General features: G+C 44.4%; 2 protein-coding genes and 1 long non-coding RNA gene across 4 annotated transcripts; 1 reads left to right on the top strand and 2 right to left on the bottom strand.

The window, feature by feature from the left end:
• Positions 1-205: 205 nt before the first annotated feature.
• On the bottom strand, positions 206-13,525 carry LOC129323946 (uncharacterized). 2 transcript variants are annotated; one of them, XR_008596501.1, is made up of 3 exons: positions 13,318-13,525; positions 2,257-2,364; positions 206-319 (listed from the first exon to the last, which is right to left on the bottom strand). It is a non-coding gene; the product is annotated as an uncharacterized LOC129323946 (long non-coding RNA). The 2 variants fall into 2 exon arrangements; XR_008596502.1 differs by having other exon boundaries at positions 2,277-2,364.
• On the top strand, positions 9,812-55,679 carry FAM171B (family with sequence similarity 171 member B). The gene is made up of 8 exons (XM_054970820.1): positions 9,812-9,985; positions 34,246-34,479; positions 36,572-36,664; positions 42,256-42,414; positions 48,799-48,969; positions 50,069-50,185; positions 51,200-51,308; positions 52,665-55,679. Exons 1-8 carry the CDS (start codon positions 9,871-9,873, stop codon positions 53,989-53,991), a joined length of 2,325 nt encoding a protein of 774 aa, XP_054826795.1. The 5' UTR covers positions 9,812-9,870; the 3' UTR covers positions 53,992-55,679.
• A 3,806-nt stretch (positions 55,680-59,485) lies between these two features.
• ZSWIM2 (zinc finger SWIM-type containing 2) lies at positions 59,486-87,164 on the bottom strand. The gene is made up of 9 exons (XM_054970821.1): positions 86,919-87,164; positions 81,574-81,650; positions 79,953-79,993; positions 78,751-78,964; positions 76,231-76,482; positions 74,756-74,840; positions 65,751-65,866; positions 64,703-64,856; positions 59,486-60,922 (listed from the first exon to the last, which is right to left on the bottom strand). Exons 1-9 carry the CDS (start codon positions 87,069-87,071, stop codon positions 60,521-60,523), a joined length of 1,494 nt encoding a protein of 497 aa, XP_054826796.1. The 5' UTR covers positions 87,072-87,164; the 3' UTR covers positions 59,486-60,520.
• Between the last annotated feature and the right edge of the window lie 34,732 nt (positions 87,165-121,896).

Here is a 121,896-nt window from a genome sequence, read left to right as displayed (position 1 = left end):
GCTGCTGTTGAACATGCACGAATGAATTCATCCTGCCAAGGAGTTTGTAAGAACATAAAAAGTTCCAGGAACCTAGAGAAGAGTTTGCTGTACTTTAATGTTTCGCAGGAGGTCCTTGAAGACTTCATGCTTATCCAAATACTTTTTGATTTAACATATAGCTTCCATATTCTCCTTCCCTTATAACTCCTCTGCACAATCAGTGCCAGAGTGACATATGAATCCAAAAACAAGCCCAGAAAAAGCGTGACATGTAGTACAGCCTGATGAAGTTGTCCTGAACGGAGTATGTCATATATTCTCTTCCCGAGATCTGTGCCTGTAAGAACAGACAGAAAAAATACTGAGTTGCTATGTAATTGCTGAAGAAAATGTTTTGGTTGCCCACATTGGGCAAGGCATGGTATACGTTACGAAGTTTGCGAGTAACTCTTTGATTTACGTTGCAGTCCTATCCATAGAATTGTGCTGTAAGCTGGAGACGTTTCTTACAAATGACTGTATGGTAATTGCTTTGATACTAAAATACAAATGTCCAATTTGTATTCTCCCCCATCATGTCTTTTCCTTGTAATGATTGTATTCCATATCATTTTGGTGCGAATTACAATGTAACTCATCCTTAAAAATAATAAAATTTTATTAAAGACTAGCAGCGTCCTTTTCTGATGCAGAGGGCAACAGTGCCCGGAATCCAAAGGTCCACTGAACTAAAGCTGTGTGCCCAAGCTGTCAGACTGTCGATGACAGGTTATGGCAGATAGATCCCTGGATCATTCCAGCAAGACACACGTCCTTGGCTAAATGACTTCTATTCAGGAAATCAATCTTGTTACATACACACAGGTCCATAGCAGTACATGAAGTAAAACGCAGATGAGCCTGGTAACTTCTCATTGAAAGGAATAAGGCTTAAGGGGCCATTACAAGGCAATATACTCAACCAACCCCCTCCCCCCTAAACCACAAGTACAGAGGCAGTCTGGGAAACATTTCCAGAGTTCACACACTAGACGGGCAAGATACTGAGCAATGCAACACTTCAGACACTCAAGGTCAGATTAAACAATATCAACGGAAAAGAATGTCCGCAGCTTTACCAGCTGCCGCGAGAAAACGAAAGCAGTTACTGAAAGCTAAGGAACGAACTTATCAGTTATAACATGAGATCAGTTCTAAGACTGAGGTGACTCAGGACCACAAGCTTAACACTGGCATGGATGAATGGGTACAGTCAGACATGACACAAGCGTGCTCTGAGGCTTCTGTTTTTCAAACAGGAACTTCTCATATGCTGCACGGCCAAAAAAATTGTGTAACTTCTTTGTTCTCTGTGTAATATCTAGAAAAACATAATGCATGACACAGTGTTGGCTCAGATCCACTACTTTCCTTCCACTTGCGCATCGTGTTCCACCATTGAGGACCGTTCCTCCATTGCTCAGCATGCACCTCCAGGGCTAGATGTTTTTGCTCCCGCAAGACACAGCATCTTTCATGAGCAGAAAGCACATGGTTCTGGAGGAACACGTTTGCTGAGGAGAAGGAAAGCTTACCACCTCAGTCATTCTGCTGTTTGTTGCCCTGCTCCCATGGCGGGTTATGTGAAGTGCTGAGGTGCGGTAGGTTAGGCTGAGAGTGTGCGACTAGCACAGGGTCACCCAGCAAGCTTCTGTGGCAGAGCAGGGATTCAAACCTGGGTGTCCCACATCCTCGTCTGACACTCTATTTCCTACACCACATCTGGCTAAGAGCGGAACTACAAGTGACAAAAGGCACAGGTTGGACCCTTGTCAGCTTCCCTCAAGTTATGATGGGAAATGTAGGCAGCTTGGCGGAATGTTGGACAAGTGACAGTTGAAAAGTCCATTGGACAGCAGTCGGAGAGCCAAGCTGCAAGACCAGGATGCCTACATTTCCCATCAAAACTTGAGGGAAGCTGACAAGTGTCCAACCTGTGCCTTTTGTCACTTGTAGTCTGTAAAGGAACAGCAGAACAAATTGTGGTACTTCATAAGGAATCTGCGATTCACAAATAAACATTAAAAAGTCCTACGGAGCAAAGACAAGCCTTTCAGCTACCCTCAAACAGAACTCTGGGTTCTAGGTTAAATTCGTGCTGCCGAGATGGGGAATGTTTCTTTTGTAACCTATTTTTATTTGCATTCATATGTTGTGCTTATTTGTCAAACACGTATGATACTTTCTTCACAAACAGATCATTAACAAAGTAGCCGTCATGTTTTCCAGACTGACCATTTGGATGTTTGGATTACCGTGTGTCCTGTTGTCTCCAGACTGTATAATCCTAGGCAATCTCTGCTCTGGATATATTCTTTCTGTACATCTCCCTTGATGCCATAACTTAAGAGACAGCAGATGTATTTGGTGAGAAGTTTGGATAAACACAACTTGTAAGCACTTTTGTAGCAGTTTAACTTTCATGGCTGCCTCTGAAGAATATTGAGAGTTGTAGTTTGTTGAGGGACTTCTCTAGCCCCTCCCCACCACCACGACATTCCCTGGGGGGAGGGAATAATGGTTAAACCTGCAGCGTACATTGATCCCCAAATACTTTCTACACCTTTGTTATGCCATTCATTTTAGCTTAAAATGTCAGTGCGCTTCTGTCACAGGAACGCTCTTTGAAACTGGGAATATGTCCTTAGAAAGAAATGACTCATTGAAACATTAGCTATGCCATTGGGTTTGAGGTTGCACCAACAAGAAGAGTATTTATGTAACACAATGGAATAAAAAGCCTTTTAGGGAAGACAATGATAACATAATTCAGCATTTACAATTTAAGCCTTTCTATAAAACTGTCTTTGGAGTGTTAATAGCCAATAACACAAACCTATATGGTAGCACAGAGCAAGTCAAGGTAGTATATGGGGGGGGGGAGCTTTATCCGTTGCCTCTACATTGATCATTCTTTAATCCCAGAAATATGACATTAATTTTTTTTTAAAAAAAATGATGGAAAATCAGTTTTATTTTTAAATTATTCATATAAATCAACGGAACAAGATTCTGCTGTAAATAGTAGAATACCTAATGTTTAAATGTTGGAATAAAATACCTCTCACATACCTCTTGTCTTGTTTAAATGTATTTAATTGGCAACGTTTTGAGATAAATGTGACTTCAAGCTTACAAGAGACTTCATATTTGTTCCCTGCTTAAAACTGGTGTTGGCACTGCCTATGTGAGGTGGCCTGGGACTAAATTCCTAATTAAGTAAATCATGTTTGACCTAGAGACTGTAGACTATGCAAAAAAATAACCTGTCCATGCTGGGCTATGACCGGAAGTGGGAATTGACCTGGCGGAGACACGGTTGGAAGAAAACAATGGCCAAATCCACACTACCTATTTGATTCCGCGGCTTTTTCGCAAGCAGCACGCTATTCACGCAGATACTCACACGCTTTCCCATTCCGCGTGTTCCCCACCTTCACCGCGCCACTATTGCGCTTTCCCTCCAAACCACGTGATATCCACGGAAATCCATTTTCTTCCCCTTTTTTTTAACAGTGCATAATGGTTGGTATACCGGTAAACCAACCCTAGTGACCAGCGGTTTGCGCGGGAAAAGAAACGGTCACCGGAGCATGCGCATGTTGCACGAGGACCGTTTCCCTATTGAGTTCCCCAATTTTCAAGAGTGCGAGGTGCTAAGCTGAGCAATCCTGTATTTCCAATAACGGTCGTCTCCAGTAAACGGCAGGTGCGGGAAACAAATTCAAGATATCGGTATACCGGATAATTGACCCTTTTTTTAAAAAAAGGGGGGAAGTGACGTGCGCCGTCAATTCTGACGGCAGAGGATGGAACCGCCCACGGTAACGCTGTACTCGGTGCCGTGTGGAGAACTGGTTGCGCCATGAAGACGCACCGGAAGGGTGGATGTGAGGATGCACAGCCTGGTAGTGGAACAAAGGCGATTGCCACGACAGCGCAAGATAAGCGGAAGATGAGTGAGTGTGGATTTGCCCAAAGTGATGCGTCTGGCCCAGCTAATTCTGCCTGCTTATACAGTCCTCCGCCCGGCGTGCACAGGTGGCCGGGGTGGAGGGATTGTCATTATCCTCCCTGAGCCCTTCAAGTCAGACTCTCAAGCTATAGCAGGCATTGACTGTCTGCTCCTTTTGCTGGGAATTATGGGTAAATTAGGCACTCTCCTTTAATCACCTTTTCTGAGTCGGCAGAGGTGGTGCTGGAGACCCCTAGACTGTTCTGGGGACTTCAGCATCCGTGCTGAATGCTCCTCACTAGGGCCAGCCCAGGTAGTCATGGGCCTCCCTTCAATAGTGACAGGACCAACCCATGAAAGAGGCAACACCTTAGGCTTAAATCTTTTTGCATTGGGCCTTTGAGGGGAACTCTTCTTTCGGGACTGGCGATTCAGCCTGAACCATGGTCCAGCACTTGTCTACTGAAGACAAGGGTGAATGTGGCTTCAACATCCTACAAAAAAAGGAGGCCCGTTAAAAATGGTCCCACCCTCAGAAGCTCATGAATCCTTTTGCAGATTCCAAAACACTTGGGGGGATTTTAGAATTCCAGATCCATACCCTGTTGAGACTGCAGTGGGATTCCTGGCATGTAAAGCTACTCAAAACTTGACAAGATTGCTCCTCATTGACCTCTCCGGCCTTGGGGGAGATAAGAAACCTAAAGAGGGCTTGAGGATGCCTAGATAGATGCTGGTGGAAATCTTGCACTGCATCTGGTAAAGCAGTGGTCCACCAACCTTTTTGGCACCAGGGACCGGTTTCGTGGAAGATGATTTTTCTACCGGGGGGGGGGATGGAAAGCCGCATCGCGCCTGGCCTGGCCGGCCCCGCACTTTTCATTAGAAATATCACCTCACCTGGCCGGCTGACTCCCATCATGCCTCTGGGTCTCTCCTCCCGCTCCCAGCCGGCACACGTGCAGTTACTGCCTCGTGCTGTGGTCGGTGTGGCTGTGGTTGTGATGTGGTCAGCCGGCCAGGTGAGATGATATTTCTAATGAAAAGTGCAGGGCTGGCCAGACGAGGCGCAGCCACCTCTCCCAAGACGGCAATGGCCTACCTTGCCTGCTCCCTGGAGCCGGCTCTGCACTCGCCCGCCACTCACCTCTTGTGCGGCCCAGTTGCTAACAGTCCACGGACCGGTACTGATCCACGGACTGGGTGTTGGGGACCACTGTGATAAAGCATGCTTTACAGCCTATTGGAAGACCTATGAAATGATAGTGGCAAAGAAATGTTACTTCTCTTCACCATTACTTCAGCTAGTTCATGACCATCCCCATTGTTTAAGGTATCCTGACATCTTCTGACTCCTAAATCTGAACTTTTCTAGCTCAGGAACACACAATTAGCTGTAAGGCCTTTGCAAAGTTTTTTGCTAATAGCAAGAATGTGCTCTTACTTGGATACCAGCTGTAATATAGGTGAAGAAAAAATGCTTAATACACCATATGGTTCACTTATGGACCGTTTTGTCCCCGTTACTATGGATCCAGGCATCTGTGAAGGCGTTGGATCCTTGCCCATTTTGGCTGTTCAATCATGTAAGGACAACCTAAACAAGCCCTTGATGTCTGTCATGAATCAGTCACCCAAGGCGCCTTCCCTCAGCCACTCAAACAGGTGGTCATCCACCAACGACTTAAAAAACCATCCCCAGACAAAAATGATGTCGCGAGTTATCACCCAGTCTCTTATCTGCCCTTTCCGGGCAAAGTGATTGAGCATGCAGTAGCTGACCAACTCCAGGCCTTCTTGGATAACACTTGTGCTCTGGACTGCAGCCTGTTGAGGTGCTTGGAGGCAGAAGAAGATATCAATGGATGTACTTTGGACTGGTTTAAATGATTCCTCATGGTACAGACTCAAACGTCTGCTGTTGAAGATCAGCTATCTTCTGTGTGGGAATTTTCTTGTGAGGTTCCACAGGGTGCCTCTTATCCCCATGTAAAGCATTTAAGAGAAATCATTTGTTTCTGTAGAACTGGAGATCAATATGTGGAGGACACCCAACTCTATATATTGTCTAAGGCTTTCACGGCCGGAGAGCGATGGTTGTTGTGGGTTTTCCAGGCTGTATTGCCGTGGTCTTGGCATTGTAGTTCCTGACGTTTCGCCAGCAGCTGGGACTGGCATCTTACAGGATGACTCAGCCCAACCCCACCTTCCTGAGTACATATAAATTACCTGCCAACTTCTTTTCCACACTGTGACACTGAAAGATCTCTGTCTTTTGGTGCTACACCTCTAAAGATCCCAGCCACAGCTGCTGGCGAAACGTCAGGAACTACAATGCCAAGACCACGGCAATACAGCCCGGAAAACCCACAACAACCATCACACCCAACTCTGTTATCACGCTATTCAAACCAGCTGGTGATGCTGTACAGGTATTGAGTTGAAAAGAGTCCAGTAGCACCTTTAAGACTAACCACCTTTACTGTAGCATAAGCTTTCGAGAAACACAGTTCCCTTCATCAGATGAGAACTGTGGTTCTCGAAAGCTCATGCTACAGTAAAGTTGGTTAGTCTTAAAGGTGCTACTGGACTCTCTTCGATTTTGCTACTACAAACTAACACGGCTAACTCCTCTGGAGGCATTGTTACTTGACAGCTGGGATCAAACGGCTGAAAGCGAACAACTTGAAATGGAACCCACTTTATCCACAGGCTGGTAATACCGAGATTTGACTACCGTAACGTATTCTACATAGGTTTCCCCTCAAAGTCAGCTCAGAGATTCCAATTGGTGCAGAACACCACAGCTCAGTTATTATGAGGAGCTAAACAGATCCTGCGTATTACTGTCATCCTGCAGTCACTCCATTGGCTATCAGTTACTGGCCTCAATTCAAGGAATTGGCTTCCCCATGTAAAGACTTCATGCAAGGACCTGGCCTGTCGCATCTATGGGACTGCTTCTATCCCTCTGGTCTGCCACAGCAGCTTCATTCACCATTCTGCAGTTGGGCAAAATTAACAACTGCCTGCACATGTGCTTTCTCTGTGGAGGCCCCCACCTTATGGAACGGCCTGCCTGAAGAGGTCAGCTCCCAAGCTCCTGGCTTTCTGCAAACTATGCAAAACTGAATTATTCAGGAGGGCTTTTACACTCAGAGAAGGGCTGTATTAGGAAATTGTTCATATTGGTAAAGGGCTGTATTCGTATTGGTAAAGGCTACAGTCACTGCAGCCTATACTACAGTGACTGTAGCCTATACTACTGGGTACTGCCTGTTTCTGGAAGTATGTTCCTACTGGGAAATGTCTGTCATTTAATGTCAGGCTTAATTGCTTATGTTCTGTTTCAGCATTTTTTCAGCTCTGTATCCTATTCTTGTTTTCAAATATATTTATTCATTATATAATAACATAATAACATTCGATTTATATACCGCCCTTCAGGACAACTTAATGCCCACTCAGAGCGGTTTACAAAGCATGTTATCATTATCCCCACAACAAAACACCCTGTGAGGTGGGTGGGGCTGAGAGAGATCCAGAGAGCCATGACTAGCCCAAGGTCACCCAGCTGGCTTCAAGTGGAGGAGTGGGGAATCAAACCCGGGTCTCCAGATTAGAGTCCCACGCTCTTAACCACTACACTACTTAGCCACTACAAACTGGCTCTTTCTACTCCAAACTGTCTTTCTACTCAGTGGAGACCCAAAGCAGCTTGTATCATTCTCCTCTCCTCAATTTATCTTCACCACAACCCTGTGATGTAGGTTTGAACAACTGGAGTCTTGTGACAACTTAAGGCTAACAAGATTTTATAGCGCTGTAAGCTTCCGTGGACTAGAGCACATTTTGTCAGATCGATGTAGAGGCTCCCACTAAGCACACAGATGTGAAGAAGGGTCCGAGGGCTATGAAACGCAGGAAGTATGCAGCGAGATGTAAATAATGTCAGATTCAAGTGTGTTCAAGAAAAGTAGAGGCCTTTCACAATAGCAGTAATGAGCAAACTCCCTGATTTTGCTAAGCTAGTTAACCCGTCAGTTCAGCTTTTTATTACTGTTTGAAGCTACAATGAACGCATCCATCTATTCTCCCTGCCCCATAAGGCAGATTTCTGTAGTCTAGTGCAGGGGTCCCCAACGCCCGGTCTGTGGACCGCTACCGGTCTGTGGCCTGTTAGCAACCAGGCCGCACAGGAGGTGAGTGGTGGGCAAGCATACAGCCGGCTCCAGGGAGCAGGCAAGGTAGGCGGTCGCCTATCACCCCCAGATGGGACCATCTAGTTGCAGGAAAACAAACTCAGGGCTCCCACTGATTCTGCATTGTGGTGAGTTGTATAATTATTTCATTATATATTATAATGTAATAATCGAAATAAATTGTATCATTCCAAAACCATCCCCTCACCCTCGGTCCGTGGAAAAATTGTCTTCCACACTGGTCCCAAAAAGGTTGGGGACCACTGGTCTAGTGGACTAAGAAGATAATCTTCCTGACCTACCTATAGGCACATGAGCTGTGTGGCACCTACTTTCCTATGGTGAGATTTCAAGTACTGGAAGTTTACATCGAAATAGCAAAGCCAGGTGGCCAGGACCAACTGGGCATGCAAAAAGGGAGTAACCTTAAATAGGTCTAACTGTAAGTAAGTTCCATGTTATTCAATGGAGCTTACTCCCAGGAAAGCACCCTTAGGACTGCAGCCATATCCATGAACAGCTATCCCCACTCCTTTTTTTTTTAGCTTAACATCCACATATGAGACCCAGCATTAGAGTGTCAGACTAGGATTTGGGAGATGCAAGTTCAAATCCCATTCTGTCATGGAAGCTCACTGGGTAACCGTGGGCCAGTCACACTCCCTTAGCCTAACCTACCTTGTTGGGTTGTTGTGTGGATAAAATGGAGAAGGGGGAACACTGTAAACTGCTTGGGGTCTCCATCAGGGAGAAAAGTGGGGTAGAAACGAAGGAAATCAACAACAGCATATGCACAAGCTGTCCACGTGTGTATTCTATCCATGCAGTTGGAAATACTGCTTTTCAAGGGTTCTGAATTGCAGAAAGCCAGCCAATGCACATGGAGTTAGGGACACGCACAAACACAGCCCTGCCACTGAGCTTAATGCTCCGAGGCGGTGGTGGAACCAGTTGCCCTTCTGCTCCTTGCTTGTGTGTGTTGCCTTCATATCGCTCTATCAGATGCGGTGGAGGGTATTTATTTATTATTTTATGTCATTTAAAGTTCACCTTTCTCACTGAGACTCAAGGCGGATTCCATAGTGTGAGATTAGTACAATCGGTGTCAAGGACATCCCCATAACCAATATCCTAGGATTTTACAAAGACGGAGCCTTAGGACGGTAGTGATTTGCTTCCCTGCGCGTCTCCCCCACCCCATCCCTTCCACACCGCACTGGCCCTTTCCCGGTCGCGGAAGGAACCTGGGGCCGCCACTGTTTTGCTCAGTGGCCGCGAAGTTGCTGCTTGCTGGAGGCTCTCCCGGGCATCGCAGAGCTTCGCCCCGACGGGCTCCCAGTCGCCGGCACGGAAAGGGCAACTGCTTCGTGGGCCCCCTTGCTGGGCTTCCCACGGCCGGAGAGGTCCAAGGGGGTTGCTGCGGCCTTTCGGGGTCCCCCCGCCCTTTGTGACCGGGGAGGCTGCACCGGTGGGAGAGGCTGCACCGGTGGGGCCTCCGCCTGCTCGGGGGGGGGGGGGTGGCGGCGGCGGCGGCGGGGCTCCCTCCCTCGGCCGTGACGTGGGCGCGCGGGCGGCGGGGCGGGGAGGCTGAGGCGCGGCGGCTCAGGTGCGGCTGCCGCGCTCGCTCCTTCCCTCCGGCTGGCTCTGGCTGGCCGGGCCGCAATATGCCTCCGCTGCCGCCGCCTGGCCGCCATGCCGGGGAGCCGCGGGCTGGCCGCCGCCGCCGCCCTCTGCCTGCTGCTGCTGCTGCTGCTGCCGCCCGCGCTGAAGGGCCGCCCGGGCTCCGCCGCCGCCCGCGCCGCGCCAGGTGGGTCTCTCCCTCGCACCGCCTGGCCCTCGCCGCCCCCGGGTGCTCTAGCGGGCCCGGGACCTGCCCGCCCTCGCGCTCGCCCGCCGCCGGGTCTGCCTGGAGGGAAGGCGAGCGGGCTGCGCTCTGCCCTCCGCCGCTTTTCAGGGGCCGGGGCAGGCGGGAGGGAGCCGCGCGGCCCGGGCTGTCCTCCCGCCCGGAGGGGCGCAGGAGGGCTGCCGGGGACGGAGGGGGCCGAGCCGCCGCAGCTGCCTGGAGGCCCTTGCTTGGACGCGGGGCTTGGGACGCCAGAGGGGGCTTCGGGGGCGTTTCGTTTTCGGGTTCTGATCCGAATCGCGGGGAGGCCTCGCGTCCCTCCTCCCCGCTGGGACCCCGCAGTGTTTGCTCGGGGGTGGGGGGGTGTCCCGACCCGGCTCTCAACCGCCTCTGGGGCAGCGGGAGGCTGAGCTTCGGTTCCCAGGCGAGAGTCCCCCAAAGCAGCCGCAGCAAGTCGGCGCTGCAGGAGCGTAATGCCCAGGTGAATGCAAGAGCCGAATTCGGATGCCTAGCGCCCTTCAGTGACTGCACCAAATCTGCGAGCTGCGTGGCTTTTCTCTGTACTTTGCTGAGAGAGGAAATGTGCCTCCCCCTCGACTGGCACAGAAATAAAAATTCAGCTGCAAAAAAGGCCGCCTTCCGACTCAGCCTAGCTCAGAAATTGGCCCCCTCCCTTGGCACAGCCGATCTGGCCACTTGGATCCCTGGCATGGTAGCCTTCAGGCTAGACTACGGCTGCATAGGTCTCCCCTCAATGTCAACTTTGACATTTCAGTTGGTGCACAACACAGCAGCTCAATTACTGACAGGCGTTGGATGGAGCATGCGCATCACTCTCATTGGCTGCCCATAAGTTACAGCCTTCCGTTCAAGGTTGTCATGTATGCAAGCATCCATGCCACTGTTGTGTTCTGCATCTTACGCTGCATCTTACTCATACTGATATAATGCCAAAGTTAAATACTGTATCTTATGCATTTTATATAAGTCACCTGAGGGTGTCTAGACTGCTAATTCTAATTTCCAGAGGAGCAAGTGGCCTCTTTGCTATCTCTAAAAAATATGCGCTTTCACTTCTGAGTGTCCTTGGACCGAAGCTACAGCTGTGTACTGAAATGTATCTTTTCACAGGAGAGAATGATTCCACTCTGTACTTTGTCTAGACTAAACTACTTTGTTCCCGTGTAACTTTTTGGGGTTTTGCGCCTGAATGCAAACAGGCCAGTGGGTGGGAGAACGTCCCCTATAATTAGTAGTCCTATTGTTTAAATAATCACTTCTGCCAACTTCTACCTATGTGTGCACACCTGAACTGAATAGATCTCTAAATAAAGTTTCTTCAACCAATGCACCTGCCTGCTTGCTGTAAGGAGCTTGGGGATCTAACTGCCAGGGACTGCCACCCTAGGACTGACAAAGGTTTTGGCTGTCACATACAAAGCCCTTCATGACCTTGGCTCCTCATATCTGCAGGACGGCTTCTCTCCTTATGCGCTGCCACAGCAGCTTTGCTCATCAGAACAGGGCCTCCTACAAATAAACAAATTCAAATGAGTCTCTTCTCTTTAAAAAATGTTACCTGTTCTTCATGAGCTTGGCAGTAAGTCTGTGGCTGGACACTGTTTCCACAGAGACCCTGTATATGTGAAACTAAAGCTTCCACATGGGACTGTATATGTTTACACTGTGGTCCTGGCCAGTGGCTACTCTGAGTGGCAGTTACATATAAATCCCTGATGAAACAGTACTTCTCCATGAGCCCAGACTGTTCATGTTGTTATTTATTCTCACCTTTCCGCCAAAAGATTTTCCTGATGTAGCTTACAAGAATAAAAATCCAGTGCAAATGACAATTAGAATTCAGTGTAAAATGTCTCTTGGGACGGGGATTCTTAGCTGAGCTGTATTACTGCCTGCCGTCTCCCCTCCCTCTGATGTCTTTATTGATGGCAACTGGAGGGAAGGAGATTCTTTATCAGCAGCACTAACTGAGGTGGGGAGGGGTTTGTAGAAGGCAGGGCTGCTCCTTAGACCTTCAACAGCCAATACGCCTTACAGACAGGAAGTTGTGGGAGCAAAATGTTCTTGGAATTTTAGTTAGTGGCTTTCCGGGTTCCTGCTGGGATCCTTGGGTGCACAATGGTGCAAACCTCCTGCTAATAAAGCCTCCAAACCCGCGCGCTCTTCCTCTCCCCATTGGCTTGGCTTGTGCTGGTAATCATTGGTATGGAGTACCAGCACCTTTCATGGAGTACCAGGTCCCGATTCCTGAGGGGGGAATTGGTGGGAATCGGTGCAACCTTTTTTATTTAAAAAAAAAAATCACATAAGCTTTGGAGGAAGGGGACAAATCCTGCAAGAAGGGGAGAAGAAAAGGACAAGCTTTGAGGAAGGCTCGGGACAGTTGACTGGCTAGGCAGGAAGTGTTTTTTTCTTGACCACGTCTTTTGACATTTCAAGAAATGCTTGGTGGGGAAAACTTCATATACATTTTTTTAACATTATCAATTCTAACTGGTAATTTTTATAGGAATCCTGTCATTCTTAGAGATAGCAAACAAGGAATTCAAGACCACCTAACGACAACCACTTCAATTGTAAACATTCATATAATCAATACAGTAATGACAAATTGCCAATATATGTGCAGTTCATACAATATTCAATATCCATTCATAATTCAATGTTGTATCAATACATTTATACGGTCTTCGTTACAAGACCCATAAAATACTCAGTGCTAGTAAAACAACTAGTTAATCATCCACAGCCATATAGCTTCCAATCATAAGTCCATAAGCAGGATGATTCAATCTGATACAATTCAATACATCAATATGAATGGACATTAATTCTAACTGGTAATTTTTATAGGAATCCTGTCATTCTTAGAGATAGAACAAATAACTTTAAAACTGTTCCGCAATACTTTTTTGAAAACGATAAACCATCCTGCGTTTGAAAAGGATTTTCTTGCCACTGTTTTTCTTGGACTTGAATTAAAACAATTAAATACTTTTTGTACCCTATCATCTTTATCCCTAACTAATTGTATAGGCAGTTGCTTCAAATATTAAGAAGTACACACTTTTAACTAGCAGCTAGGAAGGAAGTGAGATTCTCAGGTTAAAATCTTCATTATAGGTAATGAATGTTCAAATAAATTTACTTTCAATGTCCTTCCCAGGTTGTACTACCAAACCATGCTCATTAAATAATCTCATTCACCCAGCTACGAAATTAACTTGTACTGCACACAATTATTCTCTTTTCATTAACGTTAACAGAATACTTACATTGTTTGCGTCAGAAATGGCGAGTCATGTAAGGTAGCCAAAAGTATCTGTGCTGAAGAAACTGATACTGAAAGAGATGCGAACGTTCCTTGAACCAGTATTTCAATCTTGCCCTTTGATTCATGGTCTTTCTCTAAGGAAGTGAGAATCTTTCAGCTACTATAACTAGAATTATAGAAAAGAGTCCAGTCGCACCTTTAAGACTAACCAACTTTATTGTAGCATAAGCTTTCTAAAATCACAGTTCTCTTCGTCAGATGTATCTGACGAAGAGAACTGTGATTCTTGAAAGCTTATGCTACGGTACAGTTGGTTAGTCTTAAAGGTGCGACTGGACTTCTCTATTTTGCTACTACAGACTAACACAGCTAACTCCTCTGGATCTATAACTAGAATTGTTGATGATCATTTATTTGGTTATGTAGCTGTTGTCTTTTAAGAATTGCATCAAAAGTTGCTACAGCAACTGGGATAATTGTCATTGCTAAGATACCTAACATTTAACAAGATCTCTGCGCTCCGTGCCTTTATACATATGCATTGGTATATTTGTGTTCTTTATTGTTTGTATTGTGCCATTAGATTATATTTTACTGAATTTATAGACAAAAGATAGATGGGTATCAGAGAAAGCATTCCATTAGAGAGGCAATAAGGAGAAATGGGTAGAGACATTTTAAGGAAGCTGGAAGGTCAAAGGTCATGGCCAAGGATGTAATGGGAAACAAGGGTTGAAGGGTAAATTGGAGAAAATTTTGAATGTAAAGGCAACGAAATTTATGCTGCATGTAGTAGAGATGGATCGAAATGGGTAGCTGCATTTGTCTCTAGCAGTGGAAAAGAGCAAGAGACCAGTAGCACCAATAAGACTAACAAAATTTGTGGCAGGGTAGGAGCTTTCGTGAGCCACAGCTTCAGATGCTCTCATGGTAGAGTTGGGAAGGGAAGCCGAGTGAAGGAATATGAGTAGAGAGACATCATGGAGCATTAAATGACGGGAGAGAGAACAATTTTGGCAGTGGAGTTTGGTATAAAAGTAAGAACCCGGAGGCATGACAGGGCAGGCCGGAGAGAAGAATGTTGTGGTAATTAAGGTGGAAGATGGCCAGAGCAGGAGCCAAAGGTTTAGCCGATTGGTGGGATTTTGCAATATTTGAGAGAGAAGCAACATGAAAACAAGCTGAATATGGAGGGAAATGGTAGAGTCTGGTACAAGGTGCAAGCCTCTTTCCCCATGAAGGAGGACTTCGGGCAGTGGGAGAGTACGTTCCATCCAGTCCCTTATTTCCAAATCTAAATGCTCAGTGAGTTCAAGGGAGAGGGATGGGGCCTCTCATACACCCTGCTTGCCCCCTTTACTGTTGCTAGGAAGAGACTCCTGGTCACCAGTAGCAACCTGGCAACTGCATTTATGGAACCCTGCCGAATATGCCCTTGGGGTTTCTCTTTGTCTGTGCAGCTGCACAAAACACAGCATCAGATAATAAGCCCCAGCCCCTGGCAGTTTCATTCCACACTGTGGTTGCAATAGCAACAGTTGTGCTGTATGCAGGAAGAGTTGCTGTTGTTGTTGGTAATTTATATCCTGCCTAGTGTCCAGGTGCATGAGGTTAAGCTGTTGTGTTTTTTAACCACCTCGAGGGCAACCTTGTGGTCATGTTTCATGCTCAGGAGAGGCTGAACCCAGATCTCTCCTCTCAAATGCTATTCCTTACGCCACACTGAAGCTCGCATTTTCCAGGTACACCATACAGTGCTATGAATATTCAGCAAATGTTTCAGGTGGGTAGCCTGGTTGGTCTGTAGTAGAAGAGCAAGATCCGAGTCCAACAGCATCTGAAAGTCCAACTAATTGGCCTTTCATAGAATCCTAGAGCGGAACTACAAGTGACAAAAGGCACAGGTTGGACACTTGTCAGCTTCCCTCAAGTTTTGATGGGAAATGTAGGCATCCTGGTCTTGCAGCTTCGCTCTCCAACTGCTGTCCAATGGACTTTTCAACTGTCACTTGTCCAACATTCCGCCAAGCTGCCTACATTTCCCATCAAAACTTGAGGGAAGCTGACAAGTGTCCAATCTGTGCCTTTTGTCACTTGTAGTTCCGCTCCTAGACTCACAGGGTTGGAAGGGATCTCTAGGGTCATCTAGTCCAACCCCCTGCAAAATGCAGGAAATTCCCAAATACCTCCCCCCTTACCCCCAGTGACCCTTGCTCCATGCCCAGAAGATGGCAAAACATTGTCAGGATCCCTAGCCAAACTGGCCTGGGGAAAATTGCTACCTGACCCCAAGGTGGTGATTGGCCTTACCCTGGGCATGTAAGAAGGGGCTGCGAGAACTAAGCACTGGTGTAACCCTTCCTGCTCTCCCTTTCATGATCTGCTTTAAAACCTCTCAAGAAGGATAAGTGTTTTTGGATGGAGATCACTGCTGGCACCAGGGTTTCTGGTGCCTGAGGGGACTGCAGGATGACGTCATCACACAGTAAAGGCGGGGCCATTGGCTGGCGGGTGGCTGGGGCGGTGTGAGGAGGCTGCCCATGCTCCACACGCCGCCCTGGCCACCTGCCGTCCCTGGCCTGCGGCTGCTGCGCCCTCCCGGGGGGCGTGTGGCAACGGTGGCATCATGGGACTGACCGGCGGTGGTGGCGGCAGCACGAGGCAGGCATGCCAGCTCCATGGCGCGCACCTACGGCCCCCACGACCCCCGCCTCAATGGTGGCACCAGCCCTGACCGAGATACTGCTCTTCAGAAAATGTGGTTTCCTCACAGTTCAGGTGCTTGATAAAGGATGATGCAGGGACTTAGTGTAATAGATTAACTGCTCCTTTGCATGGGGAAAGAATCTGCAGGAAAACATTTGGTTTCATGGTTGTTTTAGCTAAACAAGTTTCTAGTAAAGGTTCTGAGAATGTTTAACCTTTCTCATCATTTAAAGCAGCTTCCACAGCAGCAAGAAATTAGAAGAAGCTTAATGTCTCTCTTTTTTCAGGAAGTCCGTTTCAAAGTTCTTTAAATAAAAAGCGAAGCCAATGAATTACTTTTTTCCCCTTTTCATTGGTCACCTGCATTTTTCTTCACTCGTTGCTATTGACTGTCATATGAAAAATTTAGTGAACAGTGTTGAAAGAAAATACTGTTTGCACAAATCAGTCTGCTTCCATGTAAATATCAACTTTGACCTCTAAATATTTCATTAGACATATATTATTTATCATAGTGGATGTAGCTTTTCAGTTTTGTGTGCAGTGCCTGAATTAATTTGACAGTGGGTATCTCATAAATAAACGTCTAAAACAGAAGAAGGGATTTCAGGGAACAGCAGACATTTTGAGATTTATGCTTGTGAACACTGCAGTGCTCTGGTCATGAAATACACTGTAGAAGGCAAAGTGTTACATGATATTGGAACTCAGTAAACATGAATTAATGTGAACTCTTCTGTATCAGGACATGAGCTATTTTCATTGCAAGAACAAGGCTGAAAAAATGTCAGGGCCCAGTTTGGGCAGCAAGATTCAGTCTGCCACAGTCTGCTCCTTCACTGAAGATAAAGTGAGGAGTAGAGATGGGCACAAACCAGGAAAAAAACGAACCTTGCGGTTCATGGTTCGTTGCGTTTCACGAACCATGAACTTTCACAAACCAGCTCCAGTTCGCAAACTTGGTTTGTTTGGTTCTTGAAAATACCACTTTTGGGTCAGCAATTAGTCACTTCCGGGTCAGCAGAAGGGCACTTCTGGTCAGCAGGAGGTCTGCAGAAATCCCATCTCCCGTTGCCTAGGAAACTGATTGATCGGCGCCAGGCTGTCTGCAGTGACGAACCAAAAAATGAACCAAACAAAGTGGCCTAAAGTTCGTGGTGGTTCGTCAGAAATGGGCTCTGATGAACTGCTGGTTCACAAACCTTGAACTGGCCCAGTTCGTGCTGAATTTCGGTTCATATTTCGGTTCGTGACCATCTCTAGTGAGGAGCAAGGGTAGTTGACACCTTATCCCATGTTTTGTCACTGATTGTCCTTGACTATTTTTTAATTGACTTTCAGAGAAAGTAATGGCTGCTTCACACAGCTCCGCATGGCCTCTCTTGCTAGTTCTTGGTAGGGTTCAGCCATATGTTGGGTTGCATATTTCTGCATGCTTCTCATATCAGTAAATGACCAGTTCTCCACTTTGGACATTTTCAAGAAGCAACTGTTTCACCGTGACATTTTAAAATCCTCAAATGAAAACTACTAATGATGGCTAGATTTCCTACATTGTGCAGGGGGTTCGACCAGATGACCCTTGAGGGTCCCTTCCAACCCTATGATTCTATTTTTCTATTAATGTTGGTTTAAGCATACTGCTATGACTGGAATGCTGGCCAGAATGCGGGAATCTAGATTTTTTTCTGCTATCTAAAAAACTGCAGTGAGCGCCCAAGAGCCTGGATGGAGACATTTCAGAGTTCAAACGAGCTTATAAATATTTGCAGCACTCTGGCCTTCAGCCTTCTGGAAGTTTTATTGACTGTCCCCCCAATCCCCCCATACACGCACACATTCATATCACAGCTTTGCTTGGAACTAATTACTATCTGTAACATATATTAAGCTATATTAGATCATATGATTGGTCTATCCAACCCAATGCTGGCTACTCTGACTGGTATATGGTTGCCAACCTCCAGGTGTGGCTTGGAGAGCTCCAGGAATTATAAATGATCTCCAGACTACAGAGATCAGTTCACCCTGACTGCTTTGGAAGGTAGATATTATACTCCTCTGAGATCCTTCCTCTCCCCAAACCCTGTCATCTTCAGGCTCCTCTGTTACCTGAATTGGTCTCCTTGCAAGTAAGAGAATTGTGGGGGGAATTAGCGGCAAGGAGGGGTAATGAGAGGGAAATCTCCACCAGTGTTACCCCTCTATATGAGAGGGGTAATGGCAGGAAATCTCCACCAGTGTTTACGGGGTCCTTTCCCCAAGATAACAGATGAGGCTGGTGCTTTAAGTTCAAAGAGCAATCTTTTATTTAAAGAGGAAGACACACAGAGAAGTAAATAATAAAATGGTCGCACACACACAGTCCTAGGACGCTAGGGAGATGGTGGAATAGAGTGAGGGAGGGAAAGTATATTTACCAGTTCTGAAGAGTGGTCCGCAGAGGAGGAGAACATCAAATGTCCAGTGTTCTCAGCCAGGAGAGAGAGAGAGGCTCAGGGAAGTATCCCCAAGGGTACAACGCTAAGATCTGGAGGTGCAGCGTGCACAGTTTGAATGGGGCAAGAGCCCTGGTTCTTATAGGGCAAAACGTGCTCTGAGGCTGTGGGAGTCCCCTAAGCCAGCAGAACAAAGACTGTAAAGTTCAGTCTCTGGGAATTACAAAGGTTTGATTACCTTGATTACTTGTTGCCGGGGTGTGTAAAGGGAAATGCAAAGTCTCTCCTGGAACTACACAGAAGGGGCAGTTTGCAAATAGGTTATACCGGAGCTGAGTTGATGAATTTAGATACGAGAAAATATAAGTTCCCAGAGATAGAAATTAACTTATGAATGCTGATTGATTGCTCCCAAGCTTGGGGTAGGAAACATCATCACGGGAAAAGGGCATTGGAATGGGCTAGTGGGGTGACACAGCACAGCCCGCTATTGTTGTGGTCTCATGGCCAGTTGCTGGGAAAATAGTAAATCAAATCGCCCTCGCCCTTTGCATTTACATGCACATTCCAGGCATACCTGAATCTCTTGGGCTGGGTCCAGTAACACTCTGCCTAGACAGCTTAGAATTTCCCCTGATGTGGACCAGGCTGCATTAATCCAGGGGCCCTGTGACTTTTTACATCACAGGCCTGTATTAAAAGTATATCAAATAAGGGGAAGGCCAGGGCAGACTGCTTACACCGCCCCCAAATCTCTAGGAATTTCCCAACCTGGAGTTGTGTGATTATCCCCACAACAAAACACCCTGTGAGGTGGGTGGGGCTGAGAAATCTCTGAGAGAGCTGTGACTGACCCAAGGTCACCCAGCTGGCTTCAAGCGGAGGAGTTTACTTTGTTGGAAATCTGTGCTTGTTTTTTAAAAAACTTGGTCTTATTAGATGCTGGTGTTTGGTGGATATACATAGTGCAGGGGTGAGCAGATGGTGATCTCATAGACCCCAGGACAGCTTGGTGGTGGATGGGATTCTTGGAAATGGATCCAGCCAGCTTTCCCACTCAATCTCACCTAATTCCTCCCCATCCCACATATTTTGTCTATGCAGATTCCATGATCCCCAGCACAGCCCTTTTGGTGGTCTAACAGGATTGGCCTCCCCTTTTTTTTTCTTCAGCAGAAAATCTGGTTGGGTCCAGACCCAGTTGTACATTCATCTCATCCAGCAAGACACATCTTATGTTGTAGACGAGAGTGCACAGTCAAGATCACTCATCACAGATTGCTCAGCTATTAAGAGATCTTGCATCTGTGCAATTGCTTTGTTACTCTAAAACATATTTCAGGGGACTCTTGATGGTTCTCCTTTTTAAAAGGCGGGCCATCTAGCCTGATATAGCCCATTTATTTATTTATTGTGCGGAGCCTGTTGCTTTTGATTTGTTAGACTTTTCTTTACTATAGTTCTGCTATAGGGTTTTTGTTCTGTGCTTGCCATAAAAGCTTGTGATATTGATGTCATAGAAAATAGAGAAACTCATCAGCTTTTTAGGCCATTAACGTGATGCTAAGAGATAAAAGCTCCTTTATGCGGCTGTGAGTATTGAATGTGTCCTGGGTATATGTAGATACGCAAGACCGTTTTTGGTTGATGATATTTTCCAGTGTAATTCTTAAGATTTGGAAGACTTCCAAACCATTTTATTCCTTTTAATAATTATTTTTGAGTACATATTATGCAAAGAAATTAGCTATTGAAAAAGATGAGATTAAAATACTTCTTAAAAGTGACTCTGGATCGCTTTAGTCCAGTCAAGGCAATACTTGCTTATTCCATTACGGCATATTGGTCGCTATACATAAACAGTTCCTTTACATGAGATATAGAAGGGGTTAGTAATGGAAGCACCACACTTTGAGGTTGGTGTGAAGGGAAAGTCTTATCTCATGATAAGATGTGCATTTTGCCCACACCATGTATTAATGTGCCTCTTGCTGTTTATGGAGCTTTTCTCTCCCTTCTCACCACCTAATGGATTACTCAAGCTCTGCTTTGTCTCCAGAGAAGAATGAAATCGGATGCCATACGGCAGATGGTTTTAAAGATTAGCAATGCCCCATGTGAAGTGGAAATTGGACTGATTAGGAACGGTGAAGTGATATCTTAGACCTATCTTTTGGAGGCATATTGCTAAATTAAATTTGTCATGTTTTCCCCATTTAGGCTACAGCTATTCCACGAGAGGTTATATTTCTTTAATTTATAGATGTAGGTCTGTCTGTGGAAATTTATATAGCAGGGGGAAACCATATGTTCAGCCCAATTTTATGCTTGGATACACAGAAGTAAGTCTTGTGGGGTTTACTCTCAGATACTCAGATAAGTAGGTGTGGGAGGCCTGCGAGGACTTGTGGGTGGCATCTTATTTTCTCTTTCCCTTCCTTGAAAGCCCCCATAACCTCTCCCCTTTCCTGCTTCTTTCTCCCTGTATCCCCCTCCCCACACTATTTCCTCTTTCCCTCCTCCTGGCAACTCCCGTACCCTCAGCTTTCCCTATTTCCTTCTTCCCCTCCACCAACTATCCTACCTTTTATCTGCCCTCATCCTTCAGCTATATTTCTTATTTATTGTCTTCACATCATTCTCCATAATGGGGACCCAAAGCAGCTCATGTCATTCTCCTTTCATTCCTTTTATCCTCACCACAATCCTGTGAGGTTGGTTAGGCTGAGAGGGTGTGACTGGCCCAGGGTCACCCAACAAGGCCTTGTGGCAGAGCTGAGATTTGAACTCAGGTCTCCCAGATCCTCGTCCGAGTCTCTAAGCACTGCACCACACTGGTGTTAGCTGCTGTTGAACAGCAGTGAGCAGCTAGAACTGGGTAAGTCATGGCGCTCGCATGGTTGCTGTGGGGCCTGCCCGCATGCATTCCCCACAGAAACCGGGACAGCCTTGGAAAGAGTCTTGCCTCCCCCCAACTGCTTTTTGCTAACAGTAACCAGAATTTCAATAGGCGATACTATTGTGGTTACTAGGCACTCACTGGGTTGCCAACCCCGGGTTGGGAAATCCCTGGAGATTTGGGAGTGGAGCCTGAGGGGGGTGGGGTTTAGGGATGGGCTTCAACAGGGTATAATGCCATGGAGTCCTCCTTCCAAAGCAGCCATTTTCTCAAGGGAAACTGATCTCTATGGCTTGGAGATCAGTTGTAATTCCAGGAAATCTCCATCCACCAGCTGGAGCCTGGCAACCCTAGGGCCGCAGCTCCCACAATGACCACTGCCGGGCGGGGGGAGTGGGAATCAGTTTCTTAAAGGTACAGGCACTGCTTCCATTTTGAGGGTTTTAAAGTCCCCCAATATGTGTGTGTGTTTAAGATTTCAATTTTTTCTGCAAACCTGGGGTTAGAAAGAACTGTCTTGTCTGCATTGCTCCGCTCTAAGTATCCATAGATTTAGCCACAATGAGAATTAGATTGCAACCTGGGTCACAGACACGAAAGTAGAATGTAAAACCAGATAAGGTCTGTTGTCGAAATATTGCGCTATTCAGAGCTGAAATCAGTAGCACCACCAAGAAAAAGACCGGTAAACATGGATTTCTTGCTAGTAGTTTTTAAACAAACAAAAGCTTTAAGCACACTTAAGATTTTGTTGTACCTAACTAAATGAAAACCACAGATTTTCTGTGTTTGTAGCTTAGTTGTGTTATGAAATTTGTCTGCTTGTATTTGTTGAGTTGCCAGATCTTCCCCAGAGCTAAATAATATTTTTTTTTCTTGCACAAGGTATGTAAAAAAGAAAAGACCACATGCTGCTCCCCAGCCAAGTTCCCACACCATAAAAGTTACATTATTCTCTTAGTTTTGAAGGAATGATCTGAAGCCTGAGCTTTTTATTAAGCTTTCCTTCATCTGGTGTGTGGCATATGTGTGTGGGCATGGAAGCGTTCAACTTGAAGTGATCTACTAAAAACTGTGAGTTGGATCCCTTCCGGAAAGCCTTATGCCACCAGAGCAAGAGGCTTCATTTAGCAGAAGATAGTTATCTCTATCATTATGATGCTTGGAAGATGTAATTTCATGCTCAGGATTACATTTTTAAAGCCTTCGTTGCTTATCGGTTCCTGTCTGGTGAACTCCTGTCCTTTCACGTTCTTCTCCATCTGCTTAGGTTCCCATTTAAGGCTTTCCCATTGGCTGCTTTTGAGAGCCAAGCTACAAGTGACGCCTTACACAGGTTGGACGCTTGTCAGCTTACCTCAAGTTTTGATGGGAAATGTAGGCGTTCTGGTTTTACAGCTTGGCTCTCCATTATAGCTGCAAGACCAGAACGCCTACATTTCCCATCAAAACTTGAGGGAAGCTGACAAGTGTCCAACCTGTGTCAGCTGCCTAAAATTTTAGATCTCTGTGATTTCTGTTGTCTTGCATCTTGTGAGTTGCTAAGATGTTTAGCCTAGTTGATCAGCCTGTGGAAGTTATTCTTTTTAAATTGTTGGACGGGGTATTTTGCAAGGAGGCATTTCTGCTCAGTCTCCTGCTATAAAATAAATAGTTCAAGGCTGTACAAATGGCAGTTGGCATTGGCAATATATCAGTCCAAAGACACGTTCAGATTTCAGACATACCGGATAAATACGTCGTTATGTCTGCTGGAATGAATACTGAAGTTTAGCGGTTTATTTTAGCCATGAATCATTGAACAGCTTTATTTTTGGAATTCCCTTATGGTTTGGGGAGGGAAGGGTTTAAAATTGAAGAGAAACTGTTTTCTGGGCATCTTACTTTAACAGTAAGATGAAATGGTTTTCATGAAATGATTTTATTTCCTTACACACAAAGCTGACTCCAGTTCATTCAGATGTTCGGTAGTTAGGACGGGTTCTGATGCTTGATATCGGTGAGCTGCCCAGGTGCCTCGATAAAGGTCATGCTGGTCCCCATAATTCCATATGAAAAGCAGAGTGGGAAGTAGTGTTGTCATCTCCAAGTTGGGAAATTCCTGGTGGTAATTTGGGTGGGGGATGGAGTGAGGAAAGCAGCCATTTCCCCCAGGGGAACTGGGTCGAATCCACATTACTCATTCTAAGTCGCATGTTCTCCGCATTCCTCACGCAATCCTGAGTGCCGGTCACATTACCTCATTAAACAGATGCATTTCATTCGCATTTCTCCTGAATATGTGGTCACAGGTTTTCAATGGGAGTTTCACGGTGGCCGTGAACGGGCCAATGTGCAATTTACACGGTTTTTTTAAAAACCACCCCCCTTCCTGTCTCTCCGGCCGTTCCGAGAGTTCCTATTGGCTGATTCAACTTGCAAGTGCTCCGTAGTCTGCGAAAGACTGTTTTTGACTTCATAGCATTGGATTTATTGATTATGCTGTTTCTGAATCAAATCTGGTAGTTTGAAAAATCATTTTGGGGTGAATCCATCCTCAGAACGGACTTGCGAAACTTCCTTTTTAACTGTTTTTTATTTTTTTATTTTATATTACTGAAATATCGAAATAATGACACTCCAAGGAAGTGAAACTTCAGTAAAATTCAGGCACTGAACTGTCCTGCATAGGAAATGCCCACGCAAGCTTCCTACATGCTTCCAAATTTCCAAAAAAGAAACGGGAGAGAGCCATCAGTGCTGTCAGTGGGGGAAAGAGAGGCATCATTATCTTCAATTATGTTTCTTTATAAGGAAAGATCGAAATAACGGAAAAGTGTGCTAAAAAAAAAGGTCCCGCCCAAAAAAGCGGTTTTCGAGCGGCCGTGTGACCGGAGGGACGCGCGAGAAAGACAGATTGGAAGCAGGAATGTGAACGAAGAGGAAAAAATCACGGATTGGAGGCAAACGGAAGATATCCGATAAACATGCGGGTAATGGGTGAATGTGGATTCGACCCTTATCTCTGTCATCTGGAGACTGCTGGAACTGCGGTCCTGTGCGTTCCCCCTCGAAATGAGCCCTGAGCATAACCATTAACGTTCTGCGCAGTTGCTAGCTTTTGTTGGATGTTCGGTAGAGAAACTGGGGAATTTCAGGGTTTTCTCTTTTTTAAATGCAAACTATTTCTAAGCTGCCTTGCCGTAGGCTCTACCTGATGCAGTTCATGCTGAGCGAACGCATGGGAAGGCCTCCTATCCTTGGAACGTCTGATTTCATCTTTATAGGCCACTGCACCACTCGTGTCTCTAATAAGGCAGAGCAGGAAATAGCACTTTTTACATAGACGAGAGCAAACGGTGGAGAGAGAGGGTTGCACATTCAGCTAAGACCAAACAAACCACCCTGCAAGAGGGCTCCCGGCTGCTAAGCATGTGAGATGGAAAGATGTGATGGAGAATAAATATTAAACATGTCTCTGGCATTTTGAAATTAAAGCAGGTTTTTAAAAACAGGTTTCTGCACTGACATAAATCAGTCTCAAACACAGGGATGGAGAAAGGATCCAGGCAAAGCTTTGCATGCAAATAAATGTGTTAAAACTGCAGTGGCGGCAATTCCATTTCAGAAGGAGGGGTGGAGCCAGGGTTCCCAACAGGCCTGGAGGAAAAGGTCCTGTTCTTTAACGGAGGTTTAATGTGTGGAAAGGAGCAGCTGAAGCTCCTCATGGCAAGAGGAAAGTAACATCACCTGGTAAGGAGCATCCATCTAATCATGCCTCTTTTCAAGGGGCAGGACATGCCTTTTATTCATGCAGTTGGCAACCTTGTCTAGAGCGGGGAAAGGATGCGTGTTTAATCCTTCTCTTTTTTTGCTGCTTTACCACTGCATGACCACTTCCAAAATCCACCCTGTCCCCCTGCCCCAGCTCCTAGCCTAAGAAACATATCTGAGGTTCAGACATGCTGTTAGCTTAAAAAACGTGTCCGAAAACTCAGCAAAAAGAAAAGCAGTATTAGGAAGTTGATTCATCCAAAATACTCAGGAGAATAACAGTTCTTATTTAGGTTTTGGGGTTATTATTGGTTATCTGATTTATTGGATCTTATTCAGGAGGGCTTTTTTCTCAGGTCATAGGCCTGTGTTATAAGAAATGGATCAGACAGGCGTCTTGGGAAGGGGACAGGACCTGGAGACTATACTACTGGGTACCATCTGCTGGTGTAGTTCTGTTCCTCTGCATCGTTTAATATGTTCACATCAAATTACTTATGTTTTGTTTCCGCAGTGTTTCATAACTGCATTCAGATATGTTCCAGCTATTGATCACATTGATTTACACTGTGTGATTCACCTTGAGTCTCGGTGAGAAAGACAGACTATAAATAAAAATAAAACTCTAAATGCTAGCAAGCTATATTTTAGGGGGGGCAGTTGTTACCCCCAATAATCCAAGAAAGAATTGAAAAGGAGGCCCATGGACTAAGGATCCCATTCCCCTGGTGGGGGCGGGGGCAGGGTCACCCTCTGCTCCCCGCCTCCACTTACCTGGCCAGCAGAGGAGGAAGGCAAGGGAACAGGCCTACCATTGGAGGCCCAAATAGGCCTTCTGTGACGTGAGCGTGCCTCCTGCGCCTGCGCAGTGATGTCGCCGGAAGTGATGTCACTACACAAAGAATGAAGAGGGGAAGAAAGGAGGTAAGAGCCAGGTCTCTCCCCCTCCTGCCAAGAGGGTAGGGTTGCCAGCTCCAAGTTGGGAAATTCTAGGAGATCTTGAGGGAGAAACCTGGAGAAAGTGGGGTTTGGGTAGGTAAAGAACCTTGGCATGGCATAATTCCATAGAGTCCACCCCCCAAAGTAGCCATTTTCTCCAGGTGAACTGATCTCTGTGGCCTGGAGACCAGTTGTAATTCCGGGAGATCTCCAGCCACTACCAGGAGGCTGGCAACCCTACAAGAGGGTAAGGGGACCTGGAAACCTTACTATGGACCCTAACTGTCTAAGATGTGCCCACATCTGAGGCCCTTGTGGTGATGCCTGAGATATTCACAACCTATATTGGGCCCTAAAGCCAAGAGTGAATTGAGGAGTTGGTCCGAACCAGAATAGTCCTTTTAAAGCCCCTTTGAACCCACCATGACACGATGAGAGTTAGAGGCCTTATTATGGCCCTGTTTAAAAGTGTTGCCAAAAAGAGGGCATAATCTTACAGGCACATCTGATCCTTTCCTTCGCTAGTAGCAGAGAGCTAGATTTCCTAAAACTCACAACACTGAAGTCCGTTATAAGCAAAGCACAGCCATGTTATTGATTTGGAATAAAAGTTTTAAGTCTTTTACAGCCTGACCCTTTGTATGTTTTATTTGGAACTTTCCAAAAAAAGTGTGCCATTGAGTTGCAACCGACTCGTGGTGCCCAGACGAAGGTCTGCCTCATGAGGTTTTCAAGTCAAGAGATGAGCAGGGTGGTTTGCCGTTGCCTTTCTGTGCAGTAGCTGCCCCAGGCTTCCTTGGGGGTCTCCCATCCAAGTACCAACCAACCTCTGATGAGATCAGGCTAGTCTGGGCTATTAACTCAGTTGGCTTTATTCTTTAAACTAATTAGGATAGGATGCTTAAATGCTACTACTTAATAGTTACTATAAGCAGGGCTTTTTTTCTGGGGAAAGAGGTGGTGGAACTCAGTGGTGGAACTCGGGACCGCACAATGATGTCACTTTGGGTCAGCTGGAACGGGGGGGGGGGGAGTTTTTCAAAGTTTAAATCACCCTCGGCAGAAATGGTCACATGGCTGGTGGCCCCGCCCCCTGATCTCCAGACAGAGGGGAGTTTAGATTGCCCTCCACACCGCTGCAACGCAGAGGGCAATCTAAACTCCCCTCTGTCTGGAGATCAGGGGGCGGGGCCACCAGCCATGTGACCATTTTCAAGAGGTGCCGGAACTCCGTTCTGCTGTGTTCCAGCTGAAAAAAAGCCCTGATTATAAGTAGAAAAGAGCAAGGGTCCAGTAGCACCTATAAGACTTAACAAAATTTGTGGTAGGGTATGAGCTTTCACAATCCACAGCTCACTTCTTCAGATAGCTGTGGCTCATGAAAACTTATACCTTACCACAAATTTTGTTAGTCTTATAGGCTTTACTGGACTCTTGCTCTTTTCTACTCCTACAGACAAACACGGTCACCCATTTTGATCTAGTTATAAGTGTTAACTATGTTAGCAAACTGGATTTCCTGCCTATTACTGGTGTTAACCAGCTTTTCAAAACAAACCAAATGGCCTCTGCATTTGTCCAGGTGAGATTTGAGCTTTGCATAATTACATTTCATTCTGTACCTCCTGCCTTTCACAGCTCTGACCTTGCTGCTTGGATTGGTGTTTTCCCCTCTACCTGCTACATCAAATGCTTGGATGGTGTGCATCCACTCATTGCATTAGAAGAAAAGGGCTGTAGTCCACCAAAGCTTTTGCTGGGAAAACATTTTGTTTGCCACATGGTGCTTATTTAATTTTGCTGCTGCAGACAAACGCAGCTACCATTCTAAAACAGTCACCACATATGCTGGAAGCAGAGTGGGGAAGCATGGTGTCGTCTGCAGATGAAAGGGAAATTTTTCTACAGAGTGGTTCCATTAGCAGAATTCCTTCCTTTGGAATTTGTTTGTGGGCCAGTCACCACGTGGAAGCTGAACAAGGGAAGAACTATGTAAAATGCCCTGAACTCCTCAGAGAAAGGGGTTGGATAAAAATGTCTTAGATAATAGATGCTGTGTGTGGATCAGTGAGTGGTGATGATGGATTGGATAGGCTACCTCCAGACACAGGGCCCATATGGTAAGATCAATGACTCTCTCTGCCCTGCGTTTTCAGAAACCCATTGTGTCTCCTAAGGGGCCCTGAAGTTTACATCTGTCCAATATATGTCTGCACCTACCCTCCATTTTCAAACCACAGTCTAGCTTTTCTGGCATGCTCTCTCACTGATGAAAGAGAGTGCCCAGGGTTCATGATAATAATAATAATAAATATCTCATTGCAGTTATAGCTCCTCTTCTTGCATCATCAGATTTAAGGTTCATTGCAGAAGACTCCCAAGTGGTCTCATGTCCAGACCCAAAATTGCTTAGCTTCAGCACGGTGCTGTGTTGCATCACTTCAGGCCACACCTTGTTTTCCTATATCAGACATTGCTGTGAAGCTTGGTGTAAGCCCTCTGGTGCAAGTTGTAAGGAAGATGGCTCTCAACTCAGGAGTTGCCCATGCATTTGGAAAAGTGTGATATTGACTTCTGAACAACCCAAGATATACCTGAGAGCCAGTTTGGTATAGTGGTTAAGAGCGGCAGGACTCTAATCTGGAGAGCCAGGTTTGATTCCCCACTCCTCCGCTTGAAGCCAGCTGGGTGACCTTGGGTCAGTCACAGCTCTCTCAGAGCTTTCTCAGCCCCACCAACCTTACAGGGTGATTGCCATGAGGTAATAATAACACACTTTGTAAACCACTCTGAGTGGGCATTAAGTTGTCCTGAAGGGCAGTATATAAATTGAATTCTATGTTACTATTTGCTGGTGCAGGCCCCTTTGGGGAGAAAAGCAGGATATAAATCTCTAAAAAAAATAAATGTCTTCTGTTTGCAGCATTTATACAAAGCAGTTTAAGCATTTATACAAAGCCGTCTCAGGAGTGTCAAATGGCCTGCTCAAAAATAACTGAAGAAGCCATGTGGGCAGATCCGGTAACAATTACCTCAGAATGCTGACCTAATTGTGATCTTAATTTAACAGTTCAGTCAAGATCTAGCATTTGAAAATGAACATTGAACATACAATGAATTTGAAAAAATGTGTCTGTAGTCAAGAATCTATTATTGGATGTTCTCCCCCCACACCCCCAGGCTCTGATCACGTATCAAAAGAATAAATCAATCTCTTCCGAATGTTGCTTCCTCCAGCTGCTTATTGGAGAAACCAAGATTAATTACCTACTCGCTGGAATATGCTGAGCTGCCGTTGCTTTTGGTAGCTGAGCTCCTATATCTTTCAATCATTATGAATAGGAGCAAACTTGAATCTGCTAAACTGGCTGTCTTTCTAACCATGTCACTTGTGTAAGATTTGGTTAGTATTGAAAGGAACATGTAATTCTTGTTCAAAAAATTTTTAGGGATGGTTCCGAAGTACTGCAAGCTGTGCACCGCTTATGGAATGAACTTTCCCTTCCTCCTTTCGGCTGTGGATAGGGTTGCCAGATAGGGTCCGGACTAATACTAGACCCTGGGGAGGGGGGGGGAGATTTGCTCTTTTTTTGCAAACAATGCGTGTGCACACAGCACACACATGCTCCTTGGCAGGATGACATCACTGCAGGAAGTGACATCATCAAACTAACCACCCACTTCCGGGTGCCACTCCTGGGTCGCACTGCATAGCTGCAGGAGGCTGCCCCGGGCTGCTGGCCACTCGTTGGTTCTGTGTCGTGTAGCTGCAGGAGGCCACCCAGGTACCCAGGGTGACTGGCCACTTTTCCAGGCCAGCAGTGGCTCCACAGAGCACAACTGAAGAGGAGGGGCCAGGTGTCCTGTTTGGGGGGAACATCTTCCCCAGACCAGTCTTTGTGAAAACCGGACTCCTGGCAACCTTAGCCGTGGAGCCTCCAGAAAAGCCGTCCCTGAGTGTAGAGGGCTTTTAGGGAATTGCTTTGTGCATTGCATAGAGGTCTGCAATGGAAGAGGAATGAGTGGGGATCATTCCCCCACCTTTTTTGAGCCAAGATTCCTTATTCTTGTTAATTCCATTCCACATAACTTTTCTGTAATGATTGACAAAATACTCATGTTTCTGTTTTCAGATTACCATGTTGAATATAATTCCCAGTTTACGTATGAGAAAGAAAACACTATCTTGAATGCATTTAAGAATTATATTTATTCACCCGTTGTTATGACGTTCATGGCCAAGTACATTACTTGTGGCAAATGTAATACATTACATATAAGCAACCTGCTTCAAGGAAATCCCCAGGCAGAAGACAGAATAATGGATATATTGACATAACTGCAGGCCTTCACGTATTCTTGCTTGCTGTTCTGTTGCCAACCAAGCTAGTTTACTATTGGAAATTGGAGCACTGTGCTAAAGTGCAAAAAGGGGTATTGTGGCTTCAGCAAAATGAAAGAAATAATTGTATCACTGTTTGCGAGAGATTTTTGAAAATTTAGAACTGATGTTTGCAAGAGTGAAAAAAAGTTTCAGCTGCTTGAAGGGCTTCGTGGAGCCATGTGGCAGAGTGAAGAAAAACCCTACTCATGAATAAATAAAACAACATTTCTGATTCTTGGCATCCGTCAGATTTTCAGACACCAACCAGTTAAAAGACAGGAAAATATTTAAAATTCCTAAATACATTTTAAGCAACTGAGCACTTGGGATTTTCCTAGCCAGTTGAGCACTATTTGTATGTCATGGTACATTTAATTAAACATCACTTATTTGTGAGAATATTTCCAACAAGTTGGTGTATGCATTCTCTTACAATTGGTCATAGATGCAGAGGAGTTAGAGCCAAACTAAAAGTGACGTCTTACACAGGTTGGACACTAGTCGGCTTCCCTCAAGTTTTGATGGGAAATGTAGGCATCCTGGTCTTGCAGCTGTAATGGAGAGCCAAGCTGTAAAACCAGGGCGCCTACATTTCCCATCAAAACTTGAGGGAAGCCGACTAGTGTCCAACCTGTGTAAGACGTCACTTGTAGTTTGGCTCTCAGCTGTGTTAGTCTGTAGTAGCAAAATCAAAAAGAGTCCAGTAGCACCTTTAAGACTAACCAACTTTATTGTAGCATAAGCTTTCAAGAATCACAGTTCTCTTCGTCAGATGCATGACGAAGAGAACTGTGATTCTCGAAAGCTTATGCTACAATAAAGTTGGTTAGTCTTAAAGGTGCTACTGGACTCTTTTTGATTTTCTTACAATTGGGTTGTCTTTGTAGCTTTGGAAATTCAGTTCTCTCTTCTGTACCCTTGGAACCTTTTACTGTAAGCTATGAAGAATAAACTGTGTGCTCCTCTCTTTTTATATAAGTAATTCTTCAAAACTAAAAGTTTGTCCCAAGCCATACTGGCTAAGAGAGGAAAGTTTTAAGGCTAAGTAGCAATTATTATTATTTTATTTGGGTCATTTATAGTCCGTCTTTCTCACTGAGACTCAGGGCGGATTACACAGCACGAGCTTAGTACTATAAGTATCAAGTACGTTTCCATACAGTATCAAGCATATTTCCATACAGTGTCGAGGACATTTCCATAAACAATGCCATGGGGTAAATAGTTACAAGTTTTAAAAGACATAGCATTAGCAAGTCCAATCCAAAGTAGAAGAAAATACTGGAACAGAACATAATCTAGGATTGACATGAGACAATACAAAGCACAGGTGGTACATAGGAGTACGTATTTAAAGCAACAGATAATATGTAAAGCAACATAGTGGTGAAGTCTGTGGTGCCTAACTCATTAATGAAGCATCGGAGTGGTCTGTATATAAGCATGCTGTGGGCAGCCTCCTTAAGATGTCACGATTGCTTAATTAAAATGCCAGTTTTTCAGGGACCTTTTGATCCAAGTATAAATTTTTGCATGTGAGTTGTTTGCTCATCTGTGACTGGCCACCAAGTAGATGGACTGACTCCACTAAAAAGTGTTGAGTGTCATTATTAGACAATGCAAATAGGAACCCACAAGGACTTGCGGGGATCTCATTTTCCTTGCCCCCACCCTATCCTCTCCCTTTCCTAACTCCCCAGTCTCTTCTCCCTTTCCTGCTTTATTCTCTCCTTCCTACCCACCTTTGTCTGCTCTTTTGTCTTTACCTTCCCTTCCTCGCCCCCCACCCCTGGCAGCCTCTCTATATGGCCCAGTTGCATGGTGCTTGCTCAGCTGGACCCAGTTGCACGGTGGAGAACTTGCAAGGACTTGCAGGGATACTTCACTTCCCCTTGTATCCCTTTCCCCACACTATTTCCTCTCTCCTGGCAGCTTCCATACCTTTACCTATGTCCTTCTCTTCTTCGAACCCATTAAGCAATTTACCTTTTCTCTGTCTCCCCCACTCCCCCAACCTTCACCTGTATTTCTTAATTTACTTCGTTTACTGCCTTTCTCCACAATGGGGATCCAAAGACGCTTACGTCATTCTTAACCTCCATATTCTCACAACAATCCTGAGAGGTAGGTTAGGCTGAGTCACCCAGGGAGCTTCCACAGCAGAATGATGATTCGAACCTGGGGTTCTTAGATCCTATTCTCAAACACTAACCACTGCACTACAGTGGCTGGGGGGCAGGCTGCAGTTAAACAGCAGCAAGCAGACAGGCCTAGGGGATTCACGCAAGTCAGATGGTAGCCATGTCACGTGCTGGTTGCTTCTGGGCCTGGCCCCAATGAGTCCTCCCTCAAAGGTCAAACAACCATGGAAGTGCCTTTTTAGTGGGGCTGGGACCCAGCCAGTAGGTATTACAAGGTTGGTCGGGGTGCTGAAATATTTCGGGACACATGAAAAACCTTTTTATTCTGAACTGTACAGTTGTAAATGTCATGAATGAGAAGCTGTTTGCCCTACAAATATGCATACACCCAGGGCTTTTTTTCAGGTGGAACGGAGTTCCGGAACCTCTTGAAAATGGTCACATGGCTGGTGGCCCCGCCCCTTGATCTCCAGACAGAGGGGAGTTTAGATTCCCTCCGTGCCACTGAAGCGGTGCAGAGGGCAATCTCAACTCCCCTCTGTCTGGAGATCAGGGGGTGGGGCCACCAGCCATGTGACCATTTTCTCCAAGGGTAACCCACTGAGTTTCACCACCTCTTTTCCCAGGAAAAAAAGCCCTGCATACACCTATATGAACCCTGCGATAAGAAATGTTGCTGAATTCAGGAGCAGATATAGGGTGATCAGTAGGTGAGAACCAGAGGATGGGTGATTGATTTCCAGTGGCCAATCAGAAGCCTTGCTGGGCAAAAGCATCACCTAGCCCCACCCACTTTTGAAACACACGTGGTGGGCACGAAGAAAGGTGTTGACAGGCATGTTGGGGTCCCTTGTCCTAGAGCACTGCTGATGCTGTGATGTCATTTCCACCTGTTCCACCGAAAGTGGTGTCCTGACATTTGTGACACAGCTTCTCCCCAAATTGTTCTGAGGGGTTACCAGCCTAAGGGCTGGTAATTTCCCTTCTATTTCCCTTCCCCTGTTCTATTTTCCCTATACATGTTTAGATAAACTTACATTTTTTTCTTGCTGATTTTAGATTACAATTCTTTTAAAAAATTTACCCTGTGAGATTATGGAAATGGTACCTGTCCTTCCTGTCCGCCATGTACCTTTCGCAATGTGTGACTTAAGGGCTTCACGTAAAGGACCACTTGGGCTGTGGCACAATTTCCACTTGTTTGAGGGAGAAGAATTGTGTACACCAAGCGTGTGGGTCTGGCTATAAGACCTCTCCAACATGGGAGGGGCTTAGCAGTAGGGTTGCCAGCCTCCAGGTGGTGACTGGAGATCTCCCAGAATTACAACTGATCTCCAGGTGACAGAGACCAGTTCCCCTGGAGAAAATGGCTGCTTTGGAGGGTGGACTCTATGGCATTATTCCATTCTGAGGCCCCTCCCCTCCCCAAACCCCGCCCTCTCCAGGGTCCACCCCCGAAATCTTCAGGAATTTCTCAACCTAGACCTGGCAACCCTACTTAGCAGCCATAGTACTCAAACCAGACCTTTCTTAGTTGAGTAATTCAGTTTAAAGCTAAAGCAAGTATTACATTTGAATTAGGGGAGCCAAATCTGAAACTCTCACTTTTGAGCATGTGCTAGAATTAAACTAATACTGCAGTGCTGTAACTGTCCTTTTTCCTATTTAGGATCTACGTTTACACTGAAAGTGCATGTCAATGACATCATCAGTCACCAGTACCTCCATCAAGCCATTGTAGAAGTCTTTGTCAATTACACCAAGACCAACTCCACACTAACTGGAAATAATGGAGAAGTATTGATCAAAGTCCCCTATCAACTAGGCCAAAGTTTAACTATTGCTGCTTATAAAGATGGCTATATGTTAACACCTTTGCCTTGGAAAACTGGGAGAGTGCCAAGTAAGTAAGACTCTTTTAAAATCCTTTTATTAAACTCAGGGCTTTTTTCCTGGGAAAAGAGGTGGTGGAACTCGATGGTGGAACTCAGGACCGCACAATGATGTCACTTTGGGTCAGCTGTAACCAGGGGGGAGTTTTTAAAAGTTTAAATCGCCCTCGGCAAAAATGGTCACATGTCCGGTGTGCTCGCCCCCTGATCTCCAGACAGAAGGGAGTTTAGATTGCCCTCTGTGCCGCAGCATGGAGGGCAATCTAAACTCCCCTCTGTCTGGAGATCAGAGGGCGGGGCCACCAGCCATGTGACCATTTTCAAGAGGTGCCGGAACTCCGTTCCACCGCGTTCCAGCTGAAAAAAAGCCCTGATTAAACTGAACATAATTGAACTTTCTTCCTTCCCTTGAGTAATCCGTCTGATTGTCCCCTAATAAATGTGATTCAATGAAACTACCGAAAGTGGGTCAAGCCTGATTGTAGCTGTAAAGGTAGGTATCCTACATCTCGAAGCTGATGCAACGTTGATCTGCAATGAAAACGAGGAATTACTGTAATTGTTGAAGAGATCTATACTGCGTATATATAGATTATATTGAAGAGGGGATGAAAATATACTTCAGCATGTTACAACCTCTGTTGAAACGCTGAAAGAAGGCTGAAGAATATATTATCTCAAATTATGGTCCTGAGTTCTCTAGATGAGTCAGGAGTGTTTTGTTTCTTCTGCTTCTTCTGCATTTGCAACCGAATTTATGATACTCTCTCTGTGACCTTTAAAGCCCTAAACAGGTCGGGGCCAAGATACTTGCAGGAGTGTCTCTGCTCAAATAAATCTACCCATACGTTAAGGTCCATAGTATCCTTTTCTTACAGGCCTTCAATGAAAAAAACTGACTTGATTGCACAATAGGGTTGTCCACCACCACCTCTGAAAAACTGCTACTGTTCACTGCTACTGTTGCTGCTTCTGTGTCCAAATAATCTGGCCAATCAGAGTCTGGCTTCCTGGATCCAATCCAGGATTCTCAAATGTAATCGGTCATCGCTGGATTATGCCAGATTGGCGTAAATCTGGCTGTTTAGCCAGGCCATGAATCCCAGATCGCACACCTCTAATGCACAGCAGAGCCTTTTCAGTACTGGTCCCCAAATTGTGGAATTCCCTGTACTGGAATGGTAGCTTTGTCCCATTGCTAGTGAGCTTTTGGAAGTTGCTTAAGTCTATAATTAAGGCAAAAAGAGAGAGAATCACAGAAAGCAATAGCAAACCAAGAAACATGCCGTGATAAACTTACTAAGTAAGCAAAATAAACTATATTATAATAACAATAAAGGAAGAATATAATCAATTTGGAAGTGTTGTTTGTAATTAATCATTTCCAAAGAACACACACAAACATTTACCCTGAGAGCAAGTGGTCATTCAGGCATCAATGAATGTGGTGGATCACTCTCCTGCTCATCAGTGGCCCGATCCTGACCAATTTGGCCCCCTTTTCAGCCCCTTTTTTGCCATTTTGGGCCCAATTTTGGCCCTGAATGGCCAGGATTGGGTCCAAAACAGCCAGGATGGGTGATGTCAGGGTGTGTGGCATATGCAGATCAGTCATACTAATGGCACACTTCCGGTGATGACAAGAGGCATGGCATATGCTAATGAGTTATGCTAATGAGTTCCTCCAGCTCTTTTTCTATGAAATGACCCCTGGCTGTGTGTTTAAGAAGTGTTTCACCAGCAGTCAGACCTCATAAAGTGAGTGCTGACAGTTATGTAAGGGCCAAGCCACAAGTGACGAATGACACTTGAACGGCAAGTGGATCAAGTGGAGGGCAAGTGAACAGGGAGGAATACACTTGCCGTTCAAGTGTCATTCATCACTTGTAGTTTGGCCCTAAGTAACAATTATTTTTGTGTAGGGGTTCTGCTCATTTGGAGAAATCGTGTTCAGCAAACACGATTTTTTACTTAGTCCAAGTCAATAAAATCACTTCTTTTCCTGGATGAAATACTTGTTCATCTCATTCATCTCCATCTTTCTTTGCGCTCTCTAACACATGCCAGTGTAGTGATATATTGTTCTTATTGTATTTTCCACAGTATATTCATCTGTGACACTTTCACTGTTCCCTCAAAGCCAAGCAAATGTATGGTTGTTTGATGATACAGTTTTAATAACTGGGAAGGTATCTGGTAAGTAATAGTAATACAAGGACAAGATTCAAAACCAATTTTATTTAAAATGACTTGTGATGTTTAACTGGCTGCCTTCAGTTTCATCGTGTGTAAACAGGAACAGTGTGCTCTGAGAGCGATAGCGTATTGCCAGATCCCCTTACCCTCCTGCCACGATGACTTCACTTCCAGGAGTGACATCATTTCCCTGCCTGCAGGAATGCTCCTGTGCATTTGGGGCCCAAATCGGCCCCAAGTGAAGCGAAGGAGCATTCTCCTGGCCAGTACAATGATATCGCTCCTGGAAGTGAAGCCGTCGTGCCCGGCCAGGGGTGCATCCGCTATGGGCTTTCCCAGGAAGTATTTTGCCTCCCATGCCCATTTCCCATGCCCTTCCCCGTGCCAGCCAGATGAGTGGTGTCGGAAGGCAGAGGCTGGGAGTGGGGGATCTCCTACTCCCACCGGGGTAGTGGCAGCGGTATCGTGTATTCATATTTTATAAAAGACTCCATGAGCTTAATTTGGATACAGTCAGCCAAGTTTTTCCCCTTAGTTCCCCAATGTGTTAAGATCCACATCATAATAGATGCCTGCTTAACTCCATGCAAGTATTTCGACACTCCAGGTAACCAAAACACACACACACACTGCCCCCTAAACACCCTAGCATGGACTCATGGAAAATAATCTGCAGTTTCCTGGGAAATAATTTTATTTTTAATTACTTTGATGTTAAATATGTAATATATATTATTTCATTGCAAGAGATTACAGCTGCACGATAAAATCCATTGCAGTGGATATTTCGGTGGCTCTCTTTAGGTTTCACGTTGGTGGTCCAATCTTGAATCCAGACTTCCTTTTTTTAGGGCTATTCCCTTTGTTCCTCTGGTCTGTTGGCTGCTAGACTGTCCATAGACAGAACACTAGAGGCATTAGCCTGTTAGACAGGTCTTGGCAGAGCTTGTCGACTATGCTCTAGGCTTTTTTTTTTTTTGGTATCACGTCTCCTCCTACCTTGTTTGCCTCAAGAGGCTGTCCCCAGATATCAGAAGGCTTTTCTTTGGTCTAGACTAAACACTTTCCCCTCTGCTGTTTTGGTGGGTAGATTCTAAGAAGTGCCCTGGCTATATTCTGTGCATGTGGGTCTGGGCCAATGGGAAACTCTCTCATATTTTCTTTGATTGTGTACTGGTCACCCCGCAAGAAATCTGTGGATACAGCTGGTGATAGCATCCAGGGTTCTCTGAGAGAAAAAATACCTTCTGATTCCCACCCACCCCTGCCTTGCTTTGTTGTGTCACTTAAAAAAGAAAAAGAAAAAAAACAGCTTACTAGTACAGGGAGACAGCTCTGTATTTTTAAATGTTGGTTTTATCAGTTAATTAAAATATGTACAAAAGGTCGAGAAGACCCTTTTTTGACCAAACTCCTGCATGTTGAGCTGAGATTGTAAATCACCCACAGCTGGGACCCTATCACATATTTGCACCACAGTACCAAAAAGGTCTTGAACTTCATTTGCTTTGCTCAAGTAAGTTATTATGTGCCTTTGCACAAACAGTACAGAGTTTCATGATGCCCCTTGCTTAACAAACCTTGACACTCAAGCAAAATCCTAAGTCACTGAGAGCCAAGCTACAAGTGACGCCTGACACAGGTTGGACACTTGTCAGCTTCCGTCAAGTTTTGATGGGAAATGTAGGCATCCTGGTCTTGCAGCTTAGCTCTCCAACTGCTGTCCAATGGACTTTTCAACTGTCACTTGTCCAACATTCCGCCAAGCTGCCAACATTCCGCCAAGCTGCCTACATTTCCCATCAAAACTTGAGGGAAGCTGACAAGTGTCACAACTAGTGTCAGGCGTCACTTGTAGTTTGGCTCTGAGTTGAACCTATGCAGAATCTTGGCTGCCAACCCTGTCTGGTTTCTCTTTCTCTGGCAGATGCATCGGCCAGCCCTGCCTGGTTTCTCTTTCTTTGTGTTCTTTAGGTCCATCCCATCTTGGAAGGTTTTGACTATCCTTATCTCGGGCCTTTTTTTAAAAATATGGGTGGTGGTTCCTTCTTTGGCTTCTTCCTCCTAGGCATCTGATCCTCTGTAACTTATTAACTGTTAGCTGATAAAGGCAACCTGCTCTTTATTCAAAAGAGGTCACTAATTGCCTGTTAATGTTTACCAATCATTTGGCACTAATTTCCTTTGTGCCATAGATCATACCTTTTAGAAAGACAGTAGGGGGCATCCTGAGACTGGGTAACCTTCCCTTGGCATGGAAGTCATGACAAGGAGCACCAGAAGACGTCCTATCTTGGTACATCCTCACTGGAATCCATGAGTTCCGGCTTCAGTGTTTGTACATCCTGACATGCAATACCAAAGTTCTGTTGGTTTTAGCTCTATCAGATGTTGATTTTTAGGCTCACTGTGTACATTTTCTTCTACTCAACCTAAATGCCCTGTCAGCTTGACATGCAGTCATGAATGGTCTTAACTTTCTCTTGTATATTTCCCAAAAAGTCCGATTCAAAGATAATTCTCCTCGCAGAATCCCCCAACAGCCACAGAGATAATTGCACTTCTTGCTTAGGTCAATCTCAGTAGCAGCCAACAGTCCCCTCCTTAACATCTGGTTACATTAAACCATGGCCGATTCCAGATGGCCCTCCCCATGCCGAAACGTCGCGCGTCATTGCGCGGAAAACGCGAAATATCGCGTTTTCTCGCGCGAGTTTTGCAAAACTCGCACGAGAAAACGCGGTATTTCACGTTTGACGCGCGACGACGCGCGACGTTTCGGCATGGGGAGGGCCGTCTGGAATCGGCCCATCATTTGTGATGTTGTACCTTTTTTTCTTATTTACTGGCCCATCCCTTGATTAAGGCTTTGTTTTCTCCCAAGTAATGGTTTTGCCGCATGGTTTTAAATAACTCAAGTGAATTTTGGTTTATGAAGCAAGGAATGTGGTGAATCTGTAACAATGGGATGCCTGTCTGCATATTTCACAAAACATCCAACCACACAATAGCATAACAGCAATGTCATAGTCACAGTCAACAGAAGCAGTAGTCCTGTGCACGTTACAGTGAACACATGAACATCTTCAATGTATATGTATTCAGCTGTTTGAAAGGAAGAGCCAAAATATGTTCAGTTTACATATAAGACTGGTGCCTGGATAAACGTGGGGTTTAAATGGCATGTTCAGCTGTACGTGCATTGAATTTAACATAAGCATCACTCAACACACATGAAAATGAAAAATCAAGTGTATTGGATTGTATGCGAATACAATCTATACCATGCATTCGTTGTAACTCGTGCACAGGTTCATGTTACCTATTTATTAATTTCAGTCCAGTTTGTTGTATCATGCCAAGCACATACAGATAGTTTTAGGTGGGGAGCCATCTTGGTCTGCAGTAGAACTTCTGGATTTGAGTCCAGTGGCACCTGAGGGACCGACAAGATGTCCAGGGTGTGAGCTTTCGAGAGTCAGAGCTCCTTTCAGATACCTGCTTCAGTATTTTAAATGTCATATTTTATAGGCATCCCATTGTTACACGTTTGCCACATTCCTTGCTTCATAAACCAAGTGTGATTATTTATTTTTACGATACCTTTTCTCTCTTGGTGCCTGCATGGATTCTGTTATATCTCATACGTTCCCCTCCCCCAAGCATTAGCGTATCTAACTAAATACACCCTTTGTACTTTACCATTGGTTATCCCAGAAGGAAGAAGAAAGTAAGCAAATTGTACTTTTTGAAAGCTGTAGTATCTTGAAAAATGTATCATGTAAAAGTAATATTTCAGTACCCAGTTCAGGGTCTCTGTCCAATGTTCTTATAACTCTGTTCCAAAGTATCTTTCTGTTGTTCCCCCAGTATCCTCTGGGACTCTGTTCCTAATTTTCCTGAGGATAATTCTGCAAAGCTATTTCTTATTGACTTAACAATGTCTAAAATGGTTCCCCCCAACAATTCGCTCAGTTCCTTTGTGAAGCTCCCTAGTGATCAATTTATCCATCCTTCGCGATACTCCCACCCAGGGCTTTTTTTCTGGGAAAAGAGGTAGTGGAACTCAGTGGGTTGCCCTCAGAGAAAATAGTCACATGGCTGGTGGCCCCGCCCCGCCAAGCAGCACGGAGGGCAATCCAAACTCCCCTCAGTCTGGAGATCAGGGGGCGGGGCCACCAGCCATGTGACCATTTTCAAGAGGTTCCGGAATGCCATTCCACTGCGTTCCCACTGAAAAAAAGCCCTGCTCCCACCTATGCCAATTCAGCTAATTTCAACGTCATTTTCTTTTAATGAGGACAGACTCCATGTATTCCTAAATCTCAGACCAGTATTAAATATTTCTCAGGCAACGTTCTTCACTTCTTTTCATCTCTCAATTCCCATGTATGTACAAATATTAAAAATATCAGATGGAGGTTGAGACTTGGAAGGGCAGCCATGAAGAAACTAGAAAAATTCCTTATGGATGTGTCAATGTGGATCAAGATAATTCATACTACGGCATTCCACATTATTCTGTATGGATGTGAGATTTGGACAATGAGGAAAGCTGACAGGAAGGAAGTTGATTCCTTCAAAATGTGGTATTGGAGGAGAGTTTGACAGATACCATGGATGGCCAAAAGGACAAATAAGTGGGTTCTAGATCAAATCAAGCCTGAATTCCCCCTAGAAACTAAAATGACAAAACTGAGGCTATCGTACTTTCGTTACATCGTGAGAAGACAAATCTCACTGGAAAAGACCGCAATGCTAGGAAAGGTGGAAGGCAGTAGGAAAAGAGACCCCCACGTGAGATGGCTTGTCTCAATAAAGGAAACCACAGCCTCCAGTTTTCATGATCTGAGCGAAGCTGTCCGTGTTAAGAAGTTTTGGAAGGCCTTTGTTCATAGGGTCACCATAAGACAGAAGTGACTTGACAGCACACACCACACACAGAGTAAATGTTTGTTGGCAAAATAACAACCACGTACTGTAGTTTCTTAACCCACTGTTTTCCTCTTTCATAGAGAACCAATGAGAGTAAATAGTTAGTCCCGGTGTGGGCTCCTCTAACTATATCAGTACTTCACAAACACGCCACCTGCGTCCATTCAAACATTTCCAGAGTTGCTAGTAAGTCTTTTTTGAGACAAGTATGTACAAGTTTGGGATCAGATCCACGGATGATACTGCAGCCATCTTGTGATGATGGTTGTTGTGGGTTTTCTGGTCTGTATTGCCGTGGTCTTGGCATTGTAGTTCCTGACGTTTCGCCAGCAGCTGTGGCTGGATGCCAGCCACAGCTGCTGGCGAAACGTCAGGAACTACAATGCCAAGACCACGACAGTACAGCCCGGAAAACCCACAACAACCATCGTTCTCCGGCCATGAAAGCCTTCGACAATACATCATCTTGTGATGGTTTATTTGGACGCAATGCAGTCAGTTTCTAACTGTTCCTAACTATAAGTATTTGGAAGGATGTATGAGGAGGTGTTTCCTCTTTAAACGTGGGTTCCTGGATGGGGCTGCAGATTAAAAGCCTTAGTTGTTGTTCGACAGAAGCATTGCTAAATTGCTGAACTGGAATTCTTTTTTTTCAGATGCCAAATCTCAACCAAGTGTTCAGTTTCAAAAAAAATTAATAAAACTTCCTGTGAACCACCACATCACAAACGTAACAGCCTACCTTACAGTGCCACAGCAGTTTTTGAAAGTGGACCATTTTCTCTATACAACAGGGATCCTTCTCACTATGTCAGGTATGTGATGTTTGCCCCCTGCTCCTGAGGATCTGTAAATCTCATTTCATGTGCTTCTCGAAGGCTTGGGCCTGCAATTCAGAAACGGGCCTCGTTATCCTAAGAGTAGGTCTCTTTAAGGCTGTACAAAAGTTCTACTGTTTTTAAGTAGGATTTTCAAGGCCTGAACATGTTGTATGGTGAGTGAGAAATGATAGATTCAAGGGCTCAGCGGGACCTGTGGTGCCATTCTGGATGGGACTGTACAACATCAAATATATCCATGTGACTTCTGGTGGGTTTTGTTTTTTTGATGTCTTATGGTCCGTCGGCACCTGTAAACTAACAGTGAAATCCTAAGCAGAGTTACTCCAGTCTAAGGCCATTGAAATCAATGGGCTTAGACTGGAGTAACCAGGGGTCATTTCGTAGAAAAAGAGCTAGAGGAACTCATTAGCATAATGCCACGCCCCTTGGCATTGCTGGAAGTGTGTCATTAGCATAACTGATTTGCATAAGCAACACCCCCTGACATCACCTATCCTGGATGTTTTGGACCCAATCCTGGCCATTCAGGGCCAAAATTGGGCCCAAAATGGCAAAAGGGGGCTGAAAATGGCCAAAAAGGGGCCAAAAATGATCAGGATCTGGTTGCTGCTGAGCAGGAGAGTGATCCACCACCCATCAGAGGCCCGATCTGGGACATTTTGGCCCCAATTCAAGCCGAAACAGGCCCCAAATGGCTGAGAGTCAGGTGGACGGGGCCACCTGTCATGTGACCTCTTTGGAGAACTGCCGGAACTGTGTTCCAGCGCATTCCCCCTCAAAATGAACCCTGGGAAAAACTCTGCTTAGGATTTCACTGAAAAAGGTTTTTCACTGACATGCTAACAGGCTTCTACAGGCGTGTAAGAAGCAGGCCCTATTCCACCATATTCAGAGTAAAACTTTGGTTCAGGCTTCTTGCCTGTGAGAAATCTTTCTGGGCCTGTTTGCCGAGAGAGGCACAGCCAATGTTAATTAGCTGCACCTGCATTCCTATCGTTTCCTGAGAAAGTGGCCCTGAGAAGCTCAGTGTTGCTCTCAACTCTAGCCATACTCCCTAAACTTTCACACTTAGGTAATGTCCAATTAAATAACGAGCTCTGATTGGTTCCTTGAGTGAGCGGATGGCCCCCACCACTTTGAAGAGGCCTCACTGTTTCTGGCTAGTCTATCTCTTTCTACCATTCTACCTTTGGGTACCATTCCGTTCAGTTATGACCAGCTATGCTGCCTTGTAACCGCTGCCAGCAACCAGCTATGGAAGAGGAGAGCTTCTAGCTCCATGCCAACTCCAGGACGCCTAGAGTGAGCTGGCATGGATGGACTTTGGTAAGAACAACCTGCCTTGGAACCAACTCAGAGAATGTTTAGTCAGATAGCCAGCAAAGTAGTAATTTTTAGCTAGATAGAACATAGGTAGAATTAGCAAGCTGTTATTTGTTTTTTGCCTTGCCTAAATGCGTTCATGAGCGGTTTCTGCCTAGCACACGCTCCTGTGTTCTTTCTATAATAAATCCTTATATATTTTAGCAGCCTGTGTCCAGTGTTGCTTGCTAAGGAGGTCCACACACTCAAAAAAGAATCCAGAAGCAACGGTGCTGCAAACTAACTACCAGAGCTCTTAGAGGCTCCTAGGGGTCCTGTGTGGTCTGGAGAACTGGCAGGGACAGAGGATGAGAGGCTCTGGGTCAAAACAAGGTGGTTCTAACACAGACAAGCGTTCACACAGCTGCTATAACATAGTCCTCAAAAACTTGTATCAGATGCCCTTCCTGTCTTTGGATTAGTAAAGAATCTCTCAACCTGAGACTTCATTAGTTTTTTGCCAACAGTTATCATTGTTTCAATAAAAGAAATCCTAGATGAAAGGGCTCATCTCTAATAAAGAAAAGGCAAGCCGTATTGCCGACAACTCACTTTTTATCCTGGCGCAGGCGCAGTGAGTCGTTGGCAACACAGCGACAGAGAAGCCCAGAGAAGCACTGGCTGCAGAGAGGGCGGGGAGGCCTGGCGCAGTGGTGCATCCTCTCAAGGCTCCGCAGTGGCCGTGGAGGCAGCAAGGAAGCCCAGCGCAGTGACGTAGCCCTTCCAAGGCCTCTGTGGAGCAGCCCTCCCAAAGCCTCTGCTGTGGGGCCTTGGGAGAGCCATGCTGCCACGCCAGGTCTCCCTGCCACCTCTGCAGCTGCTGCAGTGCCTTGGGAAGGCTGTGCCGCCACTCTGGGCCTCCCTACCACCTCTGTGGCCACGGAGGTGGTGGAGAGACCCAGTGCACTGGCGCGGCCCTCCGGTGGGGTGTGCCGGCCTTCTCCATTCGCTATGATGGCCTTGACAGAGAAGCCCGGCTGCGGCACCGCACCCCTCCCAAGCCCATTGTTCACACAATGGGCTTGGTTGCTAGTAATTCTATATTCCTCTTACGTTTCCCTCTGGGTTCCTTGGGGAGCAGCAATGACTATTCATCCAATTCATACTATGTTTGGAAACATATCCAATAGTTTGGTTTAACTCACCAGAGATGGCACTTCATCGAGTTGCTTCCATATAAAATCCACCAATATGTGTTTAGCTAGGCCACCGTCACTTTAGCATTGTAAGCAAGATGGTGCCTAAACTGTCACCTCATCTATTGGTCTGTAACAATCAGGAAGAAAAAAGGGGTGTGGGGGAAGGTCCCCACAAACACAACCCAAACAAGCAGGGGAACAGAATAGAGGGGTCAAGTTCTGCATCAACTTTGTATCTTGGTATGGAAATGCACCGTGAAAAATGCCAGTCTACCATAAAGATTTCAAACGACGTAATCCTTTAAATTATGCTGGCTGTCTCAATATCTATAGAAATTTGACTGAACGAACAAGCTGGATGTGTATGCTCACTGAATGAGCTTTAGAGTCAGCCTTTACAATGACACGTTTTGATTTGTTTGACTTATAACCCCTCATTCACCCTTGTCTCTCCCGTGGACCAAAAGATCATATTGATGTGGCAGGCCCTTGAGCACGCTGAGAGACAGAGGGAGATTAATAATTTATGCCTGCACCTTTTTACATTGGAAGAATTGGCAAACAAAGCAGCTTTCAGTTGCTTTTCTCCCTCTAGATTCTCTTGAAATCTCTATGAAGTGTTCTTAAATTATTCACATACTCCAGAGAAAACAGGTTCTATCCCAGGGCATGTGGAAGTTAATTGATACATGATACTAGACAGGTTTCTTGCGCCCAGCATCAATCTGACTGGAACATTTAAGAAGGAAGCTGCTAATTAATAATCTGATAATTAATAATTCTGTGTTAGCCTTTATTTGATTGCTTTTATCCGTGCAGGCTGTAGTGTATTGTTAAAAGCTAGTAGAAAAGGAGCGAGACCATAAATGGCCGTTTTCACACTACTAACCTGCTTCTGCAATGTTGCGCAAAAACCGCGGAAGATAGTGTCTTCTTGCGAGAGTTTTGCGAGATGTCACGCAAAACTCTCTCGCGAGAAGACGCTATCTTCCATGTTTTTTGCGCAACGTTGCACAACCTTACAGAAGCAGGTTAGTAGTGTGAAAACAGCCACTAGTGTGTAGTTTTTGCAGCATTTTGATAAGGCCATGGGAGTTGGGTTTTTTATAACTTTAAAAAACTACCAGGCTTGTCATTTTAATTTAACATTCTATTTGAAAATTTAAAATTTTAAAATCTAAACTGTGTCCTAATGAGGGAAATGCCAAACATGAAATTAATTGGCTCCTAGTGTATTTGTTTTTACTTAGCAGTATCCAGATTAATTTATTCACAAGATCATGTCTGAAAATTGAATATAGGAAAACTAATGTGCAGTTAAATCAGATCAAGGTGTGGGCAATTCTCAGCTTCTCATATGATTTATGTTTGTTGCTAACCCAGTTATGTCAGCTCATCTTTCCCACTTCAGTTTCACATTAAAGATACTTAGGTTGCCTATTTGCAGAGTTAGAAAAACCTTTTTTACCATCTACACAGTTTTGCAAGTCCTTTAGAATCATAGAATCATAGGGTTGGAAGGAACCCCTAGGATCATCTAGCCCAACCCGCTGCACAATTTAGGCAATTCACAAATACCTCCCCCCACACACACCCAGTGACCCTTAAACCATGCCCAGAAGATGGCAAAATAGTCAGGATCCCTAGTCAAACTAGCCTGGGGAAAATTGCTACCTTACCCCAAGGTGGCGATTGGCCTTACCCTGGGCATGGAAAAAGGGGCCATGAGAACTAAGCACTGATGTAACCCTTCCTGCCCTCCCTCTCATGATCTGCCTAGTGCCAGTTTGGCTGTGAGAGCCAGTTTGGTGTAGTGGTTAAGGGCACGGGACCCTAATCTGGAGAGTCGGGTTTGATTCCCCTCTCCTCCACTTGAAGCCAGCTGGGTGACCTTGGTTCAGTCACAGCTCTCTCAACCCCACCCACCTCATAGGGTGTTTTGTTGTGGGGTTAATAATGACATACTTTGTAAACCGCTCTGAGTGGGCATTAAGTTGTCCTGAAAGGCGGTATATAAATCGAATGTTGTTGTTGTTGTTACTAGTTTCACAGAATCAGCATTGCAATCAGATAGCCATTTAGCCTCTGCTTAAAAACCTCCAAAGAAGGAGAGCCCACCACCTCCTGAGGAAGCCTGTTCCACTGAGGGACCGCTCTGTCAGGAAGTTCTTCCTACTGTTTAGCCAAAAGTTAGTTAGTTAGTTAGTTAGTTAGTTAGTTAGTTAGTTAGATAGATAGATAGATAGATAGATAGATAGATAGATAGATAGATAGATAGATAGATAGATAGATAGATAGATAGATAGATAGATAGATAGATAGATAGATAGATAGATAGATAGATAGATAGATAGATAGATAGATAGATAGATAGATAGATAGATAGATAGATAGATAGATCTTAGTAATCTATAGCTGCTTCTGTATGATTATGGATTTGTCATATTTTTTTTGGTCAATGTTAGATGTGATCCCATTATACCTATGAAAATTGGGTGCTCATTTGGGGTCTTTTTATTTCCCCCTGGTGGTGCATTTTTGCATTACGCCCACAGCCGAAGGCTGAGGTGTGTCGTTTTCCAAGCTATTCTCCCCTCCCTCCACAGTTTCAGTGAGGGATTCGAAGTTCCAATTCATATCAGTTGCTAGATAAGCAAAAAAAGGTAATGAGGAAGAAGAGCAGGTTTGTTTCACACAGATACCTTGGCAAACACCTGTTTGCTCCTTCCATAAATGCTTTTAAAGGAGCGCCAGAGAGAAGGAACACAATCTATTCAATGAGCATTCATTTTTCAGAAATTGGCTTGAATTGATGGGATGTTGCTGTGGGGAGAGGCAAAAGAGCTCTCTGCTATTTTCTTGTGTTTAAAAGCCACATATGCACTGATGTGCTAACACATCTGTCCAATGCCTTTCACGTTAAAAAAGGGGGGGGGAATCAAAAGTAGTGGCTGTACAGAACCTGGTACCAGTTGGCTTGTGTCAAATATATTTTACCGCTAACAAAGGCATGGGCGGGCTGCTCAGAATCAAATTGCATCATTATCTGATGAATCTCGAACGATTACTGTTAATGTAGCCAAATTCTGTGCCACTTGTTACATAACCCGAAAAGATCGTGTAAATTCCCTCGTGTTTGCTAATGGATGAAACCTGGCTGCAAATCTCTTCTGGGTATTTTAACACATCTACATGTATGTAATGTAAAGGTAAAGGTAGTCCCCTGTGCAAGCACTGAGTCATTACTGACCCATGGGGGGGGCGTCGCATCACGACGTTTTCTTGGCAGACTTTCGTTACGGGGTGGTTTGCCATTGCCTTCCCCAGTCATCTACACTTTACCCCCAGGAAACTGGGTCCTCATTTTACCGACCTCGGAAGGATGGAAGGCTGAGTCCACCTTGAGCTGGGTACTTGAACCCGGCTTCCGCCAGGATCGAACTCAGGTCGTCAGCAGAGCTTGGGCTGCAGTACTGCACATGACCACTCTGCGCCACGGAGCTCCTACCCTTTTATCTGTATATATTTCACCGTATAATCTAGTATCTATTTTTATTAATCTATTTTATTGATATTATCGTCTGCCATCTTTTAGATGTATGTTATACTGCCACAATGCCGTAATAATAAACTTATGACTATGACCTGTGATATCTGCAGCCTTTGTGGAAGAGGAATGTACAACCAGCATGACCACAGCCTGGAGCAGAATAGGAGGGCGTACATATGAATTGTGGACAGCACAAGGGCTATCAAATGATCTCTCTGCTCTTGAAATGTTATGTCTGTACACAGTCTGTATTTAGGAAATGCTTCAGTGTGCACAACAGAAACCCTCCTTTCTATGTGCACTTAGGTTTTAAAAGTATTGAACTAACCCCTCTTGCTGCCATATGTGTCAACCTTTTTTCGGCTGGGAAAAAACTGAAAGTGGACGGCTCTATCCATGTAACGTTGCCTCTTCTACCCACGAGAACGGTAAAAGCAGGAAGTTGGATCCCAGCATGGACCTTTGACATGAACACTGGTAAGAGATTCGGTATTCGTCATTTGTGCAGGTGGGAAGCTTTGAGTTTGTCGCTTAGCAGGGGGACAAGCAGAGATGTAGTAACCCTTGGTCCCTGCTCTTGGACCCTGTACATGTTTACTCTGAAGAAAAGTCCCACGAGGTTCAGCACTTTTTTTCAGAAGAAAGCCCCGTAGACAATCCCCAGTGAATGTGAGCAGGATTGCCGCCTCTGATTGGTCAATTTGCAGTGAAGGCATTTTGTGCTATTTCTGGTTTTCAAAATAAAGAGAGAAAAGGCAGCCCCAGTGTTTATCCATAATGAATTCTGATCAGGCAATACATTTTACTCTCCTTCACTTCGACTGGAGTTGTATACCGTGAACACTGCAATCCAGTGCAGAGTTGTTCCAGTCTGTTCCTTGAAATAACAACTGGGTTTAGGTTGGGAGTAAAAAGAGCCTCTTTGTACATTTAATTGGAAGGAGAAAGCTTCATGGGTGTTGCCACAGTGTGTCCCCCAGCACTGAAGATGCTGTCATCAAGATGCGGTTGTTCTCAGTAGCTTTTAGAAGGGCTTTTAAAAAGATTGGAATTCATGACTTGTAGCTCTGACAGCTGCCCTGCCTTGGATAGCCCAGGTGAGCCTGATCATGTCAGATCTCAGAAGCTAAGCAGGGTCGGCCTTGGTTAGCAATTGGATGGGAGACCTCCAACGAAGACCAGGGTTGCAGAGGCAGGCAATGGCAAACCACCTCTGTTAAGTCTCATGCCAGGAAAACTCCACCAGGGGTTGCCATAAGTCAATTATGAGTTGAGGGCATTTTCCACCAACAACAACTATGATAGCTAAACTAAGCCTCTGTTTTCAGAGCACCAGATGCCAGAACACGGGAGACAACCATCCTCTTTCTCCCCTGATTGTGAGTTCCCCGAGACAGCTGTTGGGCTGCGACTGAAGGCAGATCAATAGAGTGGCTAGAACCTCGTCTAAGCCAACAGGCCAATTGTTTGGGCTCTAACACGTATGCTCATGGGAACTTCGTGGCTTGAACCACTTGTGTTTTGATTTAAAGAACTTTTAGCTTTCTAAAAAAAAGTATATCTTTTTATTTTCCAGGTGCTTGGGTAAATCATGGGTCGGGCATCGTAAAGGATGCAGGTGACCGCTTAGTATGGGCATACACTGCCCCAAGCCTAGGCTACTGGATTGCTGCCCCGCTGCCTGGAACAACAGGTATATCATGGAAACGTGAAATTATTGGAATGCCATTTAATTATTGTTGCTCTCAGGGCAATTGCTTGGGGTCAGAACTGGGAGGAGGATAATAGAAAGAATTACGCCCTCCTCACTTTAAAGTCACTTTATGAGCGGGAGGGTCCAGGGTAGAGAATGTTGCCTGCTATTTTACAGCATCATTCAAAGGGATTCCCCCCAGCACTTCTGACGGCACAAAATGAACTGCGTGATAGCTGCTGCAAGAATCTCACATCCTGTTTCCAGAGGCAGCTGCTATGCAAACTGCCTTCAGAAGAGGAAATGCCCACCTGCCGTCATTGAACAATACATTGAAGGAGCACTTCCTTCCCTTTCTTTAACAAAAAATTCAACCTTGTGAACGCTGCCCCTTATTCCATCATCCGTTTGTAAAGGTGAGCCTGGCAAAGTCCCCCAACACCATTAGATCGTTTCAGACATTTGCAAGATAAAGCAGATGGAAATGGGCATCATTGGACTTTCCCATGTGAACCATTTCTTTTTCTTTTGAATTGGACAGTGCTGCCACACGTTTCCCTCTCACTGGAATATCTAATGACCAATCGTGGCAAGAGAAACTTTAGTACAACTATATTATGGATAGAATTACAAATAATTCTTTTTTTGAGACTAAGATAAATTTCTCCCCTCAAGGGTATAAAAGATACATAGGCTCCTGTGGTACGCTATTTAAATGACAAAGAAGTTATATGTTCAAGTTGGGAATGACTTCTTATAATATAAGGGGGAATTTGGTTATTAGGATATTAGGTTGTTACTTAATTAGGATGTTATATAAGAACTTTTATTGCATGTGCCTATTTTTGTATCTGTTATATTGTGTGCGCTAAAAAAAAAATTAATAATTTTTTTAAAAATGAGCAATCATTAGAGAAAAAGCAGAGTTAAAGATGAAGAGCTGCAGTGCATTCCTGAAATACATCTTTATGCAAAAAATTCCATTCCCCTTATTTATTTTTATAATTGTCACAGCGCTTACAAAGGATATAGCGGAGTACCACACAATGTTTCTGACGGTCATATTGGGAGGCACAGTCATCATTATTGCCGGGTTCTTTGCAGTCCTCCTGTGCTATTGCAGGTAAGGAAAACAGTCAACTCCTTGTCTCACACGTTTGCCTGCCTCTCTATCCTCCCCCCACCCCCCCGGCCACAAGAGTTTGGCAGAGCGTATGTGCTTCCTCCTCCTCAGGGCTCATTTTGAGGGGGAATGCACAGGAACACAGTTCCGGCAGTTCCCCAAAGAGGTCACGTGTCAGGTGGCCCCGCCCACCTGACTCTCGGCCATTTGGGGCCCGTTTCAGTCCGGATTGGGGCTGAAACGGCATGGATCGGGCCTCTGACGGGTGATGGATCACTCTCCCACTCAGCAACGGCCTGATCCTGACCATTTTGGGCCCCTTTTTGCCATTTTGGGTCCAATTTCGGCCCTGAATGGCCAAGATTGGGTCCAAAACATCCAGGATAGGTGATGTCAGGGGGTGTGGCATACACAGATCAATTATGCTAATGATACACTTCTGGTGCTGTCAAGGGGCGTGGCATATGCGATGAGTTATGCTAATGAGTTATGCTAATGAGTTCCTCCAGCTCTTTTTCTACGAAATGACCCCTGCTCCTCCTCCATTTCATCCTCAGAACAGGCACAGAAAGGGTGCCAGGCCTACGGCCACCCAGTGAGGACTGAAACCTGAGCCTTTTGAGCCTTAATCCAGCACAGTTCCCCACTACTCCGCACTGGCTTTCTCTCCGTTTACATATCACACAAATTTGGAAACTGGGAATGCATGTCAGAAATTGGTCTGGAGACCCGAAGATGCAGCTCTGGTGGGAATGGAAGCTTAAAGGCTGCATGTCACCAGCCCCAAGCAATTCCATATTCTCAGTAATTGTCTGGAAGAGTTCACCCTGTTCATCTCTTAGGAGAGAAGGAAAAAAGGGTGTTTGCTTTGTCTTTCTCAAGGCAGTGGAAGTGGATAATTGTTAGCAACCCGGGACACGGCCATTCCTTATTAGTCTGTTTTGTTTTGAAAGGAAAGGGGTGTGTGTGTTTTAAAAACTGTTTACTGTGTTGACGTTTTGCTCTGTTGCATACTATAGCTTACGGTTTATGCAATAAGGTTGACCTCCCCTCTCTTGCCTGCTCATAATCCAATGTAAGAAGGCACTTAAAGCTTTGGGGCTGTTTACTTTTCTTTCTGTATATTTTATTCTCTAAACAATCCGATTTATAATAGGTAAAAGCTTTGTAGGCCCTTGTATGAATATCCCAGAAATACCCAACTGTCTGGGTTGCAGTTGTGAGCACAGGTTGTCTAAACCCCCTTGATTTCCGTTGACCAGTGGCTCAGGCTTGCACCCTTAATATTTTGGTATACAAAGATGCAGCTTTTCAAGATGGCTTCTTTTGTCCTCCCCCTCCCGCCATTTTCCTTAGAGATAAAGACGGCCAGTCAAAAAGGAGAGGAAAAAATATGACCAAACTGGGCGTCTTTAAAAGGGACCAGATGACATCAACCACCCACATAAATCACCTCGGAATTGCCAATGGATCCTTCCAGGCAACGGAGAAATCTCAAATGTATTCACCCGGATTGTCATCATACAGCCCACAAAAAGGTGCTTTGGCAGAAGAGAGAAAAGTTTGTGGCGGTATCAGAATCTTCACAGAAGGTGCTTGCTACCAGTCCTCTAGCGTGAATACTCAGTCACGGAATTCACCTCAGTCCTCAGAACCTGGCAGGAGTGTAAGGCTCTTGCAAGCAGCACAGCACACCCATGGGCACATTTCCCCTTCTAGGGGCTCACAAGAGCAGAACCAGTATCTCTCAACGTGTGAGGAAATGTATGGGCTCTCACCTTTGCCAGAACAGTTGCTGCATCTTTATAGCCAGCCTATTGCAATCCTTCAAACGCCGGACCTTTTCCACTCCCCAGATCAGCTACACACTGCCAAATCGGCTACCTTGCCAAGGAAAGGGCAGCTAGTTTACAGCCCAATGACAGAGCCCTCGAGTCGGGAGAGTTACACCCAGACATTACCCAAAATGCCAGTGCGCTCTGACCTTCAGCCACCAACTTCCAGAGGTGAAGCAGCCGCATTGGATACGCAGCAGGGCTTATCTCCCCAAGCCACAAACTGGGGGCGCTACACAAACAGCTTGCTGGAGTCGGTTTCTGTCCCGGGAACGCTCAACGAGGCTGTAGTAATGACACCGTTTTCATCTGAGCTTCAAGGCATTTCAGAGCAGACCTTATTGGAACTCTCGAAAGGGAAACAGTCTCCACACCCCAGGGCATGGTTTGTGTCCTTGGATGGCAAGCCAATCGCTCAAGTGAGACATTCCTTCATCGATCTCAAGAAGGGCAGGAAAACCGAGAGCAATGACACTAGCTTGGACTCGGGTGTGGACATGAATGAGCTCAACCCCAGTCGAAAATTAGAGAGGGAGAAGACCTTCATTAAATGTATGCAACATTCTAAGATCCTCTATCTGGAAGACTTGGATCTCAGCGGCAGCGAAAGCGGGACCACCGTTTGCACCCCTGAAGATCACACGGTCAAGCCCATGCCAGATGGAGGGAGTGATCCAGTCCTGCGACAACCCACTGAAGAGGGGCCTGTGAGAAAAAGCACAGCAAAAGAGCGTGACGCCAGCCCTCCTTCCACCAAGAAGCGGGGGAGGCCTGTTCTGACTAAAAGAGATAGCAAAACCAACATCTGGAAGAAGAGAGAAGAGAAACCTCTCATTCCCATGAGTTAAAATTACAGTTATGTCTCTCTTTGCGGGTGACTCGTGGATTTTTCTCAGCCCTTTTGCTTATTTGCAGTGTTCCGTTTATAATGGACAATCAGAGTTCAGTATGAAGTTGTCTACTTCTGCAGAGGATGATTCACCTTCATCAGCGTGATGGCTATTCAAGCAACTGGAAGAGGCTCTATCTGTTTTGCTGAAATCAAATTGCTTTCAACGACATGTTTGAGCGACATTTTTAAAAATGTATAAAAAATATTCTGGAATGTGTCCACGAAGGTGTAAGAAGCCACAATGCTGTCGCATTCCTCTTGTCTAGATCTGGGCATTCGATAAGGAAGGAGTACTGCACTGTTGATCCTGGACAGTATTGAATTGCCATGGGGAATAAAAACTGTTGTTGTTTGTTTTATTCAGCAATGGAGATTCTACTGTATATGTTTGATACAACTATCCAAACTAGGCAAGAAGCTGGCTTTTTTATCATCTGCATTTTCCATTTTTTTTTATCTACAGGTGGATCTTCCTGGTTCTCTTCTTTGCTTGCTTGTATATTGTTCTATCATGAAGTTCTGTGTGTATAATCTTGGGAAAAATCAGAGGCTTCTTATCAATTCCAGATGGTATTTCAGGTGTACAGAATCTTCCCTTTTCGTGTGCAACTCCAGTATATATTGAGCCAAATTATGCTCTTGTTTTTTAGGATAACTTGATTTGTACTAATGTAAATAGGACAGGATTTGGTCCTTGGGTGTCTAATATTGTAAATAGAAGGATGGCTTTTGGGAAGAGAGTTCCTCCAGGAACGAGGCCCTGGGCCATTGCACAGCCTTTAAGAAACCCGCAACTAGAACATAAAGCAATTTGACTCTGTGCCTCATTTATTTATTAGCTTTCAAGTACTTTGACCCCCCCCCCCAGTCTTAAGAGTCCGCTATTTCTTAGAGGAAATTACATGTGAAATGTGCTGGACTCAATTAGGATTATAAATAAGATGAGCCATAACCACAAGGATTCTTTCCTGTCGCCAAATTGGTCTTACGGGACTAGTCCTGGCCTAATTTTTGCCCCATATTTATCCCCTAATTTGATAGCAAACCTGTCAAAATACAAAGGATGTCTCTTAGAGCACAACATTAGCCTTGGTCAGAGCCCACATTAAAGGATGGTTTGTTGCTGACTAAATTACATAATGGTATAATCCTGAAGACTTTTAGCTAGAAGTGCGTCCCATTGATATCAGTGGATTTCTCTTCCAGGTCCCACTGGTAGGGAGAAAAGGGGGCTGGAAAGATTTTAAATAAGTGTGGGCACGATTAAGGCCTAAGGGTGCGTTCAGTTTTACCTGCAAGCAGGAGTCACAAGCTTTGTTCCCCTGCATTGCAGGCCTGCCCTCCGCCCCAGCCTTTTGCAACGCAGTTTTTTGGGGAAAAGAGCCACAATTAACACTTGGAAAGTTGAAAACTGCTCTGGGAAGTATGTAGGCTGTATGTTATCCTGGGGTATCCCCAGGGCTCATTTCAAGGGGGAACGCACAGGAAGGCAGTTCCGGCAGTTCCCCAAAGAGGTCACATGTCAGGTGCCCACCTGACTCTCGGCCATTTTGAGCCTGTTTCGGCCTGGATTGGGGCTGAAACAGCCCGGATTGGGCCTCTGACGGGTGGTGGATCACTCTCCCACTCAGCAGCAGCCCGATCCTGACCATTTTGGGCCCCTTTTCAGCCATTTTCAGCCCCCTTTTGCCATTTTGGGCCCAATTTTGGCCCTGAATGGCCAGGATTGGGTCCAAAACAGCCAGGATAGGTGACGTCAGGGGGTGTGGCATATGCAAATCAGTTATACTAATGACACACTTCTGGTGATGACAAGAGGTGTGGCATATGCTAATTTTTATGTATTCATGAGTTATGCTGAGTTCCTCCAGCTCTTTTTCTACGAAACGACCCCTGGATATCCCCAACACCCAAACCTCAGAGCACTGCTTGGGTGGCTTCCTCTTTAGAGAAGAAGAAACGAGCTCAGGATTTCCACCCTCCAAGTGGGGCCTGGACTTCTCCCAGAATTACAAGTGATCTCCCGTTTATAGAGATCCATTCCTCTGGAGGAGGAGGCTGCTTCAGAGGGTGGATTCCATGGAATAACACCTCTGCAGAGCTCCCCTCCCCTCCCACGCCTTTCTTCTGAACAGTGGCCATGCCGTGCGGCATGAGTCTGAGTTTTGTTTGGATTCTGGGCAAGCCACCTTTGAGGCATGTATTGGCACAGATTTCACCTTTCGTTTTTTAAAGCAAGCCTCAAATCCTTATAGATCCAGAGATACGAGACAAAATATACGGGAAGCGCTTTGCCCAACCGTTAAGTGAGAAACTAGCCTGCAGTTGCCTTGTGCAGGTTAGGGGTCTAGTAATATCCAACTTCCACCTTCTTTGCTTCCCTCCAGCCTGTATTACCAGTAAGATTAAAGTGCAGTTTCTGACTCCACCACCTGCCTAGTCAATCAGAGCTGTGATTTTACTCATCTGAGAACTTGAGCAGAGAGGAAACAGATAGCGGTTATTTGGGGACTCCCTCACTGCTCCCTGTGTTTGTCCCAAAGCTGTGTGCTCCATAGAAGAGAATGACCACCCCAGACAGAAGTTTACTGTTCTCTGTGTGTGTGTGTTGGTGGGGAAGTGGAATGCTCTGCCTAGATGGTCTCCTTGGTAAACCTTAACAGGCTTCTAAAAATCACAGATACTGACAATTTTGTAAAGAGAAAAAGTGAACCTTGTACACACAATGCTCGTTTTGTGTCAGTTGACAATTTGGTTGCAATTTAGAATGAATGACACTTCAAGTCATTTGTGCTGTGGTGGCATTCGTAACGGCAACTGGCTGGGTAGTTGATGCTGATCCATACTTGCTGTTTACTGATTTTCTTGGATGATGTATGCCCAGGGTCATCTGGGCCCATTTAAAAATCCACTGCATGGACTCCATTGCAGATGGTGGCATTAATCAGTCAGTGGTCTATATCATGCCAAGGCGTGCTCAGAAGTGACTGGATCAAACTACAATTCTCCAGGGGGCAGCACAAGAGCATGCAAATTTTGTTGGTTAAACATGCTTGGCTTTGGGGGTCAGACAGCACAAAAAGAGCAAAAGCTAGAATGCTCGAGAGAAGCTAGGAAGCTCCCCCACCCCAGCCGGATACAGACACTCATAGAAACCACCTCTTTTGGTAAGCCGAGCTACTCCCCCACCCCTGCTGTTTGGCGTGCTTGTGCCAATGGATGGAAGAGGTGGGAGAGCTGTGGCAAAATATTTGTGATCCAGTCCTGCCAAACAAAACCAGAGACAACAGGACACAAAGCAGCTTCTTCCCTCGCCCCTTGACAGCTGCTGTCTGAGAAGAGAGCCAGAACCGAGATGTGAACAAAGTGCCACTTGCGCCATTGCCAGGGCCACCCACAAAGTAACATGCAACATCATCACGCTTGATTTGCATAACCAGCAGTTTGCATCAAATGAAAGTTAGGACGCCTGGATTTGAGAACCTTGGGTCAAACCAGAAGAGAAGGTTGCATGTCTGTACAAAACACAGTGACTGGTTCTGCATCAAGGTCAGCCCTCACATTTTGTCTGTATGCACCCTGCATGTCTCCTAACTCATTGTATATGTTCATCAGGTTTTCAGGGACTGTCTATTGCTAATTTTCCAGTAGGAAGACTTTAAACGCCGGACCTGGCCGATAGGACAACAGCCATTCATGGAAGAGAATTTATTGTAGAGCTGGAAATTGTTACCAAAAGAAATTTTTGCATGAAATGTAGCTAAAAATATATAGAGATGAAAGAAGTCCATAAAGGTGCATTTTCTCTTTTTCATTGGTCATCTTGAGTAACAGATCGATCTACATAGCTGAAATACCTTATCCAAACCTTAAAAATCATTATCTGCTAGAATATTATGCAGCATTTGACTGCTGCAATTTAATTTGAAAGTGATGTGAGTGATTCTATTTTCCATTTCTGAAAAGTTATAGTCAAAGTAGAATTAAAGCCATGCTTACGTATACTGTGAAGTTTTTCACACAAGAATTTTCACTAGCCAACCTCTGTGGGATTTGGGCTCTAACGTTCAGTAATACAAGGTCATTTTGACTTACCTAAATAACTTAATCTTATACTCCATTTGTCTGTTTTAGCTTTTATACACTCAAGATGGAAGTTTGATATCAAAAAATATTTAGGCTTTAAAGAGAATGCCCAGATACACAGAGAACAAATAGTCTTATAAAATGTAAGCAGAAAATATAGTATATTTAAGTCAATGATCAGAAATGGTAGGTTATTAAAAATATGAGACTCGGTCCAAAATGTCCAGGATCAGAGAATTTGTTTTCTTATTTTGAAATGTGTTTGGGTAAAGTTTTGACACGTGAATGAAATAATCTCTGGATTTTTGGGGATAAAATGGGAATGGATTATATATGTAAAACCTGATCTACGTTTGAAAGTCTTTGTAATTTTTATGTATTTTGCTTCATGGATTTTGGAGCAAGAAGTATTTATACCATGTGGCATACACTGCCTGAAAATGAAATACACATTTTCTATTAGCCAAAAAGGATTTTACTAAAATTTTGCTAAAAATTGTTATTTTCACTTTAGACCATTGCATGTAGGTAATGTAAATTCACTCTAGACTTTCTTTTTAAAAAGTGTTTTCGCCGAGAACAAAGATTTGCCAAAAGAAAGATAAACATTTTTTTAATTAAAAGATTACAGCCTGGATCCAATGAACTGCACAGTTTGCTCCAGATGCCCAAGAGTTTTGCACTTGCATTTCTGAAATCCTTCATACCACATGGCAGATCAGAGAGGTGCTTCACAAGATGGGCCCTTAGACATCCCTAAATAAACTTTTTGGATCGCTGCCTATATGCAGTAAATCAGGGACAGATTAGAGGTAATGCACCTGCAGAAGTAATGCACTAGTGTTCGTGGGTTACTCTTGTGGAACGAGGATAGTGATCTGTGGTCAAAATCTGGAACATTACGTTTGCCATTTAAAGGAAATATGCATATATTTAAGGAAGACAACTTAGTGTAGACGGGGATTCTCTTTTTAGGGTCTGTGGTACAGCCAGCACAGGTTGGCTGGACAGAGACAGGGAGCTGGCATTACTTATTTCTTCAGTCTTGAATTTGATGCCACAGCGTCAGCACAGCAAATGGCTGCCTCTCGTTGCTTAGGGCTACTCGGTATATGCAGCAGAATAAAATGGAAATGCTATTCTTAGCTTAAACCACTTTGGACTGTGAGTGGGAGAATCGTTTTTAAATGCTGGTGCACATTAAAACCTGTGTACATAGAAAAAGATGGCTTTGGGGGTTGTGCACTTTTTCTCCGACATGCTCCTTCTCTACATTCAAGGAGTGGACACGTTGATTTTTTAATTTAAATGTACAGCCTGAAGTGGTATAGTCCGGGAAAAGCTCTACTGCATCTGTAGAATGTATCTAGTAGCTCTACATCTTTGCCTTTGGAGTATTCATAAGAAGAAGACACTGCCAACCTTATCCCCAGCTAACTTTCTTGGAAAATAAAGCCAAGTGATTTAAATGGAATTTATACCCAGATAATTTTAGGAATACATTCCTAAAACTGAATGAAAATTGGATTTGTTAGGGTAGCTGTAATGAACGCCTAAACATTCAGGATGCATCACTTCCAAACAAAACATTTTTTTTATTTAAACCATACTGCTGTATATGTTTAAAAGCTTTATTCTTGGAAAGCTTCTGAATTGATTTAATCCCTTAATGCAAAATAAATTTGTAACCAGCATTTCTGGTGTCTTTTTATAGTTTTTAATTGTAACATTTTTTGCATCAATTAGTTTTACTGAAATTTAAAAGATTTGTCAAGTATTTGCACACTTTACACTATTTCTCAATTGGTAGTCTTAATCCTAAAGCACAAAAATTAATTGCATTTCATCAAATCGTCATTATAGTATTTTTACCACGTTGGGTTCTCTTTATTCTGTGCAAACTTACAGCACAAATTCCATCAAAATGTGAGATGCAGCAGCTAAAAACTGGGGCCAGAATGAGACCACGCAGGTTGGACAGGAAGTTGCCAACTCTGATTTGAGAAAATCCTGGAGATGTGGGGGTGGAGCGTGGGGAGGCTGAGGTTTGAGAGGAGGAGGGAGCTCAATGGGATATAATGCCATAGAGTCCAACCTCCAAAGCAGCCATTTTCTCCACGGAACTGACCTCTGTGCTTTGGCAATCTTTCAGGTTTCTTATAGCTCTTGTGTGTAGGGCTCCCAACTGTTGAATACCTCAGTATGGCTGGTTGCTTCCTTCCCTCTCCCTCTCCAGCCCAACTTATTATACAACTTAAATATATATCAGAATTCCACAAGCATCGTAGCCAACATAATTTACTACACACTTTGGAAAACTACTATGTTACATTTTCAAGACTAGCAGTTGATACCAAAAAGCATTCTTTGTTCTATTTTGTGAGTGTGCTCCCAATATTCTATGAGAGAGAGATTTTGGAATAATATCTAGAAAATTTCAAATGTCCAGTCTTCAGACTGCTATGCTGTCCAGACTCAGAGATTCTCATGTGAGAGCAGTTGAAGCCATTCAGAATTAAATCCTGTTCAAATTCTGAAGGATTTTTCTTAGTATTACAATGTATTTGAGATTTCGCAGAGCCATAACCAGGTTTTATTTGCTTAATGAACAATCCAGTTCCTGGTATAAAAAGTTCCTTTTCCATCTGGTTTGCAAGTTTGTTCCTCGCTTGGCATGCTAATGGATTGACTTTGCCTTTTCTTGGTACATCCTCCCAGGTTAACGGATTATAAACAACATGTCCATCGATAGGACATGCATTTTCTTTGTGCAACCAATGGTCGATGCATTTTCTATGAAACTAAAATATAACAAGCATAAAAAACTATGTTGATAATCATCCACCACAAGCATCATTCATTCCCAATCCAAATCAAACCAGACAGGCATTGGCTCCAAGACATCTGCAAAGATTCCCCTTTCAAGAACAGTGAAAATCCAGGAAAGTATCAATTGTAGTGTATTTATCTTTAAAAAAAATTAATTGTCTATTGATTACCTCTTGGTAATTCTGACTTCTCATCTGAGGAAGGTAATGCAAATTAATATAAATGGAAGGGTTCAAAGTTAGACTGTATGAGTTACACTTGCTTACAAACTGAACATGTCAATCTGCTTACACCAAATCAGGCTATCAGGACTAGGGGTGTACAGGTTTTCCCGCTTCGGGTTTACCTGAAGCGGGAAAATGATCTGGAAATCGCTTTGGTATTCTTCGAAATGATTCGGAGCATACCAAAGAGATTCCCACCTCCCTCCTGAGCCCCCCTTCCCCCAACCCCACTTATCTTCTTTTCTTTTAAATTTTTTATTGGAATTAGAAATATTTTGTCATTTATAACAATCAAAATACTCTAATATTCCAGTTCTAACCCCCTCCCTTTCCCCCCCGTTTGTTGACTTCCAACAGTTTTCCAACCCTTCTTCCCCTACTCATTTCAACTTATTTTGTCAATTAAACATATACTTTCACACTCTTCTAAGCTAATCTATTATAACACAGTGCTAAGTCAGTTTCCCTTCACTTATCAACTAACTAATATATTCCTGGCATATTATTCAATAGTAATAATACTGGTAATATTCTCAATATCCTGTACTCTAACTTATTCATTCTAATGTCATCAGTATGGGACAAACAATTTATCCCTCCCTATACATAACTTGAGTACTCATAAGTGATGAATACATTTATAAGTCAACCAATTTAACTTATACTCTATATGTTACTCTTTACTTCCTCTTATATCTCTTATCTTTATAACATAAAGTCAATCAATTTGACTCATATTCTACACATTTCTAAATATAACTATAAACACAATATACATTCAACATAAGTCAATCAATTTGACCCATGTTCTGCACATTTCTAAATATCGCTATAACCAAAAATGCCTTCAGCATAAGTCAATCAATTTAACCTATATTCTATATGCTACTTCTCATTCCCTCCCTTCTTGTATTCATGAATTTTAATTCTGTTAATTCTCAATTACACCCCTATCTGCCAGCAACATAATTAATTAATTAATTTCTATTCTTATATATCACATAATAACTATTACTCAATACTGTATAGAATAATCAAATAGAATAATTGCTTAGTAATTCTTCTTTAACTCTCCTCCCCCTGGTATAGTCACTTCTCTCTTCTTTTGTTTTTCTTCAATAATTTTCAAACTGCCACAGTTCTCCTCCCACCTCCCATTTTTTCACCAAATATTGTTTCAGCTTCTCCCAATCTGTGTTAAACTGTCCTGGATCAAGGTCTCTTAGTTTTCTTGTCAGTTTATCCATCTCCACCATGTACAGCAATTTGTAAATCCAATCCTCGATAGTTGGCACTTCTTGTACTTTCCACTTTTGCGCATACAAAAGTCTAGCCGCTGCTGTCATGTAAAAAAGCAATGTCCTATGTTGTGCTGGAATATCTTCCATTCCCAGGTTCAGTAGCAGGAGTTCTGGGTTCTTATTAACTTGAAACTGTAAAATCTCACTTATTACTCTTATTATTTCCCCCCAGTACTGCCTGACTACCTCACAAGTCCACCACATATGATACAAAGATCCTTCATGCTTTTTACATTTCCAGCATTTATTAGACGTGTTCACATTCCCTAGCGCAATTTTCTTTGGTGTCAGGTACCAACGATAGATCATTTTATAGACATTCTCTTTAATGTTAGTGCATGTCGTAATCTTCAAAGTATTTTTCCACAAGTATTCCCACGCCTCCATTGTTATTTCTTTATTAAAATTTATAGCCCACTTCACCATTTGCACCTTAACTACCTCTTCTTCAGTATACCATTTTAACAACACTTTATAGACCTTTGAAATTTCCTTTTTGTCTTCTTGTAAAATTACTTCCTCCAAGTCCGAGTTCTCCATTCTTATCCCTCCCTTGGCACAATCCGATTTATAAAGGTCTCTGAGCTGTCTATATTGAAACCAGTCATAGTTTGGAGACAACTCTTCTTGCATCTTTATTCTTAATTTAGAAAATTCTATTCGTGTTATCTCCTTATACGTTAAACACTGTTGTTCATTATCAACAGTTCTCGGATCTATCGCTTCATAAGGAACCACCCAGGAGGGAATTCCTTCTTGTAGGTAATCTCTGTACTTTTTCCATATTGTGAAGAGGCTTCTCCGAATGTAATGGTGTAAAAACATAGAGTCTGCTTTTACTTTATCATACCATAAATATGCATGCCATCCAAATATTTTTTTTATATCCCTCTAAGGCCAGCAATTTGCGATTTTTAAGCATCATCCAGTCCTTCAGCCAAACCAAGCAGATTGCCTCATAGTAAAGTCTTAGGTTGGGCAGTTGCATTCCGCCTCTCTCTTTCGCATCCTGTAACACTTTCATTTTCACTCGAGGCTTTTTGCCTGCCCAAACAAAGTCCGATATCTTTCTCTGCCATTTCTCAAACTGCTTGGAATCCCGAATAACTGGTATTGTCTGTAACAAAAACATCACTCTTGGCAGCACATTCATCTTGACTGCTGCAATTCTTCCCAACCATGACAAATTCAATCTATTCAATTTAATCAAGTCTCGCTCTATTTGAGTCCACAATTTCTCATAGTTATTCTTGAATAGATCTATATTCTTTGCAGTCAGTTCAATTCCCAAATATTTCACCTTATTTGTTACTTCACAGTCTGTTATTTCCATAAGTTGCTGTTGTTTTTGTTTAATCATATTTTTACACAGTATCTTTGACTTCTTTTTGTTTACAAAAAAACCTGCCAAATCTCCAAATTCTGTGATTTTTTCTATTACCCTTGGCATGTTTTCAATTGGATCTTCCACAATTAACATTATATCGTCTGCAAATGCTCTGACCTTATAGGAAAAGTCTTTTATCTTTATTCCACGGATTGCATTATTTTCTCGGATCTGTATCATCAAAATTTCCAAAACCATTATAAACAACAGTGGAGACAACGGGCAACCTTGTCTTGTACCTTTGCCTATCCCACTTATCTTCTAAAGGCCAGAGCAGGCTTTCTGCTGCTGCCACCAGCAAGACAAGGGGGAAGGCTGCAGCCAGTGCCTCCGCCACCCGCGTCACCGCTTCGGTGTGTGCGTCTGCCAGCAGCAAATGCCAGCACCTGCGCTGCCCACGCCGCCACTTTGGCCTCTGCAGCAGCCAGGAGGGGGGGGGGGGCGGGTTGCAGGCACCCTTTAAAAAGGCCCTGAAGCTTCCCAACACAATCTGAATTGCTTCGGGAAGCTTTGATTTGGTATTTCCGAATCAGGGCCATCATACTGACCCTGATTTGGAAATACTGAATCTTTACGAATCAGGCCTGGTTCGGGGGGTTTTCCCGAACCGGGAACCCGAAGCGCACACTCCTAATCAGGACATGTAGCCTAGCACTGTCTACTCTGGCAGGAGATCTTCCGATTCTCAGGCACTGGTTTTTCCCAGTTGCTACCGCCTGAAAAACTTTAACTAGATTCCAGGGACTGAATTTGTAATAGTCTGCATAAAATCCCTAGGGGATCTGTGGGAAGATTTGGGGGGAAATGTTTGACAACTGCTCAGACCCATCTTTTATTTACCTTATGATTACATGGCAGGAGTCTTGCAACTTGACCAAGGCAAAAGATCTTCAGACAGAGTCTACACTGCAAACCTGGATCAAGTAAATTGCTAAATTTCCTAACCAACACAGTAGGTAACGAGTTTATTATGTTCTCTGGTATGCAGCTGAACCTGAAAAACAAGGAATAGGATGCATCTGTTACGTGTTCTTCCTTTTCTGAACCTGTTTGGCACAAGCAATGTTAAAGTTTGAAGAAAAATTCTTTAAACAGAAGGTAAAGTTGATCATGGGTTATTTATTCACCCCACAGTCCTAACTGCTGTGATAAGGTACCAACCTGATAGTGCTAGTGCCACCAGCACCAAGTGCCACTCATTTCAGCAGGAGTGGAACATTCATTTATTTAAATTATTTTACCTCACCGTTCTACAATGGCAGCTTTAAAAAATTAAAACCAATTAAGTAACAAAACAAATGCACAGATAAAAACCCTTTAAAACATTAACCTTCTGTAGAAAAAGGTTCAGATTTGTGTAATATCTGGAATTGCAATAAAGTGGAAGCCTCCTTAACGAAGATTGCCAACTGCCTTGAGAAAAAAAGTCTTGTTCCTTTAATGGAGGCTTAACATTATGGCCGTTTCCACACCACTCACCTTCATCTGGAACGGGGTGCAACGTCACGAAAAAACACAGAAGATATCATCTTCTCGCGCGAAAAGACGCTATCTTCTGCGGGTTTTTTGCGACGTTACGCCCCGTTCCGGATGAAGGTGAGTAGTGTGGAAATGGCCCATATTATTTCCCAGGTGATGTGGTTTGTCCTTCGCATCATGAAAATCTTCCGCTGCCCATTTCCCCACATTAAGCCTGTGCTAAAGGGCCGGGGCATTTTTCTCCAGACATGTTGGCACCTCTATGCCTAGACTCTGATCCGAAGAACTTCCTGTGATATCTCCTTTTACAATGCATATAAATGATTCTTTTCTCAAATGGTCTTTTTCTAGTATAATTTCATTTAATTAAAAGGCATTCAAGTGAACTACATTAAATATCTCCTCTTACTTTTCTTTGTTCTTTTCTTCATGAGAATTTTCTCTTGAATTAATGCTCTTCAGATTTTCTCCTGGAGTTGACAGCGGTAATAGCTGTTCAACCGACCTCCATTTCTGGTTTCTCTTCTGGGAGAATGGGAAAGAGCTAATGAAAACTAAGCGGTACAAATAATTACATAAAGAGAAGTGCTAGCATTCAATATTTCAAAGTCATTGACAGGAACAGAACGAACAATCTGATTAATCTGGTCTTGCATCAGGGCCAAAACAAATGGCTGCATGGTGGTGGCCTGCAGCACAGACTTGTATAGCAGAGAAGAAGGAAGTGTTCCTGCTTAGATTCAAACAGCTGCAAAACTTTTTCAGATATAGAACAAGTCAGGCTGATTCTTACACATAACACTGTCCCTTAAAGAACATGTAACACCAACAGCACTATAAGCAGAAAAACATGCCCAGTTTGTACAACTATGCTGGTATGCAGGTTTGCCTACTGCCTGGAGACAAAATGCCCTGTCCCTTTAACAGAGGCTTAATGGGATGTCATCTCCATGCTTTGAAAAACTTCAGCTGCCTATGCGTTAAGCCTCTTTTAAAAGGACTGGGCATTTTCCTCCAGGTCTGTTGGCAACACCACTGGTACAAGATAAATTAGGTTAATCTCTTCAACTCAGGCTTGGATGAAAGCTGTTCCCCGTAAAGTTAAAATCATATGCTGTGACATCCAAGAGGGCTACCTCTGCTTCATTTATTTTGTTTCCCATTGGGATAAACTTGTAGTGCAATGACTTCAGCTCCTCAGTCTTACCTTGGGTTCCTTCCATTCAGTCACCAGACAGGAAGCTAAGAGCATGGCTAAGAGCCGTCTATTTAGGTATGATTATAACATTATGATTTGTAGAGCATATTTGCTCTACTCAGAGCCAAGCTACAAGTGACGCCTGACACAGGTTGGACACTTGTCAGCTTCCCTCAAGTTTTGATGGGAAATGTAGGCATCCTGGTCCTGTAGCTTGGCTCTCCATTTAACTGAAGTTTACAGAGCGGCAGTCTATGGGAGGGAGAACATGCGGTCGGGAGGGGAGTGCAGGTGTCAGGCTCTTGCTGGGCACCCCCCTTCCCCTCTGCTGGGTATGTGTGTGGGGGGGGCAGGTTCTGTAAACTTCAATTAAATGGAGAGCCAAGCTGTAAGACCAGGATGCCTACGTTTCCCATCAAAATGTGAGGTAAGCTGACAAGTGTCCAACCTGTGTCAGGCGTCACTTGTAGCTTGGCTCTCAGCTTGTTGGTATTCTTCCATCTGATCAGCTTCCTGACTATTGTTCATATTTGGCTGTTCCTCGGTATCAGCGTGCCTTTATGGCGGCACACATAAATGCCTGACCATCTCAAGGGAGGTACTGTAGGGTGCCATACTCCACGAAAGTATGTGATTATGGGGTAGGCAGTGTGGATACTCTGTATCATGTGACTTTTGAATGCAGCTATTTTTCTGAGGCTAGGAATCTTTTAATTTTTCCTTTGCTCCAAAATAGAGGTCATATGGAGGCATTACCTCTTTTATTCGAAGATAATAGTACACCCAGTTGCAAAATGTTATGCACTTGTGATTGATTTTTGCAGCCCTTTAAACATGGTCTAGTTTTTATATTTTAGTAGTCAGCTTAAAACTAGTAAGTTAAGAAGCAGTATGGGGGAGGGGAGAGAGAAGGCGGGCTAAAAAGGTGGTTCTTAGTGGATGGTTTGTAAAATTATTATTCTAAACTCAAGAACAAGTACATCTTTCAGATGTTCCACCTACTGGAACAGGGAACCAGTTACGCTGCAGAAGGCACCAAGGAACTAGGAAATCTTATCAAACTTTCTGAAAGTGAAACATTGAATTTAGGGAGGAAAGATAGCTTAACTTGATACATCCTCAAATTGTGATTGGAAATACAAGACTTGGTCAAATCACAACTTACACAGAAGTATCTCTTTAAAGATTCTGAAGCTGTGCTAATTTCCCCAGGTAAGGAAGGACTGTTTCCAGGTACCTCCCATTAATCCGTTCATGTATCATTTGCTAGTGCACTGCTACATCCAATTTTAAGTTAATAGTACATTACCAGTGTAAGGAACAGTTCTCTATCAGCCCTTTTAAAATGCCAAGCCTTTTTTAACTTCAGGTTGTAAGTTCAGCCGGATCCTAGATTAGGCCTGTTTTTTAAAGTTTTTTTTCCTCTCTGTGCCCGCTAATGACATACAGCTGTGGGCTCTCTTGCTTGGGAGGTGGCTATAAGAAGCCTGATACTGGGAGCTGAAGCTAATTATAATCAGCACTTCTCTTAGCATTATAGGATGGTAATTCTAACAAAAGATTTGGGTTTTGATTGATTTGGGGGGGGGCGGGGGTTGAAAAGGGCTGCTTCTTCCTTCTGTTGGCAAGCAGGGGTGGGCCTTTGGAAGGACTCCTTGCCGGGGAAGAAAGATGTGTTTTCTTTTCCTACCTGCCTCTCAGTTGGAAACTCTGGCCTGGACTGGCAAGAATGGACTTTTGATGGAACTCTGATGACGGCTGTTAATTTGGAATTGATTCAGTGGGTGCTAGAGAGGTACTTTATAGTATTTTACTCAGTTTGGTTTTAGTTTGAGCAGTAAAGCCTCATTTGTTTTGGGCGTTGCCAGAATGTTGATGAGGGGTGAGTACTAGAGATGGGCACAAACTGAGAAAATGGCGGTTCATGGCAGTTCATGAATTTGCTCAATTTGCAAACTGGTTCGTGGTTCGTCACTTCCGGGGGCCGGCAAAGTGGCAGCAGCCGCAGCACTTTTCTAGCTGTTTGCATTTGCAAACAGCAAGAAAAGTTTCACATTTCCGATTCTGCTGCTTCTTTCACCCGATGGGAGGGAGAGGAGGGAACCCCTCCTCCCCCTCCCATTGAGTGAAAAAGCAAGGCGGGAAGTTTGAATTAACTTTTCTTGCCGCTTGCAAGCGAGAGTTGCTTTCAAACACTGGCCACTTTTCAGCTGATGAGAGAGATTCCTCATCAACTGAAAAAAGTTGCTGGCATTTGAAAGCAGCTCCCATCAGCTGAAAAAAGCTGCTTTCAAACCCCCTCCTCCCCTCATCTGAAAAACGTGGCCGCCGTTTGAAGCAGCAACTTTTCTTGCTGTGCAAGAAAAGTGTTGCTGCTTTCAAATGCCCACAGTTTTTTTCAGCTGATGGGGGATCCCCCTCCCATCAGCTGAAAAGCGTCCACCGTTCAAAAGCAACAATTTTCTTGCTGTTTGCAAACAGCAAGAGAACTATGGTTGTTGGGGGTTTTCCGGGCTGTCTTGCCGTGGTCTTGGCATTGTAGTTCCTGACGTTTCGCCAGCAGCTGTGGCTGGCATCTTCAGAGGTGTAGCACCAAAAGACAGAGATCTCTCAGTGTCACAGTGTGGAAAAGATGTAGGTCATTTGTATCTACTCAGGAGGGGTGGGTTTGAGCTGAGTCATTCTGTAAGAGTTTCCCAGGGTGTGGAATGCTAATGGCGGGAGGCTTCACTGTATCCTGAGGCGGTTCTTTTGCATATGGATTGGTGCTTGATGTGCTAATCTTCTCTGCAGGGCTATTGTCGGGTGTGGAGTGTTTTGTTGGCCTGGTGTTTTTCAGAACTGGAGCCCATGCTCTGTTCATTCTTAAGGTTTCTTCTTTCCTGTTGAAGTTTTGCTTATGCTTGTGAATTTCAATGGCTTCCCTGTGCAGTCTGACAAAGTAGTTGGAAGTGTTGTCCAGTATTTTGGTGTCCTGGAATAAGATACTGTGCCCTGTTTGAGTTAGGCTATGTTCAGCCACTGCTGATTTTTCAGGCTGTCCAAGTCTGCAGTGTCTTTCATGTTCTTTTATTCTTGTCTGGATGCTACGCTTTGTGGTCCCGATGTAAACTTGTCCACAGCTGCAGGGTATACGGTATACTCCTGCAGAGGTGAGGGGATCTCTGCTGTCTTTTGCTGATCGTAGCATCTGTTGTATTTTTCGGGTGGGTCTGAATACTGCTTGAAGGTTATGCTTTTTCATAAGCTTTCCCATCTGATCAGTAATTCCTTTGATATATGGCAAAAACACTTTTCCTGTGGGAGACTGTTTTTCTTTGGTTGTTTGATTCATCCTGGGTTTGATTGCTCTTCGGATTTCATTTCTGGAGTAGCCATTTGCCTGAAGTGCGTGGTTTAGATGATTAATTTCCTCATTGAGAAAGCGCGGCTCACATATCCGTCTTGCACGATCCACTAATGTTTTCATTATGCCTCTTTTCTGTCGGGGGTGGTGATTGGAGTTTTTGTGTAAGTACCGATCAGTGTGAGTTGGTTTCCTGTAGACCTTGTGACCTAACTGAAAGTTTGCTTTGCGGATGACCAAGGTATCCAGGAATGAGAGTTTTCCCTCACTTTCTTTCTCCATTGTGAATTGTATGTTCAGGTGGATGTTGTTGAGATGATTCAAAAACTCCATCAATTCTTCCTCCCCATGGCTCCAAATGATGAATGTATCATCCACAAACCGGAACCATACACTGGGTTTGTGGGGTGCTGATTCTAGAGCTGTTTTTTCAAAATGTTCCATGTAGAAGTTTGCTATAACTGGGCTGAGTGGGCTCCCCATGGCCACCCCATCCATCTGTTCATAGAATTCGTTGTCCCATTGGAAGTAACTGGTTGTCAGACAATGATGGAATAAGGCTGTTACATCCTCTGGGAAAATCTGATTAATCAGTGCAATAGTGTCTTTTACTGGAACCTTGGTAAACAGGGATACAACATCAAAACTGACAAGTATGTCTTGTGGATTGAGTTTCAGAGAACTGATTTTGTTGATGAAATCTGCTGAATCTTTGATGTAAGACGAGGTTTTCCCGATGTGGTCCTGCAGGAGATCTGCCAGATGTCTAGCTAATTCATATGTCGGTGAACCAATGGCACTCACAATGGGTCGGAGTGGGACTGAATCTTTATGTATTTTGGGGAGTCCATATAGTCTAGGTGGCTGTGCTTCTGTCTTGCATAGTTTGCTGTGCGTGTCGGGATGTAGTGAGGAATTCTTGATCAGCGCATTTGTTAGCCTGGTGATTTTGCAAGTGGGATCTCGTTTTAGTTTTTTGTAGGTGGAGGGGTCCAGGAGTTCCTTAATCTTCTTTTTGTATTCCTCCGTTTTCATGATCACTGTAGCATTGCCTTTATCAGCTGGTAGAATGATGATGTCTGGATCTGCATTGAGGGTCTTGATGGCATTTCTCTCCTTGCGTGTTATATTGCTGGTGGGAAGCTTTGCCTTTCGTAGAATCCTGGCTGTCTCTCCTCTTATTTCCTCAGCTTCCTCTTCAGGTAGATGACGGATGGCAGCTTCTACATTTGCAATGATGTCTTCCACAGGAATTCTGGTGGGGGTGACTGCAAAGTTTCCTCCCTTTGCCAAGATGGAGGTTTCTTCTGGTGAGAGTTGACGGTCTGTCAGATTGATGACAATGCGTGCATTGTCGAGCATTGGGCTTGTCTGTCTTTTTTCCTGTAGTTTGTTAAACTTCTGCTTCTGTCTGGATGTGTGGTTGGTAAACCGTGAAAGCCTTCGACAATACATCGAACACCTCTACGGGGAGGAAACATTCCAACAGACCCGAAGATTGGAAACACTTCGGAACAAGAAAGCACATCTACTCTGTTCTTTGACCTTTCTTCTACGCTGCAGGGACACAAGAACCATTCCATCCTTTCTCACAACTAAAAGAATCTTCAAAACCACACAGGCGGACCGCATTTATGACCGTCTAGAACAGGCCCTCTTACGTGAGAGAATCCACACTACCCGCAGAGAACTTGCTGCCACAGACAAGGAGCTATTTTGCTTGCATATCAACACCAGCCATAAAATGAGAAGTCAGGATTGGGACAAGGTCGATAATCTCACCTACAGGAAGATGGAACAAGTGTTTACCAACCACACATCCAGACAGAAGCAGAAGTTTAACAAACTACAGGAAAAAAGACAGACAAGCCCAATGCTCGACAATGCACGCATTGTCATCAATCTGACAGACCGTCAACTCTCACCAGAAGAAACCTCCATCTTGGCAAAGGGAGGAAACTTTGCAGTCACCCCCACCAGAATTCCTGTGGAAGACATCATTGCAAATGTAGAAGCTGCCATCCGTCATCTACCTGAAGAGGAAGCTGAGGAAATAAGAGGAGAGACAGCCAGGATTCTACGAAAGGCAAAGCTTCCCACCAGCAATATAACACGCAAGGAGAGAAATGCCATCAAGACCCTCAATGCAGATCCAGACATCATCATTCTACCAGCTGATAAAGGCAATGCTACAGTGATCATGAAAACGGAGGAATACAAAAAGAAGATTAAGGAACTCCTGGACCCCTCCACCTACAAAAAACTAAAACGAGATCCCACTTGCAAAATCACCAGGCTAACAAATGCGCTGATCAAGAATTCCTCACTACATCCCGACACGCACAGCAAACTATGCAAGACAGAAGCACAGCCACCTAGACTATATGGACTCCCCAAAATACATAAAGATTCAGTCCCACTCCGACCCATTGTGAGTGCCATTGGTTCACCGACATATGAATTAGCTAGACATCTGGCAGATCTCCTGCAGGACCACATCGGGAAAACCTCGTCTTACATCAAAGATTCAGCAGATTTCATCAACAAAATCAGTTCTCTGAAACTCAATCCACAAGACATACTTGTCAGTTTTGATGTTGTATCCCTGTTTACCAAGGTTCCAGTAAAAGACACTATTGCACTGATTAATCAGATTTTCCCAGAGGATGTAACAGCCTTATTCCATCATTGTCTGACAACCAGTTACTTCCAATGGGACAACGAATTCTATGAACAGATGGATGGGGTGGCCATGGGGAGCCCACTCAGCCCAGTTATAGCAAACTTCTACATGGAACATTTTGAAAAAACAGCTCTAGAATCAGCACCCCACAAACCCAGTGTATGGTTCCGGTTTGTGGATGATACATTCATCATTTGGAGCCATGGGGAGGAAGAATTGATGGAGTTTTTGAATCATCTCAACAACATCCACCTGAACATACAATTCACAATGGAGAAAGAAAGTGAGGGAAAACTCTCATTCCTGGATACCTTGGTCATCCGCAAAGCAAACTTTCAGTTAGGTCACAAGGTCTACAGGAAACCAACTCACACTGATCGGTACTTACACAAAAACTCCAATCACCACCCCCGACAGAAAAGAGGCATAATGAAAACATTAGTGGATCGTGCAAGACGGATATGTGAGCCGCGCTTTCTCAATGAGGAAATTAATCATCTAAACCACGCACTTCAGGCAAATGGCTACTCCAGAAATGAAATCCGAAGAGCAATCAAACCCAGGATGAATCAAACAACCAAAGAAAAACAGTCTCCCACAGGAAAAGTGTTTTTGCCATATATCAAAGGAATTACTGATCAGATGGGAAAGCTTATGAAAAAGCATAACCTTCAAGCAGTATTCAGACCCACCCGAAAAATACAACAGATGCTACGATCAGCAAAAGACAGCAGAGATCCCCTCACCTCTGCAGGAGTATACCGTATACCCTGCAGCTGTGGACAAGTTTACATCGGGACCACAAAGCGTAGCATCCAGACAAGAATAAAAGAACATGAAAGACACTGCAGACTTGGACAGCCTGAAAAATCAGCAGTGGCTGAACATAGCCTAACTCAAACAGGGCACAGTATCTTATTCCAGGACACCAAAATACTGGACAACACTTCCAACTACTTTGTCAGACTGCACAGGGAAGCCATTGAAATTCACAAGCATAAGCAAAACTTCAACAGGAAAGAAGAAACCTTAAGAATGAACAGAGCATGGGCTCCAGTTCTGAAAAACACCAGGCCAACAAAACACTCCACACCCGACAATAGCCCTGCAGAGAAGATTAGCACATCAAGCACCAATCCATATGCAAAAGAACCGCCTCAGGATACAGTGAAGCCTCCCGCCATTAGCATTCCACACCCTGGGAAACTCTTACAGAATGACTCAGCTCAACCCCACCCCTCCTGAGTAGATACAAATGACCTACATCTTTTCCACACTGTGACACTGAGAGATCTCTGTCTTTTGGTGCTACACCTCTGAAGATGCCAGCCACAGCTGCTGGCGAAACGTCAGGAACTACAATGCCAAGACCACGGCAAGACAGCCCGGAAAACCCCCAACAACCATCGTTCTCCGGCCGTGAAAGCCTTCGACAATACAGCAAGAGAACTGTTGCTTTGAGCTTCGATAAACCCAAAGTGGGAAATCCAAGGAGGTGCATACCTCTAGTGACAAATCGAAAAACTAATCAAACAAACCAGCCTAAAGTTCATCGGGGTTTGTCAGAAATGGGTTCTGACAAACAGCTGGTTTGCGAACCACGAACTGGCTTCGTTCATGATGAACTTTGGTTCGTATTTCAGTTCGTGCCCATCTCTAGTGAGTACTACTATTGCATAAGCTCTGATATTGTTTTCTACTAAAACTAATTATTTTATGTTTATTCATTGTCTTTTGAGTTACTTGCCAAAGGCATGCACACACTCAGCACGAACACAGGGGCTAGGCGGTTTCTTATGATGGAGTAGAACCCCCCAGGTACTCCTGGAGGTCTTCAGCTGGTTGGTTTCAGCAGTCAGGGGCTAGAGTGGGGGCTTCTAGCTCTATACAACCAGTAGTTAAGGGGTTTCTTGGGCAAAAAAAATCATGTTGTATAATCCAGAGAGGTAATTAAGGAAAGAGAGATTCAAGCACCCATGCCTGCTTTATTCTCTCCTGCACTTATGGACAATCCTTTAGCAACTTCTATACAAGACAGAGAAAAAACAACATTGCAGATTTTGTTTCCCCAAAGACGATTTTCCAAAATTGGATTAATCTGAGAAGACCAATTATCAGTTCCTTACATAAATACCTATTTAACTCTTGAATTAAGATCAGTTAAGATTATGTTTTTTTGAACAGTACCTCTCGGAAAACAAAAGTATGTGAAGGATGGCAAATGCTTCTGAAACAACCATGGCAGAGGTGGTATTCAGCACATTCAGTACACCTTGAAATAAGAAGAATGAAGTTAGAGTTCCTAATTTCACTAAAAACTTGTATGGTTCAGGTACAAGCAAATTTTATACCTTAGAAGGAACTGAATAACTTGAGAATAAATTGCCAGCATTTTACTACGGAGAATACTACTTAGGACTAGCTATAGACTGTATTTTATGTTTCTAAGGGAAAAGCTGAAGTACCGTTGGTTTAATGCAAGTTTCGTTGCTTTGGAACTGCAGCAATAAAGCATTAGACATGACAATATGTAATTCTTGTCATAGCTGAAGGATCTCTGCTCTCCTTCATCACAGTGTTCAAAATCAGTGGCATTCAAAACACATCAGTTACAAATCTGCTTGATAATGGAAACTGAGTGGGCCGGTGAGATTTTGATACTGCCAACTATACAATGCTTGAAAAGGTCAGAATTAGAAACTGAAAGCTCATAATGAAAAACAGCTCCCTGTTAAAGGTTCTATGCTAGTCTGCCTTGCTTCAGATAGCGAGAGAAAAAGCACACCTTGCCTTTGTTGACACGAAAAAGGTAAATTGGGCAAAAATCTTTCTCCTCAAATGAACGCTAGGTGGGGCAGTGTTTTCTTTTCACTCTAATAGTTTTAATGTAATTGCTACTCTTGATTTACCGGGGAGGGGTGTCAGTATGTTATCTTAAACTTCTCACAAAATTGTTTGTACACAAAAGTGTTTCTAAAATGGTTTCGAGCAATGTTTCAAACAAGAAAAGTGATCATTTTTCTTTACTAGAGGTCTAAAGAAATTGCAGCTCCAATCATAAATTCTGTCTTCACATTTTAAGATTTATGCAGATATCTAGCATAGCAAAAGGAGATTACAGTTTTGCTGCACTAGACTATCAGGTCCGAGGTAATTCAGAAGTAAATGGCTATGCTGAAACAATGCCTTCAGTGAAAAAGTAAGCTCCTCTCCCAAAGACTTAATCAAATGTATTTTTATAAGTAAATTCTGAAAAGCAGAATTACCTTTATGCATGCATTAGTAGGAAATAAATGGATTTATCATACAAATTACTGGCATGTACCAACAAGATATTAATTTGAAAGACTGAGCCCAAGTGTATGCATTAAACTTAATTTCTAACTCTGCGTGTATATGTGCTTCCAAGTCACAACGGACTTATGGCGACCCCAGCAAGGCGCTTTCAAGGCAAAGGAGAGGCAAAGGTGGTTTGCCATTGCTTTCCTCTGCAGAGTCTACCTTGGAGGCTGCCCATCCAAATACCAACCCTGCTTAGCTTCCAAGATCTGATGAGACTGGGCTACACCATGTTGCGTTCCCTCCCAATTCTGAGGGAAAGTTAAAATACCTCAAAAACATTGTGAAAAGTATAATTATATCCACTGCTTTAATATGCTTACTTGTAGCAATTTCCCTCAACGGGGCATACTCTGCAATTATTGCAAGGGACTCCGAGGTGCTTGTCAAGACGTTGTTTCTCTGCTGCCGTCACAAATCGTTTGCAGTTTCTGAATTCTTCCAAAATGAGCTTCAGTGGGGCAAAGTCCTCCCTACACAGGGGGCACTTTACTGAAGCGTCTCTCTCTAATCCTTTCTGATGATCAGCCCAAATTTTCATACATTCAATGTGTATGCTGTTGCCACAACCAAACCTATAGAAAATGTATGATCAGTTACAACTGTTCTGCAGAAAAATCACATACAAAATATTCTGTATCTCACACCCATAGTGGTTAAATGGTTGGGCTGCGAGTCAGCAGCACTCTGCCAATGCAAACCCACTACTGCCCCTGAACTTAGCAGGTGGCCTTGGGGAAGCCACTCCTCTCAGCCCCGTTCTCCAGCTGTATTATGGGAGTAATAACAACACTGACTTTGTTCACAGCTCTGAGTGGGGGCGCTAATCTGTCTAGTAGAGAGATTAATAAGCACAGTAGTGATTTTGCTGGTTAACAGTACATATGTACCCTTTTGATAGCATACAGGAATTTTTAATTCACTGCAAGGACCAGATATCAAAGTCAAATGCATTGCAACCTTAACTCTGCCCTACAGTTGTTTCTCTGACATAGGGCCAAGCTAGAAGTGATGAATGACACTTAAATGTCAAGTGAACCGACTCGCGTGTATTCCTCCTTGTTCACTTGCACTCCACTGGAGCGTTCCACTGGAGCTCCACTGGAGCGCAAGTGAACAGGGAGGAATACACGCGAGTCCGTTCACTTGCCATTCAAGTGTCATCCGTCACTTCTAGCTTGGCCCTAAATTACATTCAATGATCTAACCCAGATGACTGTGGTCACTGCAAAAGGCTTGAAGAAGTTTATTTGAAAAGCTCAGCTTATTCTACCTGCAAGGGAAAAAATAAAACACATGGCTACAGCGAATCAGAAATGGAGGGGAATCTGGCTCATCTGCTTTGATTTGGATTACCAGGAAACCAATCTGCAGTAGTCTATCAAGGCAAAAAAATGATTTTCAGGGACGCAGCGGGGAATTTTCCTGTGGAGTGGGGATACAGATTAGATGTTTGCTTTAAAGTTAAGGAATGGAGTAGATCTCAATAAATGCTGCAGACGACGGGAACGATCAACTCCCTTGCCAATCTGTCATTCCGCCGCCTGCATGTGAAATTCCACTCACCCCCCCCGCCCTGCCCCCCCACAAAGCTGCACGTTGCCTCATACAGAGTCACTTCATTAATAACATGATTGATAGAGAAATGAAATCAGTCCAGGTTCATCTGATTGCCATTTAAGAAGCAGTAGGAGCAGGGAACTGAAAACTGAGAAGCATTCATGTAGAAGAAATATGCCAGTTCCTAGCTGTAAGCTGGGGGGGGGGGTGTTAGTGGTTTGGAAGGGTAGGAATATAATGAGTGGATAAAAGCCAGCTTTTGGCTAGTCTGGCTGCTTCGTTTAACAGCCTAGTGCTCTATGTAAATGGCATTCTGTGCCTACCAAAGTATCTTCTGCTACAGAAATTTCGTTTTCTTTTTCCCTGAGCATCCATTTCCCCCTTTAGGAACTAGCCCTTAACTATACTGTTGCAGGGCAGCTGAATACACTATGAACATCTGCAAAACCTCCCTGACTACTGGCCACCTCTGAACTGAAAAGACTAATATGTGTACTTACAAATAAAAACTAAGAGTTCCACCAACTGCAAAGAACTGAGAAAAGCGACCATCAAACCTTAAGGAAACAGTGAACAATGCAGCTATTTTCCAAGCTCCAAAAAAGCTTATGGTTTTCTAAGGCAATACCAATCTGGTATTAATAAAACATTTTTGCAGGCTAGCAATAAAGTGGGGGAGAGCCGGGGGGGGGGGCAAGGCGACAAAACACAGCAGACAACTGTGATGGGAGTTGAAAGAGGCCACAACTTCATTGATTTACAAATTGTGGAGTATTGGCGCTGCATAGGGCACAGATCCGAGTATGGGCTGACCCGCCTGCCACACTCCCTCAGACCCCAGCTGAAGGGGGGGCATGGGATGACCGGTAGTGGGATATCACATGGGTGTACACCCCTATGTGGATCCCTTGCCACTGGAGAGTGAGGCGGACCTGACAGCCCCCAAGCTGGGCATGCACTTGCCATGCCTCTCTCTCCATACCCTTTATGGGGATCCCCATAATAGGGAAACTGAGCTTGCGGGCTCCGTTTCTTTTCTCTGTTTCTTTCTCTGTTTCTGAAGGTGGTAAGTAAAGAGGAAGATCCAAAATGGGATGGCTGGACTTAATAAAGTAAGCCACAGCCTTCAGTTTGCAAAACTTGAACAAAGCTGTCAATGGTAGGATGTTTTGGAGGTCATTAATTCATAGCGTTGCCATAAGTCGGAAGTGACTTGATGGCCCACAACACACACACATGCACACAGCCTTGAGGCAATTTACCCTTCCTACCAACTGACTCACCTGCAGTAAGTGACAGGACGCATTTTCTTAAATAGCTCTTCCTGGCACACTGGGCACACATCCTCATTTTCAATTTCTTTTTGTTTAATGTACCCATCATCAGCTACTTGCAACTCCTCAGTGGAATTAACGGTTATTTTTGGTTCAGGAGTGACTTGATGACCTTTAAGCACATAATTAATTTCTCTTTCGACAAGACCCAACTTCAGAGCATCTGCAAAAAAAGTTCAAATTTGAAAATGTCTGATAAAATGTCATTTGCAACTGAAGTAGGTAGTCAACTAAGTGACATAACCCATGCCACTGCTGCCTTCAGCCCCCATCTTGTTAGCATCCATCTCTACCTCTTACCCTGTGATCAGTCCACCTTTCCAGAGAAGCTGACCCAATTGAGCACTGCCAGCTCTGGGACTGTTATTCTATGGATGTGTTTTCAGGCACAATCTTGTCTTGTCCTGCCACTGTCCTTCCTAACAGAAGGATTGTAGTGACATCAACCTCTGTAGCTTAATGAATTTTACTTAAGTAGTTGCACTCTTTCTTGTCCCTCCTTCTGACTCTCCTTCCCTGGAAAGTTTTCTGACATAAAAGCTCTTCTAACCACATCTCTCCTCCCTAAAGCCCTTCTCCTTCCTTAGTGCAGGGAAGAGTCCAAAGACACAGTAACAACTCTACCTCCTTCCCCAACCAATCTAAAGGCCTGCCAAGACTTCACTTGAAATTTCTCTGCCTTAGTCTAAAGACCCTTTAGAAGTCTGCGTCATTCCCCTCAGCTGGGAGTTAGAACCTAAACCGGCAGCTCATTTAGAAGAGGGGAGAGAGACGGCAAAAGCAAAGCTTCTTTCTTACACTTGGTTTCCTTAAAGTGAATTTAAACCCAAGAAGGGGGTCTCATTCACATGTGTGTGTCTCGCATACCTGGCTTCTGGAGCACACACAGTACCACCCCTTAAATAGTACTCATTCAGAAGCACATTAAATGTGTACGAGCCTTCTCTTGCTGAGATCATGGCATAATAATGCTGAGGACTGCAAGAAATGATTTGGAAACATAGACGTGGGTACATATGAAAAACCAATCAGAATAGATCTTGGTCAGAAAGAGATCATTGAAAAATGATCTTGTAAGGAGAAAATGAAAAACGGTTATAGCACTGCCACTTTCTGAACCAATCCACAAAAAAGGAAAAACAGTTACTTACATTCATGGTCTCTTGGAAGTTTGAACTTTTTCAGCAATAACCTATTGACAAACGACAAATTGTATCAGTTATTCAGTATCCTTATAATCTAGCTAAAGATTCTTTTTATGTTTGAAGGAAAGTAAACAAACATTTTTGCTGTATGGAAGTTATCAAAAAATAATTCCATATCTGTTATTCTGCATGGCTTTCAATCAGTACAACTCGCGGTTTTGCTGTCTGAACATTGCTCACTCTTCTTTTTCTATCACTTAACCGCTATGTTGCTGTAGCATAGTGGTTAAGTGGTTGGGCACTCTGCTGGTTCAAATCCATGAGCTCAAGCCTTGGGTAAGCTGCTCTTCTCAGCCCCAGTTCCCATGCGGTGTTGTAGGGATAATCATGTTGGAAGAGGAGGATACAGCACTGTTCCTCTCCTGAGGTTTCAGAGGGGGGCAAACCAGAGTTACAAAGACAGAGAGGTCAGCACACTCTGTTTACTGCTCTGTTCTCTAATATGTAGATTGCTATTCTCAGGATTTCCTCCTCCTGACTTCCTCCCTCTCACTTCCTTCTGTTCCAGGCAACAGCTCTCTCCTTCTCCTCCCTCCATCTTGGCAGCATGGATGCAGGCCTTGTCCTGCCATCCATGTCTATCATTAGTCTAGATAGGTAGTTAGGATCTGTCTCTCCTCCTTTCCTATCAGAGTATGGAGTTCCTACAATAAAGGACTCTTATTTCTTTTCTAAATATAAAGCAAGTGTATGCTTTTGTTATTTTCATTCCTGTACACACACCAGCCAGCAGAACCAGCTCACAACCACCTATAATCACGCTTCCTATGCTACACAATAGACTCTGCTAACGGCCCAAACATGGAATCCTTTAATTAGGTTTCTGGGGCCTACATAACAATTTATTCAGTATCCTTATAATCTAGCTAAAGATGTATGTTTGAAGGAAAGTAAACATTTTTGCTATATGGAAGTGATTAAAAAAAACTCCGTACAGTTCCATATCTGTTATTCTGCATGGCTTTCAGTCAGTACAACTTGTGGTTTTACTGTCTGAACATTGCTCACTCTTCTTTTTCTATCACTTATCCCCTATGCTGCTGTAGCATAGGGCCTAAGAGGTTGGGCACTCTGCTGGTTCAAATCCCCACTACTGCCATGAGCTCAAGCCTTGGGTAAGCCGTTCTTCTCAGCCCCAGCTCCCATGCTGTGTTGTAGGGATAATAATAACACTGACTTTGCTCACCGCTCTGAGTAGGGCACTAATCTGTCTAGAAGAGCAGTATGCATTGTTAATATTTATTACCCTAAGAATCCCCAAACAAGTGACATAGAATTGCACCGGAATTGTCTTTGGTTTTAATGCAAGGCATCCACTTAAGCATGCTTAGGTTCACAGTCTTACAATTTTTCATCTCCACCTTCTCTCAGTCTTCCCTACACTATTTGTTGTGCTCCATCTATTCCTTCTTCCTGAAGTTACTCTGCCTTTCCAGCCTGTGAGATGAGAATCACTGTATGGCTTTTTTGAAGCTAGATAATTGTGCCCCTGAAAGGAGAGTCCAAAAAAAAAGGCACACAAAATCTATTGTAATATAATATTCATATCACATAAAAATCAAATTACCAGCAGATATGTTTACAGAGGTCCTTCTCTTTCCCAAATGTTGAGCAGCTGCATGAGTGAGGGTTCCCCAGGTAAACCTTTTATGTCAAACCAATAAAAAACACAAAGTACAAAGAATGAAGGCTAAGTTGGGATAAAAAACATAACTGGGCTAAAATCTCTGTTCTTCCTGTAGTTTTATATACTTAACATATCAGAGAGAGAGAGAGAGAGAGAGATTCACAATACGATTTCTAGCAACTCAGGTCCAGTTCCCCCAACTCGCTTTCTCAGCAGCTGCTGAAATGCATTTTAAAAACGGACTGCTTGGATCCATTCTAATCTGGTTTCTGGCCTGATTATATAGCCTTGGCTGCCCTGGTGGATAATCTGTGCTGAGAAATGGGCAGAGGGAGCGCATTCTTGATTCTCTTGGACCTCTCGGCAGCTTTTGATACCACTGATTATGGTTACAGTATCCTTCTTGACCACGATTTTGGGGAGGGATTAGGAGGCACTGTTTTGTGGTGGTTTTGGTCCTACCTGGAGGAGAGGTTTCAGAAATTGGTAAGGGGGACTGCAACACAGCCTTTGACCTGTGTAGTCCTGCAATGCTCTATTGTATCTCCTGTGCTTTTCAACATCTACCTGAAACCTCTGAGTGAGGTCATCCAGAGATTTGGGCTGAGCTGCCACGAAAATACAGATGATGCTCCGCTCTATGTCACGCTACTGGCCAATCCTGGGAAGGCTATAGAAACTGTAAACCGATGCCTACAGGCGCTTCTGGGGTGGATGCAGGCTAAGGGTCTCTCTACACGAGATGACTCAGTGCGTGTTTGCCAAGCAAAGTCAGGAAGGGTAGTTTAAAATGACAGAGCCTGATAAGATCACTCCTCACAGGGTTTGTTAATTTCACTGCCACCCCAAAGGTTCTGTCAGTTTCACCTCTCCAGTCTAAATCTGTGTGGGATCACAACCAGAGGGCAGCAAGGGATGGAAATGAGCTGGAGGTGCCTTCCAGAGCCCAGCTTGGATCTGGAGAGGTTACAATGGGCTGAAGTTTACCTTCTGGTATTTCACAACCCCTTCACACAGCTCCAGTGCATAGCAAAGCCTTTGCCCTGCCACCGGCTCTGTGAAAAAACTACATGTCCTCACTAACATTGCTTCTCCTGTGTTCTTCACGTGTCAGATGTCTCATGTGGAGAGACTCTAATAAACTGAAGCTTAATCCCAACAAATCAAAGGTGCTACTGGTGAGTGGAAGGTCTGGCCTGTTCTGGATGGGGTTGTACTCCCCTTGAAAGTGAAGGTTCTTAGTTTGGGGCTGCTCTTTGACCCAGGCCTACCACTGGATACACAGGTGGCAACTGTGGGCAGGAGTGCCTTTTACTAGTTTTGGCTAGGTAGCCTGCAGCAGCCTTTCTGACATACCTTGGTTACCTCTAAATTAAATTACTGCAATGCACTCTATGTCAGACTGCCCTTGAAAAGTGTTCATTAACTTCAGTTGGTGCAGAATGCTGCAGCTAGGGTTTTGACTAGAGTAGGTCATAGGAACCATATCACTCCAGTCTAGGCTTATCTACACTAGCTCTCACTCCGTTTCTGGGCACAATTCAAGGTGCTGTTGCTGACATTTAAAGCCCTGTATGGCTTGGGACTAGCATACCTGAAGGACTACCTACTACCTTACAACATTACCAAGACTATTAAGGCCACCCTACCTTTCAAGATTAGGTAGATTGCAACCTGGGTGGGGGCCTCCTTGGTCTTGGCACCAAAACCCATTCTTCTCATTGTCTGCTCCAGCTGCCATCTTCTGCCAGTGAATGAAGACTTTTTTGTTTTGTTTGGCATTCTTCAGCGATCCCTCCTTTCTGCTCTATGTTTTAGTTGTTCTTTTAATGTTTTTGTATGTATGTTTTAGCTTCATTTTAATTGTTTTAATAATGTGGTTTTATTTGGATGTTAACAAGTTTTTATCTCTGGGAACCAAGAGCAAGATAATCCAAACTATGGTATTCCCCCATTACTAGGTATGGATGTGAAAGTTGGATGGTGAAGAAAGCTGACAGGAAGAAAATTAATTCATTTGAAATGTGGCGCTGGAGGAGAGTTTTGCAGATACCATGGATGGCCAAAAAGACAAGTAAGTGGGCTGTAGATCAAATCAAGCCTGAATTCTCCTTAGAAGCTAAAATGACACACATTTGGTCACATCATAAGACAAGATTCTCTGGAAAAGTCAATAATGCTAGGAAAAATGGATGGCAGTAGGACCTCTTAGGTCAGTAAGACCTAAAATGAGATGGCTTGACTCAATAAAAGAAGCCACGTCCTCCAGTTTTTAGGATCTGAGCAAGTCTGTTAATAATAGGACGTTTTGGAGGTCTTTCATTCATAGAGTCGCCATAGGTCGGAGGAGACGACACAAAAGCACAGGTTTTTATCATTTATGTTTTTAATCTGGTAGCCTGATGAGAGCAGAAAGATGGGTTATAAATTAAATAAAAGCCTGGAGGCACCAAAGTCTGCTCAACACTGTGGCATAGCTGGAAAATAGGATCTTGCCTTCCCACCTCACGCAGCTTTCCTGCATATAATACTGAAAGGCACAGAAATGGTATATAAAATCTCTTTCATTAAATCCATATGCCACAGGATCCTTCCCCCATGTTGCAATCCTGAGAAGAAATGGGCTCCTGAGGGCCTTTAAAATGAGTTCAGCAGCTGCAGGGAAAGACTTCACCGCTATGTTGCCTTACGTACTATCCGTTGTCTTAAATACGTGCTCCTATGAGTTACCTATGCCTCATGTGGTCTAATGTCAGCCCTAGAATTGCTTATGCTCTGTTTCAGCATTTTCTTCCACTCTGTATGGGATTCTTGTGAATGCTATGTCTTTGTAATCTTGTGTTTATTTACCTTATGGCATTGTTTATGGAAATGTCTTTGATATTGACTGTACTAATCTCACACTGTGTAATCCACCTTGAGTCTCAGTGAGAAAGGTGGACTATAAATGTCATAAATAAAATAAATAAATAAACATCAGATCGTGTTGCTTGACCCTCCACTTCACAAAACCTAAAGGGAAACTGTAAGCTGTAAAAAGGGATCTCTGCATGTACATCCATAGATGTGGTTGGCAATGCCAGGATCAGAGTGACCTCCGCCCAGAAAACATGAAGAGATGCAGATGTGGACTTAGTATAAGATCTGGGTTCAATTGAAGCATCCCTTTTCCCCCTTGCAATTTTAGAATCATAGAAACATAGTTGGAAGGAATCCTAAGGGTCATCTAGGCAAACTGCACAATGTAGGAAATTCATAGCTACCCTCAGGGAAAGGCAAAAACCCTCTAGGTTCCCTCAGCAATCTGGACTGGAGGAAAATTCCGTTCTGACTCAAGTGGTGATGGGCATTACCCTGGGCATATAAGAAAGGGCCACAGGAGCCAAGCACCGGCTCATCTCTCCCTGCCCTCCCTCTCACAATCTCTTTTGCACAAATTGAACACATTCGACAGGAAATCAGTGTTGGATTTCCTACATGCAAATTTCCCTTTCTGTATTGGGACAATTTTATATTGTGTCACACGTTATTCCTACTTGAAAAGCAATGCGCTTATACCCTGACCATTCATTCATAGGCACGGAATAATTGACTGCCATCCTTGCATCCCATAATATTATAATTGCAGTATTATTTGGTAGTCTGCAGCTATGGTTTTATCTAATGCTCAGAAAGCTTTAAAGGGGAGCTTAGTAAAGTTCTAAGAAACTAGATGACTAATGCAAATGCTATTTTTATTTTATGAGCTCTTTAGCTTGATCATATAGTTGTACTTGACAACTCTGATTCATGGCTGGCATTTAAAATGCAGGATTTATGGCTTGCCCTCTGTGGGTATGCATGGTGGAGGGGCTGACTGAGTAATAAAGACACTGAGCATGAAGGGAAGTTGAAAGCAGAGTTCATGAGTAGGAAAAGGCCTGAAGAAACTACTCAAAAGGAGAACAGCAGAATCTAAGTCGAGTGGCACCACAGAAACTGACAAGATTTCCAGGGGGACGCTGTGGAGAGCCAGAGCTCCTTTCTTCAGACTCACAATACTAAGGCAGGGTCCCAGAACAGGCTGTGAGGGCTGCCTGCCACTGCATAGGGTTGCCAGCCTCCAGGTGGCGGCTGGAACTCTGCCGGTATTACCACTGATCTCCAGGCCATAGACATCACTTCTCCTGGAGAAAATGGCTGCTTTGGAGGGTGAACTATATGGCCTGTAAGAGAGAGATGTTCTGCCAGGCATATGGTGGAGGCTAGGTTGGGCCCCCAGTGGCCACACTGAAGATCTGTCCACCACCCTACATATGAGCCAGGGCTTGAAAAGCAGTATTTTATCATCGCCATCTGAAGAGAAACTGTATTGTATAAAGTTGTTTTAATGTTATTTGTATACTGTTTTATCTGTTTTTAACTGTATTTATGTAAATTGAAATGATGTACTCCACCCTGAGCCCGCCTGGTGGGGAGGGCGGACTAAAAATCTAATATAATAAATAAATAATACCCTGCTTAAGTCCCTCCCCTTTCCAAAGCCCACTCTCTCCAGACTCCACCCCCCAAATCTCCAGGAATTTCTCGCCTGGAGCTGGCAACTCTACGCAGCATTAGTGGGGCACCTTGCTTCTGCAGAGGCAAGGCCTGATGTAATGAGAGGGATGCTGTGAAGGAGCCAAGGCTGCACAATGTGTGCATATTGTGTGGAGGGGGTCTCAGATGCTTCACTAGTAAGTTAGGGACCATAGACTTCACCACTATGTTGCTTTACATTGTCTTAAATATGTGCTCCTATGAGCTACCTGTGCTTCATGTCGTCTAATGTCAGCCCTAGAATTGCTTATGTTCCGTTTCAGCACTTCTCCCACTCTGTATTGGATTCTTGCTAATGCTATGTCTTTGTAAACTTGTTTATTTGCCCTATGGCAGTGTTTATGGAAATGTCTTTGACATTGACTGTACTAATTTCCCACTGTGCACTCCGCCTTGAGTCTCAGTAAGAAAGGGGGACTATAAATGACAGAATAAAAATAAATAAAATGACGCCACAGGGGCTGGGGAGGCTCTAGCAGCAGCTGGCAGGAGGGGAGGCCACAGGGTCGCTGCAGCCAAGGGCGGGATTCAGGGGTTGGGCAGAGGAGGGCCCTCAGCGGGGCAGAATGCCATTGAGAGCCCCCCGCGGAGCTGCCCTTCCCTGTAGCCAGGCAACGGGCGGCCATTCCGGGAGATCTCCCGCCCCTGCCTGGAGGATGGCATCGATGAAAAGGCTGGGGCTGGCCCAGCCGCCGCCGCCGCCTTACCCGCAGCGGCTCTTCCTCGCTCTCCTCCGCCTGCAGGACGAAGGCAGTGGGCCCCAGCTCCCGCAGGATGCGCAGGGTGCCGCTCAGCGCCTGGTCCTGCCGCCGGATCAGCTCCGGGGTGGCGACGGGGCGACGCCGAGGTAGGGAAGCCATTCGCCCGCCGCCCAGCCACCTGCCCCTCTAAACTGTAACGGCCTTCTCCCCGGCCCGCGGCGCCAAGGCTCCGTTGCCATGGAGAAGGGCTAGGCCGCGCACCTGCCGACAGGCTCTGCGAGAGTGCGCGTGCGTGCGGACCAAGGGGAAGGGGGGTTTCCATGGAGACGGCTCTGGAGGGAGAGGGAGCGAGCGGTTGCCTGACTGCAGAGGGAGGAGTTTCTCACTGAGACTCAGGTGGATTAGAGAAGGCTGCAGGAAAAGAGTCCAGTAGCACCTTTAAGACTAACCAGCTTTATTGCAGCATAAGCTTTCGAGAACCACAGCTCTCTTCGTCAGATGCATTTGATGAAGAGAGCTGTGGCTGTCGAAAGCTTATGCTTCAATAAAGTTCGTTAGTCTTAAAAGTGCTGCTGGACTCTTTACTCTTTTGCGACTACAGACTTAACACGGCTAACTCCTCTGGAGTAGGAAAAGAGGAAGACCCGAAATGAGAAGGCTTGACTCAATAAATGAAGCCGCGGCCTTCAGTTTGCAAGACCTGAGCAAGACCTGATTGATAATGATAGGACGTTTTGGAGGTTGTTAATTCATAGGATCACTGTAAGTCAGAAGGGACTTGAGTGCACGTAACACCCCCACACAAACACACCCGTCACCATAAATTTGCTTTTTGGCTGTCATGAATTCTGCTTGAGATGTATTGGAAATGCATTGAGAATTTGCTCATGGTAACTTCCGGAAGAAGGAAAACGGGAAGGAAACACGAGTACTCCCCTTGCAGTTACACCTCAACTTTGGAACATTTCCTCCTTTAAATGTGATGGACATTTTCTTCTGAAGACATTCAACTTTCATTGTTTTTTGTATAATTCGAGGCACTGTCACTTTACATCTGCAAGCATTGGTCACTTGCTGGCTTATGTTTACTGATATTGATTGTACTTGAAGCATTTGCACTTTATTGTTGTATCTGCACATGATAGTTGTATAAGCTTTTGACCTTTCTTGCTGTACTTTAGCCTCAGAGTTTGGCAGCCACAATATATGTCTTACACTGTATAAGATTGTTTTTTCTTTACAATTTCTGTTTATTGCTTCATTTGGATACATTGTACTGTTTAGTTAGTCTATCACGGTGCTCATGTTGCTTTCATCTGTGGTTTCTTCCCTGATTCTCTCTCTCTCTCTTAACTTGTAGTAGCTAGATTGTTAAAACTATCGTTTAACATCCTGATCCAATGCATATATCCAGAACTAAGTCCTTACCATCTAAAGTGGTTTGCAAAAGGTTTTAACTAAAATGTTCTATCAGTTTTTGGAGCACAAGAGAAACAATAACTAACAATATTTTTTTCTGTCTCCACAATGAGCAACATTAGGTTAGGGTTAGGGTCCACATAGTACAAAACAAATTGTCTAGAAGCATTAGACTGAATTGTTCAAAATGCTTTTCTAATTACAATCTAACAGAGATGACCACATTTTTTAAAAAATGTGTGTTTCCTAGGCAGGACCGGCACTCCGGGCTAATTTCCTTCAGCAATATCTGGAGGGGATCTGATCAGGCTATGCTTCTTTACACAGGTCAGAAGGCCACTGTCCGTTCCTCCACTCCAGCAGCCAACAATAAAATCAGACATATGTTATCAGCAACACACAGGAAACGATGTGTCGGGCTTGTGCTCAACACACAAACACAGGAAGAGTGTCAAGTCAGTTAAGACCTAATAAAACTTTGCTGAGACCAATAATGCTGTCTTATATGTATGGTAAAATGTTTCCGCTAAGCTTCATAAGTTTGATAGTATGTGAAGGAAGCTATTTTTCCACAAACAGGCTTTTTATCGATGTGGTCATTCCATAGTAACCATGGTGTAGTGGTGAAAAGTGGAACTGGGGAGGTGAAATTTACTGGGTGACCGTGGGTCAGTCATTGTCTCTGATCTCACAGCATGGTTGTCAGGATAAAATGGAGGAGGGGAAAACCATATTTGGCAAAAATGTGCCAAATAAATAAATCAGTCAGGATTTGTGGTCGAGATATTTATTTAATTATTTACTTCATTGATATCCCCCTTTTCTCCTAATTGGGACCCAAAGTTCCTTATAACTTTCTCCCCTTCTCACTTCTGTCCTCACAAGAACTCTGTGAGGTAAGTTAAGCTCAAGGGCATCCAGTGAGCTTCCATGGCAGAGCAAGGAAGCAAAGGTGGGCCTCCTAGATCCTACTTGGACATCCTATGACTACACTGTGCTGGATCTCCATGCTGCAATTTACCTAGAATTGTAGATGTTGTAATATTTCAGAGGGAGGGGGGTTGCTTCTTTCCGTGTTGATATTTTAAATAAATTTATTGTATATTATGAAAGATGTTGCCCATAATCCAACACAAGCAACCCATATTTGATTTGGTTTAAGCGTGCCAGCCTCTGGGAATCATAGGGCTGAAAGGGACTTCTAGGGTCATCTAATCCAACATCCTGCACAATGCAGGAAATTCACAACTGCTCCCCCCCCACACACACACAGCCAGTGACCCCTGCTCCATGCCCAGAAGATAGCAAAACTCGTCAGGATCCCTAGATAAACAGGCCTGGGGAAAAATGCTACCTGACCCCAAGGTGGCTATTGGCCTTAGCTTGGGCATGTAAAAAGGGGCCACAAGAACGAAACACCGATGTAGCCTTTCCTGCCGTCCCCCTTACAATCTGCCCAGGTTCACAGAATAAGCCTTGATGTCAGATGGCCATCTAACTTCTGCTTAAAAACCTCCAAAGAAGGAGAGCCCACCACCTCCCAAGGAAGCCTGTTCCACTGAGAGACCGCTTTAACTGTCAGGAAGTTCTTCCTAATGTTTAGCTGAAAACTCTTTTGATTTAATTTCAACCCATTGGTTTTGGTCTGGTCTTCTGGGGCAATGGAAAAACAACTCCACACCATCCTCTATATGGCAGCCCTTCAAGTACTTGAAGATAGTTATCATATCAACTCTCAGTTGTCTCTTCTCCAGGCTAAACATACCAAGCTCCTTCAACCTTTCCTCATAGGACTTGGTCCCTAGACCTCTCACCATCCTCATTACCCTCCTCTGGACACGTTCCATCTTGTCTTTCTTCTTCCTATATTGTGGTGCCCAAAATGAACACAACCCATGCCTATCCCAGGATTAATTTTCCACCACCCCGCCTACCACTTCGCCCCCATCCCCATGGTGGCCCTCATCCTCCTTCCACGGGGCTTAATTCTCAAGGATGCTTTCTCCCCGTGGAGGCCAGGTCTACCTCCCATCCCCTTGCTGGTCCAGTAGACCCGTGGAGCCCAGGTCTACTGCCTTTAGTTTTGCAGGGCTGATAGACTCAGCTTCTGAGCCAACAGAGGTGTCCCAGTTACAGACTCACACAGGCAGCAGGCAGAGGAAACTTCCCAAATTGTCAGAGCAGGACAGTTCCAAGGTTCAGGCACAGGTTAGACAACACTCACAGCTTTGAGACCAAAAGGGGTATTGTCCAAGATAAGAGGCCAGGTCTACCTCCCATTCCCTTGCTGGGCCAGTAGACCTGGCCTCCATTCTCTCAGAGGCCAGGTCTATTTCCCATTCCCTTGCTTGGCACAAGTGCCCACGAGTTCTTGTATTGTGAGAAAGGGAGAAAAATACTTCTTTCTCTATATAATCATCAGCTGGGGCATTCACTGAACAGAAACATTTTTAAACAAGCACAAAGCTGAGCACAGAGATGAAATCTATCTGAAACAAAGCATAACTAATTTACATGGCATGTTTAGCAACATGGAAACTCCCTAGTAGGTGAATGTCTACATTAGCAGACAAAATCCAACCGGGTAGCATATAGTCCCTGCCCCTACCAATGCATCTCTCCGACCTACTTCTTATGACAAAGCCCTCCTGAATAATTCAGTTTTGAATAGTTTGTGGAAAGCCAAGAGAGTGGGAGCTTTCCTGACCTCCTCCACCAGGCCATAAGGTTGAGGCTACCACACAGAAAGCACGTGTGCAGGCAACTTTTGTCCAGTTGCAGGGCCGTACCTACAGAAGGTGGAACATAAGGGGAGAGACGGCTCCACAGATATGAGGAGTCGAGGCCATGAAGGGCTTTCAGTGTGATGTGACCTTGAATTGAGCCCAGTAACTGATAGGAAGCCAATGGCGTGGCTGCCGAATGGGAGCGATCCACATCCTTTGTTCTCAAGAACCCTGGATTTCCCGAAGAGCTTTCTTAGGAAAGGCTTTCTCTACCAGAAAGCAGTAATGGTGATGTGACAACTGGGCCATGGATGTGAGGATTTTTTTTAATGTTTAGTTTTACTTGTCCCACTCCTCAGCCACTCTACAACTAGGAAGAGAACAGAGGTCGGATGTATTTTTAAATACTTACTTGATTTTCTGCTGCCGCCTTTTAATCTTAAAAGTAAGACACACTTTTTCTGTGTACCTTTGGTATATCAAATCAAATCAAATTTATTATTACGGTCATAGACCAGCAAGCAAGACACAATACATAGTAAAACTTATGGGTAAGTAAAACAGCAGGATATTTGGTATATAACAGATAGACAGACTCTGAAACTAGGCAATAACAAGAATCAATTATTTTTAAAAGTTTATTAAGGAATTAAATATTTTAAAGGATGATATGAATATTTAACTGGACATTTATTATGCAGGTACATCTTCTGATGGTTTTCTATAACGTGGATATAATTAGCATTCCCTATGTTAGTTTTCTCCCCTAACAAAATTTGAATGGGCAGTTTTCCTTTCTCTAGCCTCCAGTCCATGTTAGCTCTTGTTTGCATTGCTTTGTAGTCTTCTTCAGGCTCTTCCTCGGCTTCTTCTGTAACTTTCACACACTGGCAAAAGTAGGACGCAAGTGATTTCCTCAGCACTGTTCACTGAATATGCTGGAGGCGTTACTCCAAGGGAACCCTGACCTGGATAGCCCAGGTGAGCCTGCTCTCGTCAGATCTCAGAAACTAAGCAGGGTCGACCTTGCTTAGTAATTGGATGGGAGACCTCCAGAAAAGACCAGGGTTGCAGAGGCAGGCAATGGCTAAACCACCTCTGTTAGTTTCTTGCCATGAAGACCCCACCAGGGGTCGCCATATGTCTGCTGTGACTTGAGGGATTCGGTTTCATTTTCTCAGCCATGTCGGACGCTCCTCTTCGCGGGCTCGAGAGGAAGCGCCCGAGCACCCTGTCCGGGCGGCTGATCTGCGAAGATTAGCCCCCAAAACTCCCAGTGAGGGAGGCTGGGTCCGGGACGCTGCGGGAAGAGCCCCCCGGAATCAATGCGGGGGGTTAATTGCCCGTTTGTCCCTACGGAGGCCGGCGGACGTGCGCGGCGCCTCGAGTGCTGCCGGGCCATGGAAAACGGCAAAGAGCAGAATTAGGCGAGAGCCTGCAAGTAAGCGAATCCCTTCTGTTACTACAAGCGTACGTGAAGGAGTGGTGGGATCTGAAGCTAAGAAGGCTCGTTCTTCCCCTTTGCTGAGTTTCAGAATCCGGCTGGCGGTTTCCCCCCCCCCCCTAAAATGGCAACAAAAAAACAAAGTCCTGCCCTGGGCAAGTCAGTTTCGGCTGCCCTAAAGGGAGAGTCGTTGGAGGAGGTGGTGCGGAGGGCGGTTGGTGAAGCTATAAAACCCTTTGTTGACAAGCTGAATGAAACAGATCAAAGGGTGGGCTTAATTGAGAGCGAAGTGAAAACCATTAAGGAAGCAGCGGGGGGGGGCAGAGAAGTCTGCTCGGGAAAGTGCGTCACTCGTGAAGGCTACGAATAAAGAGCTTAAACTGGTGGAGAATCAGCTGATCGGGCTACAAGTGGAACGAACACAGACAATTTTGTGCCTCCAGAATGTGAAAGAGGAGGAAAATGAGGATTTACGGGGTCTGGTCTCGGAACTATTGGCGACACCCGCGAGGACAACTAAAGAAGAAGTAAAAAGCGCCATTTTGGAAGTCCGTCGGGCTACTTCAAAATATGCAATGAAGCGTCAGTTGCCTCGCGAGATCATCATTGATTTTTCATCTAAGAGGATCCGGGACCCTCTTCATAAGAATTTAATTTATGAGTAGCCATGCTGGATCAGCCCACTGGTCCCTCTAGTCCAGCATCCTGTTTCCACCAGTGGCCAATCAGATGCCCCGCCCCCCGTCCATTTTTATCTCTTTGCACTTGCATTGAAATGTGATTCCCCTCACCCAGTTTGGAGAGATTCTTTTAACGCTCTTCTCTTGTGCTTTCCCCATTCTGAGAAACTGGGTGTCATCTGCAAATTTTGCTACTTCATTGTTCACCTCCAGTTCCAGGTGGAATGCCTGTACGTTTCCACCAGGGCTTTTTTTCAGCTGAAATGCGGTGGAACGGAGTTCTGGAACCTCCTGAAAATGGTCACATGGCTGGTGGCCCCACCCCCTGATCTCTCTGCACTGCTCGGCGGAGCGGAGGGCAATCTCAACTCCCCTCTGTCTGGAGATCAGGGGGCGGGGCCACCAGCCATGTGACCATCTTCTCCGAGGGCAACCCACTGAGTTCTACCACCTCTTTTCCCAGAAAAAAAGCCCTGGTTTCCACCAAACAGAGGCAAACAGCAGTGCCTATATGGGGCTAGTTAAGATCCTCAAACAGCATTGGGGTAAAAGAATTAGCAGAGTACCCCAATCAACTGTGCTATGACCATGATCCAAATCACACACACACCCCTCAGCAACTGCTAGTTAACCATACAAAAAGTGGCGTATTCCGTTAACAATCCCCCCCACTGTTTAGCCTACCTTGGCCCTGTGTCATCAGCAACTGAAAACACTACAAACCAAAGAGACAACATGAAATTTGAGGGGGAAACCTATTTCAGCAATGTTTCTAAAAGAGTGAACTAATTTAGGAGATTCAGTTGTTGTACAGGCTGATAATCGTATAGAATCAATCATCATATAGAAAGCTTCCATATAGCCAAAGGGCAACTGCCTCTTTTTTCTCTCTTTGCTGCCATTTTTTTCAGAGACCTTTGAGAAAAATGGGAGTGGAATGCAGCAATAAAAAAGGAAAGAAAAAAGGAGCAAATTAAATGAACCATGACAGGTTTCCCCCCCATGCATCTACATTCATAAAATACAAGCTGGAGCCCCCCTAAGGATTCAAAGTGAGGGAGAAAATTTGAAAATCTCAGCATACTCCCCCTAATCTCCCTCTTGTCTTCCATGTTCAGCCTCTTCTGGAGGATACTCGGTCCTCGTCATTTTTTTCAGTTTGGGGTTGTGCTTTTTTCTGTACATTGGGGCAATTTCCTGAGCTGGTAGAACCCCCTCTGCTACCGGGGGTGGGGGGAGTCAGCTGCTTTATTATTCAATTGAGTAATATAACAGGTGACAGCATCTGCAGCCTATTTTTCTTGTTGACAGGAGTGATATGCTCATAGTAAAAGCCTCAGGTTTACATTATTTAAGACATACATAGATGGGGCAGAGCCATGGACAGGTTGAAGGTGGGAGGGGAAACCAGCATGTGGATTTACTTAAAAATAAGAGTTTTGCCAATCTCTAGCAAAAAAAATGTCAAGCAAACTCTGAAACCGCAACAAAATTCCAAGTAAAAACTGTCTGCTGGCCAGCCGTAAGTGAAATTTTCTAGTGATTGGCTGAGGTGCTGTTATGTCACGGCCAGGTGCCCCATGGTCAGGTTCAGAAATCATGGAGGCTGAGGACGAGTGAGTGGAATGTGGAAAGGAATCAAGGATGCCCGATGAGAGGACAAAAGGGAGCATGGAGGAGGGTGGCAGAGGACTCCGCAGATGCAGGGAAGCAGGGCCACAAGAAAGAGTTGATGGGAGACGGAAGCAATAAAAGGAGGAATTCAGGAAGCAAAGAAGCGAATAGAAATGGGGCAGGGATGCTAGAGAGGGCGGAGATGGGAGGAAAATCAACCTCCAATTGTACTGGAAGATTTAAAGAGGACAAAAACAAAAATAACCCTACTATCACAGCAAACAGGAAAATGGTCGCCTCCTTTTTCATTTAGGAATTGTTAATATTGACATGATGCTACGTGGAACTGTAGTTGTAGCCAGATCTGCTTCTCTTGGTGGTGGCCCCCGTCCGACAGGTGAGGATTTCCTCAGTGAGAGCAAGGCCTTCTCTGCTGTATCTCTGGCTTCTTGGGAACAGGCTCCCTCAGGGCTTTTTTTCTGGGGAAAGAGGTGGTAGAACTCAGGACCGCACAATTACGTCACTTTGGGTTAGCTGGAACAAGGGGGGAGTTCTCTAAAGTTTAAATCACCCTCGGCGAAAATGGTCACATGGCCGGTGGCCCCACCCCCTGATCTCCAGACAGAGGGGAGTTTAGATTGCCCTCCGCACCAGCAATCTAAACTCCCCTCTGTCTGGAGATCAGGGGGCGGGGCCACCAGCCATGTGACCATTTTCAAGAGGTGCCAGAACTCCATTCCACCATGTTCCTGCTGAAAAAAAGCCCTGGCCTCCCTGCTGAGCTCTGTCAAATCTCCTTTTTTGTTTTCCGAAGGCTGTTCCACACATTGTTGGAGAATGAGCATGTTGCTGGTTCAGTATTTTGGAGTAGTTGCGGCTGGCTTTTCTTGTCTGTTTTTCCACTTTGGGTTCATTTTTAGTTCATACTTGGCCCTGGCATAAGATTTCCATGGACATCACTGATCACCCTTTCCCATTGCAGACCTTCCTATGCTCTTCCTGGGGTCTCCTGCCCCACCCAGATCCATATTTGGAGGGCATTTTGAGCTGCAGTGGGAAGGGGGGTGGCATGGGTGGTAATCCCTTCCATCCACAGAAATCACCCGTGGACCCAAGCCAATATTTTAAAGGGTTGTATTTTCAAGTTATCTTCTTGTTAGTTGCCTCGAACATACCAGGAGGTGGGACATGCGTCCATCACCTCTGAGAGGAAATCAGCAGTGCTAATGCCAAAGCAGAATCAAGGGAGTCATTAAAGGCAAGGAGGCTTCCTTTAAAAAGGGGAAATCTTGCCCAAACCAAGAAAATGAAAAGGAACGCTGGTTCAACAAAGTACAAAGAAGTTTATAAGGCAAAAAAAAAAAAGGAATTGAAAAACACATTACTAAAACCAGGAATGAAAAATATCTGATTACATAATTAGTTCAGCCTTCTCGCCTCTATGAACTTTTGATTTTCTTGTGTATTTAGTAGTTATACATACACAGTTTTATATAGAACTTAAGCCTGTTCATTCATACAGACTCTAAGCTCTCCAACTGCTTGTCAGGAGGGCATGGTCACTATGCACCCGATACACATAATCACCATAAGGTGTGAATTAGGCAACACATGGATTGGGCTCATGGACATGATAAATGCATGTGATAACCACATCTAACATTGTAAGGAAGATGCACTCCCAATACATGTGGCTGGCACACCCCCAGTTTGCATGAACACAATCTGCTGCAGAATCAGTCAGTTGATATGTAAAAGGATGGATAGATAAAACAAATTCATTATATTGTCGAAGGCTTTCACGGCCAGAGAACGATGGTTGTTGTGGATTTTCCGGGCTGTATAGCCATGATCTTGGCATTGTCGTTCCTGATGTTTCGCCAGCAGCTGTGACTGGCATCTTCAGATGTATAGCACCAAAAGACAAAGATCTCTCAGTGTCACAGTGTGGAGAAGATGTTGGCAGGTAATTTATATCTACTTGGGAAGGTGGGGTTGGGCTGAGTCATCCTGTAAGAGTTTCTCAGGGTGTGGAATGCTAATGGAGGGAGGCTTCACTGTATCCTGAGGAGGTTCTTTTGCATATGGATTGGTGCTTGATATGCTAATCTTCTCTGCAGGCCTATTGTAGGATGTAGAGTATTTTGTTAGCCTGGTGTTTTTCAGGACTGGAAACCATGCTCTATTCATTCTCGAAACAAATTCGTCTTTCTTTTTATTCCACAGAATAAAACACTTGAGCACAATTGGTTTTTAATTTTCTGCATTTGCTTCCCTATGCATTCCTGCTAGCTCTAAACATGTTATCATCATTATTTTCCTACACTGCAGTTATCAAAATGTGTTTGGACCTGATTGTTTCTTAAATGCATCTTCAGGGAAATCGAATTAGGAACGGATTGGAGTAAAATAAGAAAACCACTTTGCAAACTGCACATGAGGAAATTAATTCACAGATCTCAGTATTCATTATGTGGCAGGTGTTTCAACAATCTAAAAGGTAGTTTACTTCCTCAGGGCACAGTTAATCCTTTTAGCTTGAGTAAGGATTTTCAGTCTGTTCTTGTGACAATTGCAGGAGTCTCCTTGTATTCTTTTATTCATTTAGCTATGCCCTAAAACAGTACTTTGAGTGGTGCCCTTTACATTGCTTTTTACTCTGACCGCATTAGCTTTCCTTTTCTAGGCACTCATGCTGAGCGATAACAGGATCAGTGAGGCACTTTTTCCTTAGCTAGGATCTTATATAATCTCTTTAATAGTTAACAGTGTGAAAATGGGAAAGCCATGGATAAAAATGTTTGTGGGTAAATAAAACTGATGGTCATATCGGAAAGGCGGCAAGTCCATTAATCAAAGACGAAAGAAGATTCCATGATACGAGAGAAGAAAGCCAGTCTCGTGTAATGGTTAGAGCAACAGGAGAGCCAGGTTCGAATCGTGGAAGCTCACTGGGTAACCGTGGGCCCAGTCACATGCTTTCAGCCTAGCCCCTATCACAGGAAGGTTGTGAGGATAAAATGGAGAAGAGGCGCATGAAGTAAGCGGATTTGGGTAAAGATGGCAGGGTAATCAGAAGCAACTCGGCCGCTTCTATCTCTTCTGTTTGATATGCACTGAAATGGACCTGTCTTCTCTGATGCAGTGGTACTTTGCCTTTATTTACTCTTTTGCATTTTCTTTGGCTTTCAGCTTGAGATCAGAGGGCTTGTAATGTTCAACTATGAGTCATCAGAGGAAAGATACAAAGGCAGCCCCTCCTTCCTCTCCTTGGGCTGGTGCAGAAGCTCCGGAAGAAATAGTTTCTGCGTAGAAAAATATGGGGGGCTGAGCTGGAAAAACAATCTGAGCGACTAAAACTACTCTCTGTTGATGAGAAGGCAATTGATAAGTTGGTTCAAAAAGAGAGAGATTTGAGTGTGGGCAAAACGACTTGTGGTCCCCCTTGAGAAAGGTCAGTGAGATGCCATGGCCGTTTCCACACGACTTACTGGCCTCTGAAGCGTTGTGCAAAACACGTGGAAGATAGCATCTTCCTGGCGCGATTTTGCACGAGAAGATGCTATCTTCCTCGCGTTTTGCGCAATGCTCCGGAGGCCGGTAAGTCGTGTGGAAGCAGCTGATATATCTCATAGAATCATAGAGTGGAAGGGGTCTTCCAGACCATCTAGTTTAACTCCCTTCTTGATGCAGAAACACCCTAAAGCATCCCTGACAAGGATTCATCCAGCCACTCCTTGAAGATTGCCAATGAGAGGGAACCCACCACATCCCCACGCAGCTGATTCCACTGCTGAACTACTCTGATCAGAATTACTCTTATATCTGTGGTTAGGAGACGGCTTGAACATCTACTTTTATGAATCATGCATGATGTTCAGGTGCAACTAGACAGGATGGCCGTCGTGATACATGATCAGATCTTCCATCCTTTTTAAAAGAGTGAACAGCAGCTGCGGAGCAGGGATTCTGGTTGGGGCCATAGCATTGTGAGTTTTGTTAAACCTTTCCCTCCAAGCCATTTCCCTAATATAATTATCTATGCTATTTGCTCCATCAGGAAAAACATACTGTTAAAATATTTTTTCTCAGCAAGGTAAATAACAGTGTGGGAGGGAAATTTAAATCACAAAATGTGCGGAATTAACCCCCCCCCCCTCCATCCCACCATAATAGCTCTGACCCCAGTTGTTCACTCTGTGGTTGCGGTTAACTATTTTTAAAATCATTTGACAGGTTCATTCAAAATTACAGATCCATCATCATTGTCTAGTTTGGTTCTTGAACCCACAGATCTAATTATCAGAATGACCAAAACGCCACACTCAGGGCCTAAAATCTGTAATTAGGAAAGTGTCTGCTATACAGATGAATGTCCAAAAAGAGTCTGTCTTGTTCTTTATTATTTGTTCTAAACAAATAGAAAAGATAGCAGTGACAGAAGCCCATATAGTATGTCAAAATGAGTATACCAGAGTGAGGCATACTACTTTCTAAAATACTGGGGGGAGGATACTGTCATTTCTATTCCAAGCACAAAGAATATAGCAAAGCCAGTCAAAAATGGATTTTATTTTTATATTTTTTTCTCAGAGATGATGGTCAGTGAGTGAACCAAAAAGAAAGCTCCAGATAGCTGGCTATGAGAACGGCAGATATCTGGATACTTGCAAGCATTTCAGCATTACAAAATAGCAAGCAATACCTACCGCAACAAATTCCATGGGGCTCTGATCTCTGTAGCCTGGAGATCGGTTGTAATTCTGGAAGATCTCCAGCCACCACCGGGAGGTTGGCAAGCCTATGCATTACCAAGCTGCAGATTAGGAAGTTTAGATTTCTGTCTCAACAAAATATTTGGGGGAGACGCATGATCAAGTCCTCCTGACCTCTGATTCAAACAGTCTAGCCGCAATGTGTTTCTTGCGGGGAAAACCCCCTCCCCTGCCTGGAGCACAAATGTTTGTGGGGAGATTTGAATGCTGGTTGGAGTGGGGTGGGCAGGCACACTGGTGGCAGCAGCCATGAGGCCGAGGCTCCAACAGACATCGCCCAGGGAGCAAGAGGGGTGGCAACACCTTCTCAGGGGAAGACGGATCGGCCAGCCATATGCCCTCCCTCTGCAAGGGCCAACATGGAGGCTAGCCTCAGGGGTCCTGGCAGGAGGAGCCCCCTATTGATTGATGGCTTGCCTGTCAGGCTATGGATGACAGGATATGGCAGACAGATCCTTGGACCATTGCAGCAAGACACAGGTTCTTGGTTAAATGGTTTTTATTCAGAAATCAGATCATTTCCGTATATATGTCCATAGGACTACTTAGAAGCAAGGTAAGCAGCAAGAGTGAAAGTTGATAGGAATGACATCATGTGTGAGAGACTTCTCTTTTAACATTCAAGCCTGCTCTTTTCCCCCACCCAATTATAAACAAGGTTTTGGCGCTCTCCTTGCGTGAGAACGGTCTACATATTTGTAATATCAAGTTGAGTCACTAAGAAGCAAGACATAGCAAAGCCTGAGAGGGAGTACAAGATCATAAACACTGGAAGCTGTTACAGTCCATCAGATAAACACTTGTGGAAGCCTGTGAAAGGAATAGTTATAACACGGGTAAAATGACATTGAGTTACAGCAGGATACATTGGTTCAGCACAAAAGGATCATTAACATTGGCAGGGATGGGGCTCAGACATGACAGGGAAGGGTGGAGGAGCCCAGGGTCGGCCCACCCTATGGACAGCCTTTATATGGCCAGCAGAGACAGAACTGAGGAGCAAGGGCAAGGCCACTACCTCGAAGCCAGAGGAGGAGGCACTGCACTGGGAGGGGGACTGGGGCGCACCCCCTCCCATTTCTGAGGCTTGCCATACCCGAAGGCTGGAAAAGGCAACTGCAGAGGGGACCTCAGCCCTGGACTCTGACCCAGGCAAGCAGAGTCTGATGCTAAAAAAACTATTTTTTGTTGTTGTGTTTCGCATTTCTCACTAGCCTAATAGGACAACTTAACACCCACTCAGAGCAGTTTACAAAGTATGTTATTGTTATCCTCACAACAATCACCTTCTGAGGTGGGTGGGGCTAAGAGAGCTCCAAGAGAGCTGTGACTGTCCCAAGGTCACCCAGCTGACTTCAAGCGGAGGAATGAATCAAACCTGGCTCTCCAGATTAGAGTCCTGCCACTCCTAACCACTACACCAAGTTGGCACCAAGCTGAACATTAGCCCTTTTAACATTCTCCCTATAAGCACTGGCTATTTGTTGATATTCATCCTTGGTTATGTGGCCCTCCTTCCATATCCTAAACATGTCCTTTTTAATTCTCAGCACATTAGCCACTCTGGTTTCTTTAGACGCCTCCCATTTTCCCTTCTCATGGGAATAATTCGCAATTGCTCTTTCAATATCTCGCTTTAAGAAACCATCCATCTTGAACTCCCTTTTACTTGAGCATGTCTAACCGTGCAATTCTACCCATTTGTGATCCTCCTGTTACACACAGTCACTATGTTGTGTGAAAAGGGAAAACATACCTATTTACCATGCATCTATGACCTTGGTGTGTGTAATTGTGAGCACTGAAGGATCTAGAAGTCAGTTGGCAGGTACCAAAGCTGGTAAATATGTGTGCTGCTCATGTTCACACAGCATGGCGATTCAGCATACCAGAAGGATTCCTAGCACTGTGCTCTCCCATTATGCATTGTTGGTAAGCTCATGGTACATGTGGCTGTAACATCTGACAAAGTCTACTGTGTGCCACTCATACAAACACATGTGAGGTACAAGTTTCCTGTCATTTCTAAAAGTAGCCTAAAAGGAAACACATCACAGAAAGACAGCTGCAGAGCTCCTTTTCAGAGCCAAATTAGATGTCATGTGATTCACTCTGGGGGCCAAGCTAGAAGTGACGAATGACACTTGAATGGCAAGTGAACAGACTCAGGGCCAAGCTACAAGTGACGAATGACACTTGAACGGCAAGTGTATTTCTCCCTGTTCACTTGCCCTCCACTCAATCCACTTGCCGTTCAAGTGTCATTCGTCACTTGTAGCTTGGCCCTCACATGTATTCCTCCCTGTTCACTTGCGCTCCACTTGCACTATGTGATCGAGTGGAGTGCAAGTGGTGCGCAAGTGAACAGGGAGGAATACATGTGAGTCTGTTCACTTGCCATTCAAGTGTAATTCGTCACTTCTAGTTTGGCCCTGGGATTTCCCAGAGGTTTGTTTAGGCTTAAGAACTATTCTTAAATGGTCAGTACAGAGATATGATAGGAGATAGCTAGAGACACGGGAAACTGCCTTCTCTTGCGGTATCACACTGACAGACAATTCAAGATTCCACTGCCTCTCCTACCACGTCATTTCCAAGATTTCTTGCTGACACAGCGTTGCCAAAAGCTTTTGCTACTGTTTTAACATCAACTGTATTGTTGTTGCAAAAGAAGGTTACCTTGTGTTCTTCAGGAACAAAAGATGTACTTCTTTATTGTTTATTTTAAAACATCGTGCATTCCTAAATTGAATTCCTTTGACAGCATCCAATAATTTAATGGAAGCAATTAGAATACCAAATACTTGTTTTTTAAATATCCCCAAACCATAAAAATAAAAAATTGGAGCAGAACCCACCCCCTACCCACAAATCAGTATAAAACAACAGGACTAAAACAATCTGAGCCACTTATTAGGCCCTAAATGTGTACGATATACATGTGCTTTGTAGGAGGTGGTCTTACGTGGTCTCACATAAAGCTTTGAGGGGATCAAAAGTTGAGCCAGGATTTCCAGCTTTGTTGAGCCTAGGATTGCTAGCAGGGTATACCAGGTACCCGCCAGTGGCAGGCAAACTCCCGGGGGTTTGCCCAGTTGCCTGCTGATGTGCCAGCGATCAGCCGTAGTGGCAAGCCCCCTGGAGGTTGCCCGCCACTGGAGACACCTTAGGAACACAAGCAGCACATGCCCTCCCAAGGGGTGCGACCAGGGCTCATTTCGAGGGGGAACGCGCAGGAATGCAGTTCCGGCAGTTCCCCAAAGAGGTCACATGCCAGGTGGCCCCGACTACCTGACTCTCTACCATTTTGGGCCCGTTTCAGCATGGACTGGGGCCGAAGCAGCCCAGATCGGGCCTCTGATGGGTGGTGGATCAGTCTCCCACTCAGCAGTGGCCCGATCCTGATCATTTTGGGCTCCTTTTTGGCCATTTTCAGCCCCTTTTTACCATTTTGGGCCCAATTTCAGCCCTGAATGGCCAGGATTGGGTCCAAAACAGCTAGGATAGGTGATGTCAGGGGGTGTGGCATAAGCAAATCAGTTATGCTAATGACACACATCCAGCGCTGGCAAGGGGTGTGGCATATGCTAATAGGTTATGCTAATGAGTTAATGAATTCCTCCAGCTCTTTTTCTACGAAATGACCCCTGGGTGCGATGATGTCACTTCCTGAAGTGATATTGTTGTGTCGGCCACAGGCACACTCCTGTGCTTCACTGGGGCCAATTTTGGCCCCAAATACGCCAGAATTAGCCCCGCGCAAAGGGCAGGAGCTCGCCTGTGGCCAGCTTGATGACATCACTCCTGGAAGTGATGTCATCACACAAACACCAGGAGCACATGTACACTTTGCACACATGAGGAGTACCACACCAGAGTCATGAGGTAAGTGCCAGGTCCCCCCCTCCCAATGGAAGCATGTAGAGACTGAGTTGCCAGACATAAGTATGGGCGTGGGTAGAGGAAGCATCACTTGATGTGTGGTGATGTAATGTAGAGTGATACCATTCCTGGAAAAGCAATATCACCAAGTCAAGCAATGCTCAAGGAATTTCCCCAATCTCTGTGGTAAATACCATAGAAATTGTGGAAATTTCTAGAGCACGGCTTGATGCAGTGATGTCTCTTCTGGCTCAGAAGTAATGTCACCACATTGTGTGATGCTGTCTACCCATTTTTGCTCCTGTGTACACCATAATGTGTGAATAAGCATAGCGATGGGTGCTATGGGATCCCTGTGTCCAGACTGGGGCTCACAGGGGCTGACAGAAATCTCTCAGTGTCACAGTACTGTGACACTGAGAGATCTCTGTCTTTTGGTGCTACACCTCTGAAGATGCCAGTCACAGCTGCTGGCGAAACGTCAGGAACTACAATGCCAAGACCACGGCAATACAGCCCGGAAAAACCACAACAACCATCAATACAGCTGCGTGTTTGTTGTGGAGAACTGGGGATTCTACCTGCCAAGGACTGACATGCTGCTTAGATTCATTCAGCCCTCTGCCAATCAGGTAATTAGCACTGTCAGAGACCTGCCATCTGTCAGTGAAAACCACCTGTCCATCCCTCTTTTGACAGTAGATCCAAAGGAGTTAGCCATGTTAGTCTGTAGTAGCAAAATAGTAAAGAGTCCAGTAGCACCTTTAAAACTAACCAACTTTATTGTAGCATAAGCTTTCAAGAGCCACAGCTCTCTGCATCAGATGCATCATCAGCTTTTGAGAACCACAGCTCTCTGTGTCAGATGCATCGTCAGCTTTCAAGAACCACAGCTCACTTCGTCAGATCCATCGTCAGCTTTCGAGAACCACAGCTCACTTTGTCAGATGCATTGTCAGCTTTTGAGAACCACAGCTCTCTTCGTTAGATGCATCGTCAGAACCACAGCTCACTTTGTCAGATGCATCGTCAGCTTTCAAGAACCGCAGCTCACTTCCTCAGATGTGCATCTGAGGAAGTGAGCTGTGGTTCTCGAAAGCTGACGATGCATCTGACGAAGAGAGCTGTGGCTCTCGAAAGCTTATGCTACAATAAAGCTGATTAGTCTTAAAGGTGCTACAGGACTCTTCACTCTTTTGACAGTGAAACTGTAGTGTATGGTACAGTAATGCAAAAGGAAAAACAGTTTAAGAATCTGTTTCTTGTGCTTCGTCAGATCCTATGCCCAGTATAATTAATGTTAAACTCTGGAACAGTTCTAGGTGAGTGTTGTGGGGAGGAGAGGAAGGAGCGGCTACCCCGAGACTGCTGTAAATAATATATGTTGTCTTTTGTGTCTTCTGTGCTGTCACTATAGCATGAAAATCCTGCTTGGATTGTTTTTACTCTGGAATCTGTAACTGGCCTAGAAAACTCGCACATTTTTGGTCAGTGACATAAAAGACTTGTACTTTCTGCGTTGATGAAAAGATACCTGAAGACTTTCACTTGCTGCTAATTGGTCACAAGAGGGAGCCAGAGACCTTTATAGCGTGTAAAAGCAAACATTTTACTGCGTGCTGGTAGCTCCCCCTTCTTCTTTATGCTAAGCACATCACAGAGAATTATCTGAATTGGTTCCCTTGCAGAAACATATTATCTGCTATTATTTTATATTTAATCTTTTGTAAGCCACCATCAAAGCTGAGACAGGAGACCTGGAAATGTTATAAATTTAAAAAGATACAACGATATATAATGTAATTAGATCAAAATAGGTAGCTGTGCTAGTCTGCCTGTAGCTGTAGGAAAGAGCAAGAGTCCAGTAGCACCTATAAGAGTAACAACATTTGCGGTAGGGTATGAGCATTTGTGAGCTTCAGATACAGCATCCCATTCTAGCTGTATCTGAAGAAGTGAGCTGTGATTCACAAAAGCTCATACCCTACCACGAATGTTATTAGTGTCAGTCCTTGGCATGTAGAATCCCTAAGTTCCCCACAGCAAACACGCAGGTGTATTGGTTGAAGTAACTTTATTAGAGATCCATCAAGTACAAGGTGCTCAGACAGCTGAATTGGCAGAATTGACGTAAATGGGGTTGGTGAGGTTAGTTATAGGGAAAGTTCCCGTCATCAGGATAAGAACCGTTAAAGTTTTGGGTGCGAAAGAGCCAGGGGAGTGAAAGGGAAAAGTTAGGTTTAGGCTAGACAGAACAAAGAATGAAATCATCTCAGTTCCCAAGCAGGATACATTTTGAACTTCCCGCAGCCGTCCTTCAAGGACACTTGCTGGAGGCACCGGGAAAGAGAAAGTAAATACCTGTGAGATAACCTACTGTCTTAACATCAATAAGAAACTTCTCATGCCCTCAGAGGGCCAGTACATAACACAGAATACATTCATGGCAGATATACAGGCAGGCATATATGACAGTTAGTCTTATAGGTGCTACTAGACTTGTGCTCGTTCCTACTGATATTATGTAATTCGTTCATATATATTGGAAAATAGATTTTAATCTGTTAGTTCCATTGGAATTTATTTAAGATTAAGAATCATGCAGAGTTCCAATCCACGGGCTGGATGTTTCCATTTCCCTCTCTTACTGTAGCCATTCCCACCCCACCCCTGGCTACTAGAGACGGTTGGGAATAGAACCGGTATTGCATAATGGTTAGAGTGCTGGACTAGCCCCAGGAACAGGCCAGTTTGCAGGGCTCATTTTGAGGGGGCACGTGCAGGAACTCAGTTCCCGCAGTTCTCCAAAGAGGTCACATGTCAGGTGGCCCCGCCCACCTGACTCTTGGCCATTTTAGGCCCGTTTCAGCCTGGATTGGGGCCAAAACAGCCCGGATCAGGCCTCTGACGGGTGGTAGATCACTCTCCCACTCAGCAGCGGCCCGATCCTGACCATTTTGGGCCCCTTTTTGCCATTTTGGGCCCAATTTCAGCCCTGAATGGCCAGGATTGGGACCAAAACAGCCAGGATAGGTGATGTCAGGGGGTGTGGCATACGCAAATCAGGTATGCGAACGACACACTTCCTGTGATGTCAAGGGGCATGGCATATGCTAATGAGTTATGCTAATGAGTCTCTCCAGCTCTTTTTCTACGAAATGACCCCTGCCAGTTTGTATCTCAGCTCTGCCATGGTTTTCCCTTGTTGAATCCGTTTCCCTTTAGAGGACAAAGGACTGGAGTTTTCATGGTGGGCCTATGGGGAATCTGTCTTTAGCAATCTGCAGGACAGTCAGAACTTCAGGGGTGCATAAGCTGCGAACGAAGGCAGGAGATGAATCATCTAGTCTGATGCAACAGATTGGCATCACAACAGCTGCTTCCCCCCTCCAAAAAGTAATGCACTCTGAACATACACCAGCCCTGAATATTTTTTTAAGCTCCAGTTTCCGAGCAACGAACACAGCCAGGACCAAACTCCCTATACTGCCACCACCCCCGTCCCCTTGCTATCTGCAGTCCTGTCTCCGGTTTATTTCAGGAAGGCCCTCGCGTTTAGCCAGCTGGACACTCAAACCAGTATCACAAGGCAAGAGTCTTCTGAAGAGGGTTGCTCACTTTCAGCGGAATCCAGTGCAAACCAGTTTCATTGATTTTAATGGGACTTGCATAGGACTTCAGGCTGGGCAACATGAATTACTTTACTTAACAGCAGGATTTCAGTCCCACTCTGTGGATTACTACTGAGTTTTGTGGGAAGATTCGAGCAGTACATTTAAGACCACTTTCTTTATTGAATGAACAGGTCAGGCACAAGGGGAGGGGGCAGGCTTTGGGGTGTTATTACGGTTATTAACTTCAGGGTGGCTCTGAGAGTTCTCCTGGAATTACAACTGATCTCCGGAGTATAATTCCCCTGGAAGAGATGGCAGCTTCAGAAAGTAGACAGGTTCTACGTCACCACATCTCTACGGAATTCCCTCTCCTCTCAAACTTTGCCCTCCCTAGGAACCACCCCAAATCTCCAGGAATTTTCCAAATCACAGTTGACAATTTTAGTGTTATTCAAAATAATTGTGCATCTCAGACCCTTTCCCAGGCAGGATGAGACTATAGTTTGGATCCTGTTTTCTGTGGAAATGTGAAAACTACAAGCTGAGGTTCGGTCATAAAGGCAAATTACGGTTTGCCAGCAAAGGCCATAGGAAGCCGGTGTGTTGTGGTGTGGTTAGATGATCAGACTAGGAGACCCGTCTTAGAATGCCTTCTCTGCTGGTGACCTTGGACAGCCCCACGTTCTCAGCCTAACCTACCTCAGAGGGTTATTGTAATGATAAAACGGAGAAGTGAAGCAACCATTTTGGGTCCCCGCTGGAGAGACAGGCAAGGTATAAATGAAGTAAAGGAACAATTAGGCTGCTGCACACAAGCAAGGGAAGGGAGAATTCAATGGGAATGATTCCCCAGGCGCAATGACCAACATGCCTTTTCATTATGTGCACCTCTCTTGGCACAGAAACTAGTTGAACATAGTAAACCAGCTTGTTAAATAGTTCTTAACAAATCTCACCAGCTTGGTTAATGAGACTCTGGAAATCTTTTTGCAGCAGAGACATTGAAACATTAGCCAGTAGTAGCAGAATAATAATTCAAGGCAACCAAGCGTGAGCTGGTAGAGCAAAAAGTGAACATTAGGAACAAGTTTACCCACCAAACCAAGTATTCTCTTCAGCCTGAATAGTGTGGGAAATTATGCCTGACCCCACTGCCTCAATATCAGTTTAAACCGATGGTGATGATTAATGCCGTTAAGCTAAAATCAGCCCTGCCAACAAGGAAGGCTAAAGATTGAGTGCAGAAGCCCTGCGCCTATTTATGGGGAAATTTGAACCTGCCCATCCTCTCAGTTCTAGGAAGCATGCATTCATGTCTCTTTGAAGTGCTGTTTCTTAAGCCCTTAACTCTCACAGAGGAAACCTTGATCGCCCGTGTGTTTGTTGCATTTTCATAATGTTTTATATTCCGGTCTTTCTGCCTGCCAGGGAATGGACTTTCTCTCAACATGAACTCGGCAATTCGACCTGGTTCAAGTTCCTGATGTGTCTGGCAGTAATCCAGTCCATATAAATCTTCAGAATGGATTCTTTGATGTTCTCTCTCTCCACTAAGGGCTCAGCTAAAGGTTCAGCTTGATCCATGGTCAAGTCTCCAACCCTGCCTCTTAATAGTAAAATGGAACACAGGGTGTTGTGTAAGACCTGGGTCCAGCAACATCATGAAGACGAACTAGATTTCCAGGGTGTGACCCTTAGAGAGTCAGGGCTCCCACAGCACAGCAGAGTATTCCTTTCTCTTCAAGCCATTTCCCCAACAGAAATCAATAATCCTGAGGTGCTATTAGTCCTTGCGATGCCTGTATTCTTTGTCTTTTTCCATAACTCACCTAACAGAAGGCTTCTATGAGGAAAAGGGCATGGGGAAAGCTTTAACCCCTCCCCTCCATCCCAGAATACTGCAGCCCAATCCAAATTGACCCTCCTGGCTGTTAATATTAAAAAGTGTATCGGGAGATCTGATTATGGATCTCCTACATATCTTGCGGCGGAGGAGTTTCAAATTATATTGTCGAAGGCTTTCACGGCTGGAGAACGATGGTTGTTGTGGATTTTCCGGGCTGTATCGCCGTGGTCTTGGCATTGTAGTTCCTGACGTTTTGCCAGCAGCTGTGACTGGCATCGTCAGAGGTGTAGCACCAAAAGACAGAGATCTCTCAGAGCCAAACTACAAGTGACATCTTACACAGGTTGGACACTAGTCGGCTTCCCTCAAGTTTTGATGGGAAATGTAGGCACCCTGGTTTTACAGCTTGGCTCTCCATTACAGCTGCAAGACCAGGATGCCTACATTTCCCATCAAAACTTGAGGGAAGCCGACTAGTGTCCAACCTGTGTAAGACGTCACTTGTAGTTTGGCTCTCAGTGTCACAGACTTTGACACTGAGAGATCTCTGTGACACTGTGACACTGAAAGATCTCTGTCTTTCGGTGGTACACCTCTGAAGATGCCAGTCACAGCTGCTGGTGAAACGTCAGAAACTACAATGCCAAGACCACGGCGATACAGCCCGGAAAATCCACAACAAGCATCGAGTTTCAAATTGTCACAGTACATTGAAGTTCAGCTTGGGCCAGTCAATGTCTCAATAACAGGCTTCTTTTGATGAGGAAAAAAGGAGTATGAACCGTGCCCTGAGTTCTGTGGAGAATTAGCCAGATTTTTAAAAATCTAATAAATAAATTCTATACTTAGTAAAAGACATGATAGAAAACATGAAAGCAAGAGTAAGAGAATGCAATTAAGAGTGGAGGATGCCTGTACAGATGAGTGTCGCGCTTAGATTGAGTTTCTTTTACCACACTGTTATGGCACGTCAATAAGGGAAATGTTTACCCGAGGGTGGGGGGGGGGGAGAGACATTGTTTATACGCATGGGTATAATGCTGGCATAACACACTCATTTGACATTAGTCATGCCTTGAGAAAGTCACTCCATCTTTCCTCCTTTATAGTACACTTCTAAAGAGGAGAAATCAATTGTGGTGATGGTGAAAAAAGATACCCCAGTTTTATGAGTTACTTACTGCACATTTTCAGTTTGTCTCTGGGAGTGCTGAGCAGAAGGTCACCATAAGTTATGTTGCCTCCCTGCTCTCTTCGGATTTTTCCCACACTCTGTTCCCACATAAATGTATACTCTCTTATACTTTTTCTGGGTTTCTTTTTTTAGTTCATACAGAAATCCATCAACTGCATTAAGGTCCGCCTTGCAGGATTTTCAGTGCAATCCTAAACAGATTTACTCCAGTCTAAGCCCATTGAAATCCTAACTCTACTCAGGATTGCACTATTTAAAAAGTCTACTCCTATACTTAATCTCTTTCTTCCATCCTACCTTGGCCTCCTTCATCTGAAACCTCTACCTGACCGCTCTGAGGGGTTTCATTCATAACAACAACAACAACAACAACAACATCAGCATTTGATTTATATACCTCCCTTCAGGACAACTTAACACCCACTCAGAGCAGTTTATAAAATTATCCCCACAACAATCACCCTGTGAGGTGGGTGGGGCTGAGAGAGCTCTGAGAGAGCTGTGACTGACCCATGGTCACCCAGCTGGCTTCAAGCAGAGGAATGGGGAATCACACCTGGCTCTCCAGATTAGAGTCCTGCTGCTCTTAAACACTACACCAAACTGGCTTTTTACTGTCTGCTATGTCTCTTTTGGGTGTTTCCTGCCTGTTTCCTCCACAGGCTTCTTTCAGGAAGCATCTGGAAGTATATTTATAGAACCTGTTACTCTGAAATTGTGCTTTCGTGTTAAATTTTCTGAGATAGTTCTGTGAGCAGGAACGGACAGAAATCTAGTATCTAGTCCATGGATTACCCCCTCCAGTGATTATCACCTGCATGTCTCCTCAGTGTGTTGGGCTGGTGGTTTTCATATTGTCAACCTTCAAAAAACATTTTCCATATTCACTGTGGGACCCCTAAGAATCTGTCATACAGCTCCATGCAAAGAATTCTAGGATCTATTGTAGGATTCGCATTCAAGTTATGCGGGATTGTGGCTGGGCTGTCTAGATGTCTTCCTCATCTTGCATGTTGTTTTTTCAGGTTTAAATATATATTTTTTATTTTCATGAGGATAAATTTAAAAAGAAAAACAGGGATTAAGGGATTTTTTCTTACCTTTTTACCTATATGCGCTCTTATTGAACCTGCCCTCTTACACAGGAGGCAATTTCTGCCTCGATGGGTAAATTCCTTCTCTCAGTTAAAGCTGCAGGCCGTGATGAACCTACAATAAGGAGGAGAGAATGTCAACAATTCTTTTGTTTTCATTTTCTTTTCTTTGCCTTGAAGAAGCAGTCTCTTAGTTTTTATACCCATGTCCAAAGTATGGCTCCAGATATTTAAATATGTTTATACTCCAAGATCTAATTTGTCCTCCTTTCACTTAGGCCTGTGGGTGCCATGTTTCCTGGAGAAATGTACTTCTGAAGAATTATTTGTATTGACTGCTGATCTTATACTCTGTAAACAATTAGAGCTGAAGGGCATAAAAAGCCCCCCAATGGAACTGATCTTTACACATTTCTACCAACGTTTTATGGGCTTATCAATACAAAACCAACAAACCCATATTCCTTTGAAGATCACTGCCTTTGCTGTCTTGATTTGTGTAAAGTCATTGGCTGTAAGGGGAAAACGAATAAAACGCAGAGTACTAAAAATAAAATTCCCTAACACATATATTGACCATGAGTCCTATAACTCACCCCCAGGGCTGCATGTTGCAAGGGTAAATCAGGAATGGTAGACAAGCTGCTTGTCTACATTAGTGATTTCCCCATACAGAAATCCTTCCTAAGCTTTCAAGGAACTCTGAGCTTTCCAAGAAACACTTGAACACTACAGAGACTGGCAAAATTAGGAAACCCAGGGCCAAGCTACAAGTGACGAACGCCACTTGAACGGCAAGTGGATTGAGTGGAGGGCAAGTGAACAGGGAGAAATACACTTGCTGTTCAAGTGTCATTCGTCACTTGTAGCTTGGCCCCCAGACCCCATCCCACCACCACCCTACCCTCAAGGAGCCTAAACGCTGGAGATTAAACCTGGTTTAGGAGATGTATTTTCTATATTAAGCCCCTAGGGGGCTCCCATTATTCCTCTTCTCTGTGTATTAGCGCAGGGACCCCCCCCCCCCCAAAAAAAACAGAAAAGGAAACAATGGCTGCTTCCACATGACTGGGATTCTCTGCCTTGTTTTCATCATTACTTTGAATGCAGAGGCATGCTTGTTGGTCATGGAGTTGGTCATGTTTGCGAGTGTCCTACGTCACGAAAGAGTTAAATTGTTATTCTGTTTGTTTAGTCAGATAGCTAGTTAGCATAGGACCACTTAGGCCTCCAGTAAAAGTTCCTGCCATAGAAAGGGGAGTTTTTAGTCTTAATGCAGCAATCTAGGAATGTCCATTGGATGATCCAGTTTATTGGGGGGCAATTAGCTAGCAACATATACTATGGTTTCATTTCTCTTTGTTCGGTCTGTACCTAAGTCTTCAGTTCAACGTGTTCTTTCTCTAAGCTCCTAGTCTAGCCATCAAGATGTAGTTAGTTAGATATGCTTTATTTTCTTACCAAATGTATCCCCTTTCCCCTGTTATGTAGTAAAGTATTTTTATAGAGCTAAAACCTCAGAAGTCTGTCTACTTATTTCCGATGCGCTAATATCAAACTCTGCTACTTTCTTATCTCTTTTTAATCTCCACCACCAACAAGCTTCGATGTATGGGAGCTATGGGCAGGGCTTTCTTTCAGCTGGAACGCGGTGGAATGGAGTTCCGGCACCTCTTGAAAATGGTCACATGGCTGGTGGCCCCGCCCCCTGATCTCCAGACAGAGGGGAATTTAGATTGCCCTCCGCGCCACCAAGCGGCGTGGAGGGCAATCTAAACTCCCCTCTGTCTGGAGATCAGGGGGCGGGGCCACCAGCCATGTGACCATTTTCTCCGAGGGCAACCCACTGAGTTCCACCAGCTCTTTTCCCAGAAAAAAAGCCCTGGCTATGGGCATGGTGTGAAATTGCCATCAGCATCTCTGAGGAGAAGCAAATGGCGGATTCCAAAGAAAGACAACATTCTATAAGCCGGTTAATTTAATAAAAGTTATATGAACTAAGTTCTTGAGCAACCAATTTGAATTTCACAATGTCTAATAACTTCCCCAGAGTGCAAACATGGAACTATATAATATTCTTTGTCTTTTAAACATTTATTTGATTTACTTCATTTATACCCTGCCTTTCTACCCGTTGGGAAGCCAAAGCAATTTCATCATTCTCTTGTGCTCCATTTTATCCCCGCAACAACCCTGTGAGGCAGGTTAAGGCTGAGAGTGTGTGACTGGCCCTAGGCCACCCAGTAAGCTTTCAAAGCAGAGTAGGGATTCAGATCCGGGTCTCCTGATCCTAGTCCAACATGCTAACGACTCCATCACACTGCCTGTTTCCAAATAACTATTTTATTAAAAGCTAACAACTGGAGGGATAATTGTTATAAAAGGGGACAGGAGGACACTGATCTATTAGTGCAAATGAGACAGTTTCCCCCTCAACACTGGCTGGTGTAATGAGCACGGGACTCTAATCTGGAGAGCCAGGTTTGATTCCCCACTCCTCCACTTGAAGCCAGCTGGGTGACCTTGGGCTAGTCACGGCTCTCTGGAGCTCCCTCAGCCCCACCCACCTCACAGGGTGTTTGTTGTTGTGGGGATAATAATAACATAGTTTGTAAACCGCTCTGAGTGGGCATTAAGTTGTCCTGAAGGGCAGTATATAAATAGAATGTTGTTGTTGTTGTTGTTGTTGTTATTCCTGTTGGCTGCCTCCTCTCTCTCCTCTCCAGACAGACCAGGGGTGACTGTCTGTCTGCTAAACCATTCTCTGCCTTGGCTTTGTTTAACTCAGCCAGCAAGCAAGCAAATCCCCACAGCACAGAGGGCTTTTGTTCTCCTTTAAACCTAAGCCCATCCACACCAGTATACTAGTTCACTGGGATGGAAGCAGTCCTTATGGCTCCCTCTGAATCCCTAATTGGTCAATGGATCTATAAGAATCCATTGACCAGGCCTGTCAATCTTTCCTGGAAATGAGGGCGGGGAAGAAAAAAATTAATCAGTCCTAGGTAGGGCTGCCAAGCCCCCTAAGCTCCCACTGCCTGCCATTGCTCCAAGTAGAGATCTCATTCCCCCACTGGGGGCAGGGGATCCCTCGCTTTCACCCTCCACTCCCCCACTCACCTGGCCAGTGGGAGAGAGGGTCATGGGAACGGGCCTCCCTGGCGTGCTCCCGGGGTGGCTGGATGATGTCACTCCAAGGAGTGACATCATTGTCCCACCCTGAGAGCACGTTCTGAATGAGGGTGGGGAAAGGGGAGGAGGCTTGAAAGAGAAAGTATACTCGTTCACTTAGGCTTTAGCAGCCATAAAGTTTCTCCATTGTAGAAAGAGTCTATGAGCTAGAGATGCCAGCTTCAGGTTGGGAAATTCCTGGAAACCCGGGGACAGTGCTTGGGGAAGGACCTCAATGGGGTATAATGCCAGAGAATCCACACTCCAAAGCAGCCATTTTCTCTGTTGTTGGAAGATCAGTTGTAATTCCTAGAGATCTCCATGCCCAACTGGAGACTGGCAGCTCTATGGTTAGGTTAGGAGATGATGTCACTCCCAGGAGTGACATCATTGTGCCACCCCGAGAGCACATGCATGCTTTGCAGAGGGCTGATTTTGTCAGGTTCTGACTATGTTTTATGTGTTTGCAAACCAAAGAGACTCCATGTTAATCTTGTCAGTATTTTTAAGTGCTTCTGTTGCAGGTGGCAAGCAGTTCACTGGAAGATCACAGAGAGAAGAAGAATGTTATGTCTACAACTTTTCCAGCCTTGGGAAGCTTTCACTTTCTCACCCTCCGGCCGTTTGTTTTGAGAACTATGGGGGAGGATGGGGCCTACAGAGAATTGCTATTCTGTACCTTTGCTTTTGCCTGTCATTCGTAACAATACTTCTGTATCAGCCAAGATCCTTGTATCTTGGATTGTGGACTATAATGGTTGTTTATATTCAGTAAATCTTTTGAAACCAATGGACTCATGTCTCATTGCAAGAGGTAGTCTGGATTGCAACTTTTAGTAAGCCACAGTCTGAAAGATTTGGGCCCCAAATGGGCTGACCCATTTGAGGCCCAAATCGGCCCATTGTGAAGTGCATTTGTGCTCCTGCACCTGCATGATGACATCACCTGGAAGTGATGTCATTGCTCAGGGCCATGCATGGAAGCATGCTGGGGCAAAAAGAAAGGTAAGCGCCAGGTCCCCAGCCTCCCACCGGGACAATAAGGGGATCTGGCGACCCTAGCTCCAAAAGATAGCAGGAGGGGGGGAAAGTTGCGTTACGGGCATGGCGATGTCACTTCTGGGTTTTCCCCAGAAGTGTCGTCATCATGCCTGCAACGCTGCCCACCATCATGTCCCTGCCTCCAACTCTCCTAACCTAACCATAGAGCTGCCTATCTCCAGTTGGGTGTGGAGATCTCTAAGAATTACAACTGATTTTCCAACAACTGAGAAAATGGCTGCTTTGGTGTGTGGATTCTCTGGCATTATACTCCACTGAGGTCCCTCCCCAAGCACTGCCCCCAGGTTTCCAGGAATTTCCCAACCTGAAGCTGGCATCTCTAGCTCATAGACTCTTTCTACAATGGAGAAACTTTATGGCTACTAAAGCCTACGTGAATGAGTGTACTTTCTCTTTCAAGCCCCCTCCCCCTCCCCCACCCTCATTCAGAACACCACAGAATGATTTATATGGTTTGGCCCTGCTGTTTTCAACCTGGGCCGTTTCCACACGGCTTACCTTGTTCCAGAAAACAGCGAAATCTCACACGATAACAGCTTCTTCTCGCGTGATTTCGTGTGAGATTTCACTGTTTTCCGGAACAAGGTAAGCCATGGGGAAACGGCCCCGGTACCAATATATAGAAGCCTTCCCAAGTAGAACCAAGAGGTGAAAAGTGGAAAGCTGCACCTTGGGAATAACCAAGAGTCTCTGAAATAAAATTATGTAAAAAGAATACTGTATAAATATTTATAATGAAAACTTAAAAGTGCAAAGTGCTCAAGTGTTATAAGTATAAATATCAATAGTCTAATAAATACTGTGCTTAATACATATCACAAATATCCATCACTAGCAATAAATAGGCTCTCCAAAAAGATTTTACCGAATAAATAATCAAATACCACGGCCTGGTGCAATAATGTTATCGTGCCCGAGCTGGGAGCATTCTCAAGGGGAGTACCGGGGACCTCAAGGGCCCAGTATTTTTCCAGAGCCCATCTGGCAACCCTAGGCATTGGTAGTCCTGGAAGCCTCTTTTCTGAAACCAGTGCCCCTTAAGGTGGTTAGAGGTGGTTCTGTGTGGTTAGTTACCTATTGGTGAGGGAGGTGCCGGGGAGGGTGGATTTTGGGGAGAGAAGGCACCTCGATGGGAATGTAATGCCATAGAGTCCACCCTCTGAAGCCACCATTGACTTCAAGAGAACCAGAGAACCAGCCTCTTTAACCTGGCAATCCATTGTAGGTCCAGGAGAACTCCAGGCCTCACCTGGAGGTTGGCAACTCCACACCCTATCCTCGCCCCACCACTCCCAGTGGTTTCCAGTCCTGCCACCCCTGGACATTAATATAAAACAGGCCCTGCTGATACAAATGAAAGGATTTTATGGTACCTAAGGATAGGTGGCTACTGAACGGTGTATATAAATAAATACACTTCTATTTTCTTAGCCAAATCTCCCGCCTCTTTGTCTTTGTTGTGAGTTAAGAAAACAATTCTGTGTCCCTTGAATTTCTGAAGTTTCTGAGAGCAGCTGCCGATGTAGTGTGTCCGGAGGTCACTGTATTCCCATAGCAAACTCCCTGCTCATCTTCAGCTGTTCAAATAGTGGACTTTTGCCTTTGGCCCTCCTGCTGAGAATACGCTTCATGAGTGTAAGGGAACAAGCATCCTGCATAACACTAACAAGACCTCATACACAAAGCACTTACGTTGCAGAATGTTCCCAGTGATTGTCTAAGAAAAAAGTTATTCTTCTGTTCCAGAGATTTCTTTGTGATCTGATGGATGCGTTCAGTCCTATCCTAAGCATAGTTAAACCCTTCTAAGTCTATTGAAGCGAATAGGCTTAGAATGGTGTGACTCTGTTTAGGATTGCGCTATTAGCCTTGCCATGGGATTCAATGGCAACAGACAGCTTTGTGCATAAACACAGTATCTTGAAACGGCTTCTTCAGAAAGTGAATAGAGAAATCCTTGTGGGTCTGTGGGCCAAGCTACACATGACGAATGACACTTGAACAGCAAGTGTATTTCTCCCTGTTCACTTGCCCTCCACTCAATCCACTTGCCGTTCAAGTGTCATTCGTCATGTGTAGCTTGGCCCTGAGCTCTCCAGATTTGATTTTGACCAGGGCTTTTTTTCTGGGAAAAGAGGTGGCAGAACTCTCAAGAGGGAAATGAGGGAGAAACACACAGGAGTCTTTGAAATAATATTATTTTCACATGCTATTGCCGAGTATTTTCAAGAGGTGCTGGAACTCCGTTCCACCGTGTTCCCGCTGAAAAAAAACCCCTGATTTTGATACGAACCTTAACAAAATGAGTATGCTCGATGAGGCCTTCTCAGTTGCGGCACCTTGTCAGAATTCCTTGCCTGCAGTGTGCAGAAGATGCCAAGTTTGATGAGTTTGAAGCACTAGGCAAAAATGTATTAATTGTCCCAGGCACTTGTGGGCTAGTGAAGGGTTTCTTTTACTGTTCAGATTCTTATTGCCTTTCTGCCTTACAATTTTACTCTTGTGGTTTTGATGCCACAGATTGGATGTGGCACTTGTTTTCGAGAAACTGATTTATCATTAATTATATACTGTTCTTTTTATTTATTTAGTGCATTTTTGCCAGTTTTGTTGTTGTATGTTGCTAAGGTTTTTTTATTGAAAGTGTGAGATCTAGATATTTAACATAAATAAAATTTTTGCAAATCCATCATCAACACCAAACATGTGAACAGCTTTGAATATGGGAAATTAAGGACTTCCAGGCAAATTTAGGGTCTCCACTGAGGGGGCCAGCCTGGAGCCCTAATTTCCTGCCCCCACCTGACAGATAAGTGGAGTGGGGAGTGGGAGGGGCTGTTTGGTATCATGCCAACATGCAACTTTACTTCCAGCACAAAACTGGATGTGACATCATCACATCACACCAACACTCTAGGATTTACCCAAAACTCTATAGTTGTGAATGAATCCTAGAGCATGGCACCAGTGCAATAATGTAACCTCTGGTTCTCTGTCAGAAGTGACAGTGTGAGTTGGTACAATACAGATGAAATTCTCCCTGACTTCCAAATGCTCTGGCCAGGTTGTCAGCTATATCCACAAAAATGAGGGGTGTCCCACCTGGACCGACCTTGTAGTGCTGTGAATATTTGGCACATAAGAGTTTGTTGGTCGTCATAGATTGAAAGATTGTAGTGGAGTCTTTTGTAGCTCCTGAGGAAGTTCTGACAGGATGAAACAAGCTTATTGATATTCCCAGCCACTTGTAGGGCCAAATTGGGGGTCCTGTGGGCCCTCACTTCCATCTTCATCCACCTGCAAAAAGAACAAACACAAGAGTTTAAAACTGTATCACCTTTATCTACTTACCTTTATGTTTATTTCATCTTACGAACTGATGGTCAAGTTGGAGACTTGGATGTTTGGACTACATAGAAAGGAATGAATTTACGAACAATTATCTAAGAGACTATGTCTAGCACCAAATGACCTTCTGGAGGTCTGGTCTTATGAAAGTATTATACTCTGTATCTTATGTTCACCATCCATGATGGACTTTTGAATTGTTGTACATAGTTATTCATTGATATAATACTTCACTGCACTTGGAATATAAAAATTTTAAAATGTTAGATTGTGACAGGTTGTCAGCTATGGCTGTTAAACCTAATCTCTACTGATGCTGCAGACCTGTGATGTTTGTCAAAAATATTAGCAGGGGAGACCCTCAAAATGGCCTGTACACTAATCTTGGTCTGCTATGAATGTCTTCGCTGGTGGGGGGTGGGGAACATAAAGTACAGTGGAAGAGTACCCCCTGCTCCCTAACTAAAGCCCTTTCCAAAAGCTTTTGCTGCTGGTCCCAGTCATAGATGCCAAATTAATGGGTTAGATCGAACCAGCTTTTCCTCTCAATCTCATCCAGTTCCCCTCCTTACCTCAAACTGGGGCCTGGAATTACAACTGATCTCTAAACTGTAGAGATCAGTTCTCTTAGAAGAAAACGGGGGCTAAGTGAGAGCGGGACCACAAGTGACGCCTGACACAGGTTGGACACTTGCCAGCTTCCCTCAAGTTTTGATGGGAAATGTAGGCAGCTTGGCGGAATGTTGGACAAGTGACAGTTGAAAAGTCCATTGGACAGCAGTCAGAGAGCCAAGCTGCAAGACTGGGATGCCTACATTTCCCATCAAAACTTGAGGGAAGCTGACAAGTGTCCAACCTGTGTCAGGCGTCACTTGTGGTCCCGCTCTCAGTCACTGACAAGTGTCCAACCTGTGTCAGGCGTCACTTGTGGTCCCGCTCTCAGTCACTGGTCGTTGGATTCCAAAGAGCTGTTGGAGGCAGAAGGTAGATAGCAATTTACTAGTAGGTCATCATCCTAGGTTGGTCACTCAGGAAGCCAAAGGGAGTGCTCAGTCCTCCTGTGGTTAAACTCTCAGGATTACCTGAGGCTTTGTGTCCCCCTTGTCCCCAGGCTCATTTCCCAAGAAGTTTCCACCTCTTTGAGGGCTGGACTCCAGTCAGCAGCCATTTCTCTCTAGTAAAGTCATAAATAAGAATGCTGGTATAAACGGTTATTATTAAAAATATGTATGTAAGGGTCGGGATAGACTTTTATCTCTCAGCCCTAGTGTTCCTCACTTTTTGTGGATAAAAATTGTGTGTGTGTGTGAGTGAGTTCCTCTAGCTGTCAATGGTAAGACATCAGTTCAAGGCAGTGATTGCTGTGTGCATATACGTTGCATGGCCTCTTTTTTATTATCATATACGTTTTTATTGCAGTCAATAAACTCAGAAACATAAAACATAAGCGACAATTGTACAATCCTCTAAATCATACATCTACAGCCATTGTTTGCAATCGTTTTAAGTCATATTATTACACAAACACAATCATCTAAACATTGCGTGGCTTTGGTGACTGGATGCAGCTGAGAAAATCTCATCAAGAGAACAGAGGGGCTTTGGTCAGGGAGCAAGCAGCACCCTTCTACTGTAATTTATGCCTCCCCGCAGCAAGGACATCCATGGCAGACCAAGGCTGGCCATTTAGAGGGCAGCGAGTGTCAATCGGAGATTAAATGGCTGTCCCTGACCAGGTCTTCATGTGACATTTTAGGGTCTGATGTTGGGATCCCTGTCAGGGAAGAGTTAAATTCTCCTTTCCACAGCACGGTGCCCTGCTCTGTGTGGCTTCCCATTCCCCGAGGACTGTTTTTTTGCAGCTCAGTTGCGTGCCTTGGATTCTGAGAGGTCCCAGGCTCAGCATCACGTGTAGCTTCAACCTGTCTCCTCTGATTGACAGAGGCTGTTGAAGATCTGAAGCAGAGGTCCGTCCTAAGGACCTGCTGCTCTTCTACATGCAAACATGCGTTGTGCCACTGAGTTTGGCCCCTTTCCATAGCTAATTAAGTCCCAATATAAGAATGTCTCTATTTTGATCTCATTCAAGTGAGCAATATTTCACACACTGTACATAGGCTATTATTGTGTTTGCCAAGCTGCCCAAAGCTCAGGTGGAAATGCTGCTTATGGGAGAGAAAGAATAGCTAACAACAGCAACTACAAAATTTGGGGCAACAATTTGCAAAGCTCGACAGAACACCTGAGATATAGAAGGGACTAGTGGCTAACTTACTTCAAGCCACCATTGAAGGGGGATACAAATTACTGGGCACAATTTTAATTTTTTTACTGAATATGCCAATATACCTATCTGTTTTCATTTATTTATAGATAAATTGGTGGTTGTTTTTAACAATTGGTAAGTGAATTGTTTGCTTCTAAGTTACGCTAGTCAATGACCGTAATAAACATTGATTGATTTAGGGCTATTATTGTGTATCATTCCATAATCATTTTACTATGATGTATCTGCTGTTAACACCCTCACCTGGATAGCTCAGGCAAGCCCGATCTTGGCTGATCTCAGCTGCTAAGCAGGGTTGGCCTTGGTTAGTAATTGGATGGGAGACCTCCAACAAAGATGTGTTGGTCTGCAGTAGAAGACCTTAAAGACCACCTTAAAAACCAACTAGATTTCCAGAGTATGAGCTTTTGAGAATCAAAGCCCCTTTTGTCATATACATTTAGAAGTGGAATTGTGTGAGGTTTTTATCCACTGTATACAAAGGAGGGACTTGCCTGGGACACAGAAACCACAGGAAACAGGAAAGCCTCCCAGGAGCCACACCAATCACCAGCAATACCTATATCTCAACCCATCTATATAATTAAAGTGCTAAAGTGCTCAAAGTGAACAATGGTGGGAACTGCCCAAATATCATACCCAAATATCAATCTACTGCCCAGATATCAATCTATAAATACCACAAATATGTCAATAAATAATGCAACAATATAAATACATGAAAAAAAATCAGCATTACAATATTTCTCCATCAAGATACAATTCATAAGTCTTCCAGACTAGAGATGGGCACGAACAGCAATACGAACTAAAAAACCCCACGAACA

This window comes from Eublepharis macularius, chromosome 2 (genome assembly GCF_028583425.1).
Source record: "Eublepharis macularius isolate TG4126 chromosome 2, MPM_Emac_v1.0, whole genome shotgun sequence".
NCBI lineage: Eukaryota > Metazoa > Chordata > Lepidosauria > Squamata > Eublepharidae > Eublepharis > Eublepharis macularius.
This window is presented reverse-complemented; position numbering and strand designations above follow the sequence as displayed.

Bases quoted from the DNA above. Each gene is read 5' to 3' on its own strand.
- ZSWIM2 (XM_054970821.1), bottom strand. From the start codon at position 87,071: ATGGCTTCCCTACCTCGGCGTCGCCCCGTCGCCACCCCGGAGCTGATC. The intron at 81,651-86,918 runs GTAAGGCGGCGG...TTGACATAAAAG, and splicing joins GCGAGGAAGAGCCGCTGCGG to GTTTACCTGGGGAACCCTCA. The intron at 64,857-65,750 runs GTAAGAGGAGAT...CTTGTTTTTCAG, and splicing joins GAAGAAAAGAACAAAGAAAA to GTTCAGCTGCATACCAGAGA.
- FAM171B (XM_054970820.1), top strand. From the start codon at position 9,871: ATGCCGGGGAGCCGCGGGCTGGCCGCCGCCGCCGCCCTCTGCCTGCTG. The intron at 9,986-34,245 runs GTGGGTCTCTCC...TTTCCTATTTAG, and splicing joins CGCCGCCCGCGCCGCGCCAG to GATCTACGTTTACACTGAAA. The intron at 36,665-42,255 runs GTAAGTAATAGT...CTTTTTTTTCAG, and splicing joins AATAACTGGGAAGGTATCTG to ATGCCAAATCTCAACCAAGT.